Source organism: Myotis daubentonii, chromosome X, assembly GCF_963259705.1.
Source record: "Myotis daubentonii chromosome X, mMyoDau2.1, whole genome shotgun sequence".
Classification (NCBI taxonomy): Eukaryota; Metazoa; Chordata; class Mammalia; order Chiroptera; family Vespertilionidae; genus Myotis; species Myotis daubentonii.
In genome coordinates, this window is record NC_081861.1 from 10,254,923 (window position 1) to 10,368,727 (window position 113,805).

A 113,805-nucleotide genomic window follows, 5' to 3' on the forward strand; every position below is an offset into this window, starting at 1 on the left:
TTTGCTGGAATACCACATTGCGGGGGTGGGGGGGGTGCACAGGTACAACAGTATGGAGTCAGAAAAGGGAGAGAAGTCACTGCCCTAGCCAGTTTGGCTCAGTGGATAGAGTGTTGCCCAGGAGATGCTGATCACCCAGCCTGCCCCTCTATCAAGCACTGTACATGTCTATTTTTTCATAGACTTTTTTTTTGCTAATCCTCACCTGAGGATATTTTTTCTTTTTTTCTTTTTAGAGATAGTAGAAAGGAGGGACGGAGTGGGGGGGAGAGAGAGAGAAAAAAAACATTGATGTGAGAGAAACACATCAACTGCTTATCTCCCAACTGGGGCTGGGGATCGAACCTGCAACCTAGGTACATTCCCTTGACCAGCAACCAAACCCATGACCCTTCAGTCCATGGGCCAACGCTCTAACCACTGAGCTAAACAAGCCAGGGCTAGACTTTCCTTTTTAGGGTTTTAGGTTCACAGCAAAGTTGAGCAGAAAGTACAGTGAGCCCTGGCTGGTGTGACTCAGTGGAAGAGCACTGGCCCAGGCACCAAAGGGTCACAGGTTCGATTCCTGGTCAAGAGCACATACCTTGATTGCAGGTTCGATCCCCAGCCCTGGTTTGGGGTGGTGTGGGAGGAAATCACTGTGTCTCTCTCACATTGATGTTTCTCTCTTCCCCCTCCTTCCCACTCTCTGAAAAGCAATGGAAAAAATATACTCAGGTGAGGATTAACAACAAAAAAAGTACAGAGAGTTACTACATATATCATCATCACCCAAAGCCCACAGTTGACATTAGGGTTCCCTCTTGTGTGGTCGTCTGTGGATTTGACAAATACATAATGATGTATAGCTACCATTATAGTACCATACATGTATTCATTTTTTTAAATACATTTTATTGATTTTTTACAGAGAGGAGAGGAATAGAGAGTTAGAAACATCAGTGAGAAACATTGATCAGCTGCCTCCTGCACACCCCCCACCAGGGATGCGCCTGCAACCAAGGTACATGCCTTGACTGGAATTGAACCTGGGACCCTTCAGTCTGCAGGCTGACGCTCTATCCACTGAGCCAAACTGGTTAGGGCCATGTATTCATTTTTAAACCTTTAATTAGGGAAATTTTCAAAAGTCCTCCAAAGTAGATAGAATACTGTAAATAAACCTCCATATACCCTTTGGGGCTACCACAGTGATAAAATGAAAGGGAACCTCACTGAAGGTCTGTACTGCAAGGCTGGGTGGCTTGGAGGCCCCACCATGCCTGTCGAACAACTGCTGTGACTGCCAACCTTCCCCAAACATTCACCAAATGTCTGCGAGATTGAGCCCCAGTCACAGCTCCTAACTTCTCAGGGGTCTGTGCCCTCCCTGGGGGTCACCAGAGTCACACAGATGGAAGCAGCAGGCCAGCTTTGTCCCCCACTTGGCCTCATGCAGGCTAGAAGCTGATGATAGTGTGGAGTGCAGCTGCCTGCCTTTCCAAAGTGGAGGTCAAACTTTATCCTGCAGTCCTCCTCTGCCAGGATGTCCCCCACCCCACCCAGAGCCCTCCCCTTTAGGCGTTACAACATCCTCGGTTACAAGTACCAGAATCCCAACTCAAACTGGCATAAGCAAAAAATAAGTAATGAGCCTGGCTAGCATGGTTCAGTGGTTAAGCATCAACCCATGAACCAGGAGGTCACGATTCAATTCCCAGGGCACATGACTGGGTTGCAGGCTCCATCTCCAGTGGAGCACGTGCAGGAGGGGGCCGATCGATGTTTCTATCTATATCACTCTCCCTTCCTCTCTTCCTAAAATCAATAAAAACATTTTAAAAAAATAAGTAAATAGCCCTGGCTGGGTACCGACGTCTGCACATGGGCCACGAAGTTTCAATCGCACTATACGTGCGTGCCCGCACGTGGTATTTTGTGGAAGAGCCACAATCAAGGGGCCAAAGAGCCACATGTGGCTTGCAAGCTGCAGTTTGCCAACCACTGGGTTAGAGCATCATCCTGATATGCCAAAGTTGCAGGTTCAATCCCCAGTCGGCACGCATGAGAATCAACCAATCCTATATAATAAAAGGCCAATATGTAAATCGACCGAATGGTGGGACGACTGGTTGCTATGATGCACACTGACCACCATGGGGCAGATGGTCAAAGCAGGAACTGCCCCTGGTGGTCAGTGTACTCCCACAGGGGGAGTACCACTAAGCCAGAAGCCCTGAGCCAGGCTCACAGCTGGCAAGCACAGCAGCCATGGTGGGAGCCTCTCCCGCCTCCGCAGCAGCACTAAGGATGTCCAACTGCTGGCTTAGGTCCGCTCCCTGTCAGTTGGACATCCCCCAAGGGCTCCTGGACTGCGAGAGGGTGCAGGCCAGTCTGAGGGACGCCCCCTCCACCAGTACACGAATTTCGTGTACTGAGCCTCTAGTAAATACATAAATAAGTGGAACAACAAATATCTCTATCTCTCAATCAATAAAAATATTTTTTAAAGTAATAACAGGAGGGGGACTTATTATTCCTGTAATGGACCCCAAAGCCCACAGGTGATACCAGCTCTAATAAAGTCACCAGGCCCTGGCCGGTTTGGCTCAGTGGATAGAGCATCTGCCTGAGGACTGAAGGGTCCCGGGTTCGATTCCAGTCAAGGGGACATGTCTGGGTTGCAGGCTGGATCAACTACTAGGGGGCGTGCAGGAGGTGGCTGATCCATGATTCTCATCAATGATGTTTCTCTCTCCCTTCCTCTCTGAAATCAATAAAAATAAAAAATATGTATTTTTTAAAAGTCACCAGGACATGGGCTCTCTCCATCTCTTGGCTTTGCTTTTCTCTGTATTCTATTCCTTTTCACACATGTGTTTCCCCCAGGTAGGGGGAGGCAACCCCAGCCAAAAAAGAGCTCTCACCTTCCCAATAGTTCCCCTATTCGTCCCTGGAGACTGACTCTCATTGGTCCAGACTGGGGTATGGGCTTACCTTGCATCATTCTGTGTGGCTCTGTTTGGCTATACCTGGGCATATGCCTACCCCAGAGGTCAATGTTGGGGTCATCCACATGCAAGCCTTGTGTACTGAGAGTAAAGGAGAGATGGTTCCCCCAAAGGAAATTGAGGTACTGTGACCTGATGCTAGGTAGGCACTACACTTCCCTGTAAAGATCAAATACATCCAGCCCAGCCAGTGTGGCTCAGTGGTTGAGCATCAACCTATGAACCAGATCACGTTTCGATTCCCAATCATGGCACATGCCCAGGTTGTGGGCTCAATCCCGAGTATGGGGTGTGCAGGAGGTGGCTGATCAATGATTCTCTCTCATCATTGATGTTTCTATCTCTTCCTCTCTTCTCTCTGAAATCAATAACAATATATATTTTTTAAAAAGATCAAATACATCCCCTCCTTGTGCTTGTATAGAACATGACTTCCATGCATCCTTATTTATCTCAGAGCAGCAGAAGGTAGGAACTGCTCTCAGGATCACCATTGTGACCCTATTAATAAGGTGGCAGGTCTCCCATCTGAGGTGCATTTGTATTGGTTCAGCTGTTATAATTTGTTCTGTCTGTTCTCAGTCTAGACGACTTCTCTTTTGAAACTAGATTATCTTGACTGATCTGTAGAGCTTCCTCCTCTTCTGGAGTAAATTATTAATCCCTTAAAGTAACTGCAAACATTACCTTGCTTTTAATTTGGCCCCACCTTTTTCCTGCAGAGAAAGCCTCCAAATTGCCTCCTGTGAGACAACCCAGCAGCCCACTCTGGCTTTTCAGGGAAGGCTGACATCAATGACGATAATGGGGAGCAGCCTTCTGACTGCATTTGCTCTCCTTGACCCCTGGCACCAATTCCCATTCAGTTGGAATATAAAAACACAGGTTTCACCCGGCTGCTGGGGCTCAGTGACTGAGCGTCCACCCATGAACCAGGAGGTCACGGTTCGATTCTGGGCCAGGGCACATGCCTGGGTTGTGAGCTCAGTCCCCAGTAGGGGACATGCAGGAGGCAGCCAATCAATGATTCTCTCTCATCATTAATGTTTCTATCTCTCCCTCTCCCTTCCTCTCTGAAATCAATAATAATAAAAATAAAAAAACACAGGTTTTGCCCTGGTTCATGGCTCAATTGGTTGGAGTGTCATCCCATACACCAACACGTTGTGGGTTCGATTCCTGGTCAGGGCACATACCTAGATTGGGAGTTCAATCCCTTGTCAGGGTTCTTATGGGAGGCAACTGATCAGTGTTTCTCTCTCACATCAATGTTTCTCTCTCTCCCTCTCTCTCACAAAATCAATAAACATATCCTCGGGCAAGGAAAAAAAAAAACACACAAAAATAAACCAAAAACCGCAGGTTTCCTCCAGGAAGCACACATCTCTTACCCTGCTCTTGCACTGGACCCATTCCCCTTATCCCTCTGGCCAGCTTTACCCGGTCCTAAGACAGCCCGACCCCCACCACACTTTTGCAAGCTGCAGTCCTCAATGCTGCATGTGCCAAGCCAAGCCCTTTCACGTGTGCCAGCCTGCTTCCAGCACGACCCCTGAACTCCACTTGAGACGGGCAGTAGCAACTGTTCCCAGACACCAAGTCCACAGGCAAATGGCTTATGACTTACTGGTCCCCTGGGACTAAAGAACAGCCTAGAACAGCCGTGGGCAAACTACGGCCCGTGGGCCGGATTCGGCCCGTTTGAAATGAATAAAACTAAAAAAAAAAAAAAAAAAGACCATACCCTTTTATGTAATGATGTTTACTTTGAATTTATATTAGTTCACACAAACACTCCATCCATGCTTTTGTCCCGGCCCTCCGGTCCAGTTTAAGAACCCATTGTGGCCCTCAAGTCAAAAAGTTTGCCCACCCCTGGCCTAGAGCTATGGCCTCTGAATATTTTTGATCACCCACATAAATCCAACCCTCTTGAGCATGCAACCCCACACTGTATATATACATGCCTATCATATGCACATACTAGTCTAAATTTTATAAAATAAATATGAAATTTTAAAATAAAATGTATTTAATACATTTTTATTTAAAGTATTATATTCACTTGAAAATGCAAATGAAAGTAGAGATGATGTGGGTTTTTTACACATTCTCAACGATGTGTCTTGTGTGCCTCTCAGGGCAAGTACCTGCAACTTTAGGGACCATGGCCTCCATCACAGCTGTGACAAGAGGTTCTTCCGGAGCAGTGGGTTGCTACTGACCCACTGGTCGACTGAACGCAATTGCCCTGCGTGCCGCCTTTGGGAACACGCAAATCCTCTTGACTCTAGAGTTGTTTACTGTCTTCCCGTGTCCACCCTCATCACCTTTTTGCCCATCCTTATGCCATCGATTTGCATTTCTTTTCTGTGAATCCTCTGGACCTTGCTAGTGGCGCCAAATAGTGTTGAAAGGTGGACAAGTCCACTGGTGCCAGGGGTCAAGGAGAGCAAATGCAGTCAGCAGGACGATGGAACTAGGTCGAGCCTCGGCCCTAAGACTACATGGCTGGGCGCCGGGAGAAGGAACATGGTCGGAACCTTGACCTGAGGCATCCCAGCTGTGCTAACAGCTAAGCCGGGGGCCCACTGCCCCCAGAGGTCTCGGCGTGTTTGGGAATGACTGGGGCCCCAGTCCCGAAAGGGCGCCCCTGGCGACGATCACAGACGACTCACATCAGGCTCGCGCGCCGCCTGAGGCCGCACCCAGCGGCTCCCAACGGCGACGCGGAAGGCGGCCAGACCCACGCGCCGGCGCCGGTGCGTCGCTCCCAGATGCGTCACGTCCGGTGGGAACGGCCCCACCCTATAGAGGTGAGCGGGCGCAGCTGAGGGGCGGGGCGTCGGCAAGCAGGGGCGGGGCCTAGGGGGCGGGGCTGGCCCCTGAGGGCCCGAGCTCGCCAGCGTCCGCCAGGCCCGGCAGGGTCTGGCGCCGGCACCGAGCTGCTGGGTTGTAGCGGCAGGTGAGAGCCTCGGGCCGGAAAGGGCGGGAAGACCCCTTGTCCCGGCTCTGCGCTCGCCCCCGTCTGGCCTGACGGGGAAGGGCCGCCGCTCCGCGTTCATGAGGCCTGGCGCGGCTGCGGGGCCTGGGAATGGCGTGAGGGCCCCCCTTCCTCCGCCGCGACCCTGGAACCCTCCGGCGGATCGCCGGCCTGTCAGTTGTGGGCGCGCCCCTCCTTCCGTCCCTCCCTCCCTCCCGGGTTCGCTCCTGATCTCTGCCCGTGCCCAGTGCGAAAACTTTCTAGACTCCCAGGTAGGGAGAACCCCCGGGTCAGCACTGTCATCTGCTCTAATACCAAATACTCGGCCTGTGTGGGAAAAGCGGCCGGCCTCGGGGTTCCCTGCCCTGCCTTGGGGAGCCTCCGCACAAACTCTTCCGACCCTTGGAGCAGAAATGGCGTGGGACCTGGGCCAGACCCGTCTTGCAGTGACTCAGAGCCGCCCGCCCGTACTGGAAGGACAGGGTCAATGGCCCGTAGCCACCTCTCCCTTCTGAACTGATTCATGCCACCCCCGTGATGTGATTTCAGTCCCGGGTGTCTTCATCTCTTCCTTGTGACTCCCCTCCGCTTTGCTCCTCACATACCCCCTCTGGTTTTCCTGCCTCTCTCTTCAGCGGTGGGACACAAGACTGGACCAAAGCCTCCAGGGTAAGTGACCCAAACTTCAGTGGAGGCCACGGCGTCCCAGGGCACTAGGGTAGAGACTTTCCCATGGATGAGCCTTGGCTTAACCTTCCTTCCACCCACTAATTCCCCTGCTCCCCAGTCTCACATGAGGGAGACCAGGGCCAAAGACTAATAGGAACTAGAGAGGCAGGTGCCTTTTCCAGGACTGGGACACCGCAGGGCATGGGGTAACCAACAGTAGTGATGAAAACCCACTGTGACCCCATCCTGGTTGCCCCAGTTCCAGCTGGTGATGTGACAATAGGGTGGGGCCGCCCAGATAAAGAAATGGAAGGCAGTGTACCGCCTCCTTTCACCCTGAGGCACCCCACCTCCTAGAAGCACTCAAGTCCCACTGGGAGTTCCAGGCTCAGGTAGGATTGCATGTGGGCATGGGGAAGAGTCTGAGCAGAGCCCCTCAGACATGATACAGAGGCTCTAGGAACTCAAATTCTAGGACTGCCAGAGGAGTAGAAGCTCTGCTGGGAGGAACCCCCCCCCCCAGCGGCTATGTGGCCCTCTCTGAGCCCCTCCTGCTTCTCCTTCCAGAAACTTCCATGGGAAGAGGGGACCTGCACCCTTCCAGACCCTCCATCACACCACTGTCAGCAGGTAGGATAGGCCAGATATCCATGGCAACACCTTTTACAACTGCATGTCGGTGGCGGACATCAGCTCTTGGGGCCTTTATCCTGATGGTCACCTGTTGCCCACACCACTTTGCTGATTGCCTTCTGCCTGCTAGTTGGCACTCAGACGCCCTAACCTGCTCTCTGATGGCCTCTCAGATCTGGCCTGAGCCACTAATTCCTATCAGCACCCTTTCTTTCCTCGGGCTTGTCTCCTTGTCACCCCTGGGCAGCCTTTCAGAGATTTCATCCTAGTTGTGGCACAGCTGCAGCCTGCTGTAGCTGTGTCTTTTTAAAAATACATATTTTGCCCTGATCAGTTTGGCTCAGTGGCTAGAGCATCGGCCTGTGGACTGAAGAGTCTCAGGTTCAATTCCGGTCAAGGGCATGTACCTTGGTTGCGGGCACATCCCCATAGGGGGTGTGCAGGAGGCAGCTGATGGATGTTTCTCTCTCATGGATGTTTCTTACTCTCTATCCCTCTCCCTTCCTCTCTGTAAAAAAACCAATAAAATATATTTTAAAAATATACATATTTTAATTGATTTTTAGAGAGAGAGAGGAAGGGAGAGGGATAGAGAGAAACATCGCTGAGAGAGGAGAGCCCCCACTGGGGATCGAGCCCACAACCTGGACGTGTGCCCTGACCGGGAATACACCTGGCAATATCTTGGTTCCTGGGTCAAAGCTCAATCGCTGAGCCATACCAGCTGGGCTATAAGCTGTGTCTCTAAGTCGGTGGATATCAGCCTAATGGTGACAGGATTGGGAGTGACTTTCCCGAACCCCTTGATATCAGGACATCTCTGCAGGGTACTGTGCTGGGGGCAAGCCCAGGGAAGTCAGCGGGTATGGCCAGGCTGACTGGGAACTCCCATCTGTAGGTGGCCCCTCTGGGTTAGGGATGGCAAGCTTGAGGCAGTTGCGCTAGGGGATGGGACAGCTGGATGGCACTCAAGAGCCAGCACTAGACCTTGCCTTTCTGTTCCAAGGTTTGGGGCAGGGGGCCCCGCTGAGTCTCTCAGCAGTGGACTTCCAGGTCCCCATGCTCCTGGGATCCCCAGTGCTCGCCCTCACCAGCCACTTCCCTGTGTCCCTTCTCTCTTTAGGAAGAGCTCTCTCATCAAGGAAGGCCCCACTCATGGACCCTTCTCAGGACAACCCAAAGGCACCAGCAAGGCTGCTCTCCTAAGCCACAGAGGGCCTGGGCACACCATCCTCTGCGAGGAGTCATGGTGTTGCCGACAGGCAGCTCCCAGCTGAGGTCTGGCCCAGGAGGGGGCAGTGGCTGCAAAAGCCCCCGAGGCATGCTCAGGGCTGCCCTGCTGCTTGCCAGCCTGTCTTGGGGGGTACAGGGAACAGCCATTGCCAACCTCAGCTCAGCTCTGGGCCACCCTGGGCCACTGCCAGGGGGTCCCTACTTGAGCATTGGGGATGGCTCCGTGGTGGAGTTTGAGTTCCCAGAGGATAGCGAGGGCATCATCGTGATCTCGAGCCAGTACCCAGGCCAGGGCAATGGGCCAGGGCCCAGCCCCACACTGAGGGTTACCTCCTTGGCCACAGAGGTGCTGACCATCAAGAACGTGAGTGCCATAACCTGGGGCAGTGGGGGCGGCTTTGTGGTGGGCATCCACTCGGGCCTGGCTGGGGTAGCCCCCCTCCACATCCAGCTTCTGGACCCCAGTGAATCCCCACCCACGCTGATCGAGGAGCGGAAAGATTTCTGCATCAAGGTCTCACCTGCCGAGGATACCCCCGCCACCGTTGGCACCGACCTAGTCCACTTCTCAGAGAACCCGATACTCTACTTGCTCCTGCCTCTCATCTTTGTCAACAAGTGTTCATTCGGGTGCAAAGTGGAGCTGGAGGTCCTGAAGGGGCTCCTTCACAGCCCCCAGCCCATGCTGCTCGGCCTGTTGGGCCAGTTTCTCGTCATGCCATTCTATGCTTTCCTCATGGCCAAGGTCTTCATGCTGCCGCAGGCCCTGGCTCTGGGCCTCATCATCACCTGCTCATCACCTGGTGGCGGGGGGAGCTACCTCTTCAGCCTCCTCCTTGGAGGGGATGTCACCTTGGCCATCTCCATGACCTTCATCTCCACGGTGGCTGCCACTGGTTTCCTGCCACTGTCCTCTGCTGTGTACAGCCGCCTGCTCAGCATCCACGAGACACTCCACGTGCCCATCTCCAAGATCCTGGGGAGCCTTCTGTTCATCGCCATCCCCATCGTTGTAGGTGTGCTGATCAAGTCCAAGCTCCCCAAGTTCTCGCAGCTGCTGTTGCAGGTCATCAAGCCGTTTAGCTTTGTGCTGCTCCTGGGCGGCCTCTTCCTGGCCTACCGCATGGGGGTCTTCATCCTGGCGGGCGTCAGGCTGCCCATCGTGTTGGTGGGCCTCACCGTGCCCCTGGTTGGCCTCCTGGTGGGCTACTGCCTGGCCATGTGCCTGAAACTGCCCGTGGCCCAGCGGCGGACAGTCAGCATCGAGGTAGGGGTGCAGAACAGTGTGCTGGCCTTGGCCATGCTGCAGCTGTCCCTCCGCCGCCTTCAAGCCGACTACGCCTCGCAAGCCCCCTTCATTGTGGCGCTGAGTGGCACCTCGGAGATGCTGGCCTTGGTTATTGGGCACTTCATCTATAGCAGCATGTGCCCAGTTCAATGAGGCCCCTGGGTCAAGCTTTTGCTACCCCCCTGCCCCTACCCTACCCCCACCGCCCCTACAGTTCTTGTGTACCAAAGGCCTTTAGTTCTCATGCACTATGCACTCAGAAAAATCCAGGCTTATTTTTGTTACTGGTTTTTTTATTCTCCAGCTTTCAGTGCCAAAGAGGCCATGCTGAGTTACGTAGGCGGGCACTGCCCAGAAAATATATTTCAATAAAAGAGAGAAGCAAGCTTGGGTCTCTTCCAGTCTCTGCCCTTTGGGGGCTGAGGGTGGGGGCAGAGGGTGTTGACTGAGGAGGTGTGGGCCAGGGTGGAGGACTGGCTCAGGTGCCACGGCGACCTCTGCACAGACTTTCTCAGCCTTTCTTCCCCACGCTTCCCTTCTCTGCTCTAGAATGAGCCGTGGGAGAATGAGAGCAGAGGCCTGGCTCCCCGCCTGCCGCCAAGCTCACTTGGCTTCCCGCCGCCACACTGGGAAGGAGGCGGCAGAAGGCCTGTGGCCAGTGTGGCAAGCTTGTCACGGCGGGGCCATTGTGGACCAGAGAGGCAGACTGGGTGACGGCACCGACCAGCTATCAGGGGTGGGCAAACTTTTTTTTTTAATATAATTTATTGATTTTTTACAGAGAGGAAGGGAGAGGGATAGAGAGTGAGAAACATCGATCAGCTGCCTCCTGCACATCTCCTACTGGGGATGTGTCCGCAACCCAGGTACATGCCCTTGACAGGAATCGAACCCGGGACCCTTCAGTCCGCAGGCCGACGCTCTGTCCACTGAGCCTAACCGGTTTCGGCAGGGGTGGGCAAACCTTTTGACTCAAGGGCCACAATGGGTTCTTAAACTGGACCGGAGGGCCGGAACAAAAGCAGGGATGGAGTGTTTGTGTGAACTAATATAAATTCAAAGTAAACATCATTACATCAAAGGGTACGGTCTTTTTTTTTTTTTTTAGTTTTATTCATTTCATTTATTCATTTAGTTTGCCCACGGTACTCCAGCTGCGGCCAATGCGGGGCGAGCCGGGCCGTTCGCGGGGCGGGGCGGGGCGAGCTGGCTCTGGCCCTCCCTCCTCCCCACCCCCAGCTCTCCACGGAGCCCACCTGGCCGGCTCGGTCCTCCCCCTCCGGGCGGGCCCTTCTGCACGATCGCAGTGGTGGGTTGTCCCCGGGGCGGTCCCGGGGAGGGGAGGGAGCGGGACACCGAAGGGACTCCTCCTCCAGCAGCCACGAGGGCAGGGCGGGCCGGAGGCGGGGCCAGGGCGGCGGGCGCGCCCTCTCGCTGCTTCCGGTGGCGGCGGGCGGTTCCGGCGCGCGCCCAGGGCGGCGGCGCGCGGTAGGGGGCCGAGGGGTGCGTGTTGGCCTGGATGGACGCCGCCGCGGCCGCCATGCAGCTGACGGTGAAGGCGCTCCAGGGCCGTGAGTGCAGCCTACAGGTAGCGTCCCCAGGCCCGCGACCCCCTCCGCGTCCGGGGCTGGGTTGAGGGTGGGGAGCGGGCGGGCGGGCGGGCAGCCGCGTCGGGGAGGCCTGGAGAGCCGCCTTCATCCGGGGCCGCGGGCTCAACCTCTGCTCCTGCCTTCGGCCTGGCCAGGTGTCGGAGGATGAGCTGGTGTCCACGCTGAAGCATCTGGTCTCCGAGAAGTTGAACGTCCCCGTGCGCCAGCAGCGGCTGCTGTTCAAGGGCAAGGCCCTGGCAGGTAAAGGGGAGAGGAGGCCGCCGGGGAGACCTGGTCGGGTGTCCAGGCCGAACTAGGGCTGGGGCATCGGCCACTTGACTCTCGAGGCGGTGGCTGACCCCTCCTCAGCCAGATGCCACAGCAATCCCTGAGGCCGCCCCCACCGCTGTGGGTCATGACCTCATTGATCTCTTTTTGGCAGATGGGAAAAAACTCTCCGATTACAGCATCGGGCCCAATTCCAAGCTCAACCTCGTGGTCAAACCTCTGGAGAAGGTGTTACTGGAAGAAAATGCCACACAGAAACTGGCCGAGGCCCCACCCTTGCGCCCACCCGCCTGGCAGCTGATTGCCAAAGTCTTGGCCCGCCACTTCAGTGCCGCAGATGCCAACAGGGTCCTAGATCAACTACAGAGGGTGAGAAGGGTAGCCCCAGACGCCCACTCCTGTCCCAGCTGCTCCTACCTGCCTCTGGCCTGGTGTACCCCCTTTGGCACCCCCTGAATCCTCCTGGCCTTCTCTCCTCAGGATTATGAGAAGTCCCTGAGCCGCCTGACCCTGGATGACATCGAACGTTTAGCCAACCGCTTCCTGAACCCCGAAGTCACTGAAGTTAAGGAGAAGGGGTTCTCTAAATAAGATTCACGGAGTGTGGGGATGAGCCTGGCCAGGCTGCAAGCTGCATGTAGCATTAAATGTGTCCTCATGTTGCAATTTGGCTTATAATACTAGCTGGTGAGTACCCAGGAACCTGTACCCAGCTCTTGCGAGGTGCCAGGCACCGCCGAAAGCACTTGACCTGGGTTGGCTCCTCCACCTCAAAAGGTCGGACGGTTGACACTCCTTGCAATGAAGTGAGGGAGCCTGAACCCAAGTCCAGCCAACTTCTCTAAGTGCCTCAGGATGAGACCTCTGGCAGGTCCAACCTGGGTGGGAGGCCAAGTGCCAGCCAGTCCTGGGCCCCCCAGCTGCTGCAGCCAGTGTGCATGCAACGAAGGAAAAGCAGCTTGGGGAGTCGGGGCGAACATCGCCCAGCTCTGTGGTGTGACCTCAGGCAACTCCCTGTGCCACGTTGGTCCCCGCCGTTGACTGCCCAGTGAAGGCCACTCCTTAAACCTCACTCAGTTTCCTTCATGCTGACTCCAGACCGGGGGCGGACGGGGCGGGTGCCAGCAGCGTCCTCTCCTTTATGTTCCATAAACTGAGGCCAGCAGCCAAGCAACAGCCAAGCATGGCCCAGAGAGGGGTGTCCTGGCCCTTCCTGTCGAGCTCTTTCCTGGGCACCCTCTGTACTTGACTCCCGCTGGACACGGGTAGTTCCTGCTCCTTAAGGATGACAGGTGACTGGCTTGAGGTCACTCATCAAGGCAGTGCCAGAGCCAGGCCTCAGCTGGGCCCCCATGCCATGTGCTCACCCATAGAATGGAAGCAGACCCTCCCCCCACCACGTGTGCACAAGGGCTTTCATTTTGCACGTCCCTCGCTGCCCAAACGGAAACCTCGGAGTGCCAGGGAGCGGGCAGAAGCACAGCCTGGTGGTACTGGTCCTCCCACTTGCCTGGTATGGGCACTAGAGTTCACCCAGGCACCTGCTCCTTGGAGGAGGTCACCAGGGCAGTTGAGGCGGGAAGGAAGCCGTGTGCACAGGATGGATACCGGAGCCCTGCCACCCTCCCTGCCTGAGGCCCTGGGCTGGGAAGGACAGAGGCCTTATGGGCGAAGGATTTGAAGAGCAGACGGAAAGCCCAGGCCCCATCTGAGAGCTGGGAATATCAAACAGCAGGGCCTGCGAGGGAGCCCGTGTGATCTAGCAGCTCACGTGACAGACCTGCCAACGCCCTCCTTTATTCTGAGTCAGGAATTTTATGTTGGAATTTTCAATAGCACTAAAGGTGAATGTGAGACTTTGATCCAAAAAGAACTATTTCAGCCAGGCTGCTTTTGGTTTCCCATCATTGGTTTAACCATAAAATAAATTGGTTTAAACAATAAAGGAAACTCACCGGTTTACAAAACTGAGAAGTCCAGGGGTATTGGCAGCAGATGAACAATTTTACCAAATACCCGGTTTCTTCCTACCTCCCCTCTGTGCTCTGCACTGTCTGCTTCACCCCCGGCTGCCGCCTCAGGAGCAAAGATGGCTGCCTGCAGCTTCCACTGAACCCCTCGTTCATAGCCAGCACCTTCTCGCCCTGTAGCATAGCTTCTTTCTCACATGCCTCCAGCAAATAAACTCTCATTTTTATTGCTCAGAACTGGGTCGTGCCTCCAATCATTTTGTCCAGGGACGGGTAGTGGGGGGCCAGCCACCCTGGGCATGCATGTGCTGTGGATGGGAGAGGGAATTCTCAACAAAAGCCAGGTCCTTGGGAGGGGAAATGGTGGCCCCAAGTGACAACTGTCTCTGCAGGGGGAGCGACACACAGATGCATGTTTCAGACAGACCCTAGAGGCGGTTGCTGAGTTCCTTGTGCCAGTGCCTCCTGGCTTGGGGGTGATAGCCATCTGGTGGTTAGACATCTGGCCAGTTGGACACGGGGGTCAGGAACTCAGCAGGGTGGTCAGGCAGGATGTAGAGACAGGAGTGCAGTCCAGGGTGTGTGATGGGAGCCTCAGTAAAGGAAGAGCTGATGGAGCCAGGCCCCGTCTGATTCCAGAGCCGTCTGCAGCCTTCTGTGATCGGGGTTACCTGTGGACAGAACGTCCTAGAACCTGTGAAGATGGATGAGGTGGCTTCCCAGAGAGTGTGCTGTGAGAAGGGGAGAGGACTGGGCCTTGAACTTCACCAACTGGAGATAAAATAGAGGCCAGGAACAACCCCAATGTAAGGCCACAGGGAGAGCTAGCTCAGTGTCAGGCGCCAAGAATGCCCTTCCACAGGGCTGCCAAGAGGCAAAGTGAGGGCAGGCCAGAGCCTCCTCTGCATTAGTAACCAGAAGGTCATTGGCGCCCTGGCCACTGTGGCTCAGTGGTTAGTGTCAGCCTGTGCACCAGAGGGTCCCGGGTTCTATTCTTGTCAAGGGCACATGCCTGGATTTCAGGGGCACATGTGGGAGGCAACTGATCAATGTGTCTCTGTCACATCGAAGTTTCTCCCTCTCTCTCCTCCTCCTCCTCTTTCTCCTCCTCCCCCCTCCTTTCCACTCTCTAAAATCAATGGAAAAAATGTCCTAGCTTCTCGGATAAGGTTTTTTTTAAAAAAGGTCATTAGCTGCCCAGCCGGCGTGGCTCAGTGGCTGAGCATCAACCTAGGAACCAGGAGGTCAGGGTTCGATTCCCGGTCAGGGCACATGCCCGGGTTGCGGGCTCCATCCCCAGTGTGGGGCGTGCAGGAGGCAGCCGGTCCATGATTCTCTCTCAGTATGGATGTTCTCTCTCTCTCTCTCTCTCTCTCTCTCTCTCTCTCTCTCTCTCTCTCTCTCTCTCTCCTGCTCTGAAACCAATAAAATATATATTTTTTTAAAAAAGGTCATTAGCGATGTTGAGGGGAGGGGGGAAAGATGCAATTACTGTATGGAGAAGGGAGGAGGTGGTGACAGTAACTGGGGACCCCTCATTTTAGAAGCTTGTATGTGGCAAGACAGAGATGGGCAGGTTGGGGAAGGGCAGGCAGGAAAGGGAGGAAATGCTACAGGGATGAGTGATGGGAGGCCTGGCTGGGAAGGGACCAGGAGGCTCTGGTCCAGGCCCCCTGCTGTCATGAGAAGAGACTGGGGACTCCACGTGAGGATGGAGCAGCCACATTCTGCACTCTGCCTTTGCCCCTAGAGCAGTGATGGCGAACCTTTTGAGCTCAGCGTGTCAGCATTTTGAAAAACCCTAACTTAACTCTGGTGCCGTGTCACATACAGAAATTTTTTGATATTTTCAACCATAGGAAAACAAAGACTTATAATTTTGATATTTATTTTATATATTTAAATGCCATTTAACAAAGAAAAATCAACCAAAAAAATGAGTTCGCGTGTCACCTCTGACACGCGTGTCATATGTTCGCCATCACTGCCTTAGAGTCTGGGGATGGCTCCACGGACACCTGCAGGCCCCAATGCTGAGATCCTTCAATAAGTGTCAGAATGTTTACTGCAGCCCGGCCGGCGTGGCTCAGTGGTTGAGCGTTGACCTATGACCCAGGAGGTCACGGTTCGATTCCCGATCAGGGTAACATGCCCAGGTTGCGGGCTTGATCTCCAGTGTGGGGTGTATACGAGACAGCCGATCAATGCTTCTTTTTTATCATTGATGTTGCTATCTCTCTCTCTCCCTTCCTCTCTGAAATCAATTTTTTAAAAAAGTTTATACTGCAATCCCCAATTTTAGTCCAGCATCACAGTTCTTTGCCACCTTCCCTTATTCCAAAGTGAGAATTTTCATTCCCGGAAACACGGATATATTTACTCATTGGCTCTACCAGAGAGAATCTGTCTTAAAGCACACCCAAAATAGCTTCACAGTCACCTCATCGCTGCCATTGCTGACAACAAACACCCTAAGAGTGAAACCAGTGCCTTTTGTCCTGAGAATATATCCCATGAAGGGAGCACAGTCAGACAGCTGAGTTTAAAAGGCACTTGAATCCTTGTCTCTGTGCGGTTTTGTTATAAATTGGATAAGCAGTTAGACTCATTTGTTTTTATTCAACTTTAGCATTTGATTTTCTCACTCTTTCAAATGTATTTTTGGGCATTTAAAATATTTACAGCCCGGCCAGCGTGGCTCAGTGGTTGAGCGTCAACCTATGAACCAGGAGGTCACGGTTTGATTCCCAGTCAGGGCACATGCCGGGTTGTTCCCATGTACCCTTTTTTTGGTATATATATATATATATATATATATATATATATATATATATATATAATTGATTTTAGAGAGGAAGAGAGGGGGGGGGAGAGAGAGAGAGAGAGAGAAACATCAATGATGAGAATCATTGATGGTCTGCCTCCTGCACGCCGCACACTGGGGATTGAGCCCACAACCTGGGCATGTGCTCTGACCAGGAATCGAACCGTGACCTCCTGGTTCATAGTTTGAGGCACAACCACTGAGCCATGCCTGGCTGGGCAACAAAAAAAATATTTTTTAAAAGGGATTTTAAGCAGAGATTTGATATGATGTGGTTTATATTAAAAATGAAGACCTAGCCCTAGCCGGTTTGGCTCAGTAGGTGGAGCATTGGCCTGCAGACTGAAGGGTCCCAGGTTCAATTCTGATCAGGGCACATGCTGGGGTTGCGGGCTGGATCTCCAGTGTGGGGCGTGCAGGAGGAGGCTGATCAATGATTGTCTCATCATTGATGTTTCTTTTTTTTTTTTTTTTTAATATATTTTATTGATTTTTCACAGAGAGGAAGGGAGAGAGATAGAGAGTCAGAAACATCGATGAGAGAGAAACATCGATCAGCCGCCTCCTGCACATCTCCCACTGGAGATGTGCCCGCAACCCAGATACATGCCCTTGACCGGAATCGAACCTGGGACCCTTCAGTCCGCAAGCCGACGCTCTATCCACTGAGCCAAACCGGTTTTGGCTCATCATTGATGTTTCTATCTCTCTCTCTCCCTCTCCTTTCCTCTCTGAAATCAATAAAAATAAAAATATATATTTTTTAAAAAGCCACTTTGGTTTCTCCATCTACATCGGAGATGGGGCAGGGTGCAGAGCAGTAGCCCTGTGGGCTATCCGACCCCACCTCCCTCCACAAATCACTACAAGAACTTTGAGCCACATTTCTTAGGAACATTGGGCCCAGAGAAGGGACTGGGTGGGAAACTAGCCCACGGGTCTGTTGGCCTCACACGAGGTGGGGGGGGGGACGGTTTGCACAGGGGCACTGAAGTCACACGTCGCTCTAAGGGGCGGAGCATCTTGAGGGAGCGCGCGCCGGCTAGGCAGCCAACGAGATGTCTCCCGGCAGTGGCAGGGCTGGGCTGGGTGGGAACCAATCTCCCGCCCAACCGAATTGCGGGCGGGCGGGGAGCGGGTGGGGGGGGGGACCTATGCTGGAGCTCTGGGGATCTCCAGTTTAACGGCGCACTTAGGGGCGGAGCTTCGTGAGGGAGTCCGCTACGGGGTCTCCCGGACCCGCGGGTGGCAGGGCCAGCTTAGTGGAATTGACCCCACAACTGGGGGGCTCACTAGGGCCTGGTGACGCAGGCCTGAGGGGCGGAGTCAGCGCGAGGGGCGGGGCCAACGCGAAGGGGCGGGGCCTGTGGCGAAAGCCGGGGGTTAGAGCCACGCTCCAGGGGCGGGATCGAAGGCGGAGCAAGGCGACATGCAGGCCACAGCTTCAAGCCTCACCCGTGCCCAGGTCCGGGAAGGTGCGGGCGCCGCGGGCGATACAACCAGCGCAGATCCACGTGTAGCGCGAGCACAGCATGCCTCAGGGCGCGGGGAAGACACCGCACGCACGGCCGGAAGGCCGGGAAATCGACTTCATACGTTGTATCCTACCCCGGGGGCACAGCGGAAACACGCTGCGGGCTGTCTCCGGGACGGCTGTGTGGGGTGCAGAGGGACAGACCGAGCGGGGCCGAAAGGGGAGCAGAGAGAACTAGGCGCAGCTTGGGTGTGTACCGGCCAGGGGTAGTCTGGAGGCGAATAAATGACAGCAGGGGAGTAACGGGGTGGCTGGTGGGAATTAGGCCCAGGGGTGGCCTGGAGGGGGTGAGACTAGCCCAGGTGGCCTGGGAGGGGACCTGAGACACAAAGTCGGTGTGGATGGTGCCTTAACAATCTCCACCAGCGCCCTCAGTGTGCCTTTCCCGTCGCCCTTGGAGGCAGACATCGCCCGTGGATCCCTGGCCCCCGATGTGGAACCTCACCGAGAAGTGGTTCGGAAGGAATTCACAGTGAATGGCACCGTTCTAGCGGTGTAAGCTCTACAAGGGCGCGGGGAGGAGGCGGGGCAGCAGGTGGCAGGGCCAGTCTCCACCAAGGGGTGCTTTGCTGGAGACCCGGAAACACTCAAGGATTAGGTTTGGTGCGGTCTAAGGGGTGTTGTCATGGGGACAGCAAAAGATTCAGTGTAATGCCTGAGGGGCAGAGCAAGGAAGGGAGGAGTCATCACCTCTAACTTGAATTTATTTTTCTTTTTCTTTTTTTTTTTATACCTATGTTTAACATTTTTTTAATATATTTTATTGATTTTTTACAGAGAGGAAGGGAGAGAGATAGAGAGTTAGAAACATCGATGAGAGAGAAACATCGATCAGCCGCCTCCTGCACACCCCCTACTGGGGATGTGCCCGCAACCCAGGTACATGCCCTTGACCGGAATCGAACCTGGGACCTTTCAGTCTGCAGGCCGACGCTCTATCCACTGAGCCAAACCGGTTTCGGCGAATTTATTTTTCAAAAAAATATATTCCCATTGATTTCAGAGAGGAAGGGAGAGAGAGAGATAGAAACATCAATGATGAGAATCATGGATCGGCTGCCTCCTGCACACCCACACTGGGAATCTACCTGGCAACCTCTGCACGTGCCCTGACCAGGAATCGAACCGTGACCTCCTGGTTCATAGGTCAATGCTCAACCACTGAGCCACTCCGGCCGGGCTGATTTTCTTTCCCCCCCTCCCTTTTAGCCACTGGAGAGCTGAAGATTCTCGTCTCCTCCGAACTTCCATCATCAACTTTCTTGACCAGCTTTCCCTAGTGATGCGGACCATGCAGCGCTTCGGGCCCCCTGTTCCCCGCTGAGCCTGGGCTAGGAAAAGGGGGCTGAGGCCCAGCCTTGTATCCGGTCCTTCCTACGGCAGTGATTCCTGCAGTAGTTGCCACTTTATTACAAGGCCCTCATCTTTAGCCTGTACTGGCCCTTGGACACTTGTGGTCCACTTGTTTTGTTTGGTGCTTAAGTGTTTGTCACTACAGCAAATAAAACTGAGCTTTTATTCCATGTCTGAGTTTCTTTTCAACGACAGCACCTCCTCATAGTCTTGTCTTTGTCCCAGGGTTGGAGGGGAGGTCTGGGAATCAGATATTCCAACACCACAAGGAAGCTGAAGATAATTTAGGAAATGGAAAATGGGTCCTGCCATTCAGTATTAACTACTGTGAACATTTTGGAATCCTTCCTTAGTTTCATAGTTGTATTTATATAGTGAACGTATAAGAATAACACAATGTATCCTAACCGGTTTGGCTCTGGCTAGAGCGTCAGCCTGAGGACTAAAGGGTCCCAGGTTCGATTCCAGTCAAGGGCATGTACCTTGGTTGTGGGCACATCCCCAGTAGAGGGTGGTGTGCAGGAGGCAGCTGATCAATGTTTCTCTCTCATTGATGTTTCTAATTCTCTATTCCTCTCTGTAAAAAATCAATAAAATATTTTTTAAAAGAATAACATAATGTATAATATTTTGCAAGGTTAGCATTTTTACTAATATTTTTCTTTTTTGTTATTTATTGTTTCATGTGCTAGAGAAACATCCATTTGTTGTTCCACTTATTTATGCATTCATTGGTTGCTTTTTAAAAAATATGTTTTAGTGATTTTTTACAGAGAGGAAGGGAGAGGGATAGAGAGTTAGAAACATCAATGAGAGAGAAACATCGATCAGCTGCCTCCTGCACACCCCCTACTGGGGATGTGCCCACAACCAAGGTACATGCCCTTGACCGGAATCGAACCTGGGACCCTTTTCTGCAAGCTGACTATCCACTGAGCCAAACTGACCAGGGCTATTGGTTGCTTCTTGTATGTGCTCTGACCAGGGATCAAACCCACAACCTTGGCATAGTGGTACAATGCTCTAACCAACAGCTACCTGGCCAGGGCTTTACTAATATTTTTCATCTAACATGAACTTTTCCTTTTTTTTTTTTTAAATCCTCACCCTAGGATATTTTTCCATTGGTTTTTAGAGAGAGTGGAGGAGAGAGGGAAAGACATAGAGAAATATTGATGTGAGAGAAACACATCAATTGGTTGCCTCCTGCAGGTGCCCCAACCAGGGCCTGGGCTGGGGAGGAGCCTGCAACCGAGGTACATGCCCAGAACCCTTTGGCCCATAGGCCAATGCTCTATCCACTGAGCAAACCAGCTAGGGCTGAACTTTTCCTCTTTCTAAAAAATTCTTCAAAAGCATTACTGAATGGAGGCATAACAGATACATTATAATGTAATTATTGACTAAATTATTTTCAGTTTTTGTCCTATTATAGGTAATGATTCAATGGAATTTTTATTTTATTTTTAAATATATTTTTATTGATTTCAGAGAGGAAGGGAGAGGGAGAGAGAGACAGAAACATTAACGATGAGACAGAATCATTGATCAGCTGCCTCCAGAAATCGAAATGTGGCCTCCTGGTTCATAGGTCAACACTCTACCATTGAGCCACGCCAGCCAGGTGCAATGGAATCTTTTAAAAAATGTTGTTGTTGGTTTTAGAGAGAGGAAGGGCGAGGGAAATAGGGATAGGAACATCCATGATGAGAGAGAATCATTGATCGGCTGCCTCCTGAAGGCCCCCCACGGGGGATTGAGCCTGCAATCCGGACATGTCCCTGACCCGGAATAGAACCAGTGCCCTGCTGGTACACGGGACAACACTCAAGCAACTAAGCCATACTGGACAGGCTGGAATTCTTGTATATAAATCTTTGCATGAATTTTTTCTTTAAGATAGATTCCAAGAGGTGGACTTACTGAGTTAAATACTTACGATTTATTGTATAAAGCTCTCATTCTACAGTGCAAAATTGCATTGCAGAAGCCCTAGCCGGTTTGGCCCAATAGATAGAGCGTTGGCCCTCAGATCGACGGGTCCCAGGTTTGATTCTGGTCAACGGCATGTACCTCAGTTGCAGGCTTGATCCCTGGCCCAGGTCAAGGCACGTGCGGGAGGCAACCAATTGATGTGTCTCTCTCACATCAATGTTTCTCTCTCTGTCTCTCCCGCTCCCTTGCACTGTCTCTGGAAGTCAATGGAGAAAATTTCCTCGGATGAGGATTAACCATAAAAAAAAGGGCACCATAAAAAACGTACCCCCTCACGAGAATGCTGATTTCCCACATCCTTGTCACGATTGAGTCTCCTGGGCAAAAATGTGTTTTAAATCTAGTTCGCATGAGAAGAGCAAGCAACCTCAAAATACTAAAAGCATAGCTTTGTGGGCTGACTGGCCTTGACCCAGGTCAGTGAAGAAAAGTGCTGGGACAATTGGTTTAAGCCTTTCATTGGAAAGAATGAGCTCCTTGTAAATTATATTGCAGCTCTTGCTAAACTTACTTATTATAGCAGCTCTTTTTATAGATGCCATCAGATTGTCTGCAAGATGATCATGTTTTCTTAGAATAAAGGCGGTTTTGCTTCGTTTTCAAATTGGAGGCCTTTCCATTGGTTAATATCCTCCCTGGTTAGGAGGTTGTATTTTGGTGCTTCCCTGCATGCCTGGTAATTTTAGTTTGGATGCCAGACATGATTTTCCCTTGAGTGCTGGATATCTCTTTTTAAAATATATTTTTATTGATGTCAGAGAGGAAGGGAGAGGGAGAGAGAGAGGGAAATATCAATGCTGAGAGAGAATCATTGCTAGGCTGCCTCCTGCACGCCCCCTACTGGGGATCAAGCCTGCAACACAGGCATGTGTCCTTCACTGGAATCGAACCCAGGACCCTTCAGTCTGCAAGCCAACGCTCTATCCACTGAGCAAAACCGGCTAGGGCAGTGCTGGATATCTATATAGTCCTAGACATATTTTTTAAAATATATTTTATTGATTTTTTTTTACAGAGAGGAAGGGAGAGGGATAGAGAGTTAGAAACATTGGTGAGAGAGAAACATCAATCAGCTGCCTCCTGCACACCACTCCCTACCGGGGATGTGCCTGCAACCAAGGTACATGCCCTTGACCGGAATCAAACCTGGGACCCTTCAGTCTGCAGGGTCTCTTTCTCTCTTTTTTTTTTCATAAAGAAATTCCTGGAAGACAGTATGGAGTTTCCTCAAAAAACTGAAAATGGAACTCCCATTTGACCCTGTGATCCCACTTCTAGGAATATATCCCAAGAAACCAGAAACAACAATCAGAAAGGATATATGCACCCCTATGTTCATAGCAGCACAATTCACCATAGCTAAGATCTGGAAACAGCCTAAGTGCCCATCAGTAGATGAATGGATTAGAAAACTGTGGTACATCTACATGATGGAATACTATGCTGCTCTAAAAAGGAAGGAACTCTTACCATTTGCAACGGCATGGATGGAACTGGAGAGCATTATGCTAAGTGAAATAAGCCAGTCAATGAAGGAAAAATACCACATGATCTCACTCATTCATGGATAATAGAGACCATTATAAACTTTAGAACAATAATAGATACAGAGGCAGAGCTGCCTCAAACAGATTGTCAAACTGCAGCGGGAAGGCTGGGGAGGGTTGGGGGACAGGAGGTAGGGGGGTAAGAGATCAACCAAAGGACTTGTATGCATGCATATAAGCATAACCAATGGACATAAGACACTGGGGGATAGGGGAGGCTAGGGGACTGTCTAGGGCGGGGGGTGGAGGGTGGGAAATGGACACATATGTAATACCCTTTGTATTACTTTAAGCAATAATAAAAAAAAATTCCTCCTCCTCCTCCTCCTCCTCCTCCTCCTCCTCCTCCTCCTCCTCCTCCTCCTCCTCGACCTTAACTATTTATGGACAGATGAGAATTTAGCTCTTTTACACCACTATCTCCTCTACCTTTTCCCCAAATGATTTTGTTCACTTCTTGGGGTTTCTTTTTCCCCTGAGGTTAAAAATCACCTCATTGGCTTAGTTCCTGCAATTTCACAATGGTGATTTAAAAAATATATACATTTTTATTGATTTTAGAGAGGAAGGGGAGAGAAATAGAAACATTGATGATGAGAGAGTCATCAATCAGCTGCCTCTTGCATGCCCCCCACTTGGGATTGAGCCCACAACCCAGGCACATGCCCTGACCTGGAATCAAACCGTGATCTCCTGGTTCATAGGTCAACGCTCAACCACTGAGCCACGCTGGCCAGGCCCTGCTGCTCTATTTAAAATTGCATCCTGCCCTGGCCTGTTTGGCTCAGTGGATGGAGCATCGGCCTACAAACTGAAAGGTCCCAGGTTCGATTCCGGTCAAGGGCACATGCCTGGGTTATGGGCTCGATCACTAGTGGGGGACTTGCAGGAGGCAGGTGATCAATGATTCTCTCTCATCATGGATGTTTCTATCTCTCCCTCTTCCTTCCTCTCTGAAATCAATTATATATATATATGTATATATATATGTAAATTTTTAAAAATAAAATTGCATCCCACTTTCTCTGCACCTGCATCACTGTAACAGGTGTGTGCGGCTGGGGGATAAGAGGTAGGTAGGCGTATCGTGAAGGAGATACAACTGGGACAGTAAGGAGTTGTTGGATATGAAGGAGTTTAAGTGCAATGAAGCCACTGAAGGGTTCTGAACAGAGCAGGACAAGATCCACCGTATATCTTAACAGGTTGAGAATAGGCCGAGGGTGGGCAAGGCAGGCACAGGGATAGACGGGCATCCAGAGACAGGGTGCTCAGACCAGGCTGGGGGCAGTAGAGGTGGAAGGACGGGAGCAGATTCTGAATGGATCTTGAAGGTAGAGCCACCAGCACTTGCTGATGAGCTGGATACGGATGGCCCTGACCTCCTTAAATCCCCAGGAACCCTGCAAAGCATTCTCTCCTCCCACAAAGGGGTCCGAAATCCCCCGCCTGCTCCCTGTGTGCCCCGCCTGCTCCCCATGTGCCCTGCCCGCTCCCCATGTTCCCTGCCCTCTCCCTATGTGCCCCGCCTGCTCCTCGTGTGCCCCAGCTGCTCCTCATGTGCCCCGCCTGCTCCCTGTGTGCCCCGCCTGCTCCCCATGTGCCCCGCCTGCTCCCCATGTGCCCTGCCCGCTCCCCATGTTCCCTGCCTGCTCCCGATGTGCCCCGCCTGCTCCCCATGTGCCCCGCCTGCTCCCCATGTGCCCCGCCTGCTCCCCATGTTCCCTGCCCTCTCCCCATGTTCCCCGCCTGCTCCCCATGTTCCCTGCCCTCTCCCCATGTTCCCCGCCTGCTCCCCATGTTCCAGGCCTGCTCCCCATGTGCCCCGCCTGCTCCCCATGCTCCCTGCCTGCTCCCCATGTGCCCCGCCTGCTCCCCATGTTCCCGGCCTGCTCCCCATGTGCCCCGCCTGCTCCCCATGCTCCCTGCCTGCTCCCCATGTGTCCCGCCTGCTCCCCATGTTCCAGGCCTGCTCCCCATGTGCCCCGCCTGCTCCCCATGTTCCAGGCCTGCTCCCCATGTGCCCCGCCTGCTCCCCATGTTCCCTGCCCTCTCCCCATCTTCCCTGCCCTCTCCCCATGTTCCCTGCCTGCTCCCCATGTGCCCCGCCCGCTCCCCATGTTCCCTGCCCTCTCCCTATGTGCCCCGCCTGCTCCCCATGTTCCCTGCCCTCTCCCTATGTGCCCCGCCTGCTCCCCATGTTCCCCGCCTGCTCCCCATGTTCCAGGCCTGCTCCCCATGTGCCCCGCCTGCTCCCCATGCTCCCTGCCTGCTCCCCATGTGCCCCGCCTGCTCCCCATGTTCCCGGCCTGCTCCCCATGTGCCCCGCCTGCTCCCCATGCTCCCTGCCTGCTCCCCATGTGTCCCGCCTGCTCCCCATGTTCCAGGCCTGCTCCCCATGTGCCCCGCCTGCTCCCCATGTTCCCTGCCCTCTCCCCATCTTCCCTGCCCTCTCCCCATGTTCCCCGCCTGCTCCCTATGTGCCCCGCCCGCTCCCCATGTTCCCTGCCCTCTCCCTATGTGCCCCGCCTGCTCCCCATGTTCCCTGCCCTCTCCCTATGTTCCCTGCCCTCTCCCTATGTGCCCCGCCTGCTCCCCATGTGCCCCACCTGCTCCCCATGTTCCCTGCCCTCTCCCTATGTGCCCCGCCTGCTCCCCATGTTCCCCAACCACCCACCTGCCCCAAGAGAAAAACCACACAGACTCCATTTTCCCAATGTTTAATTAGGAAAAAATGTACATGAACAAAGGAAAACTCATGCAACAAAAGAGGAGAGAGTGGGGTTTCCGGGACCGCGAGATGGGGCCAGATTCCTCGAAAGAGGCAGAAACACAAAGGAGTAAGGCACTGCCGCCTCGGCCCCTCGGGGCGGGCGCAGGACAGGGCAGCTGAGGATGAGGGTCCAAAGGCAAGTCAGACAACACTGAGGAGTTTGGCAGTAGGGCCGGGAGAGAGTTCTGGAGCCCCAGGCCCAGGTCAGGCCCCGGAATGAACGTCTAGTTACAGCTCTCAGGTGCTTGGAGAGAGCGGGGCCCCTTGAGGATGCGCAATCCAAGTCCCAAGAGGTTTGGAGGGGGACGCTGTGGTCCCGCTGCAGGGGACCCCTTGGCACAGCCACAGTCCGAAGGCAGCTTAGGGTGCATCACCCCAAGCGCTGCTGGTGCCGAGGCCATGGCGAGGGCAAGGTGCCAAGGCTGATGGTGTCACAGGATCAGGACAACTCAAGGAAGAGAATGAGGTTGGCAACATCCCGGGTGGGGGGAGGGCGGCGGGGGGGGCGGTATTTACAGATGGAGGCAGTGAGGCAGAGATAAATTAAATAAATAGGTGGTTGGGGGTATAAATAGTAAGGGGGGCAGGGGCTGTCACACACCTGGGCACAAGGGCAGGAGGCTGGGGGTATTGCTGCTGCTGGGGTGGGGGGCTAGGTCCTGTCACCCCCTCCCCGCCTGCAGGGCCCAAAGCAAGGCACTAATGAAGGGGGTTCGGGGGCATAGTGGCCCGCTGACCTGGCCTGCGCCACCCCATCCCGGGCTCAGCCCTGAGCCCCAGGCGTGAGCCCCCCCTCTCGACAGGACGACGACCCAGGACCGGGAAGCCCCCTCCTCACCAGCTTCGCCACCCTTAGCTGTTGCTGGACATGAGGCTGATGATCTGCTCCAGCTTCTGGCGCAGCTTATGCTTCCGACACGAGGCGTCTCTGTCCAGGGCGGTGAGAACCTGCGGGAGGCCCGGAGCTGGGTTTGCCGTGGGAGGTGGTTTCCTCCCAGGCAAGGCCTCTGCCCCGGAGGTCTTGAGCTCTTCCCTCTCTCCAGCCTCAGCGCATCCCTCCTCCCCCTGCGGCCCTCAGGGCCCTAGGCGCCTGGGAAAGGCTCCAATCTCTCACCTCTGAACACACCTCCCGTCTCCTCCACCCCAGATCCACCTCCAGCTGCAGAACTTTCTCCTCTTCTCTCTCCACAGCCAGAATGCGGCCCTCCCATGAGTGGTCTGGACTCACCGTCCCAGATCTCCCTTTCTCATCCCCTCCCAATTCCTCCCCCCCAAAAAAACCTCTCTTGTCCAGGTCTCTACTATCTTGTCACCAAACCCAGCCAGCGTGCTCAGGCTCCTTGACCATCAGCACCTGACAGCTGAGCGCTCTCTCCTCCCTGACCCTCCTCCATGGGGCCGGGGTTCCTCACACATGTTCCAGGATCAGCTCTCTACTCTTGGGGTCCGTCCCACCTGCTGGCCACCCCCTCTTCTGTCTCTGCTACCGGCTCCCTTTCTTCTCTGCCACCTCTGAGTGTTCCAGGGCCCCAGGGCTCAATGCTTGGGCCACCGGTCCCTCTGCACCCACTCCCGGCCGCCCTGGCTGAGCTCATCCAGGCTCAGGGCCTTCAGGGCCATGTCCTGGCTCACAAATCCATATCTTCAGCCAACAATACATCCTGAGGTCCACACCTCTGTCCCTTGCCTCCTGCCACCTTCAGTCACAAATCCCACAAGCCCTAGAAAGGGCTGTCCATGCCCACCTTCTGGCCCCACCCTCGTCAGCCTATCCCTCCCAATGCCCCTGGCCCTTAACTCTTGCCCAACCAGAACTGTGTACTCTAGCCAGTGGCTTCTTTTCTGGGTCCTTTAAATCCCAGCATTGAGGCAAGTGTCATGTGTGCTGGCCTAGCGGCCTGCTTGGGGGAGTGATCATGAGCAATCTAACAGATGGGCTCCTGCCTGGCCGGTGTGGCTCAGTGGTTGAGCATCCACCTATGAACCAGGAGGTCCTGGGTTTGATTCCTGGTCAGGGCACATGCCTGGGTTGCAGGCTCCATCCCCAGTGGGGGGCGTGCAGGAGGCAGCCGGTCAGTGATTCTCTCTCATCTTTGAAGTTTCTATTTCTCCCTTTCCCTCCCTGTGTGAAATCAATAAAAATATATTAAGATAAATAAAAGATGGGCTCCCTATCCCCTCTGTCCCCTCCACGTCCTGTGGCATTCCTCGACTCCCACCCAGACCCCTGTTTTGTCACTCCGGGAGCAGCACACACCTCCTGGTGGTACTTGGTGACATAGAAGTAGAGCTCACTGAGCGCGCTTAGGACACTGAAGTCGCTGGCATGGAGGCGGGACTGCTCCACCAGGTAGGCGTCCATGTCCTGGTCACTGATGGATGCCATCTTTGCAATGTCCCGGTAGTACCTGTTGGGACCCTGAGGTCACACACATGGGCAGGTGGCCCAAAAGTCCAAGTCCCTGCCCTGGCTGCCAGGCCAGCCTCTGGGCCTTTGTCCTATAGTTGGCCCACCTCAGAGAAGCCAGCCCACAGAGGGGCAGCTCCTGCCCCCCTCCACCCACGGCAGCTCCCCCAGGACTTCCTGGTTCCACCTCCCCACAACCTGGGGCCACAGGGCAGGGCCCACCTTTCCACCCAACTCTTGTAGTTTGGGATGTCCTTGGCATAGAGCAGCTTATTGGAGGGGGAGTCCTTGCCCAGGCGGTGCTCGGACGTGGAGCAGGAGTCCATGAAGGTCTGGGCTACCACCGACAAGCAGGCGTCCGTGATGCTGCTCTTGTGGATGTCGAACACAAACTGCGGATTCTTGATCACATTCACCCAGAAGCGCAGGGGCAGGCTGCATGGACGGACACACACCCGCAGCTCCCTCGTCTCCCAGAAGCACCCTCCTAGTGCCCTTCCCTGCCATGGTTCCTGACTGGCCAGCCCACGTCTTACCCAGAGCAGCAAGAGTGACATGTTTAGGGTTAACAGCCTTTTCTTTAAGTTTCTGCCAGAGACATAAAGAACTACCACATGGGGGCTGGCAGGCATGGCTCTGGTTGAGCGTCAACCTATGAACCTGGAGGTCATGGATCGATTCCAGGACAGGGCACATGCCCAGGTTGTGGGTTCGATCTCCAGTAGGGGGCGTACAGGAGGCGGCTGATCAATGATTCTCTCTCATCATTGATGTTTCTCTCTCTCTCTCCCTCTTCCTTCCTCTCTGAAATCAATAAAAATATATTTCTTGCCCTGGCTGGTTTGGCTCAGTGGATAGAGCATCGGCCTGCGGACTGAAGGGTCCTGGGTTTGATTCCAGGTCAGGGCATATGCCCAGGTTTCGGGTTCGATCTCCAGTAGGGGGCGTGCAGGAGGCAGCTGATCAATGATTCTCTCTCATCATTGATGTTTCTATCTCGCTCTCCCTTTGCCTTCTTCTCTGAAATCAATAAAAATATATTTCTTGCCCTGGCTGGTTTGGCTCAGTGGATAGAGCATCGGCCTTTGGACTGAAGGGTCCTGGGTTCGATTCCAGGTCAGGGCACATGCCTGGGTTGCGGGCTTGATCCCCAGTGAGGGGTGTGCAGGAGGCAGCCGATCAATGATTCTCTCTCATCATTGATGTTTCTCTCTCTTCTCTCTCTCCCTCTCCCTTCATCACTGAAGTCAATAAAAAAAATATATTTAAAAAAATTATATTATATATATATATATATATATATATATATATATATATATATATATATCTTAAAAAAAGAGCTACCACATGAGCCGAGCTACCAGCATCTGTGCCCCACGCAAGGCCTGAGGGCTAAGGGCCACTGCTGGGTACTGGCCCCACTAACCCCAGGCAAATGCCCTACAGAGCCCACCTCCGAATGGCGCTCACTCGCCCTCTTTGCTTGCTGCCACCTTGGGTGCTGGTCCTCTCCTGCCTGGACAGCCACTCCAGCTCCCATCAGTTGCCCCGACTAACTCTGTGGTCCCTGAGTCTTGGCAAAGCCAGCAGCCTCTTCTGACCATCCACCCCTAGAAGGGCCGGCAGCAGGAGGGCGCAGGGCAGTACCAGTTGCTCTTCCAGGTGTGGCGCACGTCAGGGTCACTGATCTGGCGCTGGTCGGCCTGCTCATCGAGGAAGTCGAACATGTACTTGATGGCCAGGGGCAGGGCCGAGCCCCGGTGCGCCGTGCTGAACACCGTCTCAAAGAGGTCATCCACAAACTTCTGCAGCGTGCCCTGCGGGGGACAGTAAACATACAGGCCGTGAGGCAGCTGGGTCGCGATGTCCCCGCAGCAGGACAGAGGGGGACAAAGGGGGACAGAGGCTTGGCAGTGAGAAGGAGGGACGGGGCCGGCCCGCACCTTGGTGGCCAGTAGCCGCGTCAGGTAGATCTCGGAGACCATCTTGCTGCCACGGTCCCCCTCGCGGTGGTCGGCGTGGTCGTGGTTCTTCACCAGGTGCCACAGCTTGGTGCCCGTCTCCTGGTCAGGCGTGATCATGGGCGCCCGAGAGCGGAGGCTGTCGGGGCTGCTGGCCGTGCGAAGCAGGCTCTCTGGGGCAGAGGACCAGTTGGCCCCTTAGGCAGCGGGTCCCCACCAGCCACCGCGGGGGCGCTTGTCGTACTCTGTCCTGGGGGCCCAGCAGGCTGAGGGGACCTGTATGCTCTTGCCGACCCACCCACTACTCATCTCTAAGGAACTGGAGATCTTCCAAGGCCAAAACCCAGGGAGGCCACCAGAGTCAAGCTGGCTGCTCCGACAGGGGCTCCCCGTGACCGCGGTCACAGCCTCATAGGGCACATGGAGGCCCCCACACAGGACACCTACCGTAGCGGCTGAGGGAGCGGGTGAAGGTGAAGGAGTTGGCCATGTTATAGGCGGACACTTGTTTGGGCACCAGTGCCACCAAGGAACCATCTGTCACCTGGAGACCCCAGAGACAAAGGGGGCAGTGCAGGTGGCTGAGGAGCCCAGGGGCCCGGGTCATGCCCACCCCCCCCCCACCCGTCCAGACCCTGCAGTGTGCACAGAATAGCTCCCGAGGCTCCCTGAGGAGGAAGGGAGCCAGGACCCTGCTCCTGTGTCATCAGGGCAGGGCCACAGCTCCCAGGTGGCCCTGGGGGGGAGCGGGGCCCGGTCCCTCACCTGGTAGTGGGCCAGCGAGTTGACCCTCTTCCAGTCACACTCGATCTTGGTGGTGACATCTTCATCCTGGAGGATGATGCGGGCCATGCGGCCCTGGCGCCACTCTGCGGGCCAGACAGCCCTTGAGGTCCTGCCCAGTGTCCCCCGAGACCCCGGGCCCACTCCACTCAGAGGACAGAGTCCAGGGACGGAGGAGAGGGGAGGCCTCACCCAGGTCCATGTCCTCGGCCTTGGGACGCTGGGAGTAGGGGATGCCCTTGTACACGGCATCCAGCAGCTTATCTTTGGCCTGGGTGATGCTGTCACAGTTGAGAACCTTCACGGGGACCTGAGCGCTGCCCTCACTCTCCGGGCACACGCAGTACAGGGTCTGTGGCCAGGAGAAGCGCAGGGTGGGTCCTGGGCGAGGCTTCCCCCCCACACCCAGAGCCCCACCCGCCAGGTCCCCCATTCACCAGCGTCTTGTAGTCAATCTGCTGCCGAATGAGTTTATCCTCACTCAGGGAGTAGCGTGCCTCGCCCGTGATGGCGTCAATGGGGCCCTTCTCCATCTGCTGCTTGATGGCGCAGTAGAGCAGGAAGAGCGGCTCCCCCGCGCACTCCTGCAGCGAGAGGTGGGCACATGGCTGCCTGCCCCATGGCCAGCTGCCTCCCCACCTCCCCGGCCCGCAGCCCTCCCGCCCAGTGCACCTTCAGAAACTTATGCAGCAGGAACGTGAACCAGTTGGTAAGCATCTTCTCAGCCACTGACTCCGTCCTAGGGCGCAAAGGTTACTGGGGCCCTAGCCAGGCAGGGGAAGGGGCGGTTCAGGGGCCAGGCTGGCGGAGGGTAGGGCTGGGGTTGGGACGTACCTGCGCAGCAACAGCTTTGGATGGTTCTTGCTCTCAAGGTTTTTCTCGATGAGGTCTGCCAGCAGTTGCTTGAGCAGCCCCGTGGCGTAATCGAGGCGGCTCTGGAGGGCCACCATGGTGAGCGAAGCCACGGTGCCGCGGTCCCGCATGGAGAAGCTACTCTGGGCCTCCAACGTGTGAATGAAGGTGAGCACGAAGGCGCGGCTGTGCAGCAGCTGCCCGAACAGGCGCAAAGCCTTCTCGACATTAGGGGGCGTCTGTGAGGGACAGGGGGTGTCAGATGGTGGCACAGTGGCTCTGGGGATGGCAGGGCGCAGGCAGGCCAGGAAGGGGCTCACATCCAGCTCCTTGAGCACCGGGTGGGCCTCGATGCCTGGGAAGAGCACGCGCACGGCATAGGTCCGGTAGTCCAGGAACGGGATCTGCACCACGTCCATGTGGTTCGTCAGCTCGTTGATGTCTGTCTGCAGCTCAGCAAAGGCTGGGAGGGGCAGGGAGGAAGAGTGAGCAGAGCAAGAGGAGGCCAGCGCCCTGCACCCCGACCCCGCACTGCACCCCCACTCCAGGCACCTTCCTTGCATTCCAGAGCCACGCGGGACTCCAAGTTGTCCATCTGGAGCTGGAGCCGCTTGAGCGTGCGGTCTGCATCCTGAGTCTTGCGCTTGTAGGCGACCAGCACAGCGGTGATGGCCAGCAGCAAGAGCCCGCCCCCGGCCGCCAGCCCCACCATGGCCGGCAGGGTCAGCGCCCGCTCGGCCGTGATGTGCAGGGTGCCCAGCCAGAACTCCAGGCCGCCCACCAGCACCTGCGGGGAGAGGCTCACCATGAGCTGACCCCTGCACCTGCCCCACCGGCCCCTGGTGGCCTTCCCACTCCCTACCCACCATGACAGGCTGCCGGCCCGTCTGGCTGGGTGAGTCACACAGGAGTTGCGTGTCCGAGACGGTGAGTGCACATGGCTGGCCCCCAATCAGCACGGTGTAGTTGAGGCGAGAGCTGCCTGCTGCTGCGGGGATCAGATTCTTGCCCTGTGCATGGAGGGCACGGTCAGCCAGGGCTCCCCCCGCCGCCCCTCCCAGCCCTTGTGCCCCACCAGCACCTTCAACACCACGTGGGAGCCAGGTTTGACATCCAGGACGCCGGAGGGCCCAAGTGGCTCAAAGCTGGGGTCAGGGTAGTAGGTGAAGGAGGACCGGTTGAGGGAGCGGGCTGTCTGCACATGGTCCAGCAGGAAACCAAACTCATCAGGGTGCTCGCCTTGGGCCCGTGGCTGGGGCCGCCCCGGGAAGATGCCAGGGGCCTTACACAGCATGGCAGTGTCGTTGATAACCTGGCACGTCTGTGTGGACAAAGGCGGGCAGTCCAGCACATGAGACCATGCATTGCAGGGGCAGGGGCGGGGCGAGGGCAGTTGGCACTCACATTGGTGGTCTCAATGCCTCGGTACTTGGCCCGGACCCGGGGTTCTTGGACTGTCAGCAGGTGGGTCCCACTGACAGTGATGGCAGTGCTTCCGCTGGGGACAGGGAGGAGGGGCCTCAGACTCTGTCCCCCAATGCCCAGCCCAGCCCTGGAAAGCTACAGGTCGCTGGGCGGGTGCCAGGTGCTCTGTGTCAGGAGGGCCCTGCCCCCTCTGCCCATAAGGGCCCAGGTTTAATATATTTTTATTATTTATTTCGGAGAGGGAGGGAGAGATAGAAACATCAATGATGAGAGAGGATCATTGATTGGCTGCCTCCTGCGTGTCCCTTACTTGGGGACCGAGCCCACAATCCAGACATGTGCCCTGACCGGGAATCAAACCGTGACCTCCTGGTTCATAGGTCGATGCTCAACCACTGAGCCACACCGGCCTGGCTAAGGGCTCAGGCTTAGAGGAGGTATAATTTGATGCCCAAGGGCCCAGCCATCAGGCAAGGCCCCAGGACAGGAGCTTGGGGACCCATTCTCTCTTCTCTCGAGTCTTACTTGATTATACTCCAGGTGGGCTCAAGGCGAGTGACAGTAGGGTCCTGGGTGTAGGTGTAGAGAACTCCGGGGCTGGAGATGTTAGCACGGTCAATGGCCAGGGTGATGGGGGCCTGGCTGGGGCCCAGGGTGGAAACGGGCGAGATACACACGATTGCTTCGGCATCCCTCCTACATGGCAAGTGGAGAGCTTTGAGTAGGTGGCCCAGGGCCCTCACCGGGCAACCAAATGCCCATCCCAAGGCTGGCAGGGCCCTACCCACCTCACAAACTGGCACTCGCCGTCTCTCACGATCACTGTGACCGTGCTGCCGGCATCTAGAGAACTTCCAGAGATGGTGAGCCTCGTGCCCCCAGAAGCTGGGCCCCGACTGGGACGCACACGGTCGAATGTCGGGGTCTGTGGGAGAAGCAGCCCTGAGGGGAGGGAGGAGGCAGCCCAGTGCGGGTCGCGCGCCCTCACAAGGGGTGGGTGTGGGAAGGGCCAGGCGGCTCACACACCACAAAGCTGTAGAGCTGCTCTGATTGCGTGCGGAAGTCGGCAGAACAGTCGCCTACACACAGCTCCACGGGCCCCGGTGGTGGGCTGGGCACCAGCGACTCCTCCATCTCACACACGATCCTAGGGGACAGAGAAGGTCAGGGCCAGCCTCGGAGCAGCAGCCTGGGTGCCCGCCCAGCCACACTCACCTCTCGGCGCTGATGTACTCAGCGGGAATGGAATTGCAACGCACGCCGGCCACCCGAAGGCCTACCTCTCGGTAGGTGAGGCCTAGGTTCTCACCCTCGATGGTGACTCGGGTGCCTCCCTCCTTGGGCCCCATGAGTGGGTGAATCTGCAGAGCAGGACAGGAGGTGAGAGGGTGAGCCAGACTGCTGGGTGTCTCGTATGCGGAAGGTGTGAGAGGCTCACCTGGGTGATGCGGGGGTGGCTACAGCGGGTGCCCTTCTGGCTCGGGTGCATCCAGTTGGTCTTGGGGGCCAGACAGTGGGCACGCAGCTGGCACCTGTGCTCCGAGATGCACCAGCCACAGTTGAAGCGGGGGTCGGCCTTGAGGCAGAGGCCACAGCTGGGTCGCTGTGCCCAGCATTTATACAGGATAGCTGCGGACACAGGGGTCACTGCTGGGGGTGGCTATGGGGAGCCAGGGCCACTCAGGGTCCCCCTGTTAGATCTGGCTCCAGTTCATGCCAACTCTGCCCCAGGAGGCAAGCTCCTCCACCCCATCTTTTTTTTTAAATACATTTTTATTGATTTCAGAGAGGAAGGGAGAGGGAGAGAGAGAAATATCAATGATGAGAGAGAATCATTGATTGGCTGCCTCCTGCATGCCCCCCCACTGGGGACAGAGCCCGCAACCTGGGCATCTGCTTTTGACCGGGAATTGAACCATGACTTCCTGGTTCATAGGCTGACGCTCAACCAACGAGCCATGTTGGTCGGGAACCACGCCCCATCTTGCCCCTCACCTCGGAAGGTGGCAGGCTTGTCGATAGGGAAATCTCCATCCCAGACCACAGAGAAGTCCAGCTCAGTGTCACCATACTCGTCACCTTCATAGGAGTACTGGGGGAGAGGGACCACATGACCCCTCAGAAGGTGCCCTGCCACAGCTACTTGAGGCTCCCAGGCCAGTCAGTGAGCTGGGCACAGGCCAGGGAGAGGAGGTGTACAGGCCGGGAGAGTGGGGCACAGGTGGGGGAGCGGGGTCCAGGCCGGGGGGGTGGGGGGAGAGGTGGGGCACGGGGCCTCACCGAGGCGTTCTGGCACTGCACGCTGCTGCTGTTGAAGCGCACAGCGGGCACACGCTGCTGCCGCCCCTGGACCCGGACCACGCACTCGTAGTTCTTCTGGCCTGACTGCGGCTGCGGCAGGTTCTTGGCCCGCAGGGTAAGGGGTTGCATGACACCCACTGGGATCAGGAGGTCCCCGCTGGGCAGGATCTCAGGGCAGCCCTTGGGGAGGATGGAGAACGCCCATCAGCCACGCACCAACTGCTGCCATCCTGGCCCAGCAGGGCGCCAGCCCCGCATTGAGGAGGCTCCAAGGAACTGAGAATCAAAGGCAGAGAAGCCAGAGGCCAGCCCACACGGAGCCCGACCCCCTCGCGCGCAGCACCCGCCTCACCTCGGGGCTGTGGACCCTGCCCTCCTGGAAGGAGCACTCGTGGGGGTGGCTGGTACACACGTGGCGGTACTTACACCAGTGGCAGGGGTAAGGGCTGCCAACACAGGACATGCACCTGGGGGGGTGGGGTGGGGAAGGCTTCTGAAACAACAGAGAAGGCCAGGCTGCCCCCTCGCCACCCTCCTAGGGGACATAGGGGGAACCGAAGGAAGAAGGCGCCAGGGCACATCTGAGGCCTGCACAAGGCAGCAAGGGATGAAGTGACGTGGGGGCAGAGGTCAGCAAGGCCAGTACTCACGACTGATGGAAGCTGCAGTTGTAAAAGACAAAGTCGGTCCCGGCGAACCGCACACCTGTCTCCTTGGAGAGCAGCTGCAGCCGCACAGTGCGCGTGGCCCCTGCAGCAAGCCCAAGGATGGCCGTGAGCCAGCTGGGGACAGACAGTGCCCCCTCCCGAGCGGCCCAGCCACTGACCATGTCCCCTGGTGAGAGCCCGGAGCTCCTGGAGAGAGGGCGAGGGGCAGCGCAACTCCCCGGAGGGCAGCAGGACGGCCTCGTTCTCCGCCACCTCCTCGAAGGCACAGCTCACGCCTGCGCTGAGGTCTGGCACATTGCGCATGGCCACGGTCAGCTGCGGAAGGCAGGGGACTCAGCAGGGCGCACCCCTCAACACGCACCTGCATTGGCCCCCACGCCCCACCCCACTCACTCGCCACTCCACTTACCTGCACCCCAGGCGATGTCACTGACACGTTGTTGGGCCGGACCCGCACCTGGACACACTTGCTCAGCTCTTCCGCAAAGCCATACGGGGCTGAGGCGCCCGGACAGGCCCCTTCTCGACAGCATCTGTGTGGGGTCAGCCACAGCCCATCCCGCATCTGCCCTGGGAGGGCTCTGTCCAAGGCTCACTGGGAGCCTGGGGGGAAAGGGGACAGCCGGCCCCAGCCCACAGCGCCTTGGCCCATGGGGTCCTAGTGACGTCACTTGGGGTGGAGATTCTGCTCATTAGCTGGAGAAAGTGGAAGGGGAGGGAGGGGGAGGCCACAAGGGCCTGGCTGGGAGATGTGAACATGTGGGCAAGGGCAGGTACCACCCTCCCCAACCAACATGCCTGGTGGCTTCTCCCAGGAGCAGAGCCTCCCTGAGCCATCGTCACCACCCAGCCCCACACCGCCTCCCTCACCTGTGCTGCAGCACACACCAGCCACAGTGCGGGTCCCTGGAGCCCAGGCAGGCTGCGCAGCTTGAGTACTGCTCGCACGTCTCCACTGGGAGCTGGCTCACCTGGGGACAACCTTGTCAGCACCCGCCCCGCCCCCACACAGCCGCCCGCCGCCACCGCCTCGGGGCCCACCTGCTTCTCACTCAGGAGGTAGATGTGCTGGTGGTCCGGGCTGAAGAGCAGGTCTCGTAGTATGGGGCTGCCGTCCACCACGGGCACTGTCTCATACAGGTGGGCGTCCTGGGAGCCATCAACTCGGACCTGGGGCCACAAGACCGGGGAAGACGGACGACAAGCCAGTCTGAGGCCACAGCAGCACCCCATGCGCCCCCGGGCATCCTCCTCTAGGGCCAGGGACTTCCCAAGTTGTGGCTGAGCTGAAGCCAGGGCGTGGCTCAGCACTTGAACTTTCCCTGACCCCGGGATCCCCAGGGCCAGGGGACGGAGGGCTCAAAGGCCAGCCCCTGGAGGTCCTTGGGGGTGACTCAGCCAGCCAGAAGGCACTCCCAGGAGATAGAGACAGAGATATTATTGATGTCCAGGGATGGGGGACAGGGATGACATCCAAAGGGGAAGAGGTTTTTAGGGTGATGACAATGTCCTGGAATGAGACGGTGGTGGTGGGGTGGTTAGGGTTGCGCAACTCTGCGAACTTACTAAAAGCCCTGGAATGTATGCTTGAAGCAGGGGAAGTGTATGGGATGGGAATTATACCCCAAGGGAGCAGGCTCAGCCCAAGACCTCAGCAGCTCCCTTCAAAAGCCTTCCCCCAGCCACTGACACTGCCCCCGCCCCCCTGGGGATAGCTCTGACATGCCAGAGGTCCCAGGGGCTCATCTCCCCATTTCCCACCAGCCCCGGTCCCAGAACAGCAGCAACTGAGGTCCCCACTGCACAGGAACAGGCAGGAGGGCAAAGACGATTATGTCCGCATTCATTTGACTAAGGATCTAGCAACGATGGCTAAACCACGGCCACCTGCTCTCCTGGCAGGGACGCCCCAAGATAGGTCTGGTCTCTGTTCCCACAGCCCTAGCAAGCAGGCGATTCAGGCCAAAGTGAGCATGGGTGCTGGTAGGGGTGGATGGCTGTGGGGGCTGCCCATGGATCCTAGCCAGGCTCCTGGGGCCCAGCCTGGGAAGTCCCCCTTCCCCTACGGGCTGTGTACTGTTCAGGGTCTTACAGGGCACGTCTGCACATTCTTGTCCCTACCCCTCATCCCGTATCTCAGTCTGCCCCCATGTCTACATGCCAAGGGGGCCAGGGCGTACCTTCTTCAGACTGCCGCTGCGTGTGCCGATGAAGACCACGGAGTGCTGGTGGTAGGTGTAGGCGGCCACACTAGCCATGCCATCAGTGCTGTCCGCCAGCAGGGGCAGCCCCTCGATCACGTGCAGGCCGCCCAGCGGCTGGTTCAACACCAGCCCGCAGAAGTTCCCATTTATCTGCATGGGCTGGGGAAACAGCAGGAATGCATGTGAGAGTTGAAGCTTGGGGGCCACTGGACAGAGGCCACAAGACCCCACATTAGGGAAGGGAGCTGGATCTGCAAGTTGTTCCTCACCAGCTAAGACTAACCCCTTGCCCTGGACCCCACAGGAAATTGGGGAACGAGGAGGTAGATGCAGGAAGGAGATGGAGGAGGGAGACGGATGGTGGAGGGAGAGGATGCAGGAGCAGAAAAGGAGAGCGAGGCCTGGGCCTGCAAGTGGTTGAGCGTTGACCTATGAACCAGGAGGTCACGGTTCAATTCCCAGTTAGGACATGTGCCCAGGGTTGCAGGCTTGATCCTCAAGGTAGGGTATACAGGAGGCAGCTGATCAATGATTCTCTCTCATCATTGATGTTTCTGTCTCTCTCTCCCTCTCCCTTCCTCTCAGAAATCAATAAAAATCCTATCTAATAAAGAGGGAATATGCTAATTGACCCTATGCTGTTGCAAAGATGGCAGCGCCCACAGCCAATAAGGAGGGAATATGCTAATTGACTGCAGGGGAGGGCAGTTGGGGGTGACCAGGCCTGCAGGGAGGGCAGTCGGGGGGGACCAGACCAGCAGGGGAGGGCAGTAGGAGGGCACCAGGCCTGCAGGGGAGGGCAGTTAGGGGTGACTGGGCTGGCAGGGGAGGGCAGTTGTGGGCAAACAGGCCTGAAGGGGAGGGCAGTTAGGGGTGACCAGGCTGGCAGGGGACAGCAGTTGGGGGCGATCGGGCCTGCAGGGGAGCAGTCGGGCGTCAATCGGGCTGGCAGTGGAGTGGTTAGGGGGTGATCAGGCTGGCAGGCAGAAGCGGTTAGGGGCAATCAGGCAGGCAGGCAGGCAGGCGAGCGGTTGGGAGCCAGCAGTCTTGGATTGTGAGAGGGATGTCCGACTGCCAGTTTAGGCCCGATCCCTGTGGGACATCCCCCGAGGCGTCCCAGATTGGAGAGGGTGCACTGGGCCTCTAGTGTATATATATAAAAGAGATGGGACAGGCTGGCAGACTGTCACTAACTCAGTGAGGGACACCCAGGAGATGGAGCAAGAAGTAGCAAACTGGGGATGGGTGGAGGGGCAGGAAAAGGGAGGCGTGGTCCGCAAGTATAGAGTGGCCGCCAAGAGAGCTGGTGAGAAGGCAGGCAAGGGGAGCAGCAGATGCAGGGAGAGAACGAGAGAGGACAAGCGTCCCTGAGAGTGAGAAGCGGATGTGCCAGGGCTGAAGCCCGCTGTGCTCACAGTGTTGATGCAGGGCAGCTCCTTGTTGAGCAGCCAGGGCAGGGCCAGTGTGCCCTCCCCCCGATAGCACGACTGGATGCGGCGCCGGATGTGAGCATTGATGGTGCTGAGGGTGAAGAGGCAGAGCACGGTCTGCCGGGGCGGGCTGGCCCGGTTCTTCTGGCCCTGTGAGAAGATGGTGAAGAGGACGTCCTCGTCAGCCGGCACACCCAGGGCCTGGGCGAGTAGCAGGCCGGGCTTGGCCAGGTGCGCACTCTGCACCAAGCGGTACTCCACGCCGCGCCAGGAGCAGCCGATGGGAAACTCCACGTAGGAGTAGAACTCCGAGTCCCCGGCGCACATGCGCACGATCTTGGACGTGAAGAACTTCTCGCCTGCTGTGTCCAGCAGCGTCTGCTGGGTGTCCAGCTGCAGCGTCAGGAAGTACACAAAGGAGGCGCTCACGAAGCCGTAGATGTAATAGATGTCAAAGGCGGGGTACAAGGACAGGGTGTCCGAGGGGATCTTGATCTGCGAGGAGACAAACTCATCCTGGTACACCTGGAGAGCAGTTCGAGGAGAGAGCATGGGGTGAGGCCTGGCTCTGTCACCTGCCTCCCAAACTCTGGTCTCTCAGCCCCTAAACATGGTTCCCCCAGGGCTTCCCTCATGACCTCCCCTCGCCCCCCCCCCCAACACACAGTCACAGGAGCCCAGAGCAGCCCCATCCTGTGCCTCAGCCCATCCTTCTATCTTCGGGAGCTTGTCCCCTCTAGGACCCGGGCTCTCCCGGAGGTGGAGCCAGGACAGAGTGAAGGCAGGAGGGACACAGGTGCTGGCTCTCGAGGGGCAGGAGGAGAGGCGAGGGGAGGAGGGTGAACAGACAGGCAGGCTCACCCACCAGACTAAACATGTCGGCACTGTCCTCGTCACTGATGAGCTTGCGGGAGCTCAGGGTGGGGAAGTACTCAGACTTGCCGTCCACGGCGGTGCCCACAAACAGCTTGCTGGGCCCCTGACCCTGCTCCACAATGACCCCAGCCATGGAGTCGGGCTCCTGGGCCCCCGAGAGGTAGTGCTCTTTGCGGTGGTGGGGCTCGCCCAGCTTGAAGAGGTCATCCAGGCGCAGAAACTGGCAGATGCCTTGCCAGATGCTGCCACAGGCCACCAAGCGGCGGGCAGCGTAGTCTATGAGAAGCAGCTTGTTCACGTTGTCCACGGGTGCCAGGCGGTGGGTGCACACACGCATACTGGGCGGTGGGTAGCAGCGAGCATTGTCCTCCACGGGCCCCGTGACGTGGGCCCGCAGCTCAGTCAGGTTGGGGGCCAGCTTGAAGACTCGGTTCACTGCCCCCACAAATACCTCCCCGGTCACCCGGTGCACAGCCAGGTGGGTGAGTGTGGTGTCTGTCACTGAGAAGGCAGTGAAGGGCCTGCTGCCACCCAAGGCCCCCCCCATGGCAAGGAGGAGCAGCGGGAGGAGGCAGACAGTGGGCATGGCCGGCGGCTGCGCTCCGGGAAAGAGCCTGAGGAGAGATGGGGAGTGCCAAGTAAGAGGCCCCTGGCCCAGGCTGCAAGCTCTTTTTCTGCCCCGGGACCCCCAGCAGGGTAAGCTCCATGCCACAGTCGGTGGGAGTCACTCATTCACCCACCACCATGCCAGAGCCAGAGCCCCAGATGGTGAACTCGGCTGGGAGAGGAGGGGCCTCCAGCAGGGCGCGTGAGTGAGCAGTGAGCACAGGCAGGCTTGGGGGCCATCAATCATCCCCCACCCCCACCAACCCCCCACCCCTGGAAAGGAGCCAGGAGGCCTCGCCTCAACTGGGCCACACCCAAGGGGGCAGCAGAGCCAGATGCTGGGAAAGGCAGGGCGGGAGGCCCTCCTGGAATGAGACCCGAACACCAGATCCCAGAGCTGAGGGCGGCTAGCCACACACAAGAGCCACAGTAGGCAAACCCCAGGCCACAGAGACGCCCCACGCCCAAGTTGGGGGAAGGGGAAAGGCAGGGAGAGAACAATCACAAGGGGGGGAGGGGGGAGGGGAACACCATTCCAGAGTGGCATTGCCACCAGGGGCCTCAGGACAGAGGTCTGGGGCATCACCACACTCCCAGTCCTGGCCTCCTCACCCCGAGGGCCTCCCTCAGCCGGCTGTCCAGGAGCCTGCTGTCTGGCCTACCAATCGCAACACAAAGCCAAGTCTCGCCTGCTCTCCCCTCCTCCCCAACCAGGCACCACCGAGACAGACATAAGTCAGCTCTGCTCAGGCACAGCCAGATGGCCCGGGCAGCCCTGTGCGGCTCTCCTTCTAGACCCAGAGGTTAGCTGGAGAAGGAGAGGTGCCAGGGGGCCCAAGGAACCCCATGAAAGGGGATCATAGTCCCCAAATAGAGACTGTGAGGGAAAGGGAGTAGGGGCTGTAAGGACCCAGCTTGCCTGAGTCTTCACCCCCAGGCCACACCCAGCTCCCCTGCCAAATCCAGGTGGCAAAGATAGCACAGCAGTGTCATAGCAGCCAACGGGGGCAGCCAACACGGCAGGGCTCAGCGCTACCCTCTCAGTGCCCAAGCCCCAAGGGAGACGCAAGGTACCCAGCTTCGGGGAGAGGGAGGGCCGGGGGTGTGTGTGCCAGGAACCAAACCAAGGAGGTGCAGAAGAGAGAACAGGGGGAAAAAAGCATTTGCTGGAACAAGGAGCAGGCCCAGCTTGAAACTGCAAAGTTTCAGCTCAGACTGATCACCTTTCCAGGACTCTTTTGTCAGGTCCGCATCCTAGACCCCTAATGCAACAGCCAGAGAAGAAAGAAAGGCGAGAGAGAAGAGAGGCCGCCGCGCACCCTCACCTCCTCCACACCCCGCAGGAACACAAGCATAGGAATGGGGGCCGGGACAGGTCGGGAGGAAGACCTGGAGAGGCAGGATTTGCATCCCAAGCACCCCATTCCAACTTCCACCTGTAAGTGGGAGCTCGGGGCGTCACACGCACGCACACCCCTCTGCTACAGCCCAGGCAGCAGGGCCCGAGGAGGAGACTGCCCCTCGCAGAGACATGGCTCCAGCGCCCGTTCCCCACTGTCCCCAATGCCCCCACCGTGCTGTTCGCTAGGCTCGCCCTGCCCCCCAACCAGGGGCACCCCTCGGCCGACCCACGGGGACCCTAGTGGATGGAGGCGCCACAGCAGTCCTTGGAGAGGCCGCTCCTCCGCCACAAAGGGTCCCCATTGGGCAGGGGGGCTGGGCTCGTGCGGGGCACGGAGGACCAGTCAGGCCTGCGCCCAAGGAGCAGGAGGAAAGGCAGGGCCCCACCCCCTCAAGGCCGACGGAACCCTCGGGCTGCCCGAACCCCGGGCCGCGGAGCAGGCTGGCCCCGCACGGGCGGCGGGGGACGGCGGCCACCTACCTGCCCCTCCGCCGCCGCCTCTGGCTCCGGGTGGCCGCCCACCAGCCACGTGGACGCGTCCCTGCGCCCCACACCGGCTCCGATGGCGCGCCCCCGCCGCCGCGCCCCGCGCCGTGCGCCCTCTGCCCCGATCCCGACCTCCGTTGCCGCCGCCGCCGCCCACACACTGGGCAGGCCCCCGGCCGCCGGGCCTTTTAAACCCGGACCGTACCACCGCGCTGGGCGGGGGCGCCCAGGGAGGGCCGGGTGGCGGGGCGCATAGACCGGGGCCGCTCCTCTCCGGGGTCGGGGAAGGCTCAGCGAACAACCTGGGCCCCGTGAGCTGCAGGGATCCCCGCTCGACGAGCTGACCCCCCCCCACACTCACACAATGGCCGCGTCCGCAGCGCGCGCCTCCCCCCCCTCCTCCCCACCCGCTGCCTCGGGCAACCCTGGGACCCGCGCGCGCCCACGCCACACCCCCTCGGGCCCGGGGCGTGCGCACGGCTGACTCGGGGGCGCGCCGGCCCCGCCTCGCCCCGCCCCTGCGCCCGGAGACGCACCGGGGTCACCTGCTGCCTCACCTGCTCCCTGACCCCTCAGGTGCACACCAGCCAAAGACTCCAGGTCGGGGCTTAGGACACGCTTCCCGCGACGGTCCATAACCTGGAGGGCCCGTGACTAATAATATGCAAAAGGCCAGCACAAGGACTCGAGGGCTGTCACCATTTATACTTGGCCCCTTCCCCAGCAGGAGACAAGGGAGTGGGCGGGATCTGGGGATTTCATCCCCTTGCTTCCCCCCTCCCCGCCCCGCAATAAATGGTAGATGAAGCCACACCGAATCCACAGGAGATCAATTGAAAATTCTCAACAAAGCCCCTGGGGCGTGGCTCCGCGGACCAGGAGGTCACTGTTCGATTCCCAGTCAAGGCACATGCTGGGGGCTGCGGGCTGGATCTCCAGTGTGGGGCGTGCAGGAGGCGGCCTGTCAGTGATTCTCTCTCATCATTGATGTTTCTCTCTCCTCCCATCCTCTCTGAAATGAATAAAAATCTCTATATATTTTTTAAATCCTCATCAAAGCGTTCAACCAAAAACCTTACCCAGCTTGCTTTAGAAATCACTGAAGAGTCTAGAATCCAGATTTGGTTTTAGAGTCGAGCGAGGCACCGAGTCCAGAGAAGATCACAACCTGAGGAGGACTTAGAAGCAAGCCAGGGCAAAGGTCACCTTGTAGGGAAGACTCAAAGTAGAGAAGGTAGACAGTGCGTACCAGCTGCACTTCCTCCCAATTACACACCCTCAGCACGGCGCTGCCAACAACCTGTGTCCCAGGATTGATTACGGAGAACAACTTGCTAAGGAAGTTGGGGATCCAGAGTCAAGAGTCCAAATTTGGTTTCAAAATCGAAGATCTAGGTTAGGGGAAAAAAATCCTGAGGATGACTCACAAAGACCCACATGATCTAACCCAGCCGTGGGCAAACTACGGCCCGAGGGCCGGATCCACCGTACCCTTTTATGTAATGATGTTTACTTTGAATTTATATGAGTTCACACAAACACTCCATCCATGCTTTTGTTCCGGCCCTCCGGTCCAGTTTAAGAACCCACTGTGGCCCTCGAGTCAAAAAGTTTGCCCACCCCTGAATTCTAACCCCTAGCTCTCTATCTTCGTCTCATGCTATATGTCCCTTATTATCTATACTCCAGCCACATTGCTAGTTCTATTCATTTGCCCTATTCCTTCTTATCATAGGGCTTTTGCACAGGCAGTTTCTCTACCATACATTTGTACGTAGGTAATGCCTATTCATTTGTAAAGTTTCAGTTTAAGCATAATTTCCTCTAGAAGGCTTCCCTGGCATCTCTAAACAAGAAAAAAAAATTTCCTCTTCCCTACATATTCCCAAGTACATCTCCTTTGTAATTTCACATAAAGCAACCACTTATTTATATGATGGTGTGTTTTTTTAAATGTATCTTTATTTATTTCAAAGGGGAATGGAGAAAGAGAGAGAGAGAGAAACATCAATGATGAGAATCATTGATCGGCTGCCTCCTGCACACCCCACACTGGGGATCAAGACCACAACCCAGGCATGTGCCCTGACATGGAATCGAACCGTGACCTCCAGGTTCATAGGTCGATGTTCTACCACTGAGCCACCGAGGCAGGGTTATATGATTTTTTAAAAAATATATATATAGCCAAAACCGGTTTGGCTCAGTGGATAGAGCGTCGGCCTGCGGACTGAAAGGTCCCAGGTTCGATTCCGGTCAAGGGCATGTACCTGGGTTGCGGGCACATCCCCAGTAGGAGATGTGCAGGAGGCAGCTGATCGATGTTTCTCTCTCATCGATGTTTCTAACTCTCTATCTCTCTCCCTTCCTCTCTGTAAAAAATCAATAAAATATATTTAAAAAAATATATATATATATATACATATATATATATATATATACATATATATATATATATATATATATATATATATATATATCTTTTCTTGATTTCAGAGAGGGAGAGAGAGATAGAAACATCAATGATGAGAGAGAATCGTTGATCAGCTGGCTCCTGCACGTCCCCCACTGGGGATCAAGCCCACAACCTAGGCACGTGCCCTTGACTGGAATTGAACCCAGGACCCTTCAGTCTGCAGGCCAACACTCTATCGGATAGGCTATCCACTGAGCCAAACCAGCTAGGGTTTGTTTCAGACTGTCTCCTTCACTGACTCAGCTCCATATGTCTGATTTGGTTCCATTGTATCAGACAAACTGTCTGGCACGCCAGGAGACCCTCAGCATACATTTGCTTTTGCTGCATAATTGTTCACCAGATGAACTCAGCTTTTTACCAGCTCTGCATCAGGTCTGTACAACTATTAATAAAGTGTTTTGACTCCTAATTATCTAGTGTTTCCTATATTGCTTCCACAGGAAGCTAATAGGAAGGAGTATCGGTGACATGAAAATGTGAGCATTTCTGGGATGAAAACGAAAAAAAAAATTGAAGAACTGGATTCCATGTCCAGAGGGGGGGAAAAAAAGAACTGGATGAGCCTTTAGAACAGAAACAAGACCAGGAACAAGATCTCTGAAATGAGAGAGCTCAAGGCACAGAAACTACACACCATGGCACCAATCTCATTAGCAACTGTCTTACTTCTCTGAAGCCAGAATAGAATGGACCAAGAGACAAATCAGTGCATTTGATGTCATCGGCCTGGGCTCCGAATCTCTCTCTCTCCCTGGGGACATACCCTTCTAAACATACGTCCAGCTTCTCCATCTCCTTCTGGAGATGGTCAACTGGACGCCAGGAGGCAGATACAAGGCACCACACAGCCCTACCGATGAAGCCTGGCTCCACAGTTCAGCAGATGTCAGGGACCATGAAGACAAACATTCATATAATTTTAAAAATAAAAGTGTAGCCTGGTCAGTGCGGCTCAGTGGTTGAGCATCAACCTATGAACCAGGAGATCAGGGTTCGATTCCCAGTCAGAGTATATGCCTGGGTTGCGGGCTGGATCCTCAGTGTGGGCCGTGCAGGAGGCAGTCGATCAATTACTCTCTCTTCATCGATGTTTCTATCTCTCCCTCTCCCTTCCTCTCTGAAATCAATAAAAAATATATGTTAAAAATCAATTGACAATAGGTTTATGGGTTTATTGCTGGACTCTCAATTCTTCTTTTTTAAAATACTAGGGGCCTGCCGAAGCCGGTTTGGCTCAGTGGATAGAGCGTCGGCCTGCGGACTAAAAGGTCCCAGGTTCGATTCCGGTCAAGGGCATGTACCTGGGTTGCGGGCACATCCCTAGTGGGAGATGTGCAGGAGGCAGCTGGTTGATGTTTCTCTCTCATTGATGTTTCTAACTCTCTATTTTTCTCTCCCTTCCTCTCTGTAAAAAGTCAATAAAATATATTTAAAAAATAAAAAATAAATAAAATAAAAATACTAGGGGCCTGATGCACAAAATTCGTGCAAGAGTAGGCCTTTCTTCCCCGGCTGTTGGCACCAGCTTCCCTCTGGCACCCGGAACCCAGGCTTCCCTCGTAGCCCTGGCTTTGTCCAGAGGGTCATCAGGAAGGACGTCCAGTCTATTTAGCATATTATGTTTTTATTATTATGGATATTTTTATTGATTTCAGAGAGGAAGGGAAAGGGAGAGATAGAAATATCAATGATGAGAGAGAATCATTGATTGGCTGCCTCCTGCATGCCCCACACTGGGGATTGAGCCCACAACTCAGGCATATGCTCTGACCAGGAAATGAACCCTGACCTCCTGATTCATAGGTCAGCACTCAACCACTGAGCCACACTGAACTGGCTGGACCCTCAATTCTGTTCCATTGATATATATGTTCATCTTTATGCCCATCCTACACTGTCTTTTTTTTTAATCCTCACTCAAGGATATTTTTCCATTGATTTTTTGGGAGAATGGAAGGGGTGGGGGAGAGACAGAGAGAGAGAGAGACAGGAATTGAACCTGTTACCCTTCAGTCTGGGGCCGGAGGCTCTATTTACTGAGCCAGACCAGCTAGGACCATCCCACAGTGCCTTCATCACTGTAGCTTTGTAGTAAGTTTTGAAATCATGAAGGGTGAGTCCTCCAAATTTGTTCTTTTTCAAGAGTGTTTTGGCTATTCAGGGTCCCTAGCAGTTCCATGTGAATTTTAGGATAAGCTTGTCAGTTTCTGCAAAAAAAAAAAAAAGCCAGGGGGAGTTTAATATGGATTGAATTGAATCTCTAGTCAGGGGTGGGCAAACTTTTTGACTCGAGGGCCACAATGGGTTCTTAAACTGGACTGGAGGGCCGGAACAAAAGCATGGATGGAGTGTTTCTGTGAACTAAAATAAATTCAAAGTAAATATCATTACATAAAAGGGTACGGTCTTTTTTTTTAGTTTTATTCATTTCAAACGGCCCGGATCCGGCCCGAGGGCCGTAGTTTGCCCACAGCTGCTCTAGATCAATGTGGGGAAGGCTGCTATCTTAACAAGATTCTTTCCATCCATGAACATGAGATGTTCTGATGATTAATGTTGTGTTTATTAATTTCAATTTGGCTCATCTGTTGTCCCTGGTGATTTAATCAAACAATTACCTTGGTGTTGCTGTGAAGGCATTTTGTAGATATGATCAACATCAACAATTGGTTGACTTTAAGTAAAGATTACCCTCCATGACATGGGTGGGTCTCATCCACTCAGTTGAAGCCCTTAACAACAAAAATTGAAGAAGTAGAAATTCTATCTCAAGACTGTGACGTGGAAATCTTGCCTGAGTCTCCAGCCTGCTGGCCCGCCCTACAAATTTGAGACTTCCCAACTCGTCAGCCCCCACAATCACATGAGCTAATTCCTCAAAATACATTGTGTGTGTGTGTGTGTGTGTGTGTGTGTGTGTGTGTGTACACTGTTCTATTTCTCTGGAGAACTGACTTAAGCAGAAGTCTTCCTATTTATTTAGGTTTTCTTTCGTTTTTTTTTTCAATGATATTTTGTAGTTGTCAGTGTACAAATCTTGTATTTCTTTTGTTAAATTTATTCCTAAGTATTTTATTCTTTTTGATGCTGTTTGCCAATGGAATTGCTTTCTTGATTTCATTTTGGATTTTTCATTGCTAGGGTACAGAAATGCAATTGCTTTGGGGTAATGAATGATCTTTTATCCTGCAACTTTGCTGAACTCATTTATTAGCTCTAATAGTTTTTTAGTGGATTTCTTAGGATTTTGCATACACAAGATTATGTCATTTGAGAAAAGAGATAGTTTTACTCTTCCTTTCCAATCTGGATGACTTTTATTTAATTTTATTGCCCAATTGCCCTGGTTAGAACCTCCAGTCAAATGTTGCATAGAAATGGTTACTTTCTTTTTAACTTTATAATTTGAAGTTATTTCAAACTTACAGAAAAGTTGTAAGAATAGTACCCTTTTTTTGTAAATATATTTTTTATTGATTTCAGAGAGGAAAGGAGAGGGAGAGGGAGAGATAGAAACATCAGTGATGAGAGAGAATCATTGATCAACTGCCTCCTGCATGCTCTACACTGTGGATCGAGCCTGCAACCCAGGCATGTGCCCTGACCCAAAATCTAACCGTGACCTCCCAATTCATAGGTTAATGCTCAACCACTGAGCCATGCCAGCTGGGCTCCCATGTTTTATTTAGATGTTATTTAGTTTTAGCTTTTACTTTTAGGTCTACAACTCATGTCAAGTTAATTTTTCTGGATGGTGTGTGTTTCCTGTGGCTGCCATACCAAAATCCCACAAACTGCATAGCTAAGACAATGGACATTTCTTCTCTTCTAGTTCTGAAGGCCAGAAGTCTGAAATCGAAGAGTGGGCCCTAGCCAGTTTGGCTCAGTGGATAGAGCATCGGCCTGCAGACTGAAGGGTCCTGTGTTCAATTCCAGCCAAGGGCACATGATGCCCAGGTTGCGGGCTCAATTCCCAGTAAGGGGCGTGCAGAAGACAGATGTTTCTGTCCCTCCCTCTCCCTTCCTCTCTGAAATAAATAAAATATATACAGTATATATATATATATATATAATGAAATTGAGGAGTGGGCCAGCCCACACTCCCTCCAGAGGCTCTAGGGGAGGGCCCTTATTGTCTCTTCCAGCTTCTGAGCTGCTGGCAATCCTTAACATTCCATGGTTTGTCTATGCCACACGCCAGTCTCTCTTGTCACGTGGCATTCTCCTTGTCTGTCTGTCTCCTCTCTTCTCCCCCTCCTCCTCCTCCTCTTTTTTTTTTTTTTTTTTTTGGTTAATCCTCACCCAAGGATATTTTCCCATTGATTTTTTAGAGAGAGTGGAAGGGAGGGGGAGAGACACACAGAGAGACACATCGATTGGTTGCCTTCCCCATGCGCCCTGACCAGGGCCAGGGATCGAGCCTGCAACAGAAGTACGTGCCCTTGACCAGAATCAAACCTGGGACCCTTCAGTCGTGGGCCAACTCTCTATCCACTGAGCCAAACCGGCTAGGGCTCCTCTCTTCTTAGAAGGACACTAATCATATTGGATTACGGTGTACTCTTCTCCAGTCTGGCCTCATTTTAACTGTTTCACATCTGCAAAGACTCTGCCTCTACATCAGGTCCCATTCACAGGGAAACAGGACATGGACATATCTTCCCAGGGGACACAATTCAACCCATAACATCAGGGTTAAAGTCCACTTTTTCCATTCAGATATCTGACTGGTCCAGCACCATTTATTAAACATCATAAATGTAAGGATTTATGGCTGGAATCCTAATTCTGTGCCATTCACCTCTACACCCATCCTTGCGCCTTTACCACACTGCTTTGATTCTTGTAGCTTCATAATAAGTTTTCAATTCAGGTAATGTGATTCCTCCAACTCTGTTCTTTTCCAAAACTGTTTTGGATATTCCAGGACCTAGAAACTAAGTCCTTTGCATTTCTTTATCATTTGAGGGTCAGTTTGTCAATTTATATGAATTTTTCCTCAGTTGGAAAAATAGGACCCACACTAAGAGACCACATGTCCCATCTCAGGTTGCATATATTCCCTGGTGGGAAGTAGCAGTAGCCTATAGGTGAAGCTCAAGGGAGCCACGATTCTCTCACCTGCTGGTGGGGCTGCAAAATGGGTCAGGCACCAGGGAAAAGAATTTGCCAATATCCAAAAAATTAATTATGCTGCTTTAAAAAAAGAATGAAGAGGCTCTGCATGCACATAGAGAGAGAGATGTAAGAGATTCAGATATATTAAGTGACAAGAGCAAACGCTTCTTTGTCGGGGGCATTGTGAGAACTGGGTCAGAGAGCTGGGCAGAGGTGGGGCATCAGCAGGTACACCCTTTCATGCCGATGTGTGCACCAGGTGAATTTCTGGCCTCTGAAGAACAGATCAAGGTACACAAGAAAAGATCAGCATTCCCTGCTTTTGCTCAGCTACCTCTGTGATGTTTCCTCCCTGCCTCTCCTTCCCCTCCTTCCTTCCCTCCATTCCAGTCCCTGCTCACCTCATGTCTTTGCAAGTGGATCACCCACTACCCAGTTTTGGAAATGGCTGACTTGTCATTCTTGTCAGCTTCGAGGTCAGCTTGCTTGTTCATTTTCTGTTTCCCTGTTGGTTGTTTACACACACACACACACACACACACACACACACACACACACACACACACACACTGAATGAAGCCTGGGCAAGCAGGGTACAGCTGGCCTTCATCTCTCCCTTGTGTCTTTGGGACCTAGCCCACCACTGGCTTTGGCACACTGGTCCCTAGAAATGTTGTTTTTTTAAATATGGCTTTATTGATTTCAGAGAGGAAGGGAGAGGGAAAGAGAGATAGAAACATCAATGATGAGGGAGAAGGAAAGAGATATAGAAACATCAGTGATGAGAGAGAATCATTGATTGGCTGCCTCCTGCATGCCCCCCACTGGGGATCAAGCCCGCAACCCAGGCATGTGCCCTTGACTGGAATCGAACCTGGGACCCTTCAGTCTGCAGGCTGACACTCTATCCACTGAGCCACACCAGCTAGGGCTATTGTTTTGATCGCTTACTGACTTCAGTGACCTCATGAAGTTAGAGCATCAGACAGCAGCCCCACAACTGCTCTCTGCAGCCACCCAACCTGGCCTCTGAGCCTCACATTCATGTGAATCGAAGGTCCCAAGGAGAGAGGCCTGGGCTGGACAGTCCCCTCTCCTGGCAGAAACTCAGGGGACAGCTACAAGAAGCTTGCTCCTGCCGGGCAGGCGTGGCTCAGTGGTTGAGCATCGACCTATGAACCAGGAGGTCACGGTTCCATTTCCGGTCAGGGCACATGCCTGGGTTGCAGGCTTGATCCCCAATATAGGACATGCAGGAGGCAGCCCTCAATGATTCTCTCTCATTACTGATGTTTCTCTCTCTCCCCCTCTCCCTTCCTCTCTGAAATCAATAAAAATATGTTATTTTTTAAAAGAAGCTTGTTTTGCCAATGCTCTTCCAGGCTGCTGCCACAGTCCTCACTGAGGACAAGGGGGTCCTCCTCAGCCCCACCCCCCCACCGTGGTGCAGCCTTCCCTGACAGTCCTCCTGCCCCTTGATCCTGACCCCAAAGGGCTCCTTTCTGCCTCAGCCCAACCTCCCAGGAACTTAGCGGGGGGGGGGGGGGGCACTTCCAGAAACCAGCTCCTTCTCTGCCAGGACCCAAAATTGGGTCTCAAGGAGCTTGTTTTCCTGAAGGTACGAGACCGAAGGCGGCTCCCTTGGAAACATCCGCCATCGGATGAGGTGGCTGAGAGGGGCTCATTTCCCTGGGAAGCCTGCTCTTCTGGTGGCTTCTCCAAGAATGCAGGAGGGGGTTGGTGCAGAAGGCCAAACAATCCCCTCTCTAGGGTTCCTGGAACCAAACAAAAGGTCCCATTGAGGTTGCCCAGACTTGTTCACGACCTAAGGTCAGGCCTGGCCACCCCCTCCCGGCTGTGCCCGAGGTGCTCTGGTCTATTTCTCCCTCCTCCCTCCTCCAGTGACCCCAGATGGCCACATCCCAGACCCAGGGCCTAGAAGCCGGAGTGAGAGCTGCTAGCTACCAGCCAGGCCTCCCCAGGCCGTGGCTGAACAGAACACAGGGTCCTGCCCGCAGAAGCGCATAGGAGTCTCTACACCCAGCAAAGCCCACAGGGAGATGGGGCCAAACCCAGAGCTGGGAAGCTCCCTACCAGCCAGCTGCTGTCTCCTGCCCTCTGTTTTTTTTAAAAAATATATATTTTTATTGATTTCAGAGAGGAAGAGAGAGGGAAAGAGAGATAGAAACATCAATGATGAGAGAGAATCATGGATCGGCTGCCTCCTGCATGCCCCCTGCTAGGGATCGAGTCTGCAACCCGGGCATGTGCCCTGACCAGGAATCAAACCATGACTTCCTGGTTCATAGGTCAAAGCTCAACCACTGAGCCAGGCCGGTAGGGCTCCTGTCCCCTCGCTTGATAGGAGCAAGGAGTGGTCAGTTTGTTTTCCTCGGCATCCTGGAGCCAGGTGTGTCTGCCTCAGTTTACCCAAGGGGAATGGGGGAGCAGCCTTCACTAAGCCAGATTCCCCCCTTGGGGCCATGAAAGCCACCCGCACCGGGGCAGGGCAGTCTGAGCAGGACACTCATAGCAGCCTTCTCTCTTTCTTTTAATATTTATATATTTTTTATTGATTTCAGAGAGGAAGGGAGAGGGAGAGATAGAAACAGCAATAATGAGAGAGAATCATTGATTGGCTGCCTCCTGCACGACCCCCACTGGGGATCGAGCCCACAACCTGGGCATATGCCCTGACCAGAAATCCAACCGGCGACCTCTTGGTTCCTGGGTCGACGCTCAACCGCTGAGCCACACCTGGCTGGGTAACAGCCTTCTCTCTTTAATATATATATTTAAATTGGTTTCAGAGAGGAAAGTATAGGGAGAGAGAGAAACATCAATGATGAGAGAGAATCGTTGATTGGCTGCCTCCTGCACACGCCCCACACTGGGGATCAAGGCCACAACCCAGGCATGTGCCCTGACTGGGCATTGAACTGTGACCTCCTGGTTCATAGGCGGATGCTCAACCTCTGAGCCACACCGGCCAGGCTCATAGCAGCCTTCTCATGTCGGGACTCAGGAGAAATACTGGGAAGGGCCCAGAGCAAGGAAGGCCAGGGTGGGTTTGCACAGCTGTGGTGGTGATGTAGGGTAACTGGGAGCCACATAACAGCCCCAGGGCCTGGGAGGGAGGCCTGGAGTGGAACACCCCTCCCACTCACAGTAAAGAGCCACAATGCCACGCTGGTGCCTTGGGGAAGGCGGGCTGGCTGCAGGGACAGCTGGACCTGCCCAGGCCCCCGTGGCTTGTAAATGCCCCCCCTCCTCCCTCCACAGACTCACATTCCTGCCCAATCCTCTCCCACCCTCCCACCCCACCAAACACACACTTTCTTGCCAGACACAAAGACCACAATTGCTGTATGATTCCACTTATGTGAAATTTCCAGAACAGGCAAATCCACACAGACAAAGTAGAGTAGGGTTGCCAGGGGCTGGGGGCAAGACTGTTAATGGCTATGGGGTCTCCTTTTGGGGTGCTGGAAATATTCTGAAACTAGATAGAGGTGATGGTTGTACAACATTGTCAGTGTAGGAAATACCCCTGCAGTGCACACTTGCAAATCGCTAAAATGGTGAACTATATGTTATCGTGAATTTTATCTCAAAAATGTATTGTTTTTCTTTCTTTCTTTTTTTAAATCCTCACCAGAGGATATCCCTCCACTGCTTTTTAGAGAGAGTGGAAGGAAGGGGGACAGACAGAGAGAGAAAAACATCAATGTGAGAGAGACACATTGATTGGTTGCCTTCTGCACATGCCCCAACTGGGGCCAGGGATCGAGCAACCAGGGCCTGCAACCGAGGTATGTGCCCTTGACCAGAATCGAATTCAGGACCCTTCAATCTGGAGGCCGATGCTCTATCCACTGAGCCAAACTGGCCAGGGCCAAAAAAAAAAGTGTTTTTTAAATAAATAAAACACAGTATAGGTGCTCTGACTCTGACAACTGCATTTCTTTTTTTTCTTTTCTTTTTTAAATATATTTTTATTGATTTCAGAGAGGGAGAGGGAGAGATAGAAACATCGATAAGAGAGAATCATTGATTGGCTGCCTCCTGCACACCCCACACTAGGGATCGAGCTTACAACACAGGCATGTGCCCTGACCAGGAATGGAATCATGACCTCCTGGTTCATAAGTCGACGCTCAACCACTGAGCCACACCGGCCAGGCACAACTTCTTTATTGCAAAGAAAAAAGCAGTAACTGACAGCATCAGGGGCAGGGGATGATCAGTGACATCACAGGACGGGGGAGCTGGGTTTCTGGAGTCCTGGAGACGCGGGCAGTGGGGAGACCAGAGGGGACTGGGGGAGTGAGCCTGCTTCAGCTCTGCATTCACCGGATCTGGTGTGAGGACAAAGGGACAGAGAAGGGAAGCCGAGCTGAGTGGGATGGGCTGGCCTATCGCTGTGGCCCCCTAGCGGAACAGTGCAGCCCACCCCAGCCAGGCCAGCGTCCAACCCCCAGCTCCCACTGGCCAGCCCAGCAGCAGGCCACCTCAGTGGGGCCTTTTTACCGTGTACTTGTCCCACTTCTTCTCAGGGTCATAGGGTTCCCAGCGGCTGGCGGGGAAGATGTGCTTGTTTTTCTCATACCAGCTCCTTAGCACCACCTTGCCCGCGTGAGACTGAGGAAGGGAGAAGGGCCAGCCAGGCCTTGTGCTCAGGGCCACCCGGGGACCTGACTTCTCTCTCTCTCTCTCTCTCTCTTTTTAATCTTTATTGTTGAAAGTATTACACATGTCCCCTATTTTTCCCCATTGACCCCTTCTAGTCCACCCCACCCCCTGCCCCAGGCCTTCACCACCCTATTGTCTGTGTCCATGGGTTATGCAGCTATGCATACAAGGTCTTTGGTTGATCTCTTCCCACCCACCCACCCTCCCCCACCTTCCCTCCGATATTCTGAAGTCTGTTCCGTGCTTCCTTGTCTCTGGATCCACTCAGTTCATCAGCTTATTTTGTACATTAGATTCCACATATAAGTGAGATCATGTGATACTTGTCTTTCTCTGACTGGCTTATTTCACTCAGCATAATGCTCTCCAGGGCCTGACTTCTCCACTTCTCCTTCTGTCCACTGCTCCTCCCTCCCCTGGCCCAGCGCCCCTGCACCCCTGTACCTCGTCCTTCTCCACAGTGGCATCGCTGAGCAGCCGCACATCATCATGAACATCGAAATTGAAGAGTGGGCCTACGGGGAAAAGCAGCCAGCCCACCTTCAGGCTGCTGCCCTGAGATGTGCGGGCGAGTTGCTGGGAAAGGTGAGGGGCTGGGCCGGGCGCACTCACCACTCTTCCCTCGGGCCTTGGTGACGATGAAATCATAGAAGCTGTGGTGCTAGGAGCCAAGGGCAGGAAAGACATGGCTGATGACCCATCCCAGCCACTCCCACCCAACACTGTGCTCCCCAGCCCGAGCCAAAGCCCAGAGCAGAGCAGACTGTCCGTACAAAGCCCCCAGGCAGGCCAATGCCCGCCACCCCTCCCCCTGCCAGGGCTGTGGGAAGAGAGGGGACTCACGTGGGGTATTATGAGGTCCTCCTTGATGTACATGAGCTGCTCCACCCCTGCTGACCTGAGGGAGAAAGGCAGGAGGGAACGGATGGATGAAGCAGCAGCCAGCCAAGGAGACCAGTGCTGACTGCTAGGTTTGGTGAGCCCAGGAGTAGCAGCCACTGTCCTCCACCTCTGGGCTAAAGAGCAAAGGCCCATGCTCCCACCTAAGCTGTGTGTGGTGAAAGGAATGGAAAAAGAATCCTGCCCGACCGTGGTGGCTCAGTGGTTGAGCGTTGACCTATGAACCAGGAAGTCACGGTTCAATTCCTAGTCAGGGCACATGCCTGGGTTGTGGGATTGATCCCCAGTATGGAGTGTGCAGGAGGCAGCTGATCAATGATTCTCTCTCATCACTGATGTTTCTCTCTCCCTCTCCCTTCCTCTCTAAAGTCAATAAAAATATATTCAAAATAAATTTTAAAAATATCTATACTAGACCTGACCAGTGTTGCTCAATGGATAGAGCGTCAGCCTGCTGACTCAAGGGTCCCAGGTTCGATTCCAGTCAAGGGCATGTACCTGGATTGTGGGCACGTCCCCAGTGGGGAGTGTGCAGGAGGCAGCTGATCAATGTTTCTCTCTCATCAATGTTTCTGACTCTCTATCCCTTTCCCTTCCTCTCTGTAAAAAATCAATAAAATATATTTTTAAAAAATATATCTATACTAATAAAAGGGTAATATGCTAATTAGACCAGGTGGACCAGCCATCTTCTGGACTTCTGACTTCCTTCCGGACAAATCCATGGTGGTAGGGGCTGAGGCAGAGGCAGTTAGAGGCGATAAAGCCAGCAGGGGAGGGCAGTTGGGGGCAATCAGGCTGGCAGGGGAAAGCAGTGAAGGGTGAGATCAGGCAGGCAGGCAGAGGGGTTAGGGGCAATCAGGCAGGCAGGCAGGTGAGCGGTTAGGAGCCAGCGGTCCTAGATTGCGAGAGGCATGTCTGACTGTCGGTTTAGGACATCCCCCAAGGGGTCCTCGATTGGAGAGGGTGTAGGCTGGGCTGAGGGAACACCCCCCATGCACAAATTTCATGCACCAGGCCACTAGTTTATATATATAAAAGCCTAAGTGACTGACCGACCGAAAGACTAAACAACCAAACCACAGGTCGCTATGACGTGTACTGACCACCAGGGGGCAGACGCTCAACCCAGGAGCTGCCCCCTGGTGATCAGTGTGCTCCCACAGTGGAAGCACCACTCAGCTGACAGACGGGTGCCAAACACAGGGCTCATGGCTGGTGAGCGCCAGGCAAGTGCCACTGCAGCGGCCGAGACTCTTCTGATTGGGACTGACTGGGTGTGAGTCTGTGGCAGGCACAGCGGGGCCAGCATGAATGGGAGCTGCAGGCAGGAGTGGCAGGCGGCGTTGGACTGCTGGTTTCGGCCCGATCCCCATAGGCCACACTGAGGGACCCCACTGGTGAACAAATCTATGCACCGGGCCTCTAGTATATATATAAAAAGAATCCTGATCTTCTTCTCAGTAGCACAGTGCCGCATGCCACTTCCGTACCCAGGGAGCAGTCATCTTGGTGAGCCACAAGCAGCAGACACAACTTGGGGCTTCTGGTACCAGGGCTGGGACAGCAGGTTCCACATGCACATACATGTTCACACATGCACACACACTTTCATACCTGCTCATACATGTGCACACACACCCTACCTGAGCTCACTGAAGTCTTTGCGCAGGATCTCAAGCGCCTTCTGCAGGAACTGCTGCATAGTGTTGCCTTTTTTCATCTGCATGAGGCCACAGCCGGCACCCAGGATACCAGAAAGTTGGGAGGGAAAGGTGGGACCCCGGAGCTGTCACCGTCACAGGTGGCCAGGACCTCTTCCCTGCTCACCCCAGGATACCCAGGGGCCACCCACAGGAAGGGGCCTGCAGGTTCCAAAGCCAGGACTGCAGCTCCTCCTCACGGAATCTGAGGAACACAGGGCGTGGGCTGCAGGCCCCACACTGCCCACCTTGACTGTCCGCCGGTGTCCAGAGCCATCCCAGTAACTGAATGTGATTTCAATTTCCTCACCTACAAAGCAGAATTGCCACTTAGTCTCCAGAACCATGAGTCCCCAGACCCCGCAAGCTCCCTGGGGCTCTCACTGGCCCAGCACCCCAGGCTGGGCCATGCAGGTCCCACTTTGTGAGCACTCACTCTTTTTGTTTTGTTTTGTTTTCAATGGGGTGGATGGGTATCACTGAACAATCCCCCACCAATTCCCTGTTGCTCCCCTTGATGTAGAGACCCCCGTGTCCTGGGATGCTGCCAGGAGGAGCAGGGCACCTCAACATCTCAACTCATCACCCTGGAGGGACTCCGAGGAGCCACCCCAATCAGTACTCCAAACCTGTCACCACTCTTTTTGTTTGTTAATCCTCAACTGAGGATATTTTCCATTGATTTTTAGAGAGAGCGGAAGGGAGAGGGAGAGGCACAGAGAGAGAAACATCAATGTGGGAGAGACATATCGACTGGTTGCCTCCCACATGTGCCCTGACCGGGGCTGGGGACTGGGGATGGAGCCTGAACCGAAGTACATGCCCTTGACCAGAAATGAACCCACAATCCTTCAGTTCGTGGGCCGATGCTCTATCCACTGAGCCAAACCAGCTAGGGCATGAGCACTCACTCTTGATCTTCTCCTGCTTGGCTTCCCACTCTTGCCGCAGCTCTTCCCGGAGCCGATTCTCCTCCTCCTGGGAGAGGAAAGGGGTACAGGGAGGACGCCCCAGGCTGCTCAGCGGGCATGCAGGGCCCCACTCCCTGAGCAAAAGCCTCTGCCAAGGTCAGGGCCAGGGCTGGGGTCAGGCTGCTTTTACCTCACGGTCACGGTCAGGCAAAAAGCTTGTGTCCACATCTGGGTTCTTTCCCAATTTCCTCTTCTTTGTGGGGATCTCTGGAGCCAAAGGAAACACAGGGATTAGCTGCACGATGGGTCCTGGACCTTTGTCACTAGGGCCCCAGCTCAAATGCCACCACCTTGGAGGCTTCCTAGACCACCCTGGCTGGGACACATTGCCCTCTGCTTCCCGTCACAGCAGCCTGCACTGCGGGCTGGGACTGCAGGTTCCACATGCATATGCACACACACGCGCATGCGCATATACATGTACTGCGTTCTTCCGTCAGCTGTGACCTGATGGCATTAGGGCCAGTGTCTGAGGGAGCAAAGGCCCCATTGCATTGGATGGGTAGGGCATCCACTGAGGGGTGGGTGCTTGGGAGAGGGCCCCCTCTGTTCCAGGAGCTGTGCTCATCACAGTCACATCTTTTTTAAAAATGATTTTTTGAGAGAAAGAGTGAGAGAGAGGAAGGGAGAGGGGAAAAGAGAGAAAGAGAGAGAGAGAAACAATGATTTGTTGTTCCACTTATTTATGCATTCATTAGTTGATTCTTTTTTTAAAAAATATATTTTTATTGATTTCAGAGAGGAATGGAGAGGGAGGGAGAGACAGAAAGAAACATCAATGATGAGAGAGAATCATTGATCGGCTGCCTTCTGCACGCCCCACATTGAGGATCGAGCCAGCAACCCAGGCATGTGCCCTGACCGGCAATCAAAATGTGACCTCCTGGTTCACAGGTCGACACTCAACCACTGAGCCACGCCAGCTGGGCCATTAGTTGATTCTTGTATGTGCCCTGATAGGGCATCGAACCCACAAGGTTGGCATACTGGGATGTCACTCTAACCAACTGAGCTACCTGGCCAGGTCCCACAGCCACATATCTGTTGTCTCATCTAATCCTCACAATAACCCCAAAGTGCACGATATTCCCTTTTCCCACTCAGAGCCAACTGGGAGAAGGGAAGGAAAGGCCAGTCTTGCCAACATCCTGGACTCTGAGACTCAGATTCCCCAACTGGGACATGAACTAAAACGGTGGTTCTTCAACCTGCTGGACTTAGCACCCTTGACACTGTTACAAGAGTGACCTCCTTGTTCATAGGTCGACACTCAACCAACTGAGCCACACCACCCAGGGCAACAGTCCCCTGCTTTTGTCCATCTGTCTTGACCCTGGTCCAGCATGGAGCAGGTGCAGGGCACACGGGGCCCTCCTGCTGGCTTTGTCCTGGCTCCCCAGCCTTTCCAAGTTGTCCCTATAGCCCCTTGTTTCCTCAGCTAAGACCTGCACGGCCCCATAAGTAGCCACTGAATTTCTGTGGCTGCCAATTTACATTGAAATTAATCAAACACAATTTAACAATTTAGTGCCCCAGTCACACAAGCCACATGTTCAGTGGCCACCTGGCAGCACAGATATTTCCATCATCACAGAAAGTTCTACCAGCCGGCCTGATCTAGACCATTCTCTCCTGTCCTTGGTCCATTCTTCATGGTACCTACAGCAGCTCGCTCTGACAGCCTCTCGCACTGAAGACCCCATGCCCCTGGACGGGGCTCACATGACTGGCTCTGACTCACTGCCACTGAAGGCAAGCCCCCGCCCCAACTCAGCTTTTTAAAAATATTTTTAGCCCTAGCTAGTTTGGCTTAGTGGATAGAGCGTCGGCCTGCGGACTGAGGGGTCCCGGGTTCGATTCCGGCCAAGGGCACGTGTCTGAGTTGCGGGCTCGATCCCCAGTAGGGGGTGTGCAGGAGGCAGCCAATCAATGATTCTCTCTTATCATTGATGTTTCTATCTCTCCCTCTTCCTTCCTCTCTGAAATCAATAAAGAAATATATTTTTTAAAGTATTTTTAATACTTTTAAAAATTGATTTCAGAGAGTAAGGGAGAGGGAGACGGAGAGAAACATCAATGATGAGAGAGAATCACTGGTCAGCTGCCTCCCGCAGGCCAGCAACCCAGGCATGTGCCCTTGACTGGAATTGAACCTGGGACCCTTTAGTCCGCAGGTCGATGCTCTATCCCAGCCGTGGGCAAACTATGGCCCGTTTGAAATTAATAAAACTAAAAAAAAAAAAAGACCGTACCCTTTTATGTAATGATGTTTACTTTGAATTTATATGAGTTCACACAAACACTCCATCCATGCTTTTGTTCCAGCCCTCTGGTCCAGTTTAAGAACCCATTGTGGCCCTCGAGTCAAAAAGTTTGCCCACCCCTGCTCTATCCACTGAACCAAACAGGCTAGGGCTCTACACACACTGCAGACTTGGCTCTTTCTCTCCTGCCCTGACATGTGAAGTTTGGGACCACAAACATGGCGGGCAATCGAGGCTGGGTGGTGGATGTGCTGCTTTACTCTAGAGCTAGAAACCCAGGACAGAGCGCTGCAGGCAGGGTGCCTCCCTGGTGCCCCCAGCCTGCCCTCACCTTCCCTTTCCAACTCCTCTTCATCCATGGTCTCTTCCTCCTCCTCTTCATCCAATTCCTCCTCTTCCTCCAGCGTGAAGGACAGGCTGGAGATCTTCCGCTTGGCCTCCTTCTTGCGCTCCTTCTCTCGCAGCTTCTCCAGCTTCCTGCGAGGCATGGATAGCCATCATCACCACATCCTCACCTCAGGCCCCTTCCATGAGCCAGAGCCACCTATGGGCTCAGCGTAGGCCCATGGGGTGCAGACCCTGAGGAGTCCTACTGCCCTGGGTCACTTCAAGTTCATGGGCAGTGCTCTGATGAGCAGGAGCCAGCATGACCCAATCCCATGCACTAGCTACACCTCGGCGGGGGGCTGCCGGCACAGAGGACTCACAGCTGCAGCTCCTTCGACTGCTCCTTCTTGGCCAGCTGCTTCTCCCGTTCCTTCACCAGTGCCTCCTGCTTGGCCTTCATGTCATTCAGGGTCACAAGTCCTGTGAGGCCAGGAGACACGGGGATACGGATCGGTCACCCAGAGCCAGCAAAACAGTCCCCTGGGTCCAGGAGAGGGTGACACGCGTGCTTTGCTTACCCACGGTGCTGGACTTCAGCTCTGCCTCCACCGCATCGTAGTGCGCAGAGAACTTCTTGTCAATGTTGGATTTCATTATGTTCTCCTGTAGGGGAGGGAGAGCGGCGGTGAGGGCCACCCACCACGCCACGGTGGAAGTGGGGACCTGGGTCTGGGTTCCAGTCCCAGGTCTGCTCCGGGCCTCTAATGTGACCTTGGGGAAAACACGTCCCCTTTCCTCAGTGGATGGAACTTTCCACAGGGCTACAAGGGGCTCTTTCAGTGCCGAGGGAGCCAAATGGGGTTGCTTTCCAGTGACCTCTGAGCTGTTCTGGCCCCTCCATACCTCCCACTGGGGACCAGAGCACCCTCAGTATCCTAGATCCAGGGGTTCTACCTGCCCTTTTAAATTTTTTATTGATTTTAGGGAGAGGATGGAAAAGAAATATCGATTAGTTGCCTGCTGCATGTGCCCCGACCAGGAATCAAACCCTCAACCTAGGTATGTGCCCTGTCCAGGAATCAAACCCCTCACCTTTTGGTGTACAGGGCAATACTCCAACCAACTGAGCCACACCAGCCAGGGCTCAAAATATATATATATATATATATATATATATATATATATATATATATATATATATATACATATAATTGATTTCAGAGAGGAGGGAGAGGGAGAGAAACATCAATGATGAGAGAGCATCATTGATTGGCTGCCTCCTGCACTCCCCACACTGAGGATTGAGTAACCTGGGAATGTGCGCTGACCCTGAATGGAACTGTGACCTCCTGGTTCATAGGTCAACGCTCAACCACTGAGCCACACCGCCCGGGGTGATACCCAGCTTTTAAGATGAAGCTCTGGAGACCCAAGTCAAGTGGTGCCAGGAGAGTGAAGAGTGGCCAAGGGACCTATTCCCTCACTGAGCAGTATGGCTCCCTCTCAGCTCCAGATGCTGCCAACAGCTTCCCATGAGGCCTCGCTCCAGTTCAGCCCCATCCCACATAGGTCCCTCTCTGGCCAGTGGCCTCCGGAGGAGGTGGCCAGCAGAGAAATGTACCCCTGGCTGGCAGAGAGTCAGCACTGAGTGGGGCATGAACGGAGGCCTGGCTTCCATGGTACCTAAGGCAGGAGACTGCTTGCCCCTCATGTCCTGAATTCCAAAGGAAGAGTCTACTGCAAAGGCCCAAGGGGAGGGGGGGGGCGGAGAACGGCTCCTTCCTTCCTGACCTCCCACTCACTGAAGGCCTTTGTGACCTGCTAGCACCCCTGAGCCTACCTTTGTTGCGGGGCCCAGGGCTCTGGAAAGAGCTTCACCAACTGGTGGATTGGCCTGAACCTGAGGGGGCCTGCCTTTCCTGGGATCCATTGGCTCAGGGCAGAGACCTCACTCCCAGGGCTGAGGGGGCCAGAGCCAGGATGCTCTGTGCCTGCGAGGGGCTCCCCAGTGTGACCAATAGAACCACTGACTGATGGAGGCTTGTCACAAGCTAGGTCGGCTCAGCCTTCTGAGCCCACTTTACAGATGAGCAGACAGTCGCCAGCTCGCTTCTAACCCTTGCTAGAAGTCAGCGAGCAAGGGTCTCCCGCCTGGGGTCGCCAGGGGGCCGGGGCAGTGCGCAGTGCGCAGCGCGCATGCTCTGTGGCGGCCCCGCCCAGCCCGCACCTCGGTGATCCGCTGCTTCATCTGCTCCATCTGCTCGCGCTGCTTCTCCCGCTTTTTCATCAGGTGCATGGCGCGGCCCGCCTCGCTCGCGGCGCCCTTGTACTGAGCCATGGTGGCAGCAGCGGCGGCAGCAGAGACAGCGACAGTAGCCTGGCAAAGTCGCCGGCTGCGGTGACCGCGACGTTCGGCCGGCCTTGCAGTCAGCAGACGCCCGCGCGCGGTGACGTCGCCCAACAGGGAACGCACGGGCGCCCCGCCACGCCCAGAGCAGCGCCAGCCACCCCACCACGTGACCCCCGGAGGCCCACCCCCCGCGCACACTCCCTCGGTTCCCCGTCCATTCCTCGACGTTAACCCCAGGCCCGAGGCTGGGTTTCCCGGTCCTACTTCCTCCTGTTTATCCCAAGGCTGAGCATCACCCCAGAGACCCCCTGGGGTTTCTGATGATCCGGCCCAAGGCCAGACTCCCCCTTGCTGCCCCCTTACCTGCGGCAGCCCATTTCCCCTGCTTGCACCAGTTTGAGGGCCCCCAAGACTGGGCCCCAATCCCCCATTTCCCCAGACCACGAGGCTGGGCCTGGGTCCCATCTGCCTCCTCTTCCTTGACCTGGAGGCAGGGACCCTGCTCCTCTACTTCAACCCCACCCCAAGCCAGACCCCTCTCCCAGTTCCCTTCACATTGACCCCCAGGGAAGGTTGATGTGACCCGTTGCCTCTGCACAGGCCCTTTCACTTCAGCTCTTTAATTCCCTGATGAAGTGACCTGTTTGTAGCCATCAGGAGCCAACCTAAGCCAGAGTCCCAAACTCACAGGGACAGAATGACATCCCAGGGAAGCTGAGGCCCTACCCGGTGCCCAGTTTGGGGGAAATAATGCTAAAGATCTGGGCTCAGGTTTCCACACAGTTTTATTGGGAGGTTTTGTTTTCTGTGAAATACACTAGAGGTTGGGGAAGGGCACACATTCACTTTGAAAGATAAGGGTTTCCCACCACTAAGGGAAAGGGTGGGGGCAGGGCACACTGGGGGTCTAGATCCATTTTCCCACCTCCTTCTGCTTTGCTCACATTTCTCTCAGTACCAAAGGACATAAATACAAAGACACAAAGAAACAAAAACAGCAAGATCAACCTCCAATGGGGCCACACCCAAGCCCTTCCCCGTCCCAGGCCGCCCGGGCAGCCAGGGGAGCTGCTCCACAGCCCTAGGCCGCACCAAGACTGCAAGGGAGGGGGACAGAACTCTCTTCTCAGACAGGGTGGGCAGAAGTTAATAAATTAGAATAAATTAACAGGGTGGGGAGGGATGAAGGATGAAACTTTGTGCTGGGAGGGCCCCTTCTCTCCAACACACAAGAGGTGGTGGGGGGAGGCAGGGGGCATCTCCAAAGGCCACTACAGTGGGAGTAAGAGCAGTGGGGGCAGAAGTCAGCTTTTCCTCCATGTTCTTCCCATACAGAGCAGAAGAATTCGTGGTCAGGGCAAGAAACACAGACAAGGAGAGGAACCCTCTTTTCCCAGGATAAGGAAGGGCCAAGAAAGAGGATACTAGCCAACCCCCCGCCCATCTCCCAAACCATCACTAAGATTAAGGATTTGGTCAGTGAATCAATGAGGTGGGTGACAGGAATGTGGTGGGGGAAGCAGAGGATGCTGGAAACAGGGGTGCCCAGCCATGCCCATCTCCCGAGCCCTGGAGGAGAACAGGGGAGAGGCATCTGGGGCTGGGGTAGGGTCAGCAATCACTGGTCAGCTTCTCCAAAGACATCGTTCTGTTTGCGCTTCATGTTCTCAAAGTCAAAGGCGGAGCCTGCCATACGCTTGTAGATGTCTTTGATGTCATTGCAGGTTGTCTCAAAGTGTGTGGTGGCATCATAGGAGCAGGAACAGAACACCTGAAAACAGCCAGAGCCGGGGCCCAGGGTGAGTTGGGTAGGGGCCCTAGGCAAGCAGCCAGGGGCCGGGGCCAGGACAGGCTGCTCACCTGGCTCTCGGAACCATCGTCGATGGGCTCATACAAGTCACTGATGGCCACAAACCTGAAGGGCAGATGGAGGGGAGGAGACAGGCCTCACAACCAGCCTTGCCCTCCATGGTACCCGTCCCCCAGCCCCCCAGCCCCCCAGCTCCTTGGCTCCCTTCCTCCCCCAAGCCCCTCACTTCTGGTCAATGGGCTCCAGTAGCTCCAGGGCCGGCTCAACCTCCTTTTCGGGCTCCGCAGTCTCCACCGTGGTGCTGGCAATGGCGATGTACTTGCCCTGAGCAGCCACGTTGTGTGCGTAGGAGATCATGCACACGTAGATGTCTGTCCGCAGGAAGCGCTCCATTAACGTGGGCACACAAAGGGCTCTCAGGGGTTGGCTCAATGTGGACCTGCCTGATCCTCCCCAGCTCCACACAGCAGGCAGCATCCAAGCTGCCACTTTCACGAAGGGGGAGAGTCCAAGCCACCCAAGCCCTAGGGCCCCAAGTCATGGGGACTGTGATGCGGGTCCCTATTCTTCCATGGAGGGATCAGGCAGAGCCCCTAAGCTTATGAGGACGAGTCACCCCAAAGACGACACCCTGGAGGAAGTCACATGGGGCTTAGCCCACCTGACTTCCTGTTGACCTGGTTCTGGGGGATGATGATTTGGCAGGAGTTGGCATCGTTGGTGTTCTTGATGGGGTGGCTGAGGATACAGATGATTCGGATAACCTGGCCAGCCTTCCGCACACGGTCTGGAATGTAGCTGGGATCACAGATCAGCTGCTTGCAGCGGGCCACCTGTGAAAGCACCAAAAGGCCTTGTCCCTATCCAACACTCCCCTAGGAAGTCATGGAGATGGGCCCACAGCTAGGGCTGGCAGCTCCAGCAGGCAGGGCACTCCTCTGAGCTGTCGCCACTGCCCCTCCTGTATGCAGCAAACAGCTTCATCCTGCATCTCAGGGAAGTATGCCCGTTGGGCGACCCCCTTTGCTGACACTGATCAGGAACACTCCCTGGACCACTGACACAGCACATGTGCCTGGAGAGACACCTCTTGCCAACAGGAATGGCTATGTAGACTCCTGGAGCTCCAGTGCCCAACCCAAGGCCCTCAGAGCTGAGCAGCAGCAAACCCAGCAGAGCCAGGGTCACTGGGAAGAGAACCTCTAAGGAGAAGAACAAATTCCACCCACACCATCATGACTGCACCATAGGGAAGGCTTACCTCTCCCTCAGACTTCACACCCACCACCTTGCCATTCTCCATGATGATGTCATCCACAGGTTTGTTCAGCATATATGTCCCCCCATAGATGGCACTCAATCTATGGTGGGGAGAGTGATGGTGAAGTACCCACCCAGAAGAAACAGGGACCAGTGCCACTGCACCCTCCCCCCACCAGCACTGGGGTACAGAGAAGGCTGCCCCAAGCAGGCAGAGCTCAGGAGGCCCAATGGTTCTACCCAGATCTGTCGCCCAGAATATCCTGCAAAGGGCTAGTGTAAAGGTGGCATGAGGGCATAGCTCCTCACAGAAGTGGTTTGAGGAGCAAAACTAAGGGCTCTGGACAAGCCCTGACTCAAGGTTCCAAGGACCCCAGCCCAGTCCTCGCACTGCCTGACAGCCCAGGAGCCAAGCAAGCCGTCTGCAGTGGCCCCTTCAACTCTGCACCTCAACACATTCCCAGGCACCCCAGGCACCTGAGGAAGATGCAAGGTAAATGAAGACTAAGAGGGCAAAGCACAGGATGCTATGAAAATGCTCAAGGGGCCATTCCCAGGCTTGGCCTTAGTCCTGTTCAGTACTGAAAGAAGCTATGCTCTCACCTTGCAAAGCCCTGAGGCAGCTCGCCAAGGCCATAGAGTGGGTATAAATATGGGCTCTTGCCATACCGGGCCAGGGACTCGCTGTACAACTTGATGCGGTTGATGGTTTCGAGACAAGGCTGGTCCAAGTAGCTAAGGGGGGGGGGGGGGGCAGGGTTAGAAGAAGAGGCTCCAACAGCGGAATCCCCAGCTCATCCCACCCGGGCACCAGGCTAGCATTCCCCCATCCTCAATGGCCTGGGAAAACTTAATGGGTTAAACACAGGGAAGGAATGGAAAAGCAACAGGTGAGGGTGTGGCTGAGGACAAGAGATGGGCACAGTGGACCGAGGGAGCAGTAGGCAGGGGTGGGGAGGGCAGGGCTCAGGCCAGGTGAGGCGCAGTGTGCCATAACAGCTTCCCCTCACTCATCAGTGCGGTAGAGCGCCAGGGCGTGGCCAGTGAAGTCAATGACGTCCTGGCCCAAGTCAAACTTCCGGTAGACTTCGCGCATGCTGGTGCTCTGGGGGTCGACACCCTCAAAGGTCTTGGGATCATTCTCATCAAAGTTTGCCACGAACACTAGGAACTTGCGGAAGCGCCGTTTCTCAAACATACCCATCAGATCTGCAGAGACAATGCAAAGAAAGCCTTCACGCCACAGAACAGGAACCTCTCCTTCCCACTAGGCAGGCCAAGGAAGCAGGTTCTCTAGCTCCCAGCTGAGTTATCTTGCTCACTACCATGTGACCTTAGATGAACCCCTCTGCCCTTCTCAGCCTCAGTTTCCCATCTGGAAAGGCTTTGAGGGCCCTCCTGGCTCTGACACTGGAAGATGTTTCACTGCTCAGGTTGGAGTCCTGTCAAAAGGTGAAGTCTTGCCGAAACCGGTTTGGCTCAGTGGATAGAGCGTCGGCCTGCGGACTGAAAGGTCCCAGGTTCGATTCCGGTCAAGGGCATGTACCTGGGTTGCGGGCATATCCCCAGTAGGAGATGTGCAGGAGGCAGCTGATCGATGTTTCTCTCTTATCGATGTTTCTAACTCTCTATCTCTCTCCCTTCCTCTCTGTAAAAAATCAATAAAATATATTTAAAAAAAAAAAAAAAGGTGAAGTCTTGCCTGGCCAGTGTGGCTCAGTGGTTGAGCATCAACCTATAAACCAGGAGGTCACGGTTCGATTCCCGGTCAGGGCACATGTCCAGGTTGTGGGCTTGATCTCCCATGAGGGGTGTGCAGGAGGCAGCCGATCAATGATTCTCTCTCATCATTGATATTTCTCTATCTCTTTCCCGCTCCCTTCCTCTCTGAAATTTTTTAAAAAGACTGGTCTTTCAAGGAGTCTCCCCTCCACATCCCCTGTGCACATGGACTTCCCTCCTGGCAACCTGTGTGAGGGACAGCCCAGGGTGGTATAGAAAAGATAGAGCAAGGGACTTCTGGTACTGCATGGGGAACGTGACCTTGGGCAAGAGATGCCCTGTTCTGCATGTCTGCCCCCATCCCCAAGATTCTCTGGCTCAGGGGACCCATACTCACTAGAAGCCAAGGCTTCAGTCTCAGTGGACGGCACTTTGTAGATCTTGCCCCCCTTGTAGACAAAGCTGCCTTCCACCACCTTGAAGTCCAAGTAGCGAGTCACCTCTGTATACAGTAGCATCTTTACCAGCTGCCCTGCAGGGTGGTGAGGGAAAGGCAACAGTATCAGCATGGCTCCCTCAGAAGCTCTGGTTGCTCTGGCTGCCCCTTCTTTGGAGCCTGATCCCTCTCTGGTTGTCCCAATCACCCCCCCGCAATATGTCCTGCGTCTCCCTCACCATTGGCCATGAGGAATTTGGGGATCAGATCAACATTCCAGTCTCGGCCCCGGCCCATCGACTCAGGTGGCCCCTCCAGCAATTGAAAACGCTTATACAGCTGTAAGCAGGAAGGAGAGAAAGAGAGGCACCTCTAAGACCACCCCTCCCTCCCCCGCCCCGCCTGCCCAGAAAACCTAAGGAGATGCTTCAGCACCCTATGCAAGAGGTTAACAAGGGATGGGCCTGGGCTCAGGCGGCCTCACCTCCTCCAGGGGTGTGATGGAGGAGCTCTCACCCCCATAGTAGGGGTTCCGGTCCATGTGCAGCACCTTCTTCCCATTCACAGACATGATGCCCGACAGGATGCATTCCTGCAGAAGGGGTGACACATTTGCTGCACTCCCACCAGCAGCCCTTACTGGTTCCCCACCCCAAACAGGAAAGGACAGCAAAGCTAGAAAGACTCCGCATCAATGGACAGCTCCTTTCACCATCACCACCACCACCACCCCCTGCTGGCCGAGTCGCCTAAAATTAGGGGGCAATGGTTTAATCTGACCACAGTCTCCTTTATAACCTTGAGGGGCAAAGAGATAAAGAAAAGAGATAATGGAAGCATAGCAGGAGAGCATCCAGCAGACACACGGATGGTCTATCCAGCAACTCCCATACCAAGAAAGTCATCTATCTACACCAGCTATCTACATAGAGCTGCAAGAAAAGACAGATAAGACACAATGAGCCACAGAGACCCACTGGATGGTGCAGGACCCCGGGGAGGGAAGTGAAGAAAGGCTTAGCATGGCCCAGGAATCGCCGACCCCACCCTGAGCTGCTGGGTCCTCCAAGTGGCCCCTGACCCCGAATCTTCCCACCAGGGGAGGGGCTCCTGCGCCACAACCGAGGGAAATGTCTCTGAGGAGTGGTCCAACGGGGTTGGAGGGCAGGGGGAAGATAAACAGCCCTCCATTCGCTGTCACTAACCCAAAGACAAAGGCTGCAGACACTAGTCAGCCTGAGGTATCCATGGGAAACTGGGGGTGGGGGGGGGGGAGGATGGAGGGGGGAGGATAGGAGGGGTAGCGGGAATGTGGCCACTGCCCTCACTACTGCTCCTTCTGGAACATTCCCTGGGTCCCTGGATCCCATAAAAAGCCGAGAAGGCAAGATGAGGGTCCACCCTTGCCGAGGGCCCCTGACCCGAGGTCCTTATATTTCATCCTCACCAGGATTAGCGCAACATGAGAGGGGCTGCTGAATGGGCAGGTGTCGGTGCAAGGGGCTCTGGGGGGTATAGGGCTGAGTGGAGGGGGGATAAAGGGCGGGGGGCTCTAGGGGGTATAGGGTTGAGTGGGGGTGTAGGCTAGGATGGGGAGGACAGAAGGGGCCGGCTGTCGGGGCCCGGGGAATTGAGGGGGCAGAAAAAATGGGGGTCATTTCTTAGAGAAGGAGCCACGGCAGTGGGTAGTAGAGGCGACATCGTGGGGGTGGGCACGGGGCTGCTTTTTTTCGGGGACCAGAGAGCCAGCCGGGGTCGGCAGCCCCGCTGATGGCAGTGACAGGATGGGGTCGGGGGCGGCAGCACTGCGGGGAGGATGGGGCGATGTGGGGCTCCGGGCGCCGGACTTACGGTGAGGCCGGTGCCCAGCACGATCACATCGTATTCTTCATCCATGGTCAGGCCTCGGTGCCAGCGCCGTGGGCTCCTCCTCCTGCTTCACCACAGCCGCCGCCGCTGCCGCCGCACTGGACCAAAGATGGCGGCGCGTCAGCCGCCCCCCCCCCCCGCCCCCGATCCCTCCGCCGCGTCAAAGAGTCCGTCCCTCCCCACGCTCCGCCGCGCACGGCCGGGGCCGCCGCCTCCCCGGTTCGCCTCCCGGGAGGGCTGCCAGTGCCCTGGCCTCAGCACCAGCGTGGCCCCGCGGGCGGCGCCGCTCGCCGAGAGCCCCGAGGGGAGGGGAGCGGGGCGGGGCGGGCGGGGCCGCCGGTGGCGGTGCTGCGACCGAGGATGGGGATCAGTGCGCGGGAGCCGGTGCGCCTGCCCCGCCCTTTGGGATGCTCAGCGCGGCCCGAGCCCCGCACACACCCCTGCAGCAGCCCGGGCGGCCCCAGGGGGACCTGAGGGCTGCCATTGTCACAGCTGTCATTTCCAGGCCCTTCCTGCCTGTGCACCGCAGCCCGCTCCCTACACTAGCTACTTAGGGGTCCAGCTGGCTCAAGACCCTCTGCATCTCCCGGGCTCCCAGGCAGCCTCAGGGCCCCTGCAGCCCTTCCCGCCCCCCCCCCCCCCCCCCCCCCCCCGGCCTCACTTGGCGACAGCTACACCTGGGCGCCTCCCCGGAAGCCCTCAGCCAAGCGCATCCCGCATATCCAGTGCAGAAATGACTGACAAGAGGCTGCAGCATGGACCCATCTTTATTTTATTAGGAAGGAAACCCACCAAGCTTGCCAGAAACCCAGGGAGCACACCCAGCCCACCTGCCGTGGAGGTCCCTTCCTTCTCAGGCCACAAAAATAAACCCGTGTGCTGCTTATTGTTAGCACATCACCAAAAACAACACTAGCCAAGCAGGATAGTTAAGTGGTACTTTCACCCCAACTCAGGGAATCTCCAGCTCCTGGCTGCTGCAGGGAACCCCGTAAAGCCAAGGGAGGGAGCACTGGCTACACAAAAGCACTATAAACAACAAGGGGTGAAGGTGGAGATATGAAAATAAATAAGGAGAGGGGGGAGAGGGAGAGGTTCTAGAATTCATGTCCCCTCCCTTTATAATCACCAATCCTGGAAGATTTCTCTACTATCTATGCAGAATATGTACACCTGTTGATAGAGATGGGGGTGGGCAGCCCCAGGAAAGCCCCTCACAGGGTTGAATAGGAGCAAAACAGGGGAGTTGGGGGTTCATGCTATGGTAGGAAGAGAAGGAAGTCCTTCGATCCAGCATGCCTTGAGGTGAGAAAGTGACAACCTGGACACCATCACACCCTTAACCCCCCGTGGGCACAGGGTCACACCATCTGGGTCAAAGTGATGGTGGGGCCCTTGTGGTCGTCAAAGCGGTCCATGGTCTTGAGGCTGAGGATCATGTGCAGGCCGTAGGTGAAGATGAAGAGCATGAACAAGGAGGTGAGCAGCCCCATCCAGATGGCCGGGGAGAAGAAGCCCGCACAATCGGTGGCATAGGAGAACTGCTCGCCTGTCACGTTGAAGGCCTGGATCTGGGGGACAGAAAGGAGCGTGTGAGCCTAGGAAAGGGAGGCCCAGTAAGGGTTGAGGTTCCCAGGTTAGTGGGAAGGGAGCATGGTGGGGACAGGACTCTCAACTATGTTCCTGAGCCCAAGCCCAAAGGGTACCAACCCAGCGTGGCTCAGTGATTGAGCATTGACCTATGAACCAGGAGGTCACGGTTCGATTCCCGGTCGAGGCACATGCCCAGGTTGTGGGCTCGATCCCCAGTGTGGGGCATGCAGGAGGCAGCAGATCCATGATTCTCTCTCATCATTGATGTTTCTCTCGCGCTCTCTCTCTCTCTCTCTCTCTCTCCCCCTTCCTCTATGAAATCAGTAAGAATATATATATATATATAAATTTTTTTTAAAGACTTCAGGCGTCTGCTTCCTCCCCCCTACCTGGACCCAGGCTCCTCCCTTCTTCTTACCTGGAACTCCTCAAGAGTCATCTGCCAGAGAAAGGGCTGCGTGTCAGGCACAAGGATATTGCCCTTGTTGCTAAGACTGCTGACGTACTGGCAGTGGAAGGAGTAGATGCTGGGCCCTGTGATCTGGGAGACGTTGAAGTAGGCTACCGAGCCATTGCTGTGGATTTCGAGGCGCTCCATGGTAAACCAGTGCCGGGCCGACACTGGATAGAAGCGGTTCACCAGAGTGAACCTGGGGGAGACCACAGGGGTGTCAGGTAGCTGAGGAAGCCAGGGCCACACCAGTCTACCCACACCGCCACCGCCCCTCGGACTCACTTAAATGTCACTGTGGCACCAAAGAGTTGTTCATAGGTCAGCGAAAGCCTGTAGGATCAGAGTGAGAGGCCAGTCAGGTTCTGAAAGGGCCTTGAGCATCTTAGACCACATTGCTCAAGTCTGCTCCTATGTAAGCTGCCTGGGTCCTTGCCCCCACTTGACAGAAGGGAAAACTGAGACCCTGTCACATTCTAGGTCAGGAACCAGCATGCAGGTCCCCCACCTCCAGCTGAGGGCTCCTTCCTCTGGCTCCCCTGAACCCACTGTCCCTCCTCCTTTAAGAACCCCCCCTCTTGGGGTCGTTGAGGTGCCCAGGTTGGGTTTTGGGAGTGAGGGCGATCTCTCTCACTGCACAGGGAAGGTACGGGAGCCCCAGAACTTGCTCGGGCATGGTATGCACCATAGTGCAGTCGCCTTGAGGCTCTGCTCAAGGGTGAAGCGTCAGGTTCCCAGGTGACTTGGGAGTAGTAACAACCAAGTCCCAGGCAAGGACTAGAAGGCATGGGGAAGCAGAACTCTGAGCAACCCCCACTCCAAGGGCCCTCCGATAGCAGCCCCTCCCCGCAGCATTCCCATGGCAAACCCACACCACCAGCACAGATACCCACCCGAAGTGACAGGTCCTTTGCCCTCACCTGGCAATGGAGTCATTCCAGAAGGAGCCAGTCATGTTGAGAGACGGGGCCTCAAAGGTCCTGGCGGTCAGGTCTTCCCAGCTGTCCTTATAAGCCACTGAGAAGTTCTGGGCCCAGAACAGGATCCGGGGGGCGGTATCGTTATAACTCACAGGGGGGTGGACCACAACGGACACGGGCTGTTTGGGCGTTGTTTGCAGCAGCTGCCGACCTAGCCCGCCGGCCACCATGGCTGCATCGCGGGCCACCTGCAGAGACAGCCCACAAGCCTTCTCTCAACGGGCCTGGGAGCAGGCCCAGACCAGTGGCCTGCCCTCGCTGTCCCTCTCCACCATCTGTGGATGGTGGCCCTTCCTCCGGGAAGCTTTCTCTGGCTGGCCCCTAAGTCTCTGGAATAGTCCTAGTCCCTCCAACTAGGGAACATTTGGACTTAATTGTCCGAGCATTTGCCAGCCCCTAAGACTGACAGGGCGTTCGGAAAGCTGCACCTGGAAGGAGTAAGCAGGTTCGTAATCGTCCCCCCCTTGACATGGGCCCAGGGGAGAAGCTGGCCCCCACTGAGGCCATCGGAGCCACACCCCCTCCAGGCCCATGCACCACGTGGCCTCTGCCCACACCTCCCAGAGCCCCTGCGGCAGGGCACATACCCTGGAAGGGCGGACCGCTGTGAGGGCCGCTGTGTACGGGACATCTTCCGACTTGAGCATGCTCAGCACCTGCCCAATGACCTCATCTGAGGGGTAACGGGAAGAGCAGAGAACCAGGTCACACACAGGTGGACGCCTAGAGCAACGCTTCCCACCGCCTGACCTTCACACAGCAGAAGCCAGCAGAGGCAAGGTGGTGCCCTTGCACACCCCACACTAGTGCCCTCTTGATGGAGCTCAGGGAGACCCCCTCACTGAGGTGGCGACCACCAGGGGTCTGCACTGTGAAGTCCTCCCACCCCCGGAAACTAACATGTCCTCTGCGGTGGGACACTGAGACCCCTGATGAGCCGGCTCCCGTCAGCCTTCAATAGTGTTTTTAGTTTCCATCCAGGATCCCTGACAGCAGCTGCTGTTCATCCTGTCCACCCCCAGCCTCCCCTGGGCCACCTGTGGCCTCCGTTGTCAGCTCCCTAATGCCAAGGCCTAACTAAAGGGAATGAGAAAAGACAAAGACATACGTAACTTTGAACCCACCCGTGGAAGGTTTCCAGTGACCTTTCCACAGGGAATGACTGACTGTCCTTTATAGCAAAAAGAAGACAAGTGATGCCTGGCCAGTGTGGCTCAGTGGTTGGGCGTCGACCTATGAACCAGAAGGTCAGGGTTCGATTCCCGGTCAGGGCCCGTGCCTGGGTTGCAGTCTCGATCCCCAGTGGGGGGGGGGGGGCGGTGCAGGAGGCAGCCGATCAATGATTTGCTCTCATCACTGATGTTTCTCTCTCTCTCTCCCTTCCCCTCTGAAATCAATACAAAAATATTAAAAAAGAAGGAGAAGACAAGTGTTCAGAACTGTTTTTTGAAAAGCTGCTGGTCTCTTAAACCCACACTAAAGGATTCAGGCTGCCTCAGTGGAAACTGGCTCACAGGCTCCCGCAGAGAAGACCCCCCTAGACATCCCCAAATCTCTACTAGGCAGGCCCAACGGATGAGGCCCGAAGGCCAGCATTTCCCTGATCAGCTGCCAGGTGCTCCAAGAAGCAGGGAACCTCGTGGGGGGGGGGGGGTGAGGAGGAGCTGAGGACCACCCTGAGGGATGGAGAACATGCCTCCCTGACCCACTCACCATTGCCTGTGAGGACTTCCCGTGGTGCCATCAGACCCGAGCTACGGAAAAGACAGAGTATTAGAGCCCCACAATCCGAATAGCTCTCCACCATCCCCAGCCGCCCCCGTCGGACCCCCTAGTGTCCCCCCCATTCAATGCCAGCGTCCTTCCCCATGAGCCCCATTCACCTAGCACTCTAGCTGGGGCTCTGGGAGCCACCCTCCCTCCACATCTTTTTTTTTTAATATACACTTTTATTGATTTCAGAGAGGAAGAGAGAGGGAAAGAAACAACAATGATGAGAAAGAATCATGGATCAGCTGCCTCCTGTACATCCCCGCACTGGGGATCGAGCCCGCAACCCGGGCCAGGAATGGAACTGTGACCTCCTGGTTCATAGGTCAACACTCAACCACTGAGCCACACCAGTTGGGATCCCTCCACATCTTTGCTCACCTCATGGCCCTGCCTGGAATCCCTTGCCCCTCCCCTGCCCCACTTCACGGTCCCACTCAGGTCCCTGCTACCTGCTGTGTGAACGGGTCCTGGCTAGGCGAGTTGGCTTCCTACCACCAGAGCCCACGTCTACCTTGTCTCTGGAGGCCCGCGAGGCCTAGTTCAGTGCAGGGCACTGACTCGTGAATCACAGCCCGGCCAGAGGCCCTTCCAGTCTCTTCTGGCGATACTGGGCACCTTCTGGAAGGGCTTCAGGGTTCTGGACGGAAGGACTGTCATCGTTGACTGGGTTGTGCTACCAGAGCCCAGAGCCTTGCGGCTGGAGGCCGGGCCATACCTGGCTGTGTAGGGCAAGCGGATGAGCAGCAGGGCCGGGAGGCTGGCATTGAGCTTTAGCTCCCGAAGGGTGGCCAGGTCCACGTGCAAGGGGCTGGCCCCCAGCTTCTCCTGCAGGTACGTGGTCAGAGTGCTGACTGCATACCAGTCAACGGCAGGAAGCACAAGAGAGGAGGGGGCCAAGTCCAGGGCATTCTGGGGACAAAGGAGACGTGGAGGATGAGTTAGCAAAAGGGACCTGGCCTGAGCCAGCCCCTCACACCGCTCCGGCAGCCCTCCCCTGCAAGCCACACCCCCACCCACACCTACAGGACTGAGTCTCATTCAGGGTCAGAAGGAAATGCCCCGCACCCCTGGTCCCTGACTCTCACGCCTTTCTACCCCCAAATCCAGCAGCTCTGGTTAACTAAGGAAACAGGTTTGTTTTGTTTTTTTTGGTTACTCCTCACCCGAGAATATTTTTCCATTGACTTTTAGAGAGAGTGGAAAGGAGGGGGAGAGACAGAGAGAGACACATCGATGTGAGAGTTACACATTGATTGGTTGCCTCCTGCATGGGCCGGAGAGTGAACCTGCAACCAAGGTACATGCCCTTGACCACAATCGAACTCAGGACCCTTCAGTCCACGGTCTGATGCTTTATCCATTGAGCCAAACCAGGTAGGGTTTTAAATATGGTTGTTTTTTTTTTTAAATCCTCACCTGAGGAGTGAGGATATTTTTTTCCATTGATTTTTAGAGAGTGGGAGAGAGTAGGGGAGGAGAGAGAGATGTAGAAAGAGACACATCAATTGTTTGCTTCCCACACACACCCTGACAGGGTGGGGATTGAACCTGCAACCAGGTACAGGCCCTTGACCGGGAATTGAACCCGCAACCCTCTGGTGTGTAGGCTGACACTCTAGCCACTGAGCAACACCAGCCAGGGCTGTTTTTTGTTTGTTTGTTTGTTTGTTTTATTTTTAGAGAGAGAGGAAAGGAGAGAGATAGAGAGCTAGAAACATCAATTAGAGAGGATCACTGATCGGCTGCCTCGTGCACGCCCCACACTGGGGTTCAGGAAACAGTTCTTTATTGTGCTATGGAGTGGGGGGCGGGACAGCCCCCATGCCTGCAGCTGGGAGAGGACTCTTACCTCCAGGTTAGAAAAGGTGCTGTCCTGCTTGTTTCCAAACACGCCACCGTATGCCGTGAAGTCCTCAATGCTCAGCTAGGAGGGAAGCAGGGAAGACAGCTTCAGAAGTGGCCAGGGCCAGGGCCAGGGCAGGGGGCAGGCCCCTTCCCCGTGCATTTGCAGGGCCAGCAAAATCTCACTTAGAGTCAGATTTGCTCTGGTCAGAAAAACAAGCAAGGGCAAGTTTGGGGTGGGGGTGAGGATAGAAGGTTCTTTCATATTTATACTAGAGGCCCAGTGCACAAAAATTTGTGCACTCGGGGGGGGGGGGTCCCTCAGCCCGGCCTGTGCCCTCTCGCAGTCTGGGACCCCTCGGGAGATAACGACCTGCTGGCTTAGGCCTGCTCCCAGGTGGCAGAGGGCAGGCCCAATCCCTAGGTGCAGCCCCTGGTCGGGCTCAGAGCAGGGCCGATTGGGGAGTTGGGGCGCCGCCCCCTGTCATGCACAGAGCAGGGCAGATCGGGAGGTTGCGATGCCACCCTCAGTCACGCTCAGGGCAGGGCCGATTGGGGGGTTGGGGCACTGCCCCCTGTCACACTCAAGGCAGGGTCGATGGGGAGGTTGTGGCGCCACCCCCTGTCACGCACAGAGCAGGGCCCATCAGGGGGTTGAGGAGCTCCCCACTGTCACTCACAGAGCAGGGCCAATAGGGGAGTTGGCACACCGCCCCCTGTCACACACAGAGCAGGGTGGATCAGGGGGTTGGGGCGCCACCCTCTATCACCCACAGAGCCGCAGGGCGATCAGGGGGTTTGGGCGCTGCTCCCTGTCACGCTGATCCCGGTGCCGGGAGGCCTCGTGGCTCCGCTGATCCCGGTGCTGGGAGGCATATTATCCTTTTAGTATATAGAATAGAGGCCTGGTGCACGGGTGGGGGCCGGCTGGTTTGCCCTGTAGGGTGTCCTGGATCAGGGTGGGGGTCCCCACTGGGGTGCCTGGCCAGCCTGGATGAGGGGATGATGGCTGTTTGCAGCTGGTCACACACCCTTCAGAGTGGGGGTCCCCACTGGGGTGCCTGGCCAGTCTGGGTGAGGGGCTGAGGGCTGTTTTCAGGCTGGGACTGAAGCTCCCAACTGCTCCTTTTTTTCTTTTTTTTTTCTTTTATTCTGGGCCAGCTTTAGCTCTGAGGCTCCAGCTCTTAGGCCTCCACTCCTGAAAGCAGGTATCTGGTTTGTTTCAGTTCTCGAAACTCTGTATCAACTCTAGCTCTGAGATCCCAGCTGGCTGAAAGCTGGTTTCTGGAGTTTTGTTTAGCGTCTATATTTGTTAAAATGTTTCAAACTGCAGGCTCAGAGGCCGGCAAGGCAGGCGGGGAACGTTGGAGTCCTCCGTCACTGAAGCAAACAAGCCTCATGTTAGTTTCAAGCTGCCTGCCTGCTGGCCGCCATCTTGACTGACAGTTAATTTGCATATCTCCCTGATTAGCCAATGGGAAGGGTAGCGGTCGTACGCCAATTACCACGTTTCTCTTTTATTAGTGTAGATTATATATATATATATATATATATATATATATATATATTTAATCCTCAACCAAGGATATTTTTCCATTGAGTTTTTTTAAATATTTTTTTATTGATTTCAGAGAGGAAGAGAGAGAGAGAGATAGAAACATCAATGATGAGAGAGAATCATTGATTGATCGGCTGCCTCCTGCACGCCCCACACTGGAGATCGAGCCTGCAACCAGGGCATACGCCCTTGCCCAGAATCAAACCCAGGACCCTTCAGTCAGCAGGTCGATGCTCTATCCACTGAGCCAAACCGGCTAGGGTGAGTTTTTTCTTTTCTTTTAAAGAGAGTGGAAGAGAGAGGGAAAGACAGAGAGAAACACCAATGTGTGAGAAATGTATCGATTGGTTGTCTTCTACACATGCCCTGACCAGGACCTGGGCCGGGGAGGAGCCTGCAACCACAGTACATGCCCTTGACCAGAATCAAACACGAGACCCTTCAGTCCACAGGCCGACACTCTATCCACTGAGCCCAACTGGCCAGGGCTCTTTCATTTCTCTAGCACCCTCCTAGCAGGGTGAGGGTGAGGGTGAGAAAACATGGAAGGCAGTCATGGGGTTGGGAGGAAATGTGCGGGCAGCTGACTTGTGGTAGCCTTAGGAGTAAGAGTCAGCTGCCTGCCATCGACAACAGGAACTGGGTAGGGAAGAGGGAAGCCAGGGCAAGAGCTGGGGGCAGTTAGAAGCATTTAGTGCATGCCTTCCCCCCATAAAGGGAAGTTGAAAAAAAAGGAGAACCTGCATACCAGTTGCAACAGCTAGAATCAACGGGACCTTTTTAAAAATATATATATATATTTTTTTTTTCATTTCACAGAAGAAGGGAGAGGGAGAGAAACATCAATGATGAGAATCATCGATCAGCTGCCTCCCGCACACCCCCCATTGGGGATCGAGCCCACCACCCGGGCATGTGCCCTGACTGGCAATCAAACCGTGACCTCCTGGTTCATAGGTCTATGCTCAACCACTGAGCCACACTGGCCAGGCATGGATGGCACCTTTTGTAAAGGAGGGTGAGAAGTCCCCCTCCTCACCTGGTTTTGGTGGAAGGGGAGAAACAGGTGAAGATCTCGAACATGCTGGGGAAGCACTGAAGTCTTCTGAGGCCTCCAGACCACAGTAATGGACGTCATCCCTTTTCCTCTCCAACCTAGAGGTGCCCTTCAACTCCTGCCCCTCCACCCCAATGCCCAGCTTCCTCTGGCTTTTCCCCACCAGGCCCTGAGGCGATCTTAATCAGCTTCTGTTTAGTATACACACTTGGCCAGCTTCCTCTCCCTCCTGGGCAGGAATCCTGACCTTGTTTGGACAATCTCCTTCGGAAAGCCTAGAAACCGCCACTCTCTACTCCTCGCAGCACCTCCTGCTTGAAGTCACCCGAGGCTTCCTGTCACGTTTAGAACTGCAACCGACCTTTTTCCTCTTCATCTCCTGGCGACCTGGCTAACCATCCCCTACCCCTTGCTCTCACTCACTATACTCCAGCAACAGCGGCTCTTCCGTCTTGCCCAGGGCCTTTGCACGTGCTGTACCTTCTGCCAGGAACACCCTCCCTTTATAGCTACAGGGCTCTGTAGGGACCTCCATTCAGGTCTCTGCTCAGTGAGTCTTGCCTGATCAGCTTTACCTTAAATAGGGTTGCCGTTACTCTGGCAATGATTGGCTATGCTTGTGCACACCACAATAGGGTTAGCCTGTTTCTTTCGTCTCTCAACACTATAGCGCTGACATTATAGCATATAAGACCTCAGCATTGACTTGTCATGCTCACGTGACTGTCAGCTTCCTCGCGGTAGGGGCTTGGGTTATTCTGCTCATTACTATGCCCCCAACACTTAATAACTGGCACATAGCAGGCAGTTCATATTTGCTAAGAATTGCTCCTCACAGCCCTCTGATGAGGTGGTATCTGCAGTTTACAGATGCAGAAACCGGCATTCGCAGACCAAAGGCTGGTAAGTAGTAGAACTAGAATTGAGTTCCAGTCTGACTACATTATTTACCGCCTCCTGGAAGGACTACAGGAGAACATGCCCGCCACAGGCTACCCACAGAGTGATGAAGCAAGACCAGGAGCAGAATGAACCATACAGGCCACGAACAAGGAAGGAACAAGCAGAGGCTCGACAACTTCCCAAACGCCAAACCTACACTGCCCTAGAGTCTTCTCATGGGCTGAATGCCTGGTTGGAGGGCAGAGCGATCTGGAAGGGAGGGAGCACAAACCCAGTTATGAGCACAAACTGGCCTGGGGTAGGGGGGAGGCCGGGGAAGGTCCTGACAGACTCAGGCTGGAACCAATGGTGGTGTGCACAACCCAGCCAATCACTGCACCTCTACAAGCTTTAGTTTCCTTGGTAGTAAAACCAAGACAATGACATCAGCTTAGCACAGTGCCCATGAAGCACTCAGTAAGTGATCACTTTTTTCTCTCTATTATGATCATTACAATTAGAATTGCAACTCCGCCACCCATTAGCTGTGTGACCTTGAACCAGTCACTTCCCCTCCTTGGGCATCTGTCTTCTCAACCGCCAACAATTATCCCCACCATATAGAGTAGGTCACACAAGTTCATGGTACTCTGTAGACTTCCGGCCTCTGACCACTTGCTCCCCCCCAATCAAGTTGGTGCCATTTCTGGGCCCTCACTATATTCTCACTGAACCTTCTCCTATGGGCCTTCCCAAGAATGAAGCCACACCTCCCTGCAGTTGAGACAAGGTCACCGAAGCTTCCCTTGGGGAATGGGTCTCCTTATCCTGGGGGGAGGGGCCTGCCTGCCTCCTGATGACTGAGGGACAGAGGGCTGGGACAGGCGCACCTTGTCCTGCAGGAACAGCAGCACGTTGCGGGGGCCCAGCTCCAGGGCGGGGTCTAAGTAAGTAGAGAGCTGCATGTCGCTGGTGATGTGGCCCTCATGGGTGTCGGCCGCAGGAGCCCACAAGTCCCTGTCAGGGGACAGAAGAGGTGCTGTCAGGTGGGGGCGCTTGGCTTACGATCCGAAGCCCACGGGCTCCCAGCTTGATGTGTGGGTCCCGGAGATCCGATCTGGCCGATTCGCTCTAGGCCGCCAAGCAAAGGACAGTCCCCTCTAAGCCTCGCAGCCCAGGAGCCGGGCGAGGGCACTCCAACCGCCACCGTGCGCCGCACAGCCCGCCCCAGCCCACCACCCGGCTCACCGATCGCTCGACCACAGCACCAGCGGCACCTGCTGCTCCGCCGCCGCCGCCGCCGCCACCGCCACCAGCAACAGTGGCAGCCACTTCATCTGACAAAACGCTGGGGCCCTGCTCGTCCCCGCCCGCACCGGAGCCGCCACTGTCGCCGCCATCACAGCTTCAGTCTCCACGGCCTCGGCCACCACTGCCGCCGCAGATCAGGTGACCGTCGCCCTCGCCCAAGCTCCGCCCCGCGCCACCATTGGCCAGAGTGCAGGCCTGGGGCCAGGACTTCAAAAGATTGAAGGAAGCGCATGCCACTCACGGCCACTCCTTTCCCCTGATTGGCCAAACGCTTCTCACGGCGCGCACGCTCCTTGTAGGACAGGGACAGACTGGAGCTCTGTCAGTTTCCACTACCACCCAGCAGATACAGCTGGCACTGACAGGATAGGACGGGCGGGGCGGGGCGGGCTCCGCTCCACAGGTCCCCACACCCAAGGCTTCGCCCAGGTTTCATCTTCTGCTTAAAATTGCAAGCGGTAGTGGAGACCAGGGAGAGTGGAGTGCCTGGGGCGGGGTGGGGGGAGGGGGCTCGGTGGCGCCGCGCCCCTTCCCCATACTTGGCCCGGTTCCTGAGTTGTGCCAGAGGGGAAATGCTGGCCATTCAGATGTGGCCGAGAGAAGCCGTGAAATACTTTCTTTGAGACGCTACTATGTAGCAGAACTGTTGGAATGATCTCTGTGCACGGGAGTTCCAAAAGTTGCTAAAAAGTGGCAACTGTATCCATTCAAACGTCACTTCTGCACCGCAGGTGTGATACGAGTTTTGTCTGCAGAGACAGGGGATGGTACTGAAAAGGAAAAGCTCGCCGAAACCGGTTTGGCTCAGTGGATAGAGCGTCGGCCTGCGGACTGAAGGGTCCCGGGTTCGATTCCGGTCAAGGGCATGTACCTGGGTTGCGGGCACATCCCCAGTGGGAGATGTGCAGGAGGCAGCTGATCGATGTTTCTCTCTCATCGATGTTTCTAACTCTATCTCTCTCCTTTCCTCTCTGTAAAAAATCAATAAAATATGTTTTTAAAAAAAGAAAGAAAAGGAAAAGCTCTCCTTGCTGCTCACCTTGCTCACCTGCATGATTTTCTCCAGCGCCAAGCCTGCAAGTCAGAGTTTTCACCACACTGCCTCCAGCTCTCAACGCACACAGCAGGTGTGTACAAGGGCCCCAGACAACTCGAGTCTGCACCTCAGCGCAGGTCACTGCTTCCCACACCATCTCCTCAGCCCTCAGCCCTGGAAGTGCACATGTGGGACGTCCTGTGGGGCTGGCCACCCAGAGACACTCAGAGACACTCTGGCTCAAACTGTACACAGAAGTGTGCTGAGTTCCAGCAGAAGAGGGCTCTCCAGCTCCCAGTTCTAGCGGTGCCTGCCCAACAGCTTGGGTGCCCACCCATCAACCACAGCTTGCTTGCTCTCCAAAGAGCTGTTCCTGCAGGTCTGGTGACTGAACCAGTTATTGAACTTCTATACCAATCAAAGGTCTGGAAGTACATTTTTAAATATATATTTTTATTGATTTCAGAGAGGGACAGAAAGATAGAAACATCAATGATGAGAGAGAATCTCATTGATCAGCTGCCTCCTGCATGCAACCAAGACATGTGCCCTTGACCAGAATCGAACCCTGGACCCGTCAGTCCTCAGGCTGATGCTCTATCCACTGAGCCAAACCTACGGCTGCTGTCTACCTTTAAAGTTACTTTTTTATTATTACTTAGTAATTTTCACATTAAACATCCCCTATTTATATTACTGTGTGTTAAGTGACAATTCTCCCTGGATTTCTTGGTGTTCCTTGCACAGTTGGGGCCTTCTTTTTTTTTTTTTTTTCTCACCCAAGGATATTTTTCCATTGTTTTTTTAGGGAGAGTGAAAGAGAGAGAGAGAAATATCGATGTGAGAGAGACATCGATCAGTTGCCCCAACCCGGGCCCAGGCCAGGAAGGAGCCTGCAACCGAGGCACGTGCCCTTGACCGGAATTAAACCTAGGACCCTTCAGTCTGCAGGCCAGCGCTCTATCCACAGAGCCAAACCAGTTAGGGCTTCCCCCCACCTCACCTGAGGCTATTTTTCCATTGATTTTTAAAGGGAGGGATAGAGACAGAGAAAGAGAAACATCGATGTGAGAGACACATCTCAATTGGTTGCCTCCCGCACGGCCAGGCCAGGGATGGGGATCAAGCCTGCACCCAAATTACGTGCCCTTGACTGGAATTGAATCTGGGACCCTTCAGTCCACAGACTGACGCTCTATCCACTGAGCCAAACTGGCTAGGGCTAGGGCCTTCTTAGCAAAGAAAATTGATAAGCTATGATAAATATAAGCCTCCCTTCCTGGACACTTTCCAAAATCATTCAAAATTCCCTTCATCTTTCTAGAGATTTACTTTTAGCTTACATTTTGGATTTGCTTAATTCCAGAGTAAAGATGAGGTGTGTGTGTACATATATCTTGGATGGCAGATGTGCCAGAAATGCTACATGAGCTCTCAGTGTCATAATTTCAGGGTTCCTCTCCTAGGGTGCATCCCTGCACCATGGGCAAGGTTACCAGCACTAAAATGTTCTGTGAGTAATAAACTCTGTTCTATGAAAAAAATTGCAAGAGTGGTTTCTTTTTCCTGCAGGTGGACCCTCTGTAGCAGCGGTTCTCAACCTGTGAGTCGCGACCCCTTTGGGGGTCGAACGACCCTTTCACAGGGATCACCTAAGACCATCGGAAAACACATATATAATTACATATTGTTTTTGTGATTAATCACTATGCTTTAATTATGTTCAATTTGTAACAATGAAAATACATCCTGCACTTGTATGCATGCATATAAGCATAACCAATGGACATAAGACACTGGGTGATAGGGGAGGCTAGGGGACTGTCTAGGGCGGGGGGATAAAATGGATACATATGTAATACCCTTTGTAATACTTTAAGCAATAAAAAAAAAGAAAAAGAAAATACATCCTGCATATCAGATATTTACATGACGATCCATAACAGTAGCAAAATTACAGTTATGAAGTAGCAACAAAAATAATTTTATGGTTGGGGGTCACCTCAACATGAGGAGCTGTATTAAAGGGTCGCGGCATTAGGAAGGTTGAGAACCACTGCTCTGTAGGTAGAGAAGAGGGCCCAGGATAGGATAATGTCTGGAGGAACAGCAGCAAGTACAACATGTCAAACTCACGGCCCAAGGGCCACATGTGACCTACAATGAATATTTTTGCGGCCAGCCAATATAACGGTATGTAAGAAATGTTTTAATAAAAATTTTATAACTTAATTTTTATAATACCCTGTTATACATAATCCTATCTAATAAAATAGTAATATGCAAATTAACCCTCACTCCATCACAAAGATGGCGGCGGCCATGGAGCTAGAGCAAGCAGGAGGTTCGGGTTGCCCCAGGCGATGGAGGAAGCAAAGCTTCCCGCCTGCCCTGCTGGCCCTAAGCTCCACTCAAGGCTACAAAGTTTCAATTATAGAAGATAAATAAATCCCAGATATCTGCTTCCAGCTGGCGAGACCTCTGTTCAAGGAGGGGCTGGGCAACCCAGGCTTTGAGCTGGACCAAGGCAACAAAGTTTCAATTATAGAAGTTAAATAGCCCTGACCGGTTTGGCTCAGTGGATGGAGCTTCGGCCTGTGGACTGAGGGGTCCCAGGTTCAATTCTGGTCGGGGGCATGTGCCTTGGTTGTGGGCACATCCCCAGTGGGGGTTGTGCAGGAGGCAGCTCATCAATGTTTCTCTCTCATTGATGTTTCTGACTCTCTGTCCCTCTCCCTTCCTCTCTGTGAAAAGTCAATAAAATATATTTTTAAAAAAAGAAGAAGTTAAATAAATCCCAGATACCTGCTTCCAGCCTGCGGGTGTGGCCAGCCTGAAAATGGCCCTCAGCCCCTCACCCAGGCTGGCCAAGCATCCCAGTAGGGACCCCCACCCTGAAGGGAGTGTGGCCAGCCTGAAAACAGCCCTCAGCCCCTCACCCAGGCTGGCCACACCCCCGTGGGGTGAAGGTCCCCACTGGGGGGCTTGACCAGCCTGCAAACAGCCATCAGTCCCCCACCCACGCTGGCCAGGCACCCCAGCGGGACCCCCACCCTGATCCAGGACACCCTTCAGGGCAAACCAGCTGGCCCCCACCTGTGCACCAGGCCTCTATCCTCCTATATCAGTGGTCGGCAAACTGCAGCCCCTTGAGTGTGGCTCTTCCACAAAATACCATGTGTGGGCACGCATGTACAGTGCGATTAAAACTTCATGGCCACACTGAAGGGGCCAAAAAGCCGCAGTTTGCGAGCTGCAGTTTGCCGACCACTGTCCTATATAATAAAAGGGTAATATGCAAATTGACCCTAACAGCAGAACGACTGGGAATGACTGGTCCCTATGACACACACTGACCACCAGGGGGCAGACGCTCAATGCAGGAGCTGCCCCTGGTGGTCAGTGCGTTCCCACAGGGGCGGCTCTGCTCATCCACAAGCCAGGCTGACAGCTGTCAGCACAGCGATGGTGGTGGGAGCCTTTCCTGCCTCCTCAGCAGCACTAAGGATGTCCGACTGCAGCTTAGGCCTGCTCTCCGCTGGCAATTGGACATCCCCCAAGGGCTCCCGGGCTGCCAGAGGGATGTCTGACTGCCAGCTTAGGCCCGATCCCCCAGGGAGCGGGCCTAAGCCAGCAAGTGGACATCCCCTGAGGGGTCCCAGACTGCGAGAGGGCACAGGCCGGGCTGAGGGACCCCCCCCCCCCCCGCGAGTGCACAAATTTTTGTGACCGGGCCTCTAGTTATTAATAACAAACTACAACGTTCGCTAATGACTGAGTACTATAATCCTGTTGCATTCATTTCCCTTACGTGCCTTACGCGCAGGTGCACCATTTCTCTCCACTAATACCAGCATTGAATATTTTAGCAGCTGATGGCCACATCATTGTCTTGGACTGACTTGTTTGGTGTGCGCAACAGGAAATATTTCACTTTCGGAAAACAAGAAAAATAGGTTTATTTGTGTTATGCTTATTAATTTCTGCAGTTATGCAGTGTCTAGTAAGTTAATGTTCAAGAAGAAATATTAGCCCTAGCTGGTTTGACTCAGTGGATAGAGCATCGGCCTGCAGACTCAAGGGTCCTGGGTTCGATTCCGGTCAAGGGCATGTACCTTGGTTGCAGGCACATCCCCAGTGGGGAGTGTGCAGGAGGCAGCTGGTCGATGTTTCTCTCTCATCTCATTGATGTTTCTGGTTCTCTATCCCTCTCCCTTCCTCTCTGTAAAAAATCAATAAAATATATTTTTTTTAAAAAAGAAAAAATATTTTTATTAAAATGTTCTATTATTTTATGTGAATGATGACTCATTTATTTCAGCCCTTTGTATTCAGCCTGTCTCTATGGAAATAAACCTACATTTCTATGATAATTGAAGCTTTTGTTGTTTTGCGGCCCACATACACTTCAACCTCGTTTATTTGGCCTGTGTTAGCCTTTGAGTTTGACATGCTCGATGTACAACGAGCAGGGAGGAGTGTCCAGAAGAGAAATGGGAGAAGCATCAAAGAGGAGGGGAAAACCCAGGGAGAGACTTGGTTTCAAGGACTCCATAGTGAACAAAGTCAGTGTCAACTGCTGTCAGGAAGCAGGTAAGATGAGAACACAAAACTTTCTTGGGCCCGGCCGGTGTGGCTCAGTGGTTGAGCATTGACCTATGAACCAGGAGGTCACGGTTTGATTCCCAGTCAGGGCACATGCCCGGTTCCCCAGAAGGGCCATACAGGAGGCAGTTGATTGATGATTCTCTCATCATTGATTGCCGGGGTCCAACCCCAGCGGGTCCAGGGGTCCCCAAAGGTGTGGACGGAGTCGGCGAAGAAGGAATGTCACGGAGACAGCGTTCAGTTGATCAGCAGCCTAGCCAGGATCTCTAGCCCGGATCTCCAGAGAGGTTCTGCTTCGGATCTCCAGCGAGGTTCTGTAGCCATGTTCCCTCGCTAGGTTCTCCAGCCAGGTTCTGTCCAGGCTCTCCAGTCAGGTTCAGTGTCCAGGTTCCAGTCAGGTTCTCCTGCCAATCTCTGTAGTCAGGTTCAGTCCAGGATCCCTTGCCATGTTCTCCCGCTAGGCTCTGTCTCTAGGCTCTGAGGCCAGTCCCTCTCCAGGATCCTCCGGCATGCTCTCTCCAGCGAAGTTCTTCTGTCTCTAGTTCTGTGTTCTAAATTCTGTCTGTTGTTGTCTTGTTGCATCTGTATTTATACTAGTTGATTCTAATCCTGTCAATTTCTATTACAAAGGTTAGGGCGTTTCTTATCTCCATTCCAGGGAGAAAAGATTATGTAGTTTAACCATGATTGTTCGTAGTTAAAGGGATTAATTACCCGCCTGGCACTTAGTTGAGGGGTTTTATTCCCTCCCTAACTTCAGGGGAAAATCCCTACCTGGGGATTCAACCTTTCTCGGAGAGGAGACCTTGGTTAAAACACAGCGCCAAGAAGGTGAGCAAACATATTAAGAACCGTATGCCATATATGCCAGGTCCCTTGAAACAGCAAGGATGGACCGGCTCCCGGCAATTGATGTTCCTATCTCTCTCTCTCCCTTTCCCTTCCTCTCTGAAATCAACAAAAATATATTTTTTAAAAATAATACAAAATAAAAACATGCAAAAACAATGTTTATATATTATGGAAATGAGTATATAGTTGAAATATAAGATGAAAATATGCAACATGCTATCACAGCGTATGTTACACTTGCACCTATACGTGCAAACTGGCCAACAGTCTGTTTTTACCTATATTTACTTGCAAGTGTTTCTTTTTTCCCTCTGAAGTGATTTTTTTCCCTTCTCATCATTTAAAAAGCTTTTTTTGTTTAAAACTAATTACACAGTTGCAGTTCTGACCATCTTTAAATCTTCTCTTCTTGCTGGCTCCATCTTTTTTAGTGGTTCTGTCTTTTCTTTCTTTCCTGATTTTTAAAAATATGTTTTTATTGATTTCACAGGGAGAGGGAGAGATAGAAACATCCACGGTGAGAGAGAATCATTGATCAGCTTCCTCCTACATGCCCCCCACCTGGATTGAGCCTGCAACCTGAGCATGTGCCCTGACTGGTAATGGAACCGTGACCTCCTGGTTCATACTGGTAAGCCGACACTCAACCACTGAGCCACACTGGCTAGGCTCTTTCCAGATTTCTATTATAGTATTTTTCATATTCTGCCTGACACGGTCCATTTATTTCAGAAGTCCCCCAAGGGTTTCAACCTGTTCTTGTTTCTACTGACGTAAGTATGGGGCTCCCTTTCCTACATGTTTGGTGCTCTTTGTGAGGTCTTCTTGGCTAACTCTTCATTTTGGGTTAACTGGAGACCTAAACTGAGCTTGCTTTTCTCTAGAGGATTTGCTTTCCACTTCTGCCAGGAGCATCACCACCCTGGATCCGCTATTGCTCCCACCCAGGGTCCCAAGCTCAATCTAGGTGTTCCCCTTCTTACCTCTCTCTTAAAAATATATTATTTATTTCAGAGAGGAAGGGAGAAAGATAGAAACATCCATGATGAGAGAATCATGGATCGGCTGCCTCCTGCACACCTCACACTGGGGATCGAGCCCACAACCCGAGCATGTGCCCTGACCGGGAATCGAACCTCCTGGTTCTTAGGTTGACGCTCAACCACTGAGCCATGCCGACCAGGCCCCTTCCCACAACTCAACACAGCACATGCTGCTCATGGAGGCCCGCTGGGCCCTTCAGCAGACTCCTCCCTCCTGGGCAGCAGAGGGAGAGGATTGAACTGCTCCTTGCTTCTCCCTACTTTGCTAGTTTTGGGTTTTGAAGCAACTCCCTCAGGCTTGCTCTGCCTCCTTTGCAAAATGAGATTAATTCCTACTTCCACAAGGTTGTCATGGGGATGACTGAAGTCAATGGCTGGTGCACACCGAGAGCTCGACGCCATCTGTTCCTGTGCTCTGGCTGCGCCCAGGGCTCTGAGGGTCCATTAATGATGAGAGAGAATCATTGATGGGCTGCCTCCTGCAAGCCCCCTTCCTGCCCAGCGGGTGACCTCCCATTGCCACCCGAATAGAGAGGCCAGAGATAAAACAGCACGACACAGATACTTTATTCTTTATAAAACATAGAAACCCAGCCTCAGGGGGCTTGAGTGATGTCAGGGACACAGAAAGGAAGGGGTTGGTGGGCCCCAGCATGGGACGACTGGCCAGGTCTGAGGCCCTTGCTGCAGGCCCCACTTGTGGCAAAGGGCTGCTCTCCTGCCTACAGTGGGGGGTGGGGGGCGGGGGTGGCTGCCCGAGGCTCCCAGGCCTATTGGAAGCCTGGGCAGAAGGAAGCACTGGCCAAAGACCGTCCCTGATGAGGTGGTGAGCAACTCGAGGCCAATGGCCTTGTGGGCCCCTCCCCAAGCCCGTCTAGTCACCCATCCCCCCTTCAACTGCTCTCCCTCCAGACACCAGCCCTGGGAGAGGACACATGGAGGCAGGAAGGAGGCCACTGCCTACATTTTTCCCTCCCTTTGTGGCCAAGTGACCCTTTTCAACTGCAAAACCACAGATGAGCTGGAATGCTCATTAACTAGGGGAGGGCACCCTTTAAGGGTGATGAAGACTCTGTCTAAAAACTCCATCTGAGCTCAAAGCATCAGTCCCGCCCAGCCCAGCCATGTGCTGGGGCGAGAACCCAAGGCAGCACAGGGAACCTGGTAGCTGGAGACCAGGTCCCGGGGCTGCCTCTTCCCCAGGCCTCAGGGGCCTCACAGGATCATGAGGCAGCCGTGCAGGGTCTACGCAGGGCAAGGCCTATCTGTCAGGCTGCAGGTGGCTGTGGAGCTGCTCCGCCTGGGTCTTCAGGCCCTGGAATTCCTGCTGGATGAAGTCGGTCAGGGTCTTGCGCATCTCCACCTGAGGGGAAGGGCCAGGCTGAGCAGGAGCCCTCCGGGAGCTGCGCCCAGGGGCCCCAGGAGGCCGAGGAGCACCGGGAGGGGCGAAGGACAGCCAGGGGCAGGCTGGGAAACTCACCGTGGATTTATTCTCCGCACGGAGCCGCTCGAGCACAGGCAGGACGCTGAAGGGCTTGCCTATCAGCACAGTGATTTTCTGCAGGGACACCGGCCACAGGGTGATGAGAACAAGGGGAGTGCCCACAGCCCCAGCCCAACTGCCCTGGGGGACCAGAAGTAGAATCCTGCCCCTGACTTGCTAGGTGCTCCCTCTGGCCACTCTCCCTTTTAATTTTTATTTATTTTAAATTATATTTCAATTGATTTCAATGAGGAAGGTAGGGAGAGAGAGAGAGAGAGAGAGAGAGAGAGAGAGAGAGAGAGAGAGAGAGAGAAAGAGAAACATCAATAATGAGAGAATCATGAATCAGCTACTTCCTGCATGCCCCCTACTGGGGATCGAGCCCACAACCCGGGCATGTGCCCAGACTAGGAATGGAACCGTGACCTCCTGGTTCATAGGTCAAAGCTCAACCACTGAACCTCGCTGGCCAGGCCTCTCCCTCTTTAGAATGGGGCTCAATGGCTTGCAAAGAGCCATCTCAGTCCTAGGTTCCATGCTCTAGAGTCCTGTCCTGTCCTAACCCCAGGGACCACCCCTGCCACAGCCTGATTTCATTCGCTCTCCTTCTCTGGGGCTTGCTGCCCTAGAGCAGTGGTCAGCAAACCATGGCTCGCGAGCCACATGCAGCTCTTTGGCCCCCCGAGTGTGGCTCTTCCACAAAATACCACGTGCGGGCACGCACGTACAGTGCGATTGAAACTTCGTGGCCCATGCGCAGAAGTCGGTTTTCGGCCTGGGCGAGTCTATTTTGAAGAAGTGGCGTTAGAAGAAGTGGGGGGTGTTGGTCGGTCGGGCGACGGGAGATGCAGCGCAGAGGAGGTGCACGGGATTCATGCACAAGTTGAGGATGGGAGAGTTGGAAGGGGTCAATCTCAGCGAATGTACCTCAATCAGATTGAGGACGTTTTTAGCAAAGGCCAGCTTAGGAGTGCCCTAATAAGTTAATAACAATGTACCTACCTATATAGTTTAAGTTTAAAAAATTGGCTCTCAAAAGAAATTTCAGTTGTTGTACTGTTGATATTTGGCTCTGTTGACTAATGAGTTTGCTGACCATTGCCCTAGAGGAAGGCCCTATCAGTGTCCCACTTGGATCCCTGCCTCAGCCTCAAGCTCAGCTCCTCCTGAACCTGGCTCCCGGAATGCTGAGTGGCAGCCAAGGGGCAAATGGCAGGTAGGCAGACAGACAAAGGCCAGCAGCCCCTACCTACCTGTCCGATGCGGGGAACATATGGCGGTTTGTTAGGAAGGACATCATTCATTCCTGCAGCACGGGGAACAGAAGGTTGGAAGCAGGCATGGGTGCAGTGGGGCGGCCCCAGCCCTCAGCCTGGCCACCCTCTCCCTAGCCCCTAAGGAAGCCCCTCTCCCTGCCTCCAGCCCCGGACCGCAGGCCTGCCCCAGAGGGAGGCTTACCCACATGCCACAGCGGCAGGATGATGGGGTCGAGATGACACTCAGCGATCAGGCGCCCGATTCCTGCCCGCAGGGAGGTAGAAACGTTGGGTGAAGCAGCGCTTCAGGGCTGGCCTGCAGTGGGGGCCACCCTGCCTGCCCCCAGTTCACACCGGCTCCCCTGGGCCAGCCCTTGTCTCAGCGCCTGGCCCCTGGCTGCTGCTACCAACACGTTCAGCTGCCCCATGTACCGTGGTCCACCAGGGCCCCAGAGGGCCAGCAGCCCTTACCCCACTTGAAGCGCAGGAACTCGGAGCTCATGTTCACTTTTCCTGGGAGGGGCGAGACAGAGGGGAGGCTTTGGAGGGGGCGGGGTCTCACCCGTATCCTTGGGAGCATTGCCACCAGCCAGCCCCACTGACCTTCTGGGAAGATGTGCACCCAATCCCCGTGGTTGAGCTTCTCCAAAATGAAGTCCATTCCCTTCTGGTAAACACCGTCTCCTGCCGAGAAAAGGCCTCTCCCCATCAGTCCCCACTCTCCTGGGCCTCTCCTTCCCCCTCCCGCAGAACAGAACGAAGCGGCAGCTCAGGACGGTCCTCTTCCTCCCTGCACAGTCCACACAGACACCCTCCAAGGACTGTCTCTCCCAAGCCCGCTCAGTCCCGGCTGCACCACTTCTCGGCCCTCAACATCCTTTGTTCAACAATCTCCTCTAGCCCAGCTCCCGGGGTTCAGTGGTTGAGCATCAGCCTAGGAACCAGGAGGTCGCGGTTCGATTCCGTGGTCCTGGTTGTGGGCGCAGTCCCCAGTGTGGGGTGTGCAGGAAGCAGCCAATCAGCGATTCTCTCTCATCGTTGATGTTTCAATCTCTCTCTCCCTCTCCCTTCCTCTCTGAAATCAATATAAATGTATTTTTAAAATAATTTAAAAAACAATGCTATGCTTTGGGTGCAACACTTCATAATGTTTAGCTTTTGCAAATGGTCTTTCTACTCACTTGTAGAGCTTTGGCAGATCACTCCGATACTTCATGCATATCACAAGGCCTACACTTGGGGGTGGGGGAAGGATTTTTTTCGGAACACAAAAGCAAAGTATGCCAGATAGTTCCTTTGCTTCAACATGTTTTATCTTTGCTGTCCATCAAATGCGTTTGATAAAAGGCTTGTCCCTGCCCACTTTCTCTCACTGAAAGTGCTTAGGATTAAGATTTTGCTTTCTGGGTTTTAGGGGTTTTTTTTGCTTTCTGATTTTAACTGTGCAATAAATCTCAGATGCAGGTCAAAGAGACAGGGAGTGGACACAGGCTGCTTCTGTCTGAGGTTGCAGAGTGAGGAAACTGAGACTCAGGGATGGGGTATAAGAGCAGAGTCCTGCCGAAACCGGTTTGGCTCAGTGGATAGAGCGTCAGCCTGCGGACTGGGGGTGGTCCCGGGTTCGATTCCGGTCGAGGGAGTGTGCCTGGGTTGCGGACACATCCCCAGGGGGAGATGTGCAGGAGGCGGCTGATTGATGTTTCTCTCTCATCGATGTTTCTGACTCTCTGTCCCTCTCCCTTCCTCTCTGTAAAAAATCAATGAAATATATTTTTTAAAAAAATAAGAGCAGAGTCCTAATCTCAGAACAGGGCGTGATAAACAGCTTCATGGTCACCAGCCATGACACTGTAGCATCTGCTTGTGTTTTAGGGAAAAGAGGCAGCTTCCCAAAGCAGCCAAATGAGAAAGCATTATAGGCACTGTCTCTGGGGAGTAAGTCATTTGTAGATTTGGAGGCGTGGGTGCTGCAGCTTTTCATTTATTTTAGGTATTTTACCGGACTTTACCATGCTTTACTTTGACTAACCAGAAATAATTTAAAAAAACTACCCCTTGCCCTGGCTGGTTTGGCTCAGTGGATAGAGTGTCAGCCTATGGACTGAAGGGTCCCGGGTTTGATTCCAGTCAAGGGTGGGCTTGATCCCCAGTGTGGGGTGTGCAGGAAGCAGCCGATCAATGATTCTCTCTCATCATTGATGTTTCTCTCTCTCCCTCTCCCTTCCTCTATGAAATCAATAAAAATATTTTTTAAAAAACTCCCCCTTGACACCACTAATACCTTTTGGTTACTTCTTTTTTTAAAAAAATGTTTTTATTGATTTTCTAAAATGTTTTTTTTATTGTTTTTAAAAATATTTTTTATTGATTTCAGAGAGGAAGGGAGAGGGAGATAGAAACATCAATGATGAGAGAGAACCATTGATCAGCTGCCTCCTGTACACCCCACACTGAGGACTGAGCCCACAACCCAGGCATGTGCCCTTGACCAGGAATCAAACCGTGACCTCTGGGATTGTAGGTTGTTGCTCAACCACTGAGCCACTCCAGCCAGACTATATTTATTGATTTTTAGAGGGAGAGGAAGGAAGAGGGATAGAGAGATAGAAACATCAATGAGAAAAAAACATCATCCATTGGCTGCCTCCTGCATGCCCACCTACTGGGGATCAAGCCTGCAACCTGGGCATGTGCCCCAACCGGGAATCAAACCAGTGACTGCTTGGTTCATGGGTTGATGCTCAACCACTGGGCCATACCAGCTGGGCCTTTTCTAATTTAAATCTTCACCCAAGGATACATATTTATTGATTTTATTTTTCTAATTTTTTAAAAATAAATTTTTATTGATTGCAGAGAGGAAGGAAGAGGGAGAGAGAGAAGCATCAATGATGAGAGAGAATCATTGATCGGCTGCCTCCTGCACGCCCCCCCACCCCCAACTGGGAATCAATGCCACAACCCGGGCATGTGCCCTTGACCGACATCGAACCCGGGACCCTTCAGTCCACAGGCCGACGCTCTAGCCACTGAACCAAACCAAGAGAGAGGAAGGGAGAGAAACATCAATATGAGAGAGAAACATCGATTGATTGCCTTCTGCAATGACCAGGGATCGAACCCGCAACCTAGGTATGTGCCCTGACTGGGCATCGAACCTGCAACCTTTTGGTGTATGGGATGACGCTCCAACTACCTGAGCCACCTGGCCAGGGCCACTGGTTACTTCTTCCTCTTTCTGCCTCACCACCAACCTCTGGAAGGAGTGGCCACTCCTGCTGTCTCCCTTCCCTTCCCCCTCTCCAGCCCCCAGAAGCCCCTGTGGCTTTGCTTACTTCCTCTCTGGCCACTGCTTCCTGCTGCCTTGGAGAGAGACTGTCTGTCCTTCTGTGCTCTGAGGTGCTATCCTGGGCCCCTGCTCTCTCCCTGCTTTCCCTCTGCAATCTCGTCTCTGTTTATGAGTTTGTGGTTGAGTGAGTCCCCAGTATCTTTATTCCCAACTGTTCTTTTTTTAAAAAAAATGTATATATTTTTATTGGTTTCAGAGAGGAAGGGAGAGAGAAACATCAATGATGAGAGAGAATCATTGATTGGCTGCCTCCTACACACCCCCGACTAGGAATTGAGCCCACAACCTGGGCATGTGCCCTGACCGGGAATCCAACCGTGACCTCCTGGTTCATAGGTCGACACTCAACTACTGAGCCAGGCCAACTGGGCTACAACCTGCATTTCCTACCCTTATCGACGACCTCTCTAGTGCCTGCCACGTGTGTCTAGAATGCTTTTCCTTTCACATTCTGTTGGGAAATATTCTATTTCCCCAGAGAAAAGAGCAACCTGGATTTGAATCCTGGCTTTGCCACCTCTCGCCCAATGACCTTGGGCCGGCAGCTTAATCCTTCCTGATGTGGAGAATGGGTACCAGAATGGCCCCTACCTCCTGAGGCTCTTCAGAAGTGCCGAGTAGTCATTCAATGTTACACACTTCCCTCCACAGGCAAGTGTGTTTTCCCTGCAGCCTGCAGCACAAGCCACCAGCACCACAGATAACACACTGCCACCAGTGACTTCTTTTGTTTGTTTGTTTGTTAATCCTCACCTGAGGATATTTTTCCATTGATTTTTAGAGAGAGTGGAAGGGAGGGGGAGAGACACGGAGAGAGAAACATCAGTGTGAGAGAGACACATTGATTGGTTGCCTCCCACACGTGCCCCAACCAGGGCTGAGGATTGAGCCTGCAACCGAGTTACCTGCCCTTGACGGGAATTGAACCCAGGACCCTGCAGCCCATCAGCCTATGCTCTATCCACTGAGCCAAACCGACCAGGGCATGCCTCCTTGACTTCTAATGCCAGAGCCCCAGGTTCGCACAATCCTCAGGCAGGTGCAGAGGAGCCAGCACTCCTCCAGCAATGGAGCTGGGCCTCAGGCTAGTGGGCAACGCTCGCTGGCTCCCTGGCTCCCTTCTCCCAGGCTGCCTGTCTCACCTGTGTCCCTCCACCTCCAGTGTTGCCAAGACAGATGCACAGGCCACTAGGCTCCCTGCTCCAAGCCAGAGAAACCTGCAGAAGCGTTTCCATGCGCCCACCAGCCCCTCCCGGGGGAGTAACTCACCTCGGCAAACAGGCACGCACTTGCCCAGGCTGAAAAAGTGAGAATGCAGCTCCTTGGTGAAACAGATGTCTGCAGCTGCGGGGGTCCTGCAGTGGGGACAGCCACAGTCATCCCCGCCTCCTCTGCGCCCTGCTTCTCCACCCCCCCACCCAGCGTGACGCCTGGCACCGTCAGCGATGTGAAATGTAGGCACAGAGGACCTGTGGCGCCCCACCCCATGCCCTGCCTGGGCTGCTGGATGCCGCCTCCTGGTCAGAGCAGGAGGAAGGCAAATCTGGGCAGAGACGGGTGAGTCCTGCCGGGCCCATTGGGAGGGGCTCAGTCCTCCTCACCAACGCATCAGCTTCAGGTTCCAGATGTGGCGGAGTTTCAGGATCCCTGGAGAAGAGGAAAGCTTTCATGCCTCAACTTACCTTGTTCCCGGGGAGCACCTTTTTCTGTCACCCCACTTCAGGGAATGAGGGACAAGGGTAGCAGCACTACCATTTCCCAGTGGCCCAAAGTGTCATGTTCTGGACCCTTGGACCGGACCCCCAAGTTCTCGCTGGCTCCTTGCTCTGCCCCACTCCCCATGTTTTATTAGTCACCATGTCTGGTCTGCCTACTTCCCCAATATATTTTGATGCTGCCTATTCTATATCTCTCTCTCCAGTTTCACCACTACCACCTTAGTCCAGGCTACTGGAATGCTCTCCAGCAGTCGCCAACCTTCCTGCCCAGCTGGAATGTCTCAGGGGTTGAGCGTCAACTGTGAACCAGAAGGTCATGGTTTGATTCCCAGTCAAGGGCACATGCCCCGGTTGCAGGCTCAGTCCCTGTGTGGGATGTTAAGGAGACAGCTTACTGATGATTCTTTCTCATCATTGATGTTTCTATCTCTCTCTTCCTCTCTGAAATAAATTCAAATATATGTATTTTTTAAAAGCCTCCTGGGATCTGGTGGTGGCACTCACAGACCATTCTCTGCCCAGCAGCCAGGATGAGTTCTGAAAGGCTGATTTTACCAGGTGGTTGCCCCTGAGCAGTGGTCGGCAAACTCATTAGTCAACAGAGCCAAATATCAACAGTACTTCTTCAAAATAGACTTGCCCAGGCCAAAAGCCGACTTCTGTGCATGGGCCATGAAGTTTCAATCGCACTGTATGTGCGCCCGCACGTGGTATTTTGTGGAAGAGCCACACTCAAGGGGCCAAAGAGCTGCATGTGGCTCGCGAGCCGCAGTTTGCTGACCACAGCCCCTGAGCTGTAGGAGAGTCTAACCTCCTGCATTCAGCAGTGAAAGCTCTGGACACCCCCGCACCCAGCCATCCAGGTTATTGCAGCCAAGCAAGTCCCTGTGAAGTCAGTAGGGCAGGAACTTGTAGGTGGGGAACTGGGCTCCCAAATAAGGTTGGCTGAAGGGTACAAACCCAGCCTGGGGCAAACCTGGAACCAGGATACAGGTCTCTCGGATCTCTCAGCCCCTAACCCAGAGTTTCCTTGACGGGTCCTCGGATTTGTTCCCAAGACTCCAAGACTCTGTGGGACCTTCCACGATTTAGAAAACAGGTTCCACAGGCCTGCTGCAACAGAGTAAATGGTCAGACCTTGCCCTGTGGCCATTTCCTCGCTTCCTCCTTCCCTCCAAACTTCTGAGGCCCTCTCCAAATCACCTTCCCTCAGAGGATGCTGGAGGGGTCACACTGGGGCTGGATGCCCCGGAAACAGTAGTCCCATAGCTCTGAAGAGCCCAGTGGAAAGTGAGTTTGTTCTGCTTCTGTTTGGCCCTTTCCGGGGTTCTCTCCCTGCCTCCCTGCGCCCAGCACACTGGCCCGTGTACCCCAGAGATGAGGGTCATCCATGCAGGACTGGTGATTGGAGACCGTGATGAGGGGCGTGGCTGGGCCGCGGTTCTCGATGAGCTCATACAGCACTTCCTTGTTGTGGACGGTGAGGCGGTTCATGCACTCTGGTGGGGACAGAAAGAGCGTGGGGGTCTTGGCGTCCTTCTCCCCTGAGGCCCAGGGCTCCCCCCAAGCCAAGCCCACTCACTGGTCCAGAAGCAGCTGTAGGTGCCCACCAGGCCCATGACGACGCTGCTGGCCAGGGTCCAGGTGACCGGCGGCACGGCGGGGAAAGGCCATTTCACATGGAGGGGCATCCCTCCCAACCCCACAGCTCCCGGCGGCCCGGCACTTCCCCGGCTACGGGGCAGCTGGTGGCGTGTCCTCACTCGCCCCACAGCCGGGTCGCTAACAGGCCGACGCCAGCAACGCGCGCCGCGGCGCAGCGCGACAGGGGACTCGAACAAGGTCACCTCGCGGGGCGGGCCAGAGGCCGCCCGGCCCCCCCCCCCCCGCCACCGACCAGCCCACCGTGATCAGGAGTCGGGGATCGCGGTGAGGAACGACAGGAGTCGGAGCTGAGAACCGCGCGCCCCACGCCCACCCGGGGAAAAGCAGCGGGTCCAGGGCCCACGTTCCACCGCCGCCTGTCGCAAACGCGCCCGGGCTGCTTGACGGCAGCGGGGCACCTCCCCCGGCCCCGCCCGGCCCAGCGCAGCCTCAGTGCCTGGCGCCCGCCTGCTGCGAGGCCCTTTTGTCTCAATTTGTCCCCAGAAAAATCGTGGGTTGCACAGCGGGATTACCTGACACCACTCAAATTCGGGGCTAGCAGAGCACTTCTACTTTAGTATTCCCCCCTTTATTTCTTTTTATTTATTTTTTTTGTCTAAATGTCTTTTTCCCCAATTGACCCCCTCCCCAGCTCGTCCCAGCCCAGGCAAGCCCACACCTCCCCAGTGTCTGTGTCCATTGCCCCCCCTTTATTTTTATTGAGGTAGAATTCATACAACATAAAATTAAGCCATTGATGGTATTTTATAATATTTTAAATTGTGTATTTTATGTATACAATATACACATTGTTACATATGTGCTCCTACATAATTACAATATTACAGATACCTGTATACATGTATCTGATATACAATGTAACATGTGATGTAACATTGTTAACATAAAAAAACCATTGAAACCTGTAAAGAATTTTTGTGAGTTTATTTGAGCCAAACTGTCCACATATGCAGGGAAGCAGAACCTCAACGAATTGAGATAGTGCTCCGGAGAATGGCAGGGTTACATCTGTATTTATGCATGAAATTCATTGGTGACAGATTTAAGGAGGTGGGATCAAGCGAAGCGGGGAAACCTCTGTGATAGGATAAAAAGTAAAATGATGGACACATACTTAGGTGGGTACAGGATCAATTAACATGATAATGAAGGAATTTGTAGTATCTGTCCTGGCGCCCAGAACATTTGGTTGTGCCCCAGGGGCTCCAGAAAAAGGGAAGTTACAAGTTACCCAGACATTTCAAGGGAATGTTATCTTAGAGGCAAAAAGGCAAATGGGCTCAGTAAGGACCAAAGTTGATCTTGTCAGTGAAGATACTGGCTTAGGACATAGCTGCCCACCATAACTGCTTTTAGTTAAAGTTTAATTTCAGACCATCCTTTGTGGTTATTTTAGGTCTCTGAGTCTGCTAGGCTGCCACGCAGGCCTTCCCTGAGCTTGTCGGGTCAGCGTGTGGCCCCTTTCGTCCACAACATATATGTAGCAATATATACATAGCATATCACTTGATACATTTGCAGTGTTGTCAACCACCATGTCTAACTAGTTCCAAAACATGTTCATCGCCCCCAAAGGAAAGCCCTGTACCCCTCAAGAGGTCTCTCTTTTATTTTAAATCATGCTTTTTATTTATTTAAAATTTTTTTTTCCAACCTGCTCATCACCACCCCTAATCCTGGCAACGGCGACACTATTCTGATGACCGCTCCACAACCAGCCAATGCAGACCCACCTCCTACCCTAGACGCCGCCGCCGGAGTCCCCCAGTTGTCCCAACAGAGACAGTGCCGGCCCCCACACGATGCCAAGCTACCAGCTCTTGAATCCCCTTCTCCCAGGGACAGTTCTCAGTCCGCTCTGAGCAGCCACACTGGACCCGGGCGGAGGATATGGAGAGAAAGCTCTCGCGCCCTTACGTCGAGCATGAGCTCCAGCCTTTGCATCTTCCCTCCCCAGATGCTGCCTGGGAAAGTCCAGAGGCTGAGCGCCGGGCCTGGGAGAATGCATCTAGGGGTTTGCACTCAGGCGCCAGCTGTTCGCCGTCCTCAGCACAGGCAACCATTCTTTAACCAGCTGCTGCCGCTTGATCTCTGTGACTCACAGGTCTGACATCTGCCTGCAGCCCGGGGCCTCCGCCCCCGCTCGGTCCCACGCCCGCAGCTGGAAGGAGGGGCCTGGTGGGAAAGTGGGCGGGCTGGTCCGCTGTCCGCAGGCCAGGCGCCCGCCCTACTTGCCCGCGGCTGGGCGGGGCAGGGACCAGGCAGGCCGGGGCCTGGATGAGTGGGGTAGAACCGCATCCTGTTCCTCTTCTCTCCGGTCTCCGTCAGGCAGCTGCTGCGATTCCGTGGGGTGTCTCGATCCACTTACAGCCGAGGCAGGTGTGTAGACAAGCTGGTCTGCGCAGGTATGGAAGCCCTTTGGGCAGAGGGGGGGAAAAAGTTGCCACCCACCTTAGAGGTGGGGGTAGTGAGAGGGGAAGGGAACCCCAAGGCTAGGGCCAAGGCCAAGTGTTGGGAGCCCAGGCTGGGCTTTGGGCTGAGGCCAGATACAGTCACTCTGGTTCTTCTTGTCCTGGACCCTCCTGGGGGCCCCTGGCCCTGGAGCCTCCAAGCTGCCCTTGCCAGCCCAGGGCTGCCTAACACACATATCCATCCCAAAATAGGCACCAGGGCGGGAGACCCAAACTAGCATGAGTGACAGAGCAGGTGACAAGGGAGGAACAGGCACCATGCCCAGCCAGGAGAGCGCAGATATGCAGAGAAGCCATGAGAGATGAACAGACAAGAGAGGCCAAGAACAACAGAGGCAGGAAGAGCCTGAGAGAGGCAGAAAGTGAGCCCCAGGAGAAAGGTGACAAGATGACAGAGGAGAGCAGGCAGACAGAAGTAGAGGGACTTATGATGTCACTGAATGAGAGCCACATGGACAGGGTGGATCAAGGAGCTGAACCCAAAAGAGCAAAGTCTGGGTGAGTCTAGGACAAAAATAAATGGAGACCCTCAGGAAGAAGAGGGCTCCAGCTGATAAGACCAACAAGAGGGGCTCACCAGTGATGTGGGGCATGGGAAAGGGGCCATCACACACTGCAGTGGGGTGATTGGTGTATCTGAGATCATTTAATTTTATGTTTAATATGTTCTTATTGATTTCAGAGAGGAAGGGAGAGGGAGAGATAGAAACATCAATGATGAGAGAGAATCATGGATCGGCTGCCTCCTGCACACCCCATGCTGGGGATAGCCCACAACCCGGGCATGTGCGCTTGACTGGAATCGAACCTGGGACCATTCAGTCCGCAGGCCGACGCTTTATCCACTGAGCCAAACCGGCTAGGGCATAGCTGAATGAACAGAAAGCAGAAGCTCATGAGAACCTAACCGTCACTTTTTTAAAAAAATATATCTTTTATTGATTTTTTACAGAGAGGAAGGGAGAGGGGTAGAGAGTTTGAAACATCGATGAGAGAGAAACATCCATTAGCTGCCTCCTGCACACCCCCTACTGAGGATGTGCCCGCAACCAAGGTACATGCCCTTGACTGGAATCGAACCTGGGGCCCTTCAGTCCACAGGCCGATGCTCTATCCACGGAGCCAAACCGATTAGGGTGTAACCGTCATTTTAAAAATCCATTTCTAATGCTTTTATGAATTATAATAAAGGTAACTATATACTTTTAAAAAAGCGCTCAGAAGTGGAGAGGGAGAGATTTGTGAAGATGGCCCTCGTACTGGCGGTGAAAAGCTGGGGTCAACCAGCTGCTGGGACTGGAAGCTGCTGCAGCTGCTATGGAAGACAGCAGGGCACTTCCTCAACAATTACACAGAGCTCCCATAAGGCTCAGCAATTCCACTTCTGGGTACAAACCCAAAAGAACTGAAAGGAGGAACCTGAAAGATATTTGTACTCCCATGTTTGTAGCAGCGTCGCTCACAGTAGCCAAAAGATGGTCGCAACCCACGTGTCCGTTCATAGAGGAATGGATGGGCAACACGTGGTCTGTCCATACAGTGGAATATAGCCTGAACCAGGAAGGAGATTTTGTCTGCCGCCACACCACCCTGAACACGCCTGACCTTCTGATCTGGCCTGACCCTTCTAAGCTAAGCAGGGTCAGGTCTGGTTAGTAGTTGGATAGGAGAATACTGGGTGCTGTGGCTTAAAAAAACAGGAGGGAAATTTTGACACACATTACAACATGGATGAGCCTTGAGAACATTGTACTATGTGAAATAAGCCGGACACAAAAGGACAATGATTTCATTCTGTGAGGTCCCTGGGGTAGGGACGCTCATAGAGGCAGAAAGTAGGGTGGCTGGTGCCAGGGCTCTGGAGGGGAAATGGGGGGTTCGTGTTTAATGTGGACAGAGTTTCTGTTTAGAAGATGAAAAAGTTCTGGGGATGGAGGGTGTTGATGGTTGCACAATAGGAGTGTATTTGACGCCACTAAACTGGTTAAGATGCTCAATTCCATGCTGTGTGTATTTTGTCACCATTAAGAGCATGAGGCGGAGCCATATGTGCCCACATCAGGTGTCCACAGGGAGAAGAGGCAGGAATCGTCCAGGCTGGCAGCTCTGGGGGCTGGTGCTGGGCAGCAGGCTGAGCATCCCTTTCTCTGTCCAGAACCCCAGGTCCTCCTGAAACCACAAGCAGGCCCAGCTGGGACTCCACCCTGGGGCGACCTGGATTCCTGCAGAGGATCCCAGCAGCCCAAACACAGCCATGCGCTGCCCAGCTGTGCTCCTGCTCCTGGTGGGCGTGGCCCAGGCCTTTCGCATCTGTGCCTTCAACGCCCAGAGGCTGACACTTAGCAAGGTGGCCAGGGAGGACGTGATGTCTGCCTTAGTTCTGGTAGGTTTGTCACTGTAGGGAAGCTTCACTCGAGGACCTCAAGCCAAAACCCCCAGCCCTATCTGACCTGGGGAATGTCCCAGAGAAGGGGACATCAAAAGACAGGGCTGCAGAGACATGGAGCAAGTTCCTCCTGTCATTGGCCTGAGTCCCTTCCTCTGTGAAATGGGTGCAGTGTGGGTGGGGACAGCACCGTTTACTCCCAGGTCTTTTTTTAAAAATGTATTTTTTAATTGATTTCAGAGGAAGGGAGAGAAACATCAATGATGAGAATCATTCATCGGCTGCCTCCTGGACACCCCCACTGGGGATTAAGCCCACAACCCGGGTATGCACCCTTGACTGGAATCAAACCCAGGAGCCTGTCTGCAGGCCGATGCTCAATCCACTGAGCCAAACCAGCTAGGGCTCCCAGGTCTTTTCTAGTCCCGTGCTCTGCAGGCCAGTCAGCACACCATGCCACTATTGCTCAGTGGCCAGTGCGTTTCTCAGGGACTCCCCTGACCGCTCCCGGGGCAGTTATCACTGAGTGGGGCTGGCCTTCCTGGTGTTCTGCAGATCCTGCGTGCAGCCCCAGGGAGAGTGGTTACCAAGGATACAGATGCAGAAAACACAGGAGCCAGCTCTGATGTAACAAATTGTTGCAACTGTAACAAGTTCTAAACTTAAGTACTTTGTTTTGTGACAATGTGAGGGCATGAACAGGACACAGGTCAGAGAAGGGCCTAACTCCAGAACTGTTCCATTTTCCAGAGAACTGAGTGTAGTAAAAACATAGGGCCCTGGCCAGGTAGTCCAAATGGTTAGAGCATTGTCCCAATATGCCAAGATTGTGGGTTTGATAGCTGGCCAGGGCACCAGTAAAAATCAACCAGTGAATGCTTGGATGAGTAGAGCAATCAATTGACATGCCTCTTAAAAATTCAATAAAAATTAGAACAGCTACCAAGACATTAGGGGCATTAAGTGCAAGTTTACGGCTGGGGCTGCACACTATTTGCCCAAAGGTCAGCTGTTGCCAACCCCTGTGGCACATTTCAGAGGGGCAAACTGGAGGACCTGTTAAAACATGGCTGTGACCACACCCAGAGGGATCCAAACTCTCCCCATTCCGTGACACTGCTGACCAGCAAAGATTCCATACGAGTGCAAGGGCCACCTGAAGCCACAAGTCCTTTATCAGGACCCGTGGGAAGGGCACTTTATAAAGGCAGCATTCAAGGCATTAGGACTTAACCATGGCCTGAGGCTTCGAACCTACAAACCCTGGTCTAGGCAGGTGGAAGGCAATGTCCTATCTGGGCTGCTGTGCTGGCTTATTGGTTCCCTGGCCCTGATCTGTTGTCAGCCTTTTCCTGGAGGACAAAGGACAGTGATCCTGGGGTTCCCAGAGGCTCCCTCATCCCCCATGAATCCAGATGCAAAGATATGGCTGAAAAATTGATTTATTGGTGGGTGTAAGGTGGGGGCAGCACTGAGACTCTCATGAGTGCAGGGCTCGCCATTTGTCCAGGGGACCGCGATTAGGGATGTATTTGACCCCACAGCCATCTGGGATGAGGCGCTTCTCGGCCACCATGTCTTCAAACTCATCCGCATTAAACTTAGTAAAGCCCCACTTCTTGGAGATGTGGATCTGGGGAAAAAAACAAAGAACTGAGTTTACATATTTGGGGACAGGGGGCAAGGAAAGGAGGGATCAAGGTTATGGCACTTGTTACCTTCTGGCGGCCAGGGAACTTGAACTTGGCTCTTCGTAGGGCCTCAATCACGTGCTCCTTGTTCTGCAGCTTGGTGCGGATGGACATGATGACTTGGCCAATGTGGACTCTGGCCACTGTGCCTTGGGGCTTTCCAAAGGCACCCCGCATACCTGTTTGGAGCCTAGATTGGGGACAGCATGAGTTCAGACACGAGTGTCCACCAGAAAGGGCTGTATCCAAGGTCCCTTAAGGCAACCCATACTAAGCAACGGGTTGCGTACACTACCAAGGATGCTGCTGTTTGCAGCCATTGCACACCAGGCCCCCATGGGGAACAGAGCATGGTCGGCTTAATTGGCTGCAGCGAAGCCCAAAACAGACTCCACAGAATTCCTGCCAAGGTGCCCCCCGTGCTCATCTGAAAGCCCTCCAACATGCAACTGCCCACGATATCTTGCCAGCCATTAAGCTGGCTTTGCCATGGATGGATGAGTCTTTATGTGGGGCCATCTCTTTGCTCTACTACAATAATCAAGCTCAACAGAGACCCTCAAGTTATGTGAAAACCCCCAGCTCACCTGTCAGCCCCAGCACAGGACAACATCTTGTTGATGCGGATGACGTGGAAGGGGTGGAGCCGCACTCGGATGTGAAAGCCATCTTTGCCACAACTTTTCACCATGTACTTGTTGGCACAAATACGGGCAGCCTCCAGGGCTAGATGGGGGGAAGGAAGACAGCAGAGTAAGCATGGCACAGCACTCACCATGGCTCACAATTGGGTGTTCATGACTAAGGAAGGGGAACTGGTAATTCCAGTACCGTGAGCTCCGGATTTGGCTGGGGGAGCGCGTAGGAATAGGTATGATTAACCAGGAATCCTGCACCTCACCTTCGGAGGAGAGCTGCTCATATTCGTCTGACACCATGTGGCCACAGAGTGGGAACTCATCCACTTTCGCCTTTTTCCGCCCCAGGTCAAAGATGCGGATCTTGGCATCTGAAAAAATGCTTGGGTCAGTTGTATGTGGGGTGCCCTCGACAACTGAGTCAGTGCAGCCAAACCAGTTGGGGAGCTCTTCTGCGACTTACCAGGGACACCTCGGCAGAAGCGAGACTTTGGGTACGGCTTGTTCTTACAATACCGGTAACTGTGGAGGGGGAGGGGGGAGAAACCCAGGTTTGCAGGGATTCACAAGTTAACTGGTCAATAGGCACTTCAGTGCTCCCTCCACGACTGGAGGGGATGGCACAAGCCAATCGGTAAGCTGCCTCCATGTCTGGCGTGGCGCTAAAGCAACATAGTCACAACTAAGTGGCCAAGAGTTACTAGAGGACAACCATGTAGGCAAAAATCTTTCTTGACCTCTTACTGGGTTTTAAGCTTCTTACAAGGCCAATCCTTTGAAACAGGCTTTCCTAGTTAAAAAACACCTCTCACTTCCAGACACTGTATGCTACATATTTGCTGCATGAAAGTAGCACAGTTCATGCCATCCGCATGGACTTCTGGGCACGTGGCATTTTGGCTTCCAAGCCGCGTGAAGGACTCCGACGCCCTCTGCAGGCCACACAAGACTTGGGCTCTCAGGACACCCAGCCCGGAAATAAGGGAAAGGCACACAAAGGCCCAGAAGGCATTGAGCCTTCAAAAGGCGGCCAATTTCCAGGACAAAGGGAGGGATGCAAGGCAGACGTCGCTTCCAGCCTGAAACTGGCTCGAAAATGCAGGAAAGGGTCAACACAACACCCCAATAAAATTGTGGAAGCGCTTAAAGATCGGCATTAAGTTTTAAATTAAAGAACCACATGAATCTAAACGAAGACCTAAAGCGATCCGGAAGGTATAGGGGAGAACGATGGAGTCCATTCCCAAAATAGGGAAAGCTGTATGTACTAGGGAGGCTCCACCCCACGACTGTAAGCAGCCAAATGCACTATACCTCTTCCAGCAGCCAAATTACACGGATTCAATACTCACCACCGGGCGGGGCGTCGACCCATGGCGACACCAGGATCTTCAGTGGCTGCAACGAAACAGAAAAAGTCAGAAGACGACGACAAGGTTCGAACCACGGGAGGGAAGCGGAGAGGGCACAGCGAGAGGAGGGAAGAGTCACCACTCACCCCGCCGAAGGGAAAGAGACGCTCCCACGCCTGCGCATGCTTTATATAGGCCGCCTCTCTTCGCGCGTAGGAACCATAGAGTCCTGGCGAGGGCGGGTGGACACTCTATCAGACTCGCAGACCATAGACGTGATGGCGCTCTGCGCCTGCGGGCAGGCAGCCGGGTACATGCGCAGGACGGGAAAGAGGCGGAGAGCCTGAGCGCAGTGAGGTAGCGAATGGGGGCTAGCCACATCAGCACGGGAAGCCCTTTCCAGCTGGCCATCTTGGGCGTAGAACTCGGCCCGAGGCTTTATTGTAACTATGAAAAACTTCTGTTCTTGGGTTGAAAAAGGGGAAGTGCCCCGAGTGGGGCTCACGGCGGCTGCGAGGCTGCGAGCTTGTCCTAAGGATTCACTTTGCCCGTGACACGCTCTCTGCCTCCCTCTGGGCTTCAGGGCCCGCAGGGGACGCGCCATGCTGGAGCCTCGATTTGCATTCCTTTGTCGGTAGGGAGGCCGGAGGCCAAGGCGCGCCCCCACGCCCCCACTCCCCGCCGTAACCTAGAAGTCCGCAGACTGTGCCTATACCGGGTGGTCTTTGCCCACCCGCGGGAAAAAGGCCGATGACGAGCCTCCACCGAAATCCAGCTTCCAGGGGACCCCGAGAGCACCGTTGGGTCCTCCCTGCCCACCCTCTTGGGGCAGAGAAAAGAGACGTTGTGCTTCCGATGGAGAAGAGGAGAAAGAGGGCTGCGATCCCTTATGGCAAAGGGCGCGGTCACTCGGTCTCCCGCCCCATCTAGTCCAGGCCTCTGAGAGCAGCGTCCACCCTCCCAGGGCCCAGAATGTGCGTCTCCCCTTCTCCCCCACCCCCCAACACACACACTCCTTACCAAGTCCCACCATGTTCCAATGCCGCCTGAGTGTGTCTGGGCGGCTCTCCATAAGCATGGTTTCGGCCTGGCCAGCGTGGGTCAGTGGTTGAGCATCGGCCTATGAACCAGGAGTCACAGGATCGATTCTGGTCAGGGCACATGCCTGGGTTGTGGGCTCAATACCCAGTGTGGGGCATGCAAGAGGCAGCTGATCAATGATACTTTGACATCATTGATGTTTCTAAACTCTCTCCCTCTCCCTTCCTCTCTAAAATCAATTTAAAAAAGTAAAAATAATAAAGTATGGATTTGCCCCCCCACCCCCCACTCCACCCCAGGAGCCCAGTATCCAGGGAGAGGTGGGCAGAACTGGGCCAGTCACACGGGAATGTGCTGCCTACCAGAGGTGTCTGTCCAAACTTTTGGAGATGGGGAAGGCGGGAAGTAAAGTATTCTTAGTGTTACTTGACAGAGGAGGGGGAAGGATGTGTGTGTGTGCGGCCCTCCAGGAAAGGATTCCTGCTCAAGCATACCTGTTCTCCGGGATAACCTGGCACTGTAGTAAATGGCTGTGGCTTGGAAAGATTGTGGTGTTTTTTTAGCGCAAAAAGGCTGGAATGTTAGGTCTGATCAAATAATTGAATCAATACCCCTCCCCTGGGAACTGACAACTGACATTCCCTTTTGCTCCTTAGACCACATTCCACTTGCTAAGACTGGGAATCGAACCAGAGAGCTCTTGGTTCCTGGATCGATGCTCACCACCGAGCCACACTGTGGGCTGGAAATTTTTTTAAATATACCTTTATTGATTTCAGAGAGGAAGGGAGAGGGAGAGAGAGATAGAAACATCAATGATGAGAGAGAATCATTGATTGGCTGACTCCTGCACCCCCCCCCCAGGGATTGAGCCTGCAACTGGGGCATGTGCCCTTGACTGGAATCGAACCCGGGACTCTTCAGTTCACAAGCTGACTCTCTATCTGCTGAGCCAAACAAGCCAGGGTGGGCTTGAAATTTTTATTGATGTGTGAGCTATTTCCTCTTGGGTTAGACTTCGTGTCTGTTCCCTGGAGCATAGGTGTTTGACACTAGTTATGGGTCTCATGTCAAGGGGATGGTTGCAATGGGTCTCAGGGACAACAGGTGTCACCTGGAAAGGCACCTTCCCAAGTGAGGTAATGACACAGTCCTCCAGCAATGGAGCACCAGTCCCCCAGACATGAGAAGGCAGGCTACTCACATCAGCGAGGGAGGCTCAGAGGGACTGGGGGCTTCCTGGTAGTCAGCTTCAATGGAGGGTGACCAGATGTCCCAGTTCCAGGTTTCAGGGCCCTACTCCTCCAACCTCTGCCCTACCTATCACATGTGAAACATGGAGAGCCTGGCTGGCGTAGCTCAGTGGTTGAGCGTCGACCTATGAACCAGGAGGTCACAGTTTGGTTTCTGGTCTGGACACATAGTCAGGTTGCGGGCTTGATCCCCAGTGGGGGAGGCAACCAATCAATGATTCTCTCTCATCGTTGATGTTTCTATCTCTCTCTCCCTCTCCCTTCCTCTCTAAAATCAATAAAATATTTTTAAAATAAGAATCATGGAGATACTGGGAATTCAAGTGACACTGGGATTCTGTTACCCACACAATTTGTTGGGGTCCAGCCCCAACAGATCCAGGGGTTCCCAAAGGTGTGCACGGAGTCGACGAAGAAGGAATGACACGGAGACAGCAGCATTCAGTTGATCAGCATAGTTGGGTTCTCCATCTAGGTTCTGTGTTTATTGTCTTGTTACATCTGTATTTATACTGGTTGATTTTAATCCTATCAATTCTATTCCAAAGGTTAGGGCGTTTCTTATCTCCATTCCAAGGTTACTCTATTGTTCTTTTTTTTTTAATCTGAACAATAAAGATTTAATTTTTAAAAAATCCAAAGATGAGATGGCTGAGGCCTCAGCTCAAGTATCTCCAAATACAATGTTGTCCATTCCCTGATCTTTCCATGTGTTATTTCTTGGTTGTTTTCCGGATCAATGCCATTCTTTGTGAGCCTCTGTGATACAAGCTTTTTTGTGGGGTTGGATTTCTTCAGAGTCAAATCCTGGGATCCGCATGTTCCACTGGCGCTCTAGGTGCAGCTAGACGTCCTTCACCTCCAGGGTGCTGGACTTGCGATGCCAAGCAAGCTGGCAGGCTGCTGTCACTACACTCTCGATAAAATCATCAGCAGTCTGCAGCAGCATCTCCTCCACATCTTCATTCAATTGCTCATTTGGAGCCACTTCTCTTACTAAGTCTTGTAATTTCTTCTTGGTCAACACCTGATTGTTTTCAGGGCTGAGACGCCCTCCAGACCCAGGCGTGCCTGGTATCTTTACCACTGTAGTGCTATTGGCCAGGGAGCCTTGTGGAGGGGTGCTGGCTGGTTCCTGTTTTATGGATGAGAAATTGGACAGGTTGATGAGGGCTGAGGGACCAAACTGATTCATAATCTGCCAAGCTTTGGACTTCAGCTCATAGAGTTTATCGAGATCCTGTTTCTTCCTGGAGGTATGAGGACCAAGACCAATCAAATGGAGATAGCGTTCAGTTGATCAGCATAGTCAGGTTCTCTAGCCACGTTCTGTGTTTATTGTCTTGTTACATCTGTATTTATACCGGTTGATTTTAATCCTATCAATTCTATTCCAAAAGTTAGGGTGTTTCTTATCTCCATTCCAAGGTTACTCTATTGTTCTATTAAACTACAAGGAAGTAACTGAAGGAGATTATTCTAAGTAAAGATTATGTAGCTTAAGCGTGATTGTTCGTAGTTAAAGTGATTAATTACCTGCCTGGCACTTAGTTAAGGGGTTTCATTCCCTCCCTAACTCCAGGGAAAAATTCCCACCTGGGGAAACAACCTTTCTCGGAGAGGTGACCTTGGTTAAAAAACACATAGCGCCAAGAAGGGGAGCAAACATATTAAGAACAGTATGCCATAAACCCCAGGTCCCTTATGCTGTGCAGATGTTTCCTCCCTGCAGCGACTGTGTCAAGCAGCAAGGATGGACCGGCTTCCGGCAACAATTAAACACTGTGTTTGATTTTCAGCTCTGTCAGCCCTGCAGATACAGGAAGTAGGAGAAGTTCTCTGCTGTCATACTATAAGGAGCTAAGAGATAAGGACCTGGAGCATGAATATAAGGGGCTGGTTACTCAGGTTTTGGAAGACGGAATGTGCAAAACGGGATACCGCAGTAGCAGAGATAGCACAGGAAGAAGCTGCCGCCCCCAGAGCAGGGGGAAGAAGAGAAGTTGGTGTCATCAGACGCCTAGGAGCCAGGATGAGGGGCGTTGAAGAGCCAGAGCCTGGATCTCTGAGGAGGAGCTGCTGCAATTTTCAGGGAAAGCAGCAGCAGCAGCTACGAGGGAGCAAGGCAGGAGGTCATTTCCAAGGCACCGGCCTCAGATCACTGATTCTTTGGTGGCATCTCTTTGTGTCTTAATCCACCTGTTGAGATTTTTATGTCAATGACTATGTGTTTGTACTTCTAATGTGGTTTTTCAAGTCTGCCTGGGCTTAAAGTTAAATACACACACACACACACACACACACACACACACACACACACACACACACATATACTAGAGGACCGGTGCACAAAAATGTGTGCACTCGGGGGCGGGGGCATCGCTCAGCCCGGCCTGCGTCCATTTGAAGTCCAGGACCCCTTGGGGGATGTCCACCTGTCGACTTAGGCCCACTCCCCAGGGGATCAGGTCTAAGCTTGTAATCAGACATCCTTCTGGCAGCCAGAGAGCCCTCGGCGGATGTCCGACTAAAGGCTTAGGCCCCCAAGGGATCGGGTCTAAACCGTTAGTTGGACATTCTTAGTGCTGCCACGGAGGTGGGAGAGACTCCTGCCACCACCACTGCGTTGGCCAGCCATGAGCCAGCTTCTGGCTGAGTGGCACTCCCCATATGGAAGTGCACTGACCACCAGGGGGCAGCTCCTGCATTGAGCGTCTGCCCCCTGGTGGCCAGTGCGCATCATAGCAACTGGCCATTCTGCTGTTCAGTCAATGTGCATATTAGCCTTTTATTATTATTATATAGGATGTCCCTATTTCCCCCTTTTTCCCCCTCTACCCAGCTTTTGCCCCCCACTTCTCTCTGGCCATCACCATACTGTTGTTTTTTTTTTTTTTTTTCTTTTTCTTTTTTTCTTTTTTTTTTTCTGTTTTTTTTCAAATATATTTTATTGATTTTTACAGAGAGGAAGGGAGAGAGATAGAGAGTTAGAAACATCGATGAGAGAGAAACATCAATCAGCTGCCTCCTGCACATCTCCTACTGGGGATATGCCCGCAACCCAGGTACATGCCCTTGACCGGAATCGAACCTGGGACCTCTCAGTCCGCAGGCCGACGCTCTATCCACTGAGCCAAACCGGTTTCGGCCATCACCATACTGTTGTCTGTGTCCATGGGTTGTGCATATATTTTCTTTGGCTAATCCCTTCTTTAAATTCACTTCTTTAAATTTTTATTTTCAGATAAGTGCTTATAACTGCACTATTATATATTTTCAATTATATCATTTAGAATTAAGATATTTTTTAATTGAACCCTTATAAATTTTAGCACAATTTAATAAATTATGCTAGAAGCAATTAGGAGATTTTTCATGTAATGCAGATACATTTCAATTAATATTAATTTTTAATTTTTTAATATTTTAATTTGAAATAATCTCATACATGTAAAAAAACTATAAAATACTACAGCATATTATATGTACCCTTCACCCAATTTCTTAGGTGTTAATAATTTAAACATAACCATTATACAACTAAC

General features: G+C 54.1%; 9 protein-coding genes, 1 non-coding gene and 1 pseudogene across 19 annotated transcripts; 3 read left to right on the forward strand and 8 right to left on the reverse strand.

Moving 5' to 3' along the window:
- Nucleotides 1–5,843: 5,843 nt before the first annotated feature.
- On the forward strand, nt 5,844–10,182 carry SLC10A3 (solute carrier family 10 member 3). 7 transcript variants are annotated; one of them, XM_059680280.1, is made up of 4 exons: nt 5,883–5,955; nt 6,609–6,642; nt 7,210–7,272; nt 8,399–10,182. In XM_059680280.1, exon 4 carries the CDS (start codon nt 8,522–8,524, stop codon nt 9,947–9,949), a length of 1,428 nt encoding a protein of 475 aa, XP_059536263.1. In that variant the 5' UTR covers nt 5,883–5,955; nt 6,609–6,642; nt 7,210–7,272; nt 8,399–8,521; the 3' UTR covers nt 9,950–10,182. The 7 variants fall into 7 exon arrangements, with proteins under 7 accessions (XP_059536262.1, XP_059536260.1, XP_059536263.1 ...); XM_059680277.1 differs by lacking the exon at nt 6,609–6,642 and having other exon boundaries at nt 5,869–5,955; XM_059680274.1 differs by lacking the exons at nt 5,883–5,955; nt 6,609–6,642 and adding an exon at nt 5,962–6,245.
- A 1,043-nt stretch (nt 10,183–11,225) lies between these two features.
- On the forward strand, nt 11,226–12,339 carry UBL4A (ubiquitin like 4A). The gene is made up of 4 exons (XM_059680565.1): nt 11,226–11,384; nt 11,541–11,646; nt 11,828–12,042; nt 12,154–12,339. Exons 1-4 carry the CDS (start codon nt 11,316–11,318, stop codon nt 12,262–12,264), a joined length of 501 nt encoding a protein of 166 aa, XP_059536548.1. The 5' UTR covers nt 11,226–11,315; the 3' UTR covers nt 12,265–12,339.
- Nucleotides 12,340–17,850: 5,511 nt separating this feature from the next.
- Nucleotides 17,851–19,521, forward strand: LAGE3 (L antigen family member 3). Its single transcript, XM_059680438.1, has 3 exons — nt 17,851–18,066; nt 18,368–18,496; nt 19,211–19,521. The coding sequence occupies exons 1-3, from the start codon at nt 17,897–17,899 to the stop codon at nt 19,323–19,325; spliced, it is 414 nt and encodes a 137-aa protein (XP_059536421.1). The 5' UTR covers nt 17,851–17,896; the 3' UTR covers nt 19,326–19,521.
- A 6,079-nt stretch (nt 19,522–25,600) lies between these two features.
- PLXNA3 (plexin A3) lies at nt 25,601–43,350 on the reverse strand. The gene is made up of 33 exons (XM_059680446.1): nt 43,065–43,350; nt 40,566–41,190; nt 39,686–40,225; nt 38,247–38,429; nt 37,108–37,236; nt 36,937–37,037; nt 36,476–36,599; nt 36,225–36,381; nt 36,049–36,148; nt 35,751–35,865; nt 35,378–35,578; nt 35,093–35,189; nt 34,536–34,726; nt 34,313–34,458; nt 34,124–34,244; nt 33,886–34,022; nt 33,623–33,793; nt 33,077–33,170; nt 32,754–32,993; nt 32,539–32,682; nt 32,225–32,459; nt 31,993–32,135; nt 31,655–31,911; nt 31,493–31,559; nt 31,258–31,404; nt 31,013–31,172; nt 30,803–30,906; nt 30,485–30,581; nt 30,020–30,210; nt 29,724–29,893; nt 28,299–28,511; nt 27,927–28,077; nt 25,601–26,617 (listed from the first exon to the last, which is right to left on the reverse strand). Exons 2-33 carry the CDS (start codon nt 41,160–41,162, stop codon nt 26,522–26,524), a joined length of 5,619 nt encoding a protein of 1,872 aa, XP_059536429.1. The 5' UTR covers nt 41,163–41,190; nt 43,065–43,350; the 3' UTR covers nt 25,601–26,521.
- An 11,459-nt stretch (nt 43,351–54,809) lies between these two features.
- On the reverse strand, nt 54,810–63,982 carry FAM50A (family with sequence similarity 50 member A). Its single transcript, XM_059679026.1, has 13 exons — nt 63,752–63,982; nt 62,103–62,187; nt 61,905–62,004; nt 61,529–61,674; nt 59,064–59,140; nt 58,874–58,940; nt 58,211–58,272; nt 57,906–57,982; nt 56,203–56,257; nt 55,972–56,020; nt 55,804–55,874; nt 55,198–55,308; nt 54,810–55,025 (listed from the first exon to the last, which is right to left on the reverse strand). The coding sequence occupies exons 1-13, from the start codon at nt 63,860–63,862 to the stop codon at nt 55,017–55,019; spliced, it is 1,020 nt and encodes a 339-aa protein (XP_059535009.1). The 5' UTR covers nt 63,863–63,982; the 3' UTR covers nt 54,810–55,016.
- A 659-nt stretch (nt 63,983–64,641) lies between these two features.
- On the reverse strand, nt 64,642–71,109 carry GDI1 (GDP dissociation inhibitor 1). 2 transcript variants are annotated; one of them, XM_059680590.1, is made up of 11 exons: nt 70,954–71,109; nt 69,587–69,694; nt 69,342–69,441; nt 69,064–69,198; nt 67,955–68,153; nt 67,548–67,679; nt 66,946–67,045; nt 66,346–66,517; nt 65,911–66,055; nt 65,735–65,789; nt 64,642–65,645 (listed from the first exon to the last, which is right to left on the reverse strand). In XM_059680590.1, the coding sequence occupies exons 1-11, from the start codon at nt 70,996–70,998 to the stop codon at nt 65,493–65,495; spliced, it is 1,344 nt and encodes a 447-aa protein (XP_059536573.1). In that variant the 5' UTR covers nt 70,999–71,109; the 3' UTR covers nt 64,642–65,492. The 2 variants fall into 2 exon arrangements, with proteins under 2 accessions (XP_059536573.1, XP_059536574.1); XM_059680591.1 differs by lacking the exons at nt 69,342–69,441; nt 70,954–71,109.
- Nucleotides 71,110–71,729: 620 nt separating this feature from the next.
- ATP6AP1 (ATPase H+ transporting accessory protein 1) lies at nt 71,730–82,569 on the reverse strand. The gene is made up of 10 exons (XM_059680258.1): nt 82,356–82,569; nt 81,998–82,124; nt 77,618–77,692; nt 76,484–76,677; nt 75,709–75,749; nt 74,583–74,668; nt 73,936–74,183; nt 73,301–73,348; nt 72,983–73,214; nt 71,730–72,542 (listed from the first exon to the last, which is right to left on the reverse strand). Exons 1-10 carry the CDS (start codon nt 82,505–82,507, stop codon nt 72,333–72,335), a joined length of 1,413 nt encoding a protein of 470 aa, XP_059536241.1. The 5' UTR covers nt 82,508–82,569; the 3' UTR covers nt 71,730–72,332.
- Nucleotides 82,570–90,500: 7,931 nt separating this feature from the next.
- On the reverse strand, nt 90,501–99,765 carry TAFAZZIN (tafazzin, phospholipid-lysophospholipid transacylase). 2 transcript variants are annotated; one of them, XM_059680365.1, is made up of 11 exons: nt 99,346–99,765; nt 99,134–99,262; nt 98,724–98,873; nt 97,647–97,692; nt 97,315–97,400; nt 93,300–93,380; nt 93,168–93,209; nt 92,899–92,961; nt 92,694–92,746; nt 91,438–91,515; nt 90,501–91,320 (listed from the first exon to the last, which is right to left on the reverse strand). In XM_059680365.1, exons 1-11 carry the CDS (start codon nt 99,452–99,454, stop codon nt 91,219–91,221), a joined length of 939 nt encoding a protein of 312 aa, XP_059536348.1. In that variant the 5' UTR covers nt 99,455–99,765; the 3' UTR covers nt 90,501–91,218. The 2 variants fall into 2 exon arrangements, with proteins under 2 accessions (XP_059536348.1, XP_059536349.1); XM_059680366.1 differs by lacking the exon at nt 98,724–98,873 and having other exon boundaries at nt 99,346–99,760.
- Nucleotides 99,766–105,709: 5,944 nt separating this feature from the next.
- Nucleotides 105,710–108,112, reverse strand: RPL10 (ribosomal protein L10). 2 transcript variants are annotated; one of them, XM_059680467.1, is made up of 6 exons: nt 107,967–108,100; nt 107,078–107,136; nt 106,878–106,985; nt 106,564–106,702; nt 106,004–106,166; nt 105,710–105,918 (listed from the first exon to the last, which is right to left on the reverse strand). In XM_059680467.1, the coding sequence occupies exons 1-6, from the start codon at nt 107,987–107,989 to the stop codon at nt 105,766–105,768; spliced, it is 645 nt and encodes a 214-aa protein (XP_059536450.1). In that variant the 5' UTR covers nt 107,990–108,100; the 3' UTR covers nt 105,710–105,765. The 2 variants fall into 2 exon arrangements, with proteins under 2 accessions (XP_059536450.1, XP_059536451.1); XM_059680468.1 differs by lacking the exon at nt 105,710–105,918 and having other exon boundaries at nt 106,047–106,155; nt 107,967–108,112.
- Nucleotides 106,214–106,349, reverse strand: LOC132225378 (small nucleolar RNA SNORA70). The gene has a single exon (XR_009450892.1). It is a non-coding gene; the product is annotated as a small nucleolar RNA SNORA70 (small nucleolar RNA).
- A 2,736-nt stretch (nt 108,113–110,848) lies between the features above and the next one.
- LOC132223319 (transcription initiation factor TFIID subunit 12-like) lies at nt 110,849–111,591 on the reverse strand (annotated as a pseudogene).
- Between the last annotated feature and the right edge of the window lie 2,214 nt (nt 111,592–113,805).

Excerpts from the sequence above, each read along its gene's own strand:
- SLC10A3 (XM_059680274.1), top strand. The coding sequence starts at position 6,054 with ATGAGGCCTGGCGCGGCTGCGGGGCCTGGGAATGGCGTGAGGGCCCCC. Across the intron at positions 6,246-7,209 it reads AAAACTTTCTAGACTCCCAG|AAACTTCCATGGGAAGAGGG; the intron begins GTAGGGAGAACC and ends TTCTCCTTCCAG. Across the intron at positions 7,273-8,398 it reads CATCACACCACTGTCAGCAG|GAAGAGCTCTCTCATCAAGG; the intron begins GTAGGATAGGCC and ends TTCTCTCTTTAG.
- UBL4A (XM_059680565.1), top strand. The coding sequence starts at position 11,316 with ATGGACGCCGCCGCGGCCGCCATGCAGCTGACGGTGAAGGCGCTCCAG. Across the intron at positions 11,385-11,540 it reads GCCGTGAGTGCAGCCTACAG|GTGTCGGAGGATGAGCTGGT; the intron begins GTAGCGTCCCCA and ends CGGCCTGGCCAG. Across the intron at positions 11,647-11,827 it reads CAAGGGCAAGGCCCTGGCAG|ATGGGAAAAAACTCTCCGAT; the intron begins GTAAAGGGGAGA and ends TCTTTTTGGCAG.
- LAGE3 (XM_059680438.1), top strand. The coding sequence starts at position 17,897 with ATGCAGGCCACAGCTTCAAGCCTCACCCGTGCCCAGGTCCGGGAAGGT. Across the intron at positions 18,067-18,367 it reads GGAAATCGACTTCATACGTT|CGCCCTCAGTGTGCCTTTCC; the intron begins GTATCCTACCCC and ends AATCTCCACCAG. Across the intron at positions 18,497-19,210 it reads AATGGCACCGTTCTAGCGGT|CCACTGGAGAGCTGAAGATT; the intron begins GTAAGCTCTACA and ends CCTCCCTTTTAG.
- PLXNA3 (XM_059680446.1), bottom strand. The coding sequence starts at position 41,162 with ATGCCCACTGTCTGCCTCCTCCCGCTGCTCCTCCTTGCCATGGGGGGG. Across the intron at positions 32,460-32,538 it reads CGGGCCGGCAGCCTGTCATG|GTGCTGGTGGGCGGCCTGGA; the intron begins GTGGGTAGGGAG and ends CTCTCCCCGCAG. Across the intron at positions 31,405-31,492 it reads TGCTGCATAAGTTTCTGAAG|GAGTGCGCGGGGGAGCCGCT; the intron begins GTGCACTGGGCG and ends CTCTCGCTGCAG.
- FAM50A (XM_059679026.1), bottom strand. The coding sequence starts at position 63,862 with ATGGCTCAGTACAAGGGCGCCGCGAGCGAGGCGGGCCGCGCCATGCAC. Across the intron at positions 61,675-61,904 it reads CAGTCGAAGGAGCTGCAGCT|GAAGCTGGAGAAGCTGCGAG; the intron begins GTGAGTCCTCTG and ends CATGCCTCGCAG. Across the intron at positions 57,983-58,210 it reads GACACCGGCGGACAGTCAAG|ATGAAAAAAGGCAACACTAT; the intron begins GTGGGCAGTGTG and ends GGCCTCATGCAG.
- GDI1 (XM_059680590.1), bottom strand. The coding sequence starts at position 70,998 with ATGGATGAAGAATACGATGTGATCGTGCTGGGCACCGGCCTCACC. Across the intron at positions 67,680-67,954 it reads GCGCTCTACCGCACTGATGA|CTACTTGGACCAGCCTTGTC; the intron begins GTGAGGGGAAGC and ends CCCCCCCCTTAG. Across the intron at positions 66,056-66,345 it reads CCAGGTCAACAGGAAGTCAG|ACATCTACGTGTGCATGATC; the intron begins GTGGGCTAAGCC and ends TCCTGCGGACAG.
- ATP6AP1 (XM_059680258.1), bottom strand. The coding sequence starts at position 82,507 with ATGGCGGCGACAGTGGCGGCTCCGGTGCGGGCGGGGACGAGCAGGGCC. Across the intron at positions 73,349-73,935 it reads TGGAATGACTCCATTGCCAG|GCTTTCGCTGACCTATGAAC; the intron begins GTGAGGGCAAAG and ends CTGATCCTACAG. Across the intron at positions 73,215-73,300 it reads GGTGCCACAGTGACATTTAA|GTTCACTCTGGTGAACCGCT; the intron begins GTGAGTCCGAGG and ends GGTCTCCCCCAG.
- TAFAZZIN (XM_059680365.1), bottom strand. The coding sequence starts at position 99,454 with ATGCCCCTCCATGTGAAATGGCCTTTCCCCGCCGTGCCGCCGGTCACC. Across the intron at positions 99,263-99,345 it reads CTACAGCTGCTTCTGGACCA|AGTGCATGAACCGCCTCACC; the intron begins GTGAGTGGGCTT and ends TGTCCCCACCAG. Across the intron at positions 91,516-92,693 it reads ATGTTCCCCGCATCGGACAG|AAAATCACTGTGCTGATAGG; the intron begins GTAGGTAGGGGC and ends GTGTCCCTGCAG.
- RPL10 (XM_059680467.1), bottom strand. The coding sequence starts at position 107,989 with ATGGGTCGACGCCCCGCCCGGTG. Across the intron at positions 106,986-107,077 it reads CTTCTGCCGAGGTGTCCCTG|ATGCCAAGATCCGCATCTTT; the intron begins GTAAGTCGCAGA and ends GCATTTTTTCAG. Across the intron at positions 105,919-106,003 it reads AGTTCCCTGGCCGCCAGAAG|ATCCACATCTCCAAGAAGTG; the intron begins GTAACAAGTGCC and ends TTTTTTCCCCAG.